Here is a 143,340-nt window from a genome sequence, read left to right on the forward strand (position 1 = left end):
ATCCTGCAGCTTAAAACCTGCTAAAATGTTTCATGATACAAATTCTGTGATTCAAAGGCCATTTCTTGACATGCCTAAGTGCCCCAGTATTAATTGTATTCAGGGATATTTCAAAAGGTAAAGTTAGTGACCTCCTTTACCTGTTGCTGTACTTCACCTGTCAGTTGGCTGAAAAAAGGCCGTGACTTCAAAAATAGACAAAAAACTTGAAGAGCAACAGTCATCGTTTTTTGTTAAACCTACAATTGACAAACTATGGATAGAATTGATGTTGAATAAGCAACAGCAGGGTGACTATACAGACAGACACTCCTGCTAATTAACCAACTTGACGTAATTTCAGTATCACAAAGCAGAACACCAAAATGTAGAACATAAGCCTTTGAAAATTGCTTATAAGCAAATTTAGCTGGTGTTTATTCTATATTTTGTTTAGCTTTGTCTCCAAATTAAAATGATTAATAAATTAACTACATACCATTGTAACAAAAGGTGACTTAGTATTGTTTAATTAAACCCACTCCATTAAAGCTCCGGCTTCATGTTTAGTGTTTTTGTCCTATTGGATGGTATTGCTCTTCCCTAGTCTCAAATCCATTAGACTGACGGCTTGTCTTACAGGATTGCTCCTGACTTGACACCTGCACCGGCACCGCCCCCTTGCGGAAGTACAACAAACAGTATTATTATGGCACAGGTACTGGAACTTAATGGCATCTACCGGACCGCAGTCCAGTCAAGTAGATGGCGGTAAATGCACCTTAAGTTGGTTGCCATCCGCCAATAAAACACAAAAGAAGAATGACTTAACTCTTTACCCGAGACACATAAAATCAAGCATAAGTGCCTTCACGTATGATCTTTGATTTGACTATCAAAAAGTGTTGCTACGACGAAAAAAAAAAAAAGGGATGAACTTTTACCTTTGTGCAGATGAACATGGGGTGGTTGCGGTCATCAGCTTCATTCATTTGGACATGAGGTCGGCTACAGGCCTCCATCCATCTTTTGCATTATTCCAGACTCCGTTTGGGTTTTGGAAATGTAATAAATTGGACCTCTGGATAACGGCTGCTGGGATGTTCCCCACGGGCAACGTTGGACCACAATTTTCTATTATTTTCCCCGAAATCTCCATGACGGCAGCACGTTAGCAATGACGAACCCCGGCACCGTCGAGGCAGGTTCTGTTCTTCCAGATAAGGAACACGTACCGAGACAAATTGCGACCGCCGATTGTCACGTGCTTAAAAACAACCTTAGAATGATTAACAGATGACGTCATGTTCATTACCTCCATCTGTCTCCCCCATAACTCCAACCAACTTCTCCATTCCTGCGGAAGGTGGTAACTCAGAGCATGATGCTGCTGCTGCCATGGTTTATTATAGGGATCGAACATCCGGGGTGCCTTACAAAGCATTTTGGATGATAATGTTTCTTTGTTCAGGTGTGAACATGGCCAGATAAAATTCAGAACATTAATTTAGGCCCCATCAATATGTTTTAAAATTAGGACCTTCCATCATTTTTGGTCTATAAACACATTGTCAAGCAGAATGAAAGTTGAAGCACGTTTTTGGTGAGGTTTTTCAAAGAAAAAAAAAACAAACAGTGAAAGATAGGGATATTTGCTTTAATTTACAGCCAATATTCCTTAAAAGAGAGAATTACACACCAACCCATGCCTAGTCCTCCCCAATACTTTTTGCAAATAATACACATTTACGTCTTTGGTTTTGCTAGTCATCCCAAAACAAGTCAGGCATAAAATTGGTTATCCTGTCAAATTGGTTTTGAGTAGAAATACTCTTGGCTGTGGTTAATCTCTTGGGTGTCTGTAACAAAATACACCTCTCATCCTGAGCTTTAATCATAGACTTGGTCTGCTAAAACCAGCTGGATGCTTCACCCACCAATTTATATATAACATACTTTAAAATATTTTACAAATGTAGACAAAAGCCAGCATGGAAATATAAAAACAGGAAAATGCGTATGAGGAAAAAAAAACACACAAAAAAAACATTCCAGTACCATTATTCAAGAACCACTGTGATATTTTTGCCTAGTTTGGCCCACCAATAACAAACCTGGCATACTTTAACCATTGGCCATTTTCCAAAGCAAATCACAGGCTTTTAGATTGATTAATGCAATTTCTGCCTTCCATTGCAGCCAGCTCCTGGTATTTATGCAATCTAAGCATAACATGAAAATGACTGTACATAAATGGTGTTGGTCCATTTTTCCTTATTGGATATTTCAGTTTTACTTCGCCCCCCTCCCCACACTCCCCCAAATGTGTAGTTTTGTTTACATTTTAAGTTAAATTCTAAAGCTATGAAAGAATGGTGGGACATTAACTGCATGTTGGGAAGTGAGATCAAATCAGTTTGAGTATAGAAAACGGAAAAATCTTCTAAATAAAAATCACTAATGGATGGCACTGTACACAAAGAAAGTCAGCTTTTAAAAAGCCAAGTAAAGCATTTAAAAAGTTAAGCCAAACAACCAATGGGCGAAAAAGTATCCCCAAATCATACATATTTAATTTTTTTGTACACACTGTGGCTTGTACCCATCAGTTAAGTATTGCTTCAATAGATGGCAGCATGACACACTGTTAAGAAACACCTTTAGAAAATGTACAAAACTTGAGTCTGTGGAGTTCCTGTGGGAGGTTGGCAACCACATAAAGTGCTTAAAGTCATTCATGTGAACAGCTGGGCCCATGCAACAGTATGCTCAGCCGGCTGCTAAGAATAGATAAAACTCAAAAAGGCTTGGCCTGAACCATGCTAAAATGTTCTGTTTCCAGCATTTCTAGCACTGCCATCTTTCCTCCTGCTGCTGCTCCACACATCATGTTCATCAAATGTTTGTCTCCTTTTTGATCCATTCTCGGAGCTTGGTGACGCGGGTGTAGACTCCGGGCTTGTTCCGACGGCCACAGCCCTCGCCCCAGCTCACAATGCCGGCCTGGAACCACTTCCCATTCTCCTCCTTGCACGACAAAGGGCCTCCGGAGTCTCCCTGGTGAGCGCCACAGGTGGGCAAGTAAAATCATCAGATTGTGTTTGGTTGTGACGGCACAGCAATTACGAAGGTGTGAAAACATCTCGCTTTTCTTTCCTGGGGAAAATTTTGCACGGTCTCACCTGGCAAGCGTCGACTCCCCCTCTCAGGATTCCACTGCAGAGCATCCTGGAGGTGACCGGTTGTTCAGTTATGACCTGGCCGCACACTGTGTCATTGATGATTTTCACTGTTGCTTCCTGCAGCAACATTGGCAGCGAAGCTGCAAAAGTGGTAAGAGAGGGGTCAGCGGCTCTGGCCATGTTAGCTTAATGTTCATGGCCAACATTAAAGGTGTCAATGACCAGGATTAGAGGTTGCTAACAGAGGGTTATGAAACGTCCCTTCGGAGTGGGAGTTCATGTTGACTTATGGATACAGAAGATGTCTCTTAAGCGAATCGAGCAGGTCATAAAAAAAGGTAAGGCAAAAGGGAAGCGTGACAAAGCAGCAGTGAAGTGTGTCATGTTGGGAGACATGGGAAACTACATGAGCGACAATATAGGCGAGGAAGGAATCGTGATTAGGTGAGATGGAGATGAAGGGAAGACAATGGCTTTAGGAAACACCACAAAGAAAAAATATGATAGGCTAAATTAGAGCCAAACTGAGAGTCAAAAACATTATTCAAATTTGCAATGATAAAAAGTAAGGAAAAGAAGAATATGGCCATTAATTCTACAGAGAATTCTTACCAGTAGCTCCTTCCCGGAGTGCGCCCCAGCCTGTGACAGAGCAGGACAATCCAGCAGGGAAGACATGGGAGGGAGAAGGGAGGCAGATCGGTTGGATGGTGTTGCTCCACTTCAGCACCTCTGTGAGCTCCAGTAGTGCAATGTCATAGTCATGTGTAATTTCATTGTAATCTGGGTGAGGAACGATCCTCTTCACTTTACGCTGCTCAGCGGCCTCTATAGAAAATTGGCTCTGCAAACCACTGTATGTAAGCCAGTTTTTTGGATCAAGATGGCTGTAAAAGCATGAGAAACATTAAGTAAATCATTTTCTGTGCCTTGCAAAAGTATCCACATCCATTGTGTCACAGTTCCCAACCCTGGCCTTAAGTCTTTCCAGCATCAAGAAAGGGTTGGGGGGGTTGCATTAATGTACAGAGTTACATTCACTGTCCAGCGCTGGGGCCACTCTTAGCTCACCTTATGGATGAAACCAAGTGAGGCGAGATTAGCTTTTTATTCTTTGCAATCTGTACCCTCAATAAAGGGTAGTCTAATCAGTTTCAGTCTGTTTATGTTTGACTGCCGGCAGTCACACATGAACATGGTTATGTAAGCTGCAGGATGTGTGTGTAAGCAGTTAAAAGAGGCTAAAAGAGATAGAGGAAAAGATAGAACCTACAACAGAGCTTTAGAAAGAGTAGGCCCAATTTCAAGGAGTCAAATTACGAAGTCAAATCTCTTATGTTGTGTGAAATGTATAGCATTTTTTATAACTGAAGGTTAACAGTTACTTCATTGTGTTATAAAATGGCACTATGTGCCTAAAAACTCATTGCCCCTTGAAAGAAAAGCATTCCCACAGCATACTGCTGCCACTCCCAAAAGGTATAGATTTTGTTCCACCCTGACCATAAAGGTTAAATTTGTGGAATGCATAACAAATGGATTTCCCGTGAACATAATCTTCTACTTGAACTGCGAATCTCTGCTGTTTTTCTCTCACATTTATGCTCTGCTTGCACAGTGTAGGTAGGAGGTGAGCTCTTGGTAGTTTTTCATTTGTGTTAAGTCTCTGGGACCATCTGATAAAACTAGTGCTTTAGGAGATGTTTATAGCTTATGTAGGATAAAGTTTTATAACCTTGCCCCTCAACTTCTTTGCAATTTTTTTACTTGGTCTTCATAAAGCTGTCTGTTCATCAATGTCCTTAGCAAACTTCTGAGGCCTTCATAAAAGTGTTGTATTAACATGAGATCAAACTATGTGCATGTAGAGTATTTGCTAATTAGGTGACTTGACAGTTTGTTGCACTGGATTTAATTTAGGCTTACAGGCTGAAAGCAATGGGTCAATGTTTGCTTCCAATACATATTTTATATTTTCTAAAGTATATACTGTAGAAAGCCATGTATCATTTTTATGATACAGAAACTGTATCACTATTTTCTGTTGGCCTATCAAAATAAAATGTTTTGAATGAGATTTTGATCATGTAAAAAGTTCAAGGGCATTGTTTTTGTACAAATAAATGTGTGCTTTATGCAATGCTTGCATTAAGGTCACTAAATGGATGTGAAACTGACTAAATGTCTCACAATATTAATATTTAACACATTACGATGGTTATGTCCCAATTAATTTAACCGTTTCAACACTGTACACAAGTCTGGAAAAAAAAAAAAAACCTGCGCAGCTGTCATAAATGAATGTATTATGACCGTGTTCTAGCTGAACAGAATGGTTAGTGCACCACCAACAGGCTGCTGAGGTGAACACAGTAAGAAAGGCTGATTTGTAAGGGAGAGATGCTGTGTTTGTTGTAGACTGCTAGTATTTTTTCTTTCCATTTGAATCCATCTTGGAAAATGTTAAAGTATGATGTTGATGTGAAGAGAAGATCTGAAAAGTTGCTTTGTTTTAGCTCTGTGCATTCCTGTAAGTGCAAGACATCTGTGACTCACTTTGGGGGGATGTTGTTGACGAAACAGTGAGCAGCGGACAGGAGCCACCTCTCTGAAATGATCGAGGCGCCGCACTGATGGCCAGAATTCAGGAAGTGAAGGCTGACCTGCCAGGGCCACGCCCCAACATCAGCGTTCTGCCCTCCTACGATTCGGTTCATCTTGTAAGGCCTGATGCCGCAGTCTGGAAATACAACAGAGAACAGGTTTCAGAGAAGAAATGTAAAATACCATCTCCATCCATTCTATGGTGAGGAAAAAAAAAAAAAAGCAGAAAATTAAACTGACTTTATTGAACACTGACACAATTCCAGTCATTGCTGTTGATGCTGTTGAGTTTTTAAATCCTAATGAGATACGACAGTAAAATTTGTAAATAAAAATCTAAATAAAATGTAGAGGCTTAAATGTGGTTAATATATATAAACACACTTAGCCTGGGTTTCTTCTTCCTAACAGACAGCCCAATCTAGCAACTTTAATCTTGTTTGAAATTGACGAGATTAAATCCAGCTTCAGCTGTTAAAAAAAAAAAAAAAACACTGAAGAGTCTAAAAAGGAGGTAGATTCCTCACCGCATGATTGTTCATCTGAGTTATCAGAGCAGTCGTTGACACTGTCACATTCGGCATTCACCTTGTTGACACATTCCCCGCTGGCGCACTGAAAGCTGAAGTCAGAGCACAAATCTGGGGCTGCAAAAGTGGGTGGAGACAGGACCCGAAGTGAAAACACACATTTAACCGGTGAAATACTACGCAATCAGTGAGGCTTCAGAGTGAGGCTCCAATGCACAATGTGCAGTGATTGAGCAGCAGATTGCATTGATTGGGCGTATTGATTGGGATTAAGGCCTAATATGCCTCCTTATTCACAGAAGTGAAAATCAAAAGGAAATGCAATCGTGCCCTCTGTGAACGTCTGTGACTGCAAGAGGGGAATCAGGGAGAAATTGATGAAGACTGAAGAGGAGAGTAGCAGGAAATAAAACAAAGAGTAAAAACAACAGTGAACAGAGAAATAGTTTGAACTAAGACAAAGCCCTGAGTGAAACATCTTTGTTATACCCACAACCATGCTGAGGTGATTGTTTTCTTTAAGAAGCAAAAAAGAAAAGTGGTCATCTGCTTACAGTCTTCGCACGAGGCCTCATCACTTCCATCCACACAGTCCTTCAGTTTGTTGCATTTGACATCTTGAGGAAGACAAACTCCATTTCCACATCGCCACTCGTTTGGCTGACAACCTGGTGTCGACGAAACAAGTTTAGAAGGAAGTTTTTTATCAAAAACAGACATTAGTGTAGCAGCAAAAGAAAGGCATCAGTGTCTGGCTTCGTTTTTATTGCAAGTATTAGGATTTGAAGTGATGTATACACACAGCCTGGGGTCAGTTACTGGTTTCAAGATCTACAAAGTTTCTAAAAAAGTTTAGTTTCAAAATGGCTTATGGTTTTGATCATACCATTTCTACATTTTGAAATGCTTTAATGACCTGCCAGAAAAGGTCATTAAATCCTATCTACCGATGAAAATGTTCATCGGTAGATAGGAGTGATGCAGCAGTGCCTGTTGCTGCACAACATAGCTCAGCTGGCTGATAGAGGGTCGTTTAATGTTTTACTGACACCAACAGGAAAGAAGAACTTATCTAACTGAGCTTACAGTATTAGCAGTATTAGGAGCATAAAAAGATTAAAGACAGGATGTTTACCAAACTTATGCCATAATTTAAACCTGGGCCAATTTATCACAGATTGAGATCCAAAAAGCTACAAAATACAAAATTAGAGCCCAAGCTTCAGAGCTTCTGACTACAGAAGCTCTGAAGCTTAAAATGTTTTTTGTGTGTGTGAGGGGCTGGGGGTGTGTGTGAAGGATTTTTTTGTATATTTGCAATATAAATCCAAGAAGTGCCTGCTTTCTCTTATTCCTCCCCTGCTAATATCATGGCAAAGTTTTTCCTTGATAGCAAGGCAAAAGCCGAATGACATATTTGCAACCTGTAAAAACATCTGCAATGAAGCAGGACATGTACAATTTAGAGGTGTGTGTGTGTGTGTACTTCTACACAGAAATGAGCCCAGTGCAAGGGCCTTGATGATGGCCTAATATACTGACATGCAGATAGTGGATCGTTAATTTCAGCTACTTGGTAACATCCTTATTGATGGAGCCAGAGCAGTAGCAATGTCTATAGCAGCTGCACCACCAAGACCATGGTAATGAATTACTTGGTGTACTGCCAGCTTGCTGCTGGCATGGTTAGGTTTTTACCTCGGAATGAGGTCAGTGTAGCCAGTACTCCTGCAGGTCCTCTGATGAAGCCATATATGTACCTAATGGCTATGAATTACTAATAAACAGCAACTGCTGCTTTTAGGTTACTCTAGCATGGACTTACAACTTAGACATACCATCAGCTTAATAATAAACCTCCACTAGGATCTCAGCATCAAGGTTTCGTGCCATCTTAAAACAGTTGAGAGAGAGAGAGAGATGATCCCCAGAAGAAATGCCACTTCTCTCTAGAGATGAACTATAGTGATCATCCACATTGTGGTTGATTTTCAATGTCATGTTTTGGTCTGCTTGGAAGTCTGGTGCTTTAAATAGCTCTGAATCGTGAATGGAGATTTTCATACTTACTGCATAGTTTCTCGTCGCTCATATCTCCACAGTCGTTGGAATTATCGCATACAAAGAGTTTTGATTTGCACAAACCATTGTCGCAGGTAAACTGGTCACTGTCACATTCTAAAACAAAGGAAATTTGCACATGTATGCATATAAATAACATGAACAAACGAATGAACTCAGAACAACAAAACATGCGTTGGCTGCATCAGATAGTAATGACTGTACTGCAAAATAAAAGATGAAGAGTTTTTGTAAAAATATCAAGATGCTTGAATTGAACATGAAGCAAAAATTTAAAAAAAATACAGCAGTAAGAAAGAAAACTGCGGGTCTGGCCTGGTCCTTGCTTTAAGGTATCAAAAATCCCATGGTTTTCACTATGTAACATGTTCTGAGTGTTTAATTCAAAGTGTTCATTGTGGAAAAAATTTAAATTATAGCTTTTGGTAAGTTGTGCCTGATTTTCTGGCTATTAGCACTAAATGATTTCCTGGAGTCTAGAAGCGTGGCACTGAGGAGAAGATAAGATATGATCTGGCTCGTAAAAAACACAGCTTGTCATTTTTATGCTCCTCAGATTTCGTTATCTCAGGACAGATGCCGGCTAAGTGTTTCCCCCTGCTCCTGCTCGTTTTGCTGAGCTAAGCTAACTGGCTGCTGGCAACACTTACCAGGCAGAGATGAGAGTGGTATCCATCTTCGCATCCGACTCTCAGCAAGAAGGCCATTATAAAGTATAGTTTTAAAATAAGCTATTTCTTTTTAAGAAATGAGAGGAGGACGTGGGGAGGGAGAGGGTGTGTGGAGACGAGTTTATTAAAGGAATAAAAAGTCTCGCCAGATCAACTTACTGCAATTCTTCTCATCGCTCATGTCGCCGCAGTCGTTCCAGCCGTCACACCTTGTGTTTTTGTCAATGCAAAAGCCATTTCTGCACGTCCACTGGTCAGGGCAAGCTGCTCATGTAGACAGAAGAAAGGGACATAAGGAGGCAGTAATGACAAAGTCAGTGAGAGGGGAGCGATAGCATGTTCTCAGCAGGCATAAAGGAGCTGATCAGGGCAATTATAAATCAATTTTGATCAAACAGAGAACCAACGTTGGAGCAGTAGTGACACTCCTGTCTGACAGCTACAAATAAAACAGACTCACTAAACAAGGTCTCTGCTAATTAGTCCACCTCTTACATTTCAGTCCTGCAATCTCCAAGTCTGTGTAAAGCAAACTGCTTTAGCTTTATTGTCAATAAGCCTTAGTCTTTTTGTCTTTCAAAGCACAAAATTACTACCTTTGTTGGCACTGTAATGGCAGGCTGAGAGTGTCCCTGTCATGTTACAACACTTCACTCATCTCCTCAAATAGTGGGTGTATATGTGGGTGAGAAAAACAAGAATCAACTTACGGTCAGCCGGATTGACGGTTTCGTACGTTGCATGGAAGCCCTTGTCGGTATAAGACTCATCGGAGTGGAAGATCGCTTTTAGTTCATTAGACTCACTGGTCAGAACGAAACGTGGCTTTTCTCCACAATACCTGAGACACAGAACAAAATGGTTTCAAGATGCCGTTGTGTTGGATTGCACAAAAATGACAGAATTTGACTGTATGTCGAAAGCACCGTGGACCTGTCAGGTTAAACCCCGTCTCCAGATGCATAAAATTAAAAAAACTTTAATTATTTTTTGCTTTAATTCATGTCACCTGATAGTTAACTAGCTATATCAAAGAATCGGCAAAAGCAAATACTTGTGTATTGTGATTTGTAAGTCATGCTCAGGGGGACTAAAAAGATTTACTTACAAAATTTTAAGCCAGATAAAAATTGTATGCAGCACATTCAAGCCCCGCGGCGGTACTCCTAATGATTCACATATTTAGTATTGGGGATCAATAACTTAAAAACATAACTCAAAAGTCTATTTCTGTTCAACATTCTTCAAAATGGGGGAGAGGTGGTGAAAGAACATATCCTTCAGGTAATTATTTGTGCTCATAAGTCAGGAAAATGTGACTCATTATCAGCTGCTCACCAGAGCCTGCCCAAATCTATAGTCACAAAATAAAACTTTAAAACAAGTGGAAATATGACAAAATAGGCCCAACAAGGATGAAAGTTTATCTTAGCCATTTACCAAATACCAGTAGTGAGTGGGCCTGAATGTAAAGATAATTATAAAACAAATCCAAAACCTCATAGAATGAGAAATTTTTTTTTAGCTTTCTGTATTTTTATACTGTATATGCAAGTGTCTTGTCACAACAGCATATCGATGTGCTTCACATATATTGACACGTGAAGCACGACAGTGTGTCCCAGATCCTTGTTTTATGCTTTGACCTGCGTCTCCAGTGCCACCTGACACTGACACACATTTACAGACCAGTAAATCAAGTCTTACTTTTTCCCCATGATTTCCACATAGTCTTTGTGACACCTTTGGACATCTACGCCCGGCTCTTTCATGCGGAACATGTTGAATGTCACACGTATCTTATTCCCTGCAGAGACCTGCAGCAGAAAATTTCAAGTGACTGATTTGTAGCAACATTATTGACCAATGTGTCACCTGCACACACAGAGAGGGACACGCCTCTACAGCTAAGTGCGAACACAAAGGCTGCACCACATCAAAAGGGGTTTGTGGGTGTACAAATATAGTCATATCCACTTGCATGCATGTCCCCCCACCCCCCAAACACACGCACACATACAAACAAGCCACACACACTAAACCCTGCAGCTCAGCTCAAGCTGCAGCAGCAACAGCAGCCTGACAGATGAAGATAGAAGAGGTACTGAACAGCTTGGCTTCGACAGTGCTGGCTCAGCAGTCCTCTCATGGCAGGGTAAGGATGGAGGAGAGGAAAGAGGTGTGGTGCAAGGAAGGAGGGGGCAGAAGCGGAGGAGACGTGAGGTGTGGGGTTGGAGAATGAGATTGTAAGTCTTACAAACCTTGATGGTCACCGTGCAGTTCGTGGCGGGAGGATAGAAGCTGGGGTAAAGCGGAGATGTGAAACTGTCTTCGTCTTTAGTGAGGACAACGTCACATTGGGAAACTAAAATGCATTATTATTATTATTATTATTATTATTATTATTATTATTATTATTATTATTGTTAGTTGTCATTTCTTTACACTTTAAAAACATCTAGAAATATATGGCACCCGTTCAATCATTTTGAAGCATTTGAGAAATATGGAGTTTACAGTCTTTTTGCTTTTTTTTTTTTTGATATCCAAGTCTAACTCGGTAAAAAGAATTAGATTTTAAATCTGATGTCCAGTTTTAAAATTGAGAAAAATTTTATCCACCAGTGATTTAGTCTTTGGGTTATAGACATAGAAATGGGAAATTACATCACTTATATTTATTGTGAGAAATATGGTGGAAAAAAAAAAAGTTATTCATCATGATCGTTAAAAATATCTAGAAAGCCCAGCCAGTTACATTTGAGTTAAATTCTTTCAGCTCAAATGTCAGAATGATAAAGATAATGTTTGGAAACGTATTAAATGTAAAATGTGTAGGAATCCTGATTTCAACAACTGCATAAAATACTAATGATCAAAAGAAATGTATTATAATCCTAAAGATTTTACCAATAAAACAGATCATGTTAGGTACTATGAACGTGAGGAAAATGTACCTTCAGTTTTGGGTATAATTTTGTACTGCGCCTCAAAGCCTGGCCTCTGGACAGAGGTGTCAGCAATGAAGTTAATCAGCATGATGTTACCGGATGACACAACACTCAGGGCATTAGTGGGAGGCCTTTGGCCACATTGTCTGTGGATAAACAAGGGAAACAGACCAGTAAAGACACATTCTAACAGAGTTCCAACATCCAAGCATATATAATTTTCTCCATGCTCAGAGCATTGCTCAGAGCATTTACTGAAGAAAGTGGATCTGTAACACACAAGTGTAATTCGTTTTATTCAACAAGATTAAAACACCAGCACATTGCTACAAACATAAAAAAAAAAGAAAAAAAAAAACATTTGAGAGAAAATCAATAAAAGAGCTGTCAGGGGGAAAAAATAAATAAGAAGAGTAGTATCAGCACTAATAAGAAATTGCTTAGGTGGAGTTTCTAAATCAAACATTTGTTAGATTAACAAAAAAAAAAAAAAAGTTTGAGCAGGGCTATAGAGGAAAAGCCATGAAGGTGTAAATGACGTTGTAGGAGCAGCAATACATTCACCTCCTGTAGAATAATGTCATTATAGAGTATTATATTATGGCTCTCATAAACCCCATGTCACCTTGAATAAAGCCCATCGCTCAATACCATTATAGAAAAAAAAATGCTATGCATCACTCGGTAAGGCCGTATTTGTTTGGCATTGGTTTCTGAGTTTAAAATTGCCTGCAGCTACAACTGATGTTGCATTCAGTATCTGATAGATTCATAAAAAAGCGACCTCCCCCACAGACAAAATGCAATTACACACAGTGGTGTAGTCAGATTCATGTTGGCATCTTTCACAGATCTGAAAGGAGAGGTCTGTCTGAGTCAACTTAATCTCACTCAGGGCTCGAAAGCTGACAATAAAAAAGGAACGCATATCGCAGAAGGCTTCAGAAGCAAATAAAAAAAATAAACGTAATCACAAAACCAGAAAAAAAAAAAAAAGGAATGAAGTGGAACATGTTCCACCCACATGAAAACAACTTTTATTCTAAAATCCCTGTGCAACATTTCAGGTAAATACAAAGTGATTCATGGATGGTTGTCTTTTGGGAGTCACACTACTCTTTCAGGCAAAAATAAACTAGACAAATTCTGGTTGAAGCCCATGAAACAAAAGCTGCTACGCATGGTTAACACAAAAAAATAAAACAAACAAAAAAATCCCTGCCATATCTAGATGTATAAAAGCACAATTAGCAAATGTAACTATAATTAGATTCTTGTTGTTCACATAAGTGTAAAAAATTAAGTAAAACGCAGTTTTCTAAAAGTATTCATTATGCCCTCCAATAAAAAAATGAAAAGCGTAGCATGCACACAAACACCACAAACTCCCATGACTCCTTGAGCAATTTGGTGAAGCTAAAGATCTGTTCCTGTTCCATGGACTGAATAAAAGCCATACTGCTCCTCCTAATTCTGAGGTTGAAGAATTTGTCAGAGTTTTCTTTCCCATATCCTAACGTTTAGGACATGGTGTTGGTGGTTCAATGGTTGGAACACATTCTCTGGTTCCCTCTCTTAAAATCTGGTACATCCACCTCAGTCTGCCACCATGTATGGGATGTACCAGGCCTCAAAGCAAGACTGAAGAGATTTGTGAGCTACAAAATCCCTGCAAATATCATCTACTATATATATATATATATATATATATATATATGCTTATCCAGAGAATAATTTCCGTTACATTTTGTATAACCATCACATCTCCCAAACTCTCCAAGCACTTCCACCTCTACTTACACTGTGATGGCCTGAGAATCATCAGGGCTCAGAGAGTCAAAGATCGAGACAAAGTCATCGCTGCAGTCGTCTTCAATGTGGAAAATTGGAAAACTGACTGATATGGTGTTCTCCTCTGCTGCTCGGATTTGCCACTGACAATAAGATTGTGGCATGTAGCCTTTGGGGTACCCGGGGGATGTAAATCTTTGCTCAGCCTCAACTGCTTCCAGGCGAAAGAAGCAGTCCTCTGAGAACAAGAAGAATATTGCTCAAATCAAACTGGCTAAAAGGTAACTTATACCTCAAAAACATAGTTTGATGAATACTTTTATGACTAATAATGCAAATAATGTTTTCAGTTAAATCAGGCACATGGTCTGCTGTTTTATGTAATTATAAAACAAGACTTTGGGATAACTTTACACTTAGCCTCTCAGCTACTATGGTAAAGCAACCTAAACTAACTGCTGCAAGGATAGGAATCTTAGATGAAAACGACGCCTATGCAGTAGAGGGCAGGGCCATCATTTGTTAAAGACTGGCAGGAGAGTGAGCATCTAGTCAGCTGGAAAATTACAGCAGCAGGTGATTGAAACAGGACATACTGTACTCACCCGTGGGTTTCCTAGCCATGCGAGCATCTGTGACTGGAGACAAAGACATTGGGGTGGGGTGACAGGAAAACAGGAGGAAAAGAGGTAAGAACGGGTCACCAAAGTTGTGAGGCTGAGAGAATTTGATGTATGAGCCTAAAATATTTGGGTTGCACATTTTCTGTTCCATTTCCCTGCGGTTAAGGGAACTGGTGATGGTGCGCACCTCTTTCTGCTCCATCTCACCTTGCCCTACAGCAGCAAGTCATACATCTCTGTCTAACTATCTGGGACAGCAACATCAAAATTGTACCAACAGAAATCATTTTAAAGAGGACCAAAAACCACAGAGTCACAAGGGCCAGCACTCGGCTGACGGCCAGGATGTCGACAAATGCAAGGCGAGTGCTGAGGAGACAGAAGGAAGAAAAATGGCTCTCTCAAAGCAGGCCAGGGGCCTGGCTAATATCATTAGAGGATCCAAACAGCATAAAATGTGCAATCTCAGATGCAGCACAAGCTGAGAGTGGTCTGCCTTATCTGTTATTATCTTATCAGCACAACTCAGAGCAGCCCACTGTGATACAGATGCAAAGCGAAAAGAAAAGAAACGATGACGAGACATGACAAAGACCTTGTTTAGATCTTTGTTCACAGCCTGTTATCTTTTTTGATTGCTCAATGTAATTATCGAAAGCCAGTTAAAGCTTACATTTAAAAGCTTTCTTACATTTAAAAGCTTTCCCCCATCCACCTGGTTCTGAGGGTACTTACGTGAAGCGGTAACTTCAATAACCTTGAGACTATCAAGGTTGGACCTAGTACTTTGTGACGCAATGCTGTTCTCCAGCGCATCCAAAACCCGCTCCTCTGAGAACTCTGGCACAATCTCCAGGTCATCGACTGGGATGTCAAACTGAGACCAGTAATAGGCTGCAACTCCTTCACTGGTGTTTAGAGATGAGAAAAGAAAAAAAGTTAAGGAATTCATAGAAAAATTTAGAAAAAAAAAAAAAAACAGACCAGCTTAAAGCAACTTCAAAAAGAAAGTTGTGAAAAGATGTTTTAACTGTCATAGTAAATAACTCTAATTTACAAGAAACTACAATCTGGATGTGAGATGGTGAAAAATGCACTACGTCTAATCCTTAGGCATATGAAAAAGTGAATGTCTTACCTAAAGGCCGTAACTGCAGATCCTGTGTAATACTTGGCGAGGAGTGGATCATTCTGGTAGCATTTAGCCAGCTGTGTAAAAAACAAATGGTTGAAGCATATTTTAAACTTTCAAGTATAGCATATCATTAAGAATGGGCTATTTTCTAAAGTCAAAGTATGCAATGATATTCAAATAGAGATACGGCTCTGAAACTGTTGAAATTTTACATCGTGCTGCTGCTGCGAGTTTTGGTAGTGTTTTTGTTGGATTGATTCTAGTCTCTTCCGTCTCCAAGAAGACGAGAAAGAAGTAAATTTTTGTCCGTCACCTATAAGGATATATAATTTTATTTCTAATCATAAAAAACAGCCATTACAAGAGTCTTGCTGTGTGAACTAAAGAAGCAACAGACTATCGATTATGATGAGGTTCTGCTCTTAAATCACATTCGGCCAACTATGACTACTATGTAGTCAATGCGATGGATTGGTGACCTGTCCAGGGTGTACCTCGCCTCTCACCCGTTGACTGCTTGAGATAGGCACCAGCCCCAGTCGCAACCCCGCAGGGATAAGCACATTAGAGAGTGAACGAATGGATGGACGGACGGACGGACGGACGGACAGCTACCAAGTGTGTTAGGCAGCTGACGGCTACGATCTTCAAACTTGGAACTGGAACACCATCGAGCTCCAGGCCCAAGTTCTAAATCAGGCATGAATAAAACATACAAAAATGGCCACCGGTGCTTGAGTTTAGTTCATCTTTTTTAGATCACGCAAGATGTCTTTGAGGTTTTTACTGCTACATGCAGAATGTAAGAGTTCAGACTTATATTTATAAAGAAAATATTAATTAAGAACTTTCTGCTCTTCTGATTACATACGTAACATGCCTGCATAGAGTGACTAAAAATATGTTAATCATAAGAATAAATTATAAGAAACCGTGTTCTTCACACAATGAACGCTTGAGACAGACACCAGCCCCGTAAGGAGGTGAGGAGGAGGAGGGTGGGGACGGGGGATAAGATGCATGAATGGATTTTTAATCAATTTATAAAAAATGAGTAAAAAAATTCCTTAAAATTTTTTTTTACACTCTATGCAAACTTTATATATTAAAAAGCTTTCTACCAATTATCTAGTCAAATTCTCACAACTCCCTCCTCATGTCTGCATGACATTCTCATCTCTAATATTTTTTCACTGAAGAATATGTGCTCAAAGTGTGGGAGCCTTTTGTTATCAACAAGCTCCTAAGTGGTAACACAACATCCCTTCCAATGTTCAGAAAAATCACTCAAGGAATTTATTGTTATTTTTATTTCTTCACCCACTCAGAGGTACCTTAACTCTCCTCTGCAGTCTTAAGAGACGGGGTCATTTAGACCCCGCAAGTCTTTTACTCTGTGTGCGGTCCGGTACAGTCAAGCTGACCCCACATGTGCTTTCACAAGATTATTTTTTGTGTGGTTTCGGGAATCGAGGGTCTGACTGGACAGCCCTCCGGCTCCCCCACTGTCTGACCGTGACATTTGCCACGCTCCTCCTGAGCGTTGCTCTAAGACCACGGGACCGTTAAGGCAGTCATTTTGCACTGGGAGGGACATTTTAGAAAGCAGTCGCTAACAGCATTCAAAGTTAATGTTTTCCGAGAGAGGACAACTAAGCGTAAGGCATTAAAAGTAGCAGAAATGTGTACAGCAGAAGAAATACATGAGAGACAATCTGGATGCCATACTCACAAGGTTTTCCAGTGTTGTAGCTAAAGTGCTGAAGTCTTGGCTAGTTGTGTTCTCGAGCTCTTGGTCATACTTCACACCCATCAGCTTCATATGACCACTGAAAAGTTGCACTGATGGTTTACGTTGCATACTTAGTTTGCCCCTGTTATCATTAACTGAGAGAAGAAACACAGATGAGAGTCAATTGTTTGATCAACAAAATGCTTTAAGATGGCTGCTACTGATGAAAGGCGAAACTTTTAAAATGTGGGGCCTTGAAGAGCAGTCCTCAAGCTTTACAGCACGACCTCATGCTGTGGAGACAGTTTGGCTCTCGTGGCAATTAAAAACAGCCACTTGAATCAAGATGGTGTTTATGGAGACTTCACAGGCCTTTTTATCAGTCTCTGTCTGCGTAAATGACAAGAAAACTGTGCCATGGCTCATGACATTTTTCTCCTCTGCATTATTAAAAGGAGAACGTCAGAGCTGTCAAATCGACTAACGCTAATGGGAAATTAAAGTCCAAACATGCCACTCTTACACTCTCGTATCAAAGAGCTCTGCCTTCACAGCAAGTGTAAATGATCCACTTTGCGCTTTGTGATGTGCCTGTTTTGGCAGAAGGGAATGCATGCAATGTAAATACACACATCTCTTATTTCTATTAAGCAAATCTATGCTGAAAGTTTAGGGTCTTCGGCAGAGTGTCCAAACATCTAAATATTTGCGGTCCCTGAATATCTGCTCCATTAAATAAACTAGGAAATGAGTTATCACTACTTACAGATGAAGAACCAAATGAGGAACGCCGCGACAGCCAAGACGGCAAGAAGCGCCAGAAGAACAGCAATCAGGACGCCGATCTTCTTCGTCGAGGACTTCTTCGAGGTCTTCGGTTCATTGGTTAGGAACACCGTATGCTCTTGGTGGCCGTTCTGGGGATGATGAAAGGAAGAGGTGGGAAAGAAATTATCTTAGCAACAATATAGAACTATGAGAATGTATTAGTTCTGTTACAGATTTCTTCTGTTTTTACTTTTTTTGTCATACTGAATTGGATAGTCCCGTCCAAAAACACAATTTTGCCTGGCTTCTTTTATTTTTTTAGAAATCATTCAGGGAATTGCTGGTGCGTTTGAACCACTGTCCTGCTGCATAACCCACGTGACCTCAAGTTTAATATATGAACTAATAGATGGACTTTCTCCTTTATTATTTATTGCCTGAAAGCATAATTCATAACTATCAGTTACAGCAAGTTGCTAAGTTCTTGGAGGAGCAAAGCAGTCCCAGACCATCACAGTACTATCATGTTTGAATGTCTGTATGAAGGTTGCAAAAATAAAAAAAAAACATGTTATTTACAAGGGTTATCTTTATCTGTTATTTTTTATGGTAAGAAACATTTAAGGAAGAGAATACATATTACCTGAAGTGTGAATATGCATAATAGTGATATGAGAATTATAAAAAGAAAACATTATTAATATATCTAAACGTTAGCTCAGAAAAAGTCACAATCTATAACCAGCAAGTTTCCAAACTTAAAGTGGGACACTATGCTAAGTTGAAAAAAAACAGAAGAAAGGGATTTTCTCATTAAGATATTAGAGAGTTAGTTTGAAATTGGTTAAACTTCTGCATGCAAACGTATTGCAATGGAAAGTCTAATACAAGAATAATCATACTGTCATCAAGGAAAAGAGAGTTTTACAGTGAGACCCAGCTGTTGTGATGCGACACACCTTGTTCTACTTTATAGGACAAACAAGCTCTGACAGGATGCTTGGCTTGCTTTTTCTGGAAAAAAACCTGTTCTGCAACACTGACAAGTCTACTACCACCCTCATAAATCCATGGCAACATGCTTTACATATATTCAAAGACTGGATAATAACTAAGTGATAAGCTTGGGGAAAATACAGGCATGCTGCTTTAAGAAGTGCTTGAAGGTAGTTTGCGTGTGTTGTTGAGCTCTCTCGAGTGGGTGGACGTAGAGAGAGAGAGAAAAAAAGGTTTTGGCTGCTCAGTAATCAACACACAATGAATTCAGTGCCTGCAGCCCATGAGTGAAGAAGCTAGAGTGCCATTAGGGATGGAGAATCACTTTGGTATTAAATCAATTTGTCAGATGTGCTGCTCCTTAAGATGGGGGCTCAATTACTTGAGCCTAGATGATAACTCATGGCAATTAAGGTCCATTCCTGCCCAGTTCAGGCTTCTACACATGCTCTCTAATTGGAATCTGTAACAGCAATCATGGGCCAGAATGAGGAGAATCATTAGATAGAGGGTCAGCAAGTGCCCCAAGGTTCTTCTACATCAATCACCCTGATCACGGCCTAATTATACCATTACATATGCTTCATCATATCCTGTTCTTCACTACTCCAAATACATACCATCCCGCATGAGCATTATGAGAAGTCTCTCCCTCGCCCAAAAGTGTTACTTCATTCCAAAGGAGAGGCGACAACAGCCCAACCTACAAAAGTGTTTGACAGGAAATCAACTTGAGCCACAGAGTTGCAGTTGGCGCTATGTGAGTGTTGCTGTTTGGTTGAACTGGTTTGACAAGACATGCTGCAGTAAGGTGTGGTTAAAATTAAGCTGCTCTGGCTTGTTGTGAGTTTCTGCAAGATTTCAACATATTTTGTGACATTCATTAAAATTTGTTTCTCTCTAAACTGTAAAACCTTTTCTGCCATTACCTGACGACTTAGCCATATTATTAATGCATACATTTTATACCAGTTTTCTTTCTATTTTTCTGGTATTTTATCCATTTAGTTTAAATACTTCATTTTTTTTGTGCATTTTTACTGATTTCGCAACACTACTTTTATTGTTCTGACTTTGCAGCACTTTGGTGGAACATATTTGTTCCAAAGTGCTTTCTAAATCAATTTTACACTGACACAACATGAAAAACAAACCCGACATCATTCAGATGCCTTGGTGTATTCCATCTGAGTCACGTGAAACACTTCATCAGGCCTCGTTAAAACTGGCTTGCTTTTAAAGCTTTATTCTCTAACACAAGGAACAAAAAACTATTCCTGCAAATGACAACTCCTGATCATAACAAAAACATGTTAGTTTCACAGACTTCATCCCATCCACCACACGGGTTGTTTATCTGCCATATCATCAGCTCAACATTTTCACATACCATGCTTTGTTAAAATATTTAAAAGGTGGAAGTAAAAGAGTTTATCATTTAAATGATTCTTTACTAAGCTTAAAACCTTGACACCCATATGTATTCTGCTGATTTTACACACTACAGCATTTGACAAAATCTGCCTTAAAAAGTCATCTAGGTAATTATAACAGAGTCCTTCTGTGTATAATTTCATCACAGTACTAATGCAACTGTTCTGTGAAGGCCTCAGAGCATTGCTATATAATGTTAGTAAATAGACACATCATGTAGACCAGGAGTACCCAAGTATAGTCCTCCCTCCAGAGCTGCCATCCTGCAAAATTTAAATGCATCCTTGTTCCAACACACCTGAATCAAATGAATCAGTCATTATCAGGCCTCTGCAGAGATGAAGGACTGCTGATGAGGGAATTCAGTAATTTGATTCAGGTATATTGGAGCAGGGATGCATCTAAAAGGTTGCAGGATGGGAGCTCTCAGGGACTAAACTTCAGCACAAAGGATGTAGATCAAGTAACCTTTCTGACTGGTCATTCATGAAGATCCACAAGTGAGGACATCTGCTCAGAATACTACTTTCATAAACCTCACAAATATGGTCTTTTCGGAAGAGTGTCAAGAAGAAGAAAACTTGTTTTAAGTTTGCCTCAAACCATGTAAGACAAAGCAAATGGGCTGAGAAAAATACTCTGACCAGATTTGACTATAATGTATAGGAGAAGCCTATAAGCTATGGCTTAAAACTTAATTTCAACCTGTTTTCCAGTATTTGCTTGATAGTTGTTACGTGACCTCAACATTCCCATGAACGTCTTGCAGGATTGGGCAATATATTGAGACTATGCCATTATTGCAATATTACTGTGCACAGTTTGAAGTGCAACAATAGTTGTCATAACACTGTGCAACTTGTTGTGAGGTTTCTCAATGTTAAAGACTTGGGCACAGTTAGAAGTGTCTGAGATGCTAAGGGTTACAGAGAGTGTTGGAAGACTCATAATAATTCATGTAAAAAAAAAAAAAAAAAAAGGAGAGTGAAGGCAATGTAAATTGCATAGTTGGTGCAACCAAAACTGCCTTTGCAATATTCTACGATACCAAAATACCAGGTCAGAGGGCCTCAGGACTGATTGGTCTGAAAGTCCCTACAGCGGTGTTGTGGTCAAGACCACCTAACCCGAGACCAAGACAAGACCAAGACCAGAGTGTATGAGGCCGAGACAAGACCAAGACTTTTAGGGTCAGAGACCGAGTCAAGACCAAGACCAGCGCTGCGCTCTACATGATATGATAAAATGTGAAATATGATCAAAATTACTTCTCAAATTGATCTGAAAGATCCATATTCCCATAAAAACACATAGATATTAAATACTTAATAAATTTAACCAATGTTAAATTTAACAAACGTCGTAGCGCTCATGTTGCGTTTAAAGGCGGCTCGGAAAAACAGATTACCACATGTTAACAACGAATTAAACAGTTTTAACTGCTGATAAAAGTGACTGAGGACACAGATATCGGAAATGTGGAAGCCCCTACTGTATCAAATTGACAGAGGAATAACAGAAACTTGGCCATTCTAAGGTAAAAACCCAGTGCATACAGCGCTGTTTTTTTTTTTTTTTGGTCTCGAGACCAAGACTGATCTCGAGTACTACAACACTGCCCTACAGCATCTATTTTATCCTTCAGTTGGGACTTCAGCACTTAACAGTTCATCCAAAGTTATTTTTCGTTAACGAAACCTTTTATTTGCACAGCATCCAAGTTATTCTGATCTCCAAATCCCAATAACTTAAGGTTCAGGTTCGTAGTATTACACATGCTGACTCATATTGTTGTTTCTCACCCATGCAAGCTTAAAAAACAACAAAAAAAGAAAGAGCCCAGGAATCATATTATGCTGGTGAGTATGTCTCACATGTAATTTCTGAGTATTTCTGTCAGGCAGGTTTTGCCCTGTTTCAGAGCAGCGGTACGTCTGCCACCAATCTTTTTTCATTTCCAGCTTTGTTTGGGTGTGAACAGCATACCATCAAAAAGGAATCAGAAATGCTACACCTCCATTGTTCAGGGCTAAGGTCAGTGCTTTGTAAAGCTGTGAGACGCATGAAAGCAAAACCCTCGGCAGCAGCTGTTAACATAGCAACAAACCAAGCTGCTACAACGTGGCCAGGCTGTTTTCTTAATAATTATGTTTTTCACAACCAAGTCTTTCTTCACAGCTCATGAGTTTTTATTTTTATTTTACTTATTTTATGTTTCTAAATCCACATGAGGATTTACAAATAATTTGGAGGCGTCACAATTAAATATTACCTTCTCGATACATGAAAACTAAGCGATTCTTCTCACATACAAAAAAATACAGTCTTTCCTAGATAATTATTTACCAACTTCCCATTCTCTGTGTTGAAAACTCGCCTCATTGTTTGTGCCAAATCAGATATTAACAAAAGAAAAAGGAAATAGCCCCTTGGCAACAGTTTGATGTAAGCCACTTTATGAAAAAAAAAAAAAAAAAAAAAAAAAAAGCTATTTTAGATTAAAAATTAGACATGAAAAAACACAGAGTGACAGAGTGGCTGAATGAGATCATCATAGAATAACACTGAGCAAAAAAAACACAATCCTACTTGATATTTGCCCAAGAATTAAAGCAAAGAATAAACAATGTGTTAAATAATTTTACCTAATAAAAATAGAAAAGCATATCTATTTCCACTGCTGCTAAAATTTTGATAAAAAGTTTCATTATTAATCTAAATGCTGTTAGATGAATAATGAGACTATAACAAACGCATAATTGTTGGTGAATTAGTCAGGGCAGCTGTTCAAGTTGAGCCTACACACAGTTGCATAACAAATTTCTAACTTTAGATCTAAAAACAGCATTATCTTAATAATAGTAATGGGTGGATGTTTTTAGATTCAGAATCATAATTGTTTTTGCTATGCAAATCTACCCTAAAAGCCAAATCAGTCTTTAATTTAAGCGGAACAATTTGTACAAGCCTTATTTTTTTCAGACGCTGACAGACACGGTGTACCAGCACATTGCAACATGTGGGGGAGGGGCATAGTGACACATTACTCACTAATAACTAGAAAACTCTCTTGTCACTCTCCCACTTTTCTCTGGCACTTTCGAAAAAAGAGCAATAAACTATGAATAGAATCAGATGGTAAATTTTTGAATTTTTCAAACTATGTTTTTAAACTTCTGCATGCCTAGATTCACGCCTGGCATCAATCTTTTGATGCACGTCACTTTTGTTTTGTTTTTCTTAAGATTTAGAAAACATCACAGGTTTTTTTCCAACTTCATATAGAAACAGAACACTCTCTCTTCCCCTCTAGTTGCCATTTGTCAGCCAATATACACTCCTATATTTCTGTTAAACTTCAAAACAGCAAATAACAAAATACTATGCAATAAGGATTTGCAAAAAAAAACATTTCCCAAATTAAGCAGATGTTTAGTCCATATTTTTGTTTTATATCAGAATCAACATAGGATAAAAGTTCCACCAACATCCTAATAGCAGCTTTTACAACAGGAGCAGTACGAATAGATCGTTTTCTACAAATAAAATAGATTATCTTATACATTGTTGCTGAAGTTTTATTTTTTTAAATACCATAAATCATGGTCAATCTGATGTTTATTTCTAATCATTTGTAGTGAACGTTACACTCTGAGAATCTCATCCTATCTCATGCCTAAGCCGTACTAAATGATCCCTGCGGTTTGGTCACTCAGAAATTGAGTCACTTCAACAAAATCTGAAAATGTTCATTCTCAACCAGACGGCTGTGATCAAAAGTCTCCAAACAAGAATCATCACTTTTGCAATATTTCAGTCTTTTTAATAAACAATCCTGCATTCCTCAGGTTATGATGAATATTTATTCATTATCTGGCGGCATTTGTTGGATTACAACTAACAGTAATTATTATGACATAATACAGCTAAAGTGTATAATAACCCAAATATTTTTCCCTGTAAGAAAATCAGTCTCTCTTGCTTTGAGCCTGTTATTGTGTAATTCCCCCAGCTTCATATTTAATAGCTGAATCTGTTTGCATGGAGCAGCCGGCTTATGTTGCACCACCCTTTGATTTCAAATCTAAAACTTTGCAGAGGTACCTCTCTATCTGGACTTTGTTTTTTCCACCATTACTGACACTCTGTGATATTATTCAACAGTTTCTAACAAGACTGAAGCACAAGGACAGATCTTTGCATAATCTATGCTCCTGAACTCCTTGACCTGTAGCTGTTTTTGACACAATTCAGAAGTTGCTGCACAGCTTAATTTCTGAACTACCGAAAGCCTTTTTCACAAAACACATCAATATACCATTGTAAGACCTGACTCCCCTCCAGCTGTGCTGCTGATACCTCACCATCAGTTGTGGAAGAACAATAAAAACAAGACAGCTTGAATAGTACTCACAGTTTCTTGAAGCACATTACGGCTTCTAGGCAAGAGTTTGACTTTAACTCTGCCTGTACATGCTTCAGGAAGCTTTACTGTATATATTTTAGTTCAAAGAAAATATTAGCATCCACGCTTTTCTTTAACAAAACTGTCTTTACTCTGTGACCGGAAAATCAGTGCAGTTTTTTTTTTGTTTTGTTTTTTTAAAACAAAATCACTAATGGAGCAATGCAAAATATATATTTTTCATTTATGCTCTACTTCAAGAACTTGATCAGAGTTTCCAGACGATTTCTAATTGTTCATATTTACTCTCCATTTGCGAAGCTTATAAACATGACATCAGACAAAGGTTCAATGTTTTTTTAGCCACTGGTTGCCAGACTAGATAAGGACCCATATTTATCTCGCAAGAAGACGCCGCGAACAGCCTGATAAGACGGATAACAGATCTACAAAGGCCAAGATTTCCATGCATACAAACATGAGGATTTGTGTTGCTTTATATTAGTGTATAAATATTCTCGGAAGGATGTCAGGAAAAATTATTTTATGTCCTAAGATTTCAAATGTAAGTCAACTAAAATGTGCTAGACTCCAACCGTAATCCAAAACTGAGTCATCAGTGCCTTTCAGTTAGATAAAGAAAAATACACACTGAATTGTTTTGCCAGACATATTTTTTATTTTCTACTGGCAACCTTCAACCCCAGACCTAAATCCTTCAGGCAAGCTGTGGCGTGAGCTGAAGAGATGTCTGCAGTATGAGAAGCAGGGGTGCCAATAAATATATCACCGGTGATTTTGGTCAAATAAATACTGTTTCTTAAGGTGTGAATTCTTCCCTACTAAAATTAATGATCTCACATTGGACTCGTCATAAATTTTCAGTGAAAGATGGTACAAGTGAAATAAAAGATCATTCTAAAGGCATTTTAGTTGAGCAGTCAGTCCTTTAGTTTCCCTATAAGACAAGCAGCACCGTCTCCCTATGTATGTGATGAATTACTGCAATTACACCAGAGAGATTCACAGCTAAAAGAAAAGCATAAATCAAAAGGTTTTCCACATATCTACGCAATGAGAAAGCTGAAGTGATCGCAGCTCAACCAAGACAGCTGCTCTAATCTATTCTGACATAAGAAACAGCCAAATGGATGTCACAAAAACACATTGATAGCAACAGAAATCAACCTACAAACATATGTCCATGCCTTTCAGAATAAACAAAAAACTTTTCTTGTAAAAATGCAGCATGTCAGAATGAACACGCTTGGAAATGGGATATATATATATATATATATATATATATATATATATATATATATATATATATATATATATATATACAAATAATCTTTCTCAGAATACTTAAGAGCAGCTTAAGCATGTCAAAGCATTTTTTTTCCTGTGTATTAAGAACGCAAACTAAACACCAGAAGGTATATCCTTCAATATGAAAAAAGTTAATTCCACTAGAGAGAAGACACAAATATCTGAGATGAAACATAATTTATTCAATAAAAATAAATTAGCATCGACTGAAACGGAATAACTCGCACCTCATCTGACACCAAATCCTATTTACCTAATTATATTATGAGCAATGCGAATAATCAATGTCCATAAGCATAGATATACACTTTATTCAAAGATGGTGTCATAAATGACAAACTTTCAAATACGCTTTGACATAAATGTGGGCAAATGAATGACATTTATTTATGTGGTATAGGTGAGGCCCCCGGAAGCACACCAAGGGTGTCAACCTGCAGTTTCGCTGTGGGCAATAAACTGCTGGGAGAAAAACTGTCAGACGTGTTTACTGTAAGAATCAGTCCGCACTGTCCGAAACGCTGCGTTTAAACAGGAGACCCGCGGCAAACTTTACCGCCCCAAAACTTTGTGAGGGGAGCGACTTATAGCAACAGTGACAACGACAAGATAAAAACAAAACAATTACTTGCGTCAGGTGCGACAAACTTACGCGATATGCGGCAGAACTCATCTTCGAAGACCAGAACCAACTGAAACCCGACAGGAAAACCGTATCTTTCGTCCAAAAGGGGAGTCAAATCAAATAAAAATTAATATCAGTAGTCCCTCAGAGATTAACCGAAATCTCTTCCTGTGTCAAAGAGCTACCTGGTAGCTCAGGTATTAAACTACCTGAAATCTTCTCTCACACACCTTAGCCCCGCCCACAATACCTGTCAAGCCAACTCCTCAAATTCCTAACAGTCTCTTTTCACCTCGGTTTTAAAGTAGCAAGAGGTGCCACTGACTGTGGAGGAAGGTTCCGCAACAAAAATCTGATTATAAAGCATGGATGGCTGATTATTTAAGTCTTAAATTGCAGCCTTTACTGATCAGTAGTGAGAATTATCTCAGTAATTCCAATAGGCCAATACTCAAAACAGTGTATTTCTATACAAAGTTAATGTAATACAGTCAGATTCAGAAAATCATATAATGCTAACTGGTAATAAGCAAGGTTTGTCAAAAGAATAGACTGTGTTCAATGTTCACTTTAATGGATTACTTCCTCTTGGGACACAGGGTGAGTTTGAAGGAGCCAGTCCTGTTTCACAAAGAATTTTCAATTCTGTTAGAAATTTAACAAGGAATAAATGAACAGAAAAAAAATCTCTTGGTTCCCCCGTTGGCCGTCCTGATAATAAAGAGCTACAATATTCCAGCCTAAAAGTAGCAAATGCATCGACTAGATTTCCAGTGTAGCTGTGCGGCTGTTGTCTAACTCTCAAACTTTAATTTAAAGACTCATCAGTCCCAGCTGAGCTGTTCAGTGTTTGCATGTGGCCTTGTTTTCCCTCCCATCATCCAGTTCTGAGACACTACTTGTTTTCCGGGCGCACTGTCTCTTTATATTAAGAATAGTTGCTTTTCTGTGACTCAGTTAACAAGGTCTGGTGTATTGATCAAGTGAAGCCTTGTCATTTCTCCTCTGACTGATGACCCAACTACTCCCTATTGTGTTTATGTGCATCCCACTGAAAAAACTTCAGTCTATTATTAGATCAAAGCAGGAAAAGCTGCTTTTGTAACGTTACATCTGAGACCCTCCCTCAGCTATGATGTCACGTCTTTCATTATTGCATTTATAAGGCTGGAAAGATGAAACATGTAAGGCGGCAGAACAGTGTCTTCAAACAACCAGAGCAAATTGACCTGAGTGTAAAATAAAGGTTATTTCTTTAAACTGAGTGAAATTGTTTTGTTTCAAAACAATGAAACATGTTCTAATAGTTGTATGGTTGATATGAAAAGTGGAAAATGTTCTGAAATATTTACTCTTCGAAATAGCTTTTTTTCTTTCAAGTTTCTAATTTTCTCTTTGCTCTGCATGATTTGCTTTTGTGTTCAATTGTAGTTCGAGATGTATTTTTATGCACTTACACTCATCTGCATATTCGCATTACATTCATGCACATCTACTTTGTTTAAATGGTTTCTTTTTTTAATTACATATTTTTGCTTGTGTTCTGTTCAGTGCAATTTTACATTCAAACGGTATTCTGTATGATCTTTTGTTAAATGAGTCAGATGCCATTAAACATTTGAATGGCTGGATGGCTGGATGGATGGATGGATGGATGGATGGATGGATGGATGGATGGATGGATGGATGGATGGATGGATGGATGGATGGATGGATGGATGGATGGATGGATGGATGGATGGATGGATGGATGGATGGATGGATGGATGGATGGATGGATGGATGGATGGATGGCTTATTCGTAAAGTACTATTATTACACATGTATTTAACATGTTATAAAGAAAGAACAAAGGAACAGAGACACAAAAACCTTGATTGAGCAAAAAGACAAATATAACAAAAAACTTATGTGACATAATCTCATATAATTTAAGCAAATAAAATAGCTCACAATAGAGATGAAGCATTCTTTGACCTCTCCTCTCTGGGTATGCTGCAGAAATGTTTAGGTCTTGATTTTAAGAAGACAACAGTTTCTTAAGTTCGCAGGTTTTCAGGCAGTTGGTTCCAGACCTGGGGAGGATAGATAAATAAATACTGCCTCCTACTGTTCAATTCTCGTGGAGGGGACACAGAATAACGAGATCTCGTGTGGCCTGAATGGGTCTTTGAACTGTATTTAGGCCTAAGACCGTTCAGTAAGCGCCAACAGGATGTTTAATGCGATGCTTTTACCAACACAGAGCTGGTGAAGGGACTTAAGGTCCAGTGTAAAATGAGAACTCTGGCAGAACCATTTTTAAGGAGCTGCAGATGCCTGATTGTGTTTTTACAGAAATCTCTATAGATGCCCATACAGGAAAAATTACCTTCTGAGAAATAGCTTGCACCACTTTTTCTGTAATTTCTTTAAAGCAGAAATTCATATACTTTATGGACTGGTAGCAATAAATCCTGTACTACCAGTGAATTGTGGTCAAGTGGTAATATAAGGTCGTATGTCATCGGCATAGATTTGTCTCCAGGTGTTGGTGATCTTGTAGTCCTTCAGACTCTGATCATGCACAGAGTCATTCAGTAGATTATAATATTATTGAAAAGTTCATTCATTTTTAATAACTTAATTCACAAAGTACAACACAGTTTATAGGTTAATTACACACAAACTGGTGTTTTTAAGCCTTTATTTTTGTTAATTATGATGATTTTCTACTTTCAAGTAATTAAATTACATTAAGGTTTAGAATATTGCATTAAACTAACAATGTTTAATACCTGGTCAAAGGTTGTTGTTGTCATTGTTGTTTTCAAAAGCCATTAAAATATATTGTTCAGGTCTTTTTACTTCTTGTCAAAAAGGAGTACATTTATTGATATACTGATTTTTCTATTACCTTTACCAAAAAATGCCTAATCTATTCCTGATGTATCCAGATTAGGTTTCTTTAAAGCTTGTTTTGTCACTGCATTTTTAAAGGATGTGTAAAATGTGTATTATCTCTTAATGTTTTATTATTTCCAAGGATTTCTTTTAAAAGAAGAACAAAATAAAACAAACTTACGGGACTCGTATTAAGCCAGACAGATGTGGATTTCATAACATTAACTCTTTCAGCTAGAAATATATAAACTTGCCAATGAATGGACTGATGGCAGACAAGTGACGTGTAAAAAGGTTTAATCTCCAACCCACGCGACGTAATTTTTAGTTGTGCATTCTCCAGCAGTGTCCACCAGATGTCACTGTTGACCTAGTCACAGAAGGGTCGCCCTAAGTAAAGTCTCCAACAAACACCCGCAGAAACAGGGCTTGGTTCTGCCAATCTTCATCCCCACAACAGCTCAGGCTGCCATTGGAGAGCCCGCTGGCGAGAGCGAGCAGGAGGAGGAGGACGCAGGAGATAACGCAGTCAATCCGCTGACGAACGAACGCAGTGTCCGCCGCCTCGGCCGATGTAACCAGACAGCTTATGCTGGAGACTTAGACACATAGAAATAGGACATTAGAAACTTCGTTATTTAAATAAAAAGGCGCAGAGGAAGGCGAGAAAATGGGGCATACCGCAATTCCCGTCCTGGTGGCTGTATTGTCCTACTGCGTGTTGGAAAACGTCGAGGTAAGAGCGACCCAGTCTGAGTGAATTATAACAGCGCACTGCAGTTATGTCTGTTTGCTTCGCTGACTGGTGATATGAGATTGTTGTTATTATTATTTGTTTTTTTTTTTTTTTCAAACTGTTTTATCCACGCATGCAACTGTTTTCTCTTCTCATAAATACTGAAATACTGATAGTCAGCTGGTTTTAATTTGTAAATGACACCCTGGTGCAGATGCCATCAGGAGTAATGACTCGGCGTCAGAAAATAACGAATATGTTTGAGATGGAAATTCTGGTGTTTTACATTAATCTCACTGTCAGTCCTTAAGGATGGGATTTACTGTACATTTTGGCTCGCTGCGTCAAGTCCGGGCCTGCATCTGACATCACAGGCCTCTTTTTTTTTTTGGCTTCGTGAAGAGATGGGAGATCAAATCCCATATCATTACATCCCATCTGGCCACGTCAGCGGATGAAATCCGCGTCCTTCATAGGAGTCGTGCAGCTTTTTCCACATGATGGAGTCATACATATTCAGCTTCCTGAAGGAGCGCTGCATCTTTTAGCAATCATGGATGTAAACCAGTGGGATGCATGAGTCGCATCTCTGCATACCGCTTGGGCGTGATGCGGGGATGCAAATGTGAGATTTCGATTCATCTGTCTGCGTCAATAGGTGGATGAGAGAGGAGGAGAGTGACAGATCATTGAGCCAGCAGCTGCTCCCAAGCCCACCCTTTCCCATGAGTATTAACAGGAGACTCCGTTTAATGAACTTGACCTTTTTTCTCTCTCTCTCAACTCTGATCTTGTCTGACGTTGGAGTATTCATGTGCAAGTGCATCTCTGTTAATTAGTGTAATCGAAAAGTTCATTTATCTAAGAAAGCAGGCTTAAAAGTGACACACAATTTAAAAATTTCAGAGGATTAGATTATTGCACATGACCAATTACAAGTTGTTTTTGTTATTATAACAGAAATACAGAAATGTCAATGCAAACAAGGGGAAAACTACTGACCTGACAGCGGTCTGGCAGACAGCCTTTTAAACCCAAAACATCATAGCTAAAAGAGCTGATTGCTCAAAGTGTTCTGTGTCCAGCATATTAATGGAAAGTTTAGTGGAAGGAAACAAGGTAAAAGATGCACAAGCGAATGATCAAGAACGGCTTAAACATGATGCTTGGCTCTCAAAGCACTTAGGTTTATAATGCATCCAATCACTAATACACCTACTGGGAACTTAGAGTGACTAATTAACCTGCCATGCATGTGTGTGGACTGTGTGAGGAAGCCAGAGTTCTTAGAAAGAAAAAAAAAACTAAACATGGAGAACATATACACTACATGGTGGGATGTGAACTAGTGATTTTCTTGCTGAAATAGTGTCTACAACTGCACGAATGTGCAGCACTTGTTGTCTTTTTGGGGAAAAAAAAAGATGGAGATGCTGGTTTTTATTTTAAGCTACACGCATGGGCAAAAGTACCAATACCTGCTTGTATAAACCCGTGGTGTCACCGTGCTTCAATGCCAGGCAAACTGGCCTGACCTTGTGTCCATAGAGAGGCTTCTCCTCTGTGTTTGTGATGCTCCATTCAGGCTGTATGCAAAAACAGCCCTGACAAAATACTGAGCGAATATATTGTGCATCATATCAGGCTCATGTGTCTTTATTAGAAACCCTTTTAAGTATTGATCTTATCTTTTGAACAACTAAAAAAAAAAAAAAGAACTTTCAACAACATGCTTTGGATTGTTGTTCCGTTCCAAGATGTACTTGGAAAGGAAAGGATAGGAGGAGTGCTGGAACGTCAGTGTGAGTAAATGTGGAATGCCAATGAGAACAAGGGTAGGCGGGGGGAGAGGGGGGAGGGGGGAGGCAGTGAGTCATGATCTCCCAGATGGAGCTGCAGTTCAAGTCAGATTTCTAAAGCACCTGCTTGCGATTTCTGCAACCCCCGAGATCTTAAGTCGATTTGTGAGATGTTTATTTATTAGCTTTCGTCTGCAGTGAGTCTGTAATAGTCATAAAGCCTCCTCCTTTCATTCTGGAAAAAGAAAAATCACTTCTCTCTCTAAGAGCCTTAGTGGGATTACTGCTACGCTGAGGAATGGGCTTTAGCTTCATACGAGGAGACCTGCCCGTGAAGGTTTACACTGAAGATTACACAGTGAGAGGGTTGGCTGGTTGGATTACACTGTGGTATTAGTCCCAATAAAACTGTCAGCTTCTTTTAATTTACTCAACATCAATTGAATTAAAATAGGCAGAGGGAGACATTTGTTTGGATTTTCTTTTCCAAAGTATGTAAATGCACCAACATGTTTGGATATCATCCAATCCGCTTCTCATAGCATGCCTAAAAGACTCGGGACACATTTACTGTACATTTTTATTTTATTTTATTTTTTTTATCTTCCCGTGTCATCTTCTGTTAGGTAGACAGATGCATGTGTCACGTACTGTGTCGAAGCTTTCCTGCAGCCTCAGCTAAAACAGGAGACTTAGCTGATTGATACACAGAGGAGTTCTGCTCCTGACACGAAAGGTCACGGATTCGACCCTCCGTCGCGGCTGCATGCGAACTCGTACGGTGCAGAACGACGGCGGTGGAAAATAAAACCGCTTTGAACGTCTGCAGCCTTTAGGCACGTCCTCAATAGGAATGAGTAATGTGGATCACATATCACACTGTGTGATAGAAAATCTATTCTGATGGTTTCATGACCTGACACAGCAATGAAACGTGAGGATAACATTGTTTGCTGCCTTTCTAATTTTTGGGGTTTGAAGCAAATACACTCTCTGGTCTTGTTGCTTTGTCCTTTTGCATCCAGCGAGTCATTCTGTGAGATTTGAGGTGCTTTCCATTACTATCGATGTCGGTATCATCTATTTTAGAACCCTTTTTCAGCTGAAATTACAATTTATGGCATATTGTAACGATATCAATAAACAACAATTTCTTTTTTTGCCTCATAATACTTCATACATTATAACTGATTTAAAGTTGCTTTAGTTGAATTTCATGAATGGAATTTAAAACATGATTGTCATTAAAGTACTTTAAGGATTATTTTGATAGAGTATTGAGCTCACAGGACAACCCCACAATGACCAAGTGGATATTTCTGCTATATTTTGTGGAAAGTAAATAATCCCCCTTTTTTTCCTTTTGTTACAAAAAAACAATCTGCACAATCTCAGAAGTGTAAGCTGGTCCTGTCTAAGTGTGGGCTAGCTTCTTGTTTCTAGATAGATTTTTAAATGACTTTCTTTCTCACTTTTCTTCGGTTTAAAATATTTTACATGAGATGCAAGAAAAAGTGGGAGAATCACTAGAGCACTCTCCAACTGCATGTAACACAGACCAACAAACACAAGAACTCTTGTTAAGCGGCTGACTGCAGGCTGCACAGCTACATGTGCAGACAGCCCAACTAATATCAGCTCGTTATGTTTGTGTTGCTTAGCGCTAACTCCAGGGGGTCGTTCTTTCTTACTTCAAATTAAGTATAGATCTGTCCAGATTAGAGCACACACATCCACACCTGGTGCTTATAATAACAGCTTACTCTTGCTTCTCTAGATGCAGTCTCATGCTTCCAGCAGCTAGTGAGCCTTTAATGAGACAGAATTCATTTTGACGAGAAATATTTTGGGGTTTGGATTTCCTTACAGCCGTAATTATTACATCCCTTCTTTGTCCCCGTTCCCATCAGCACGTTGACAGATTGTTTGCATAGAAGAAGTGGAGCACCTGGATAAAACCCACATAGGCACAAACACAAAATGCAAACTTTGCATAGGCTGGTTCAAAATGGGAGCATGTTTCCTTGATTGTACGAATCTATGCACTCTTTCATCCAGAAGGTGGTTATTTACCAATAGATTGCATTAATAGTACACAGTGAAAAAATATTGTTACAGGCCCTCATCCTGGGCAGTATATCTTTCCCATATAAATATTTCAACGTCAAAATGCCATTTTACGTTTATTTTTAAACATTGCAGCGCCATCACTGTGCACATTTATAGCCAGATGGCTGATTTCTCATAACGGTTCCTCTGCCAAATGTTAAATAAACAACAAAATTTAAACTATGAATACTCTTGGGAAGCAGAGAAAACATGGTAAGAGTGCCAAAAAGCTTAATTGCCTGTCAAAATATGACCAATTTTGACATAAAAGAAAGAAAAAAAATAAGATTTTCTTCATCCACAGCTCTATCTCAAAATAAGTTAACTTAATATTTGTGTGCATTAACTAAGCAGTTGCTTGAAATTGACTATGATGGCTTTTAAATGTCTGTTAAAATGTGTTTTTTTATGTTGCAGGGAGTCAGAAAAATAAAAATGTAAAACTTATTATTTTCATTTTCTTCAGGTTCTTGCTGTAACCATAAAACAAACAAAGGATTGCTAAATTACTGGCGATATATGTACACAACCTGGACTTCAGTCTGAATATTAAATATGCTCTAATGTGAATTCCAAAACAGAGTGAAATGCAAGCTAGTTAATTATTCAACCAGCGAACATTTTGAATACTGCAAAGAGACTCGTCTGTTTATTGAGTTTTTGCAGTAAGGTTATTCCTTCATTTTCAGTTTTGTTGTTTCAGGTTGCTGCTTTCATTTTGTAAACTAAAAGGAATCACAATAAAATAATGTATTTATCTGGTAATGACTCTCCTGGGTCAAGTATTTCTTGCATCTGGGAAAATTTTACCTAGTCGGTTTCAACCTTCATGAAGCTGTTGTTAAAAGTGAACAGTTAATGTGACTGTAAATTAAATTATAGCCTCTGTAGGTAAGATTATCTCCCCATTCTATTTCTGCTAAGTAATATAGCTTTTTCTTATTTTCCAATAAATACAATATGTTTGAACTAGGACTGCACCGATATGACAACTTGGGCTGATTTTTATATCCAATATTAACATTGCTGTTATGGCAGAGAACCGATATTTAATGTTATTATATATATATTTTTTTTACTACCCTTCCAACATTAAACAACCACAATGAAAAAAACAACCACAATACTGACTTATCAGACCAATACCTTTAAGTTAAAAAAATACTAATATATCCAATGTTGGGGCCAATGTATCATGCATCTCTAGTTCATCTCTACTCCCAAGAGAAGTTTTGTTTTTTCATTCATCGTGGTTTGTGCCATAAAATTGCATTTAAATATCCTTTTAACTCTGGTTCTGCCCTCTTATTTTAGCGCACAGGATCTACTATGTTGTATCTCTTAATTGGTCCTGGGGAACAGGTTCAGTGAAGTCTGATTAGATCTGTGTTTAGTCAGTCATCATTTTTCACCCAATCGTTGGTTAAAGCTGCTCAACTTCTGTCCCATTACCATAAAACCAACACTGGTAAACAAAATAACAAAGTAGTTTCTGTGTTTAATGAGCAACAGGAACAAGGGAATTGACAGGAAAGGGAAGAAAAATGCAGTCAGGCACATTTTAGCACAGCTAAAGATTAGATAAAAATAGAAAGACTATGCTGCCCATCCGGACTCTGCCAGCACCTCATAACCACTGGACGAAGGGTTTAAGGCCCTTATGTTGGAATACATCCATGCAGAATCATGCACCTCCCACTTTCCATCTGTCTTTCAGGATAGCGACAAAGAGGATTTGTTTTTCTTTAAAAAAAAAAAAAAAAAGTGACGGGAAAGGAGATAAGGACAACCAGATCTCTCTAACTGCTCACAGTCGCACAGACTTGCACACACACACACACACGCACGCACGCACGCACACACACACACACACACGCAGCCTTACACTCAATTAATTTTAGTGATAATCAGTTTCCACTAATGGATTTCTGTGGGCTCGGTATTCTCCGTTCTGTGTGTGCCAGCAGGCAGAAAATGTACCTTTTTACTGCTTTAAATGTTTTGTCCTTGTTCTCCTTATCTGGCTTCCTCTCTGATTTTTTTCTGGTGCAGCACACAAACACGCACGCACACGCGCAAACACACACACAGGATCTGGATTAGATCTTGCAGAGTCATTATGAAATGAGTGCTGCAGGAAAGAAGAGATGTAGTTGCTGCTTAGCAAACGAGGTTCTTAACAGAGATGACAGACTAATGACTAATATGAGTTGAGGCATGTCTCGGTGCTGCTGTGGGAAATTATGTAACAAAGTATTTCAAACCCGTGTATTTAAACCATGGCGTCAGTTTATCTCGAGTTGTTTAGTAGTATTTCAATGATTAGTGAAGAGACATGGTCAAAAACGTCTAGGTCCCATGTGTAACTTAATTACATTTTTTATGCACATCTTAAAAGTTTGTGCTACACTTTTGTTCCATATATCATCACCAAGCTTATAGCTATTCAGTGTATCCATAGAACTAAAGCGGACCATTGTAAGGCTTGTAAAAAAATTACTTTGAATTGTTATTTGTACTATTGGGCATTAAACGCCACCTGGCAGGTGCATATTGTTGGATGAAATAATACACAGGGTTTCCATGAGAAGTTGGGCACCCACTGACTAAATCTGCAGAGGTACAAAATGAAAACAGGGGTGAAACGAGCAAAGCACCCATTTATCATGTCGAGTGGAAAGAGAGGTTTTATATTACGCAGGTGGACTCTGTTGTGTAGCTCCCAGTTTCTGAGAAATTTATGTAAACTACACATCTCCTTTCTAATGTGATCCTAAATTGCTTTTACACAAAAGAGTTCAAAGTGATGGAGGCTTCCTCTATCCGTTTGTAAGCAAAGTTGTCGGCTAGTCAAACGAGGAGTCTTTACGAGTTGACTACATCAACAGAAAAGATCAACTCCAGAACTACTTTGTTTGTTTGTTTGTTTGTTTGTTTGTTTGTTTGTTTTTTAAAGTAAGACTCTCAACACTGTCAAACACTGAATCACACACCTTCACATCAGGGTTTAGTGTAATTTCTTACATCTGCTTCACCAGATAAAATCTCGTGCTGACGGCAGCTTCAGATAAATGTAAACTTTTTCGCACCTCCCACTACTTATTCACTGAATGCTAGATAAAACATGTAGATTTAATGCAGAGCCTCGTGCATGGAGGACTTTAGCAATATTTCAAGCCTCGGTTAGACTGTGGGGTTTAATCTGTGCATAGGGGAAGCTGCATGCTTACAATTCACCCCCCCCCCCTCCCTGCCCCGCCCCACCGAAGGAGTGGAGACAGATTAGGAGTCCAGTCCCGTCATTCTGATGACCTCCAGCTTTTACTCCTCTCTGGTGTCTTGTGGGGCTGAGATATCACGGCAGCTCAAGGTCCTCTCACTAGGCATGGCTGCCTCAGTAAGCCTAATGGGCTGTACTACTGTAAAGGCCAGGAGGAAACCAGCTGCTTAGTGCCGTTGCAGCCAGTAGGGGGGTTTGAGAAACCCCCTCCTTCATGAGACATCTGCAGCAGGAAGATAACACTTGTCCTCTGTGTTGAGGATGAGTTCAGGACAGTGAAAGAGATTGAGGGCTGGTACAGATACATGGGAGAAGAGGGGAGGCGAAGGGGAGTGTTGCTCTTGCCCGGCAGATGATTTGAAAAACAGGAGGGGAGAGAACAGTCAGCGTGGAGCCTGTAGAGCATTAGGTGTTCTCACAGAGGAGGAACTCGGGCAAGTGCTTGGGAAATACCCTGTGACACAGTGGAGCACAGAGTCATTTGAAAACATGAGTGCAAAATCTTTTTTTTTTCTTTTTCTTCCTGACACCACTTTCAGGGTTAATGGGGTTGTAGGGTTGACTGAGGCACTGCCACCGCTGACGTTCTGGACATTCTTGAGAATGTCCAGAAAAAAAGAAATGGAAAAAGTCATTCCAGCTCTGTTTCAAGGACAGAAATGTGTTTTCAAACATTAATCAAAGCTGAACAATGGCTGTGCCTACATAGACCCATTCATTTAATTAATAATCATAATAATAGTCTAAAAAAAATAAAAATAAAACAAGTTATGTAACGTTCTAATGCAGATTAGACAACTGAGTACATCCCAGGCAGCATGGCTTTAACATTAAATTAAGAGTACCAGTGGGTTTGATCTTGATATAGAGGCATTATAAAGAGATTAAAAACCCAAACGGATGAAACTTTGGTATGATATATTCTTTCTGCTGAAGCCTAACTCACTGTTTACAAGTGGCAGCATGAGGAAAAGGACAACAGACTTTTGACCTGTCAGTACTGCTATGGTCCATTTAGGTTCAGAGTTGACACAGAGCCTGTGTGTCAATGCTCACACATAGTTGTATTTTTGAATGGGAGCTCTTCAGACAGACGTCCTCTCTTGCAATTGCATTGAAAAAGTGTCTATTGAACGATGCCTTTAAATTACCCATCAACAACCTTGTATAGTCAACCTCATTAATTATGATACCAATCATCACAGCTCTACCTGACAGTCAAACATGGTGGTGATAGTGTGATGGTGTTGACCTGGAAACGGACTCATGAATTCTGCTCCCTACCAGAAAGTCCAAAAGGAGAATGACTAGCCTAGAATGTTTAAGTCTGATTAAGGTCCTGTGTTGCACATTGACCTATATATGGGCTGTTTATGCTCAATACGTATAGAAGAAATCTCTGTAGCATTTTGTAGTACTGTATATATCTTTAATGTAAACCCGCATCATTTTCAAAACTGTGGCGATTCCATTGAGAGGTTATGTTGCCAGCTATCTGGCGCCCTCCAGGCTTTGCTTTAGACTTTGATGCACAAAGCGGTTGGGTTTTCCCAGAAGGAATGGTGTCGAGTTTACTATTCCTTTTGAGCTGTCAGGATCTCCCAGTACCCTTCCCATTATGTAAATGTGTCACTAGATTTATGTGCTACTTTGCTGCCTGGCATGACGGAGTAACAAATACTAGTTGGCGCAGAGCTGCACCCTTAAATCAAGCCTAAATATCCCTTTGTAAGGAATGTAATGCTGATTATTCATTGCTTCAATGATATCGCATTGGGGCATGTAGCTGTGAACATTAATGTAGAATTAAGCTACTCAAATTAGAGTAAATGTGTTTAGTATTTAAGGTCTGCATGTTGGAGAAAAGGCTTCTAAATACTGTGGATCTGAGTCCATAAATCTACATGAAATTTATAAAGCTGCTCCTTTTGATCAAAGCAGTAAAAGAAAAATTCACCCAGGTGAACGGAGAAATCACAGCACTGAAACAAAACAGGTTAGTTTTAGGCTACAATTATCGTAAAAAGCTGTACATTTTCACACTGTCTAAAAAAAATCTATAGTACACAGCAAACCAAAGTGGTTGAAAATAAAAAGTACTTTTTTTAAAAGGTTTTATTGGCTCTCGTGGCCTTTATTTGATATTTAGTTGACAGGAAAGTGGGTAATAAGAGAAGGGGAAGACATGCGGCAAAGGTCGCCTGGCCGGGAATCGAACCTACCAAAATACTTTGACTCATCTAGTGACTTAAATCAGTGTGCTATGGGCTTTCAGAAAAATTCTGTTTACTAATTTTCTGCAGTGTGATGCAAGGAAAATGACGGACTTCACCAGTCATTTTGTGTGTAATGTTTTTATTTGACTGCAGTCCTGCTTGCCATTATTTTTATGCAAGTCTTTGAGCAGTAGGAGCAGTCGGAAAATTTGTCTTCAGCCAAAGCCAGAGCTTAATTTTAATTAGTTTCTGCTCTGATTGTCCTACAAGTTACGTAGGTTTTTCTTCTTTCTTTCTTTCTTTTTTTTCTTTTTTGCAAACAAACAGAGACAAAACCACTAAAGTGGAGCTGATTTAGAGATGCGTCAACAACGCATTAAAAATGCTTGTTTGAGCACGGATTGAGTGCAGAGATAAAATGGCTACACAAAACACACATAGACTGTGGATTTCAGAAGGAGGACATTCTGCTTTAAAAAAGATGGCACTCTGCAGAAGTTGCATCAATTATTGAAAGCGCTGCAAAAGCCTTGGCTCTTGCTTGATGATTTGGTGTCAGCACTTGTCACACACCCTGCTCGACACTCAGACATTTGCCCTCTCTTCATCCTACCTCTCTTTTTTTTTTTATTTACCCTGCCCCCCTTTCCCTGCTGAGAAGATTCCACTTCTCAACATTTCTCTAAATTAGACACAAAGGAAAATCCACACGCCCGTCTCCTCTTTGGTTGAACCTCCCCCTCCGTGTTTCTCCTCTCCATGTCTGTCCCAGCCTCCTCTGTTCTACCCAAAAGCACTCGTTACCCTCCCTCCCCTACACAGGCGCTTCTTCTCAGTCCGCCTCAGCGGCTCTCAGTGGCCAATGACATCCTTTTTTTCTCCGCCTCTGTGTATGAAATTGTTCTTGAATAATTCATGACAACTTTTTCCTTGTTTGTTTGTTTTTTTTTCTTCTTACCCTTCTCGCCATTTTGGCTTCTTTTCTTTTAATTTCAGAGACCTGACTTTCACAGCATCTCCTTTAAACTATCGGTTCATGTATGAATGTATTTTAGAGCCAGTGAAAGGGACATTTCACTGGCTCTAAATTGGTTTTAAATTGTATTCTTTATAATTTTTTAACATTGTGAAGTCCAGAAATGTACTTTCATTTTGCAAGGCAGTCAGAGTCTTAGAGTGATGAGTTTTACATACAGATGGCCACCCACGATGAAAATAGTGATGACCAAGTCTCCTGCTTAAATGTGAGCTGATACGCTAAATGTTGCTTCGTCCAGGAAGCAGCGATAAGCCAAAAAATAAATAAATAAAAAAAGTTTTCTGAGAGCAGTACCTTGCTGACCTGAAATCTGCCAGACATTTAGAGGAGCTTTTGCATTTGATATTTATAATCGAAATCAAAATGCTGTGACACAGTTGTTCACTCATTTGGCTCAGACACTGAAAAAAATTGAGTTTATTCTGCAGCTGCTATCGTGGGTAAAACCATCCGCAGCTCTGTCCCATTTTAAACTGACCCCTTAAAGTGAAATTCATTTTTTTCAAAATAATTTTTCTGCATCTCTATGTCTTTATGAGTTGGATGGATATTTAAAAAGTTTGTTTTTAGAGGCTTCCCTCAATAAACTTCAGACATCTCCTCTCTTCCCTTGAGATGAAATGTACCCAAAGCATCCGACTCTGCCTACTTATCTACACAGACGTGACTATTTTTAAGACGTCGGCCTGTAGCGCAGTGTCCTGTGGAGAAAAAAATACAGAGAAGTCATCTTTTCTTTTTGCTGTTATTGGTCAAGCTTACATGATACTAAGAAATGTATACAAGCTTGGACTTTGGCTTGAAAAAATAAAGCAGTGAGGATAAATGGACATTCCAGGCTCTGCTAATTGGTCATTTTAGTCAATTGACTCAAAGATTAAACCATTTTCCTTTCTATGGGAATGTTTTAGCCAGAGGAAATGAGATAACACTAATGTCTAATCTGATGCAAACTCTAAATCAAGCATGTATTAAATCTGTAGTTGAAAAGTGACCTTGGTCAAAAGCTTGAGAAACATAAAAGGACAGCAGTGATTACATTTTCTTTGTATGATGCGCGGACACTAAGTCTACGTATTTTCTTTTATTTAATCAAACTCCAAAACATATCTGTTATGCCATCATAACAGTTGTTTCCGTATTAACCTCTACTCAATAAATGTCCTTTGTTTTCTCTCTAGTTGGACATTTAATTAATGCGTTGCTTCTGTCTAATGAAGGATAAATTGATCAGTCAGCGGATAAATTGATCTAATTAGATCTGATTGAAGTAAATCTGCTTTTCACACGGTTGTCACGTGATTATTTATCGAGACTCGTGAGCAGAAAAATCCGACGTACGCCAGTGAGATGCATACTGCATTCTGGATGGTATCATCAATTTTTAACTTGTAAAAGTCAACATTTGTTTTTCATCACCTTGAGCTTTAACAGCTTGATTTCATGTCTCAGGGATGAATGAGTGAGAATGTGAGACACTTTCACCTCTCACACAGAGAAGCAAAGGTTTAAGCCTAGCAAAAAGTTGTAATTCGTAAAGTGATCGTTATTAGAGAACATTGTACTGACATTCCTTCCTCCATTAAAATAAGCTCAAAGCTCACCTTACAGGAACAAGATTTAGCAGCATTTTTAGAAAGGTTCAGGATGCCCCTCTTTCTGTTTGTTTTCACAAATGCAACAGAAGTTTCACAACAGACACAACATTTTAATTAGTGAGGAATAATTTAATCTGGGGTGGACTATTCCATATATCGGTTTTTTTTGTGCTTTCCTAAATTTAAATGATCTCTTCTTTTGTTTTCATAATTGAAATAAATGCGTATGAAGATTCGCAACCAGGTGCATAATTATCAGCTCTAGTTTGTCCACATAGCAATACTCGCCGATACTGAGATTCTCTTCATTTTATCAGTTATTACACAAAAAGAACATATTCACAAATGAATGTTTTATATCACTGTTCAAATTGTATAAACTATTACAAGTTCTAATAAATTATTATTTGCCACTTGCCTGACAGTCGACTTGAGACTTTGGCTCAGTGGACTCCCATATTGCTCCCACAGAATAAGAATAACATAACATTTCATTTGATGGGTTCAGAATAGGTAAATAAAATATTTCGGATTGCATCATATTTAAGTTTAAGATTTAAAGGACCTGGCAAGTTCAGTTTATAAAAGTTAATAGAACAAACTTTGTTTTTTGCTGTGTAAATATAGCTTTCCGTGGTTGTCTGCTTTTAAGCTCAGCATATTGAACCGTTATTGTCCGTTATTCCACCAAAACTGCATTGAACAGGTTAGCAGTGGTGACGTTCTTAACAGAAACAGGGCGACCATATCTATGCTAAACCACATGTTGCTTTCTGAGGTCCAACTTTTCCAGTTAGCATACTTGTTATTCCCACCAGGAACTTGAAAAATCATGTCTGATCACAGACATTGTTCCATTACCAGCGGTCTTTATGCATAAACACAGCCAACACAACAGGGAAACTCAGGAACTACTTCCTCTCCACATTGATGCAGAGTGGAGCTTGAAACCAAACACTCTGCTCATATTTATATCACCAGATTATTTGATACATGCGTCAGACTAATGTTTTAACATTGTACCAGATCCCCATCTATGTCAACCATATGTCAACCGAACTTTACAATTAAAGTAAAAAAAAATAACAACAACATGGTGACTATTGAGCACAGAGTATTGAGTCTATGCAGTGTGAAAAAATGCTTAGCTTCAGGAGAATGCTCTGCAAGTGGACTCACGTACGATTTAGGAATGTTGGCATGTGAGAGATTACAGTTTTAAATATCTTTAGTTTTTTCATATATTCTGTCTTATTTGTGATTAATATAGCTTTACTTCATAGGATGTGAGATGAGTAAAAAAAAATCATAGGATCTTCTTTGTTTTCCATAATTACTTTAACTTCATTGTTTTGTTGAATTGAAAGTTTTGCTGAACATAAAGATTTTACAACAATACTCTTATCATCTTTACAAATCCACTATTTGCTTACCAGAAGCTCGTCGACATCGGCCATCCCCTTTTTGTTTGCTATAATCTTTAACTTAGATATTGTCATGCTTAAAATTACAGCATGACAATATGTAAGGAAGCTAACGTGAGCTAAACATAGCTGTCCTGGCGTTAGGCGCGTGCTTTAAATCAGTCCATAACAAGTGGTGACAAGAAAAGCTCAGTGATAAGCGACTTGCTGCTGAGTGAAAGTTGAACCCGTCTTATGTACGCTGACATGTACGCTGAGACAGAGAGAGAGAGAGAGAAAGAAAGAGAGAGAGAGGCTGCTTCTTAATGAGCAGGAGAGAGAGTGAGTGTGACATGCTTGAAATCCTGTAGGGAACCAGTTGCTACGGTAACAGGGAAGGTATCCAGCTCCTGTGGGCGGCGTTACCATGACAACCACCCTTGGTGGCCAAGTGATGCTGCAAGGAGGGAGGATGAGAAAGAAACACAGTGTGCGTACGTGCTTATGAGTAAACAGGACGAGGAGACAGACGTTAAAGTTTGTTACTCAACTTCATGTTTAAAGTTATCCCAGAAGCTGGTTGGCTTCTTCTGGGTGTGCCCCACTCACCCAACAACAGCTGTTCGCTCTGCTGTTCATTAGCCTGCAAGCAGTGGGTCAAAGATGTTGTGCCGTGTAATCTTCGACTGACCTGGGCATGAGAGGTTGTGCCTTCAATGTGTTCATGCAGTTGCAGGTATTATGTAATCCATGCTGGCCTATATGGTCTTTTTTTGGTATCTCATTGTAAAATTGTGTTTACCGTTGTCGGTTTTAGCAGCTAGAAGTCATGGCGCTTACGGGTGAGAGTGTGAGAAAGTCTGGGTATAACACTTCAGTATCTGACTGTTCAAACAGAGAGGCAAGATTGGAGGGTTTTTCTAAATCGTACAATAATTAAAAATTGCAAGCGCTGTTATGCTTTAGCGATGGTTAAGCAGTTTGCCAGGATGCCATTCTGTTAGAAAGTATATGATATAACAAAAGTGTTGCCTGTTTTCTTTTACAGCCATACACTAGAAAATGATAATAAAGTTATGTAAATTGGCATTACTTTACATAAGTACTTTAGTTAAAGGGCTGTTTCAAATTTTGTTTAAAGAGAACTGGACTGTATGTAATTATCTCTAGTTCAAAGTCCGAAATGCTAAGTGGTCAACCCAAAATATTCAATTTTACAGCAAGTATCTGTAAAATAAAAAAAAACTGATACATTTTTGTAGACAGATAACTTCAGATAGCGTTGCTTTATTAAAGTGAACCTCTGTTTCTACAAAGAGCACAACTTTATCTTTAAGAAAAATAGTCATTTCAATATAAAACATACATTTCTCCTGTAAGCACTATTCTACTTGAAGTTGAAATGAAGTTGTATTATATATCTATCAAATGTTTCAACTACTTAAATCTGTGGTAATTCTGATTTTAAAAAATCATATTATGCACACACAACGTCTCTGCTCCACTTCCTGCTGCTCAGACATCATATCCTACATAACCCAGAATCTCATTTCCATCAGAAGCATCTGCTACACAGCCTGTCAGGGGAGCTGGCTCAGTGTGATCAAAATTGCATTTGGGAATAAATAGGAAAAATATATATATGAACACTGTAACCTCCATCTCCTTCCTACCGGCCCCCAATCATCTCCTCCTCCTCCATCTCCTTAGGTACGTAGAATAATTTCCACCCTTCCTGTAATTGAAATGCTTTGACTCAATTTATTACATTGATTTGTTTTCCTAGCATGTTTTAGTTTACAGCTCTAGTGAAGTTTCGGAAAAGAATTTGACCCTGACAAATATGGTGAAATTTCATCCAGATTGTTAGTTTTCAAAGCAAGAATGCTGATAAGTGTTGTTAATTTATCTGTATTCTTTGACATATATAAGATACGGAATACTGTAGGGCTGCGGGATAAGGTAAAAGCTGAGGTAGAAAATGGAAAACGCAGTGATTTGGCAGAAATAAGAATATTCTAGATCTTGAGAGTAGTGGAAAATACAGTATGTGAGAAAACGTTCTAATAGACAGGAGGCAGCAAATCCCCTTAGTGTTGCAGAATGTTATTTTATTACGACGTTAACTACTGATAGATAGTCTTTAATAAAGTTGATCAATTATTACAGTCTTTTAGGATAAACATGCCTTCTTTTGGCTTTTTGTGTATGTAATGCCGTCTAAAGACCTGGGCATCATTTACCTTAGCAGTGAGGGATGAAGCTTTCCTTGAGCTTTGGTAGTAACTTGAGATTCTCATCATAGATTTCACATTTGACTCCGAAAAGAAATGGCCTAATAATGCCATACCATCACTTTGGGCTGGACACTAAATCAATAACAATATATACTGCTCAAAAAAATAAAGGGAACACTTAAACAACACAATATAACTCCAAGTAAATCAAACTTCTGTGAAATCAAACTGTCCACTTAGGAAGCAACACTGATTGACCCAACGAGGGTCCCCGTTGTCAATCAGTGTTTCTTCCTAAGTGGACAGTTTGATTTCACAGAAGTTTGATTTACTTGGAGTTATATTGTGTTGTTTAAGTGTTCCCTCTACTTTTTTTGAGCAGTGTATATTGCGATAGACGTGTGATCAATATCAATGGATTCCTGATAGAATATTCAATATATAAAATATTCACTGAACTGGGTGCATGGAAAATAGAAGTTCACATTCACAATCGAAAAGTTGCAGTGAAAGCTTCACTTTTTTTCAGTAAGTGAACCTGCACCAAACAGCCTGTATGGTGCTGCTATTAAAATCTTAATGCATTTTATTCTAAACTTATTAAGTAAGGACTTCACCTGGTTTTGAAAGTGAGTAAAATAATGATCTATTCAAGGTAAAGTTATGTTCTCTTAGGTGTATAATACATGATATGTTTTTTACTGGGCATCTTTGTGAGGTACTTTTTACCTCACCTGGCTGTTGATTGAGCAGAAGCAGCAGGGCTCAGCTCCCATATGCACAAGCTGCTGACATCAGATCAGAAAACATGAGCTATAATCAGACCTCAGTGCTTTTATTTTGCTGTATTCTGTTTAAAGAAAATCAATGGAGTTTCATTAAATTCCTCTGGAAACGGTCAATGGGAGAGGGGGGGAAATGCAAAACCTAAGGTCTGTTTGAATAGCAGATGTTAAAATAAAGATATTTTGAATGTCTAAGCAGCAGAAGCATCTTTGTGGATTTAACGCAATGCACTTCAGCCCAAACAATTTACCACATTGTGAAGAAGTTCACTCATTGAAATTTGCACCTTTGTATGTTTTTACAGATTTGTTTGAGTCTCTCTGTCATCATTCAGCAAAATCCATGATTCAGTGTCAATTGTGTTGATTGTAAGGATGATTCAAGTAGACCTGCAGTCCTCAAATCTTCTCTTTAAGCGTTTGATTCTTTCGATACCCGGAGGTAGTCGTTCAGATTGAAATTGCATCTGTGGGCTCTCCCTCCCCACTGTTTGGTATTAAAATGCCGGCACTCCGGTGTCGCTCAGCGTAGCTCGGAAAGAGGCTCAGCAGTGTTGTGTAACAGCAGAAATTCATCAACAATGCAAGAAGGGGACATGCTAACATTATGTTCCGGGGCTTTGGTTTGATCACTGAGTATTGCATGTGCATCACACTCATTCTCGGTATGCGGTGACATAGGAAGGATGACGAATATGACCAACTGCGCTCCGTGCCTTTGTATTCTCTGGGTGAGCACACGTGTGAGTCGTGGCGTCATCGTGCTGCGTGAGTCAGATGTAGCATTCGTCAAAATGTGGGTGGCAGTGAGAGGCGTACATGTCGAAATACTCCACTCAACACGTCACATTTGTCTTGTTTCATTCTGATTGCTGCCTAACACCCACTTTCTATAGAGCTGGGAGCATCACACGTCACATCGAATTTATGTCTGTGGGAGGTTCCCTTTTGTGTTCTCTTGTTGTGACGAACAATTGCGATGAATGCAGAGAAGCTGCTGAAAGCTGCTGGATGTGACAAAAGCAGCAGGAAACACTGCTGTTTAAATATTGATTGAATAGAATCAAAATTCAGGTGCCTGAGTCACAGAACGCACCCTAACGAGAGAAAAAAGCAGGACGTGTTTGAACAGGATATTTATCCCAGTTTAATGTCAGTCCCAGCTGGGAGGGGAACTCTCTGTTCCAGTTTTTTATATGAAGCCTCCAGGTGTTACTGTATGTCAAAGAAGTCTGTGTTCAGCCAAGGCTGAGTTCATGAAAAGATTATAACCTTTACAAAGACGCAGTCTTGTCATTTCCCAGCAGCAAGCGAATGCTTAATTTTAAAAAGGAGATTATTCCCAGAAAAGAGGCTGCAGTGACCAGAGTTTCTTCCAGTTAAGTAATGTAGTTTTGTGTCCTCTCCACCTGCTGCTGTGTATTTTCCGTCACCTGGTTGAAATATTTCATATTTCTCTTGCTTACAGGAAAGGCAACTTGAAAATATATTTATTATACACTCCCTTCATATTATTGTGGATCTGCCTTTTCTTTCAGTTCCATGGGAAGACACAACGCTACAGGAAAATTCCCACATCACTTTGCTGCCATTTGACACCACAGCAATGCAGTTTGATCACAAGCATTACTGCCACATGAATTTATCAAATGACCAACTATTCTGCCTCCTGAATGCTGCAGTTCAGTATAAATGAGGTACTTGTTCCTGATGCCATTGAACACACCGCTCATCACTCTCCTGCATAAAAGGAGTGACATACGCTTGAACGATGTGACACGACTTGATTTTCCATTGCATTCCTTTCATTTTTACACATTTAGATCTGTGAAAAACATGTTTTCAATTCGCTACCGTACATGATAAGGTAGAAGACACTGCACAGTATTTTAAGACACAACGATGACTTTTGATGATGATCTGCAGATGTTTTTTGCAGAATTTAACAGTCTCATTTCATACACTATTAACTCATCATTTTGATTTTTGAAAAGTAACACTAGGAGTCTAGCAAACTGATATTATTTGGTCAATTAACCAGGTTAATGCCGCGGTTAGCTCGCCTGCAGTCTGCTGCTTTACAGACCTGAAACTTTATTCTCTTAGCATGCCAAATGTACAAAGCATTAACTTTAATAATAGCTAATTGAATTTATTAATTGGATGGTTCTCCTTCAGTCTCTTTAGCAGCTGACTACAGATAGCCTGACAATTTAACCAGCTAGTATCAGGTAAATGTACTCTACTCTATAAAGTAGAAATGTAAAGTTATGGTGTTCTAGGCACCTGAAAACCAATAAAAATTATGTTTTTGCTTAAGTCAAAATCAAAATAATAGCATAAAAACATTACGGATAATGTTAATAAAACTAATAATTAACATGATGTATTATTTCCACTGCTGCAGGAGTAATAGTTTTTTTTCTGGTTTAAATAAAAGCAGTTCGATTATGTTATTTCTCTTTAAAATTCTTGTGTAAAATCACTTACTTGCAAAATATTGTCCCGTGCCTACTTACTTCTCAATTTAGATTTACAATATTTCCAAATAGCCACGATCACTAAACTTTTGGCACTGCAAAATATCCACACAAACAAACTTGCCAGCACATGCCAGCTGTTGTGGCCTGAATTTTGGGCTATATCTGAAATTAAATCAAACATCAGGAGCTGAGTTTGGCCTCCACCGCAGCCCTGGCTGAACCGTGGTGATTATGGGGCCATCTGCTCCCAGTGTGCCCAGCTGGAGGCTGGAGCAAAGTAATCTGAACTGATGAAGCCCGACTTAGCCTGTGCTGTTTGCGCATCTCAGAAATCAAAGCCTCGAATGTAACCGTTGGCTATCAAGTGATCAAATGAGGCGTTCCGTTTTTATATCCAGCAAGTGTATTCGCATCAACGCATGTTATGTTGTCGGAAACCAGGGAACACGACATGGAACATGGAGCAATATTTTCATTGTGGCCCATCGGCGTCATCTGAGCAGAAAATTAATGGATTCAATTAGCCATTAGTCAGAAACGTATAGTAATGAGTCAATCCGCAGCGCTAACGTGCTCGATCCTGCTTTGTCCGTTCTGTACCGGGAGCGTCTGGCAGGCTAATGTTGCCTCTCTCTAATATGCCACACCAGGAAGGAGCCTGATGGAGCCTATTAATAATTAAGCAGCGTGATTACAGTGATGTATGCCCCTAATTCTAATTCCATTTAGTAGCAATCTTGGAAAGAAGGCCAATGCAGAAGAGTGTCGCGCATTGTGTTAAAGCTGTTAGAGAGAAGGGCAGGGAGATGGGGTAGCAATGGACGAGGGCTCGAGTTCAGCCTTGGGAGGAAGCAAAGGAGGGACAGGATGAAAAAGAGCGAGAGGAAGAGAGAAGGAGGGACTCACGAGCAGGAAGACACCCACTATTCAGCCATCTGTGCTACAAAAACACACAAAGGGTTCAAGAAGGATGTGTGTGTGTGTGGAGTGTATAATATATATCAAAGGCTTGTTGATTTGTGAAGGTTTTGGAAATGATGCCATTAAATCTGTGTACGGCTCTATTAAAAATCAGGAGCTGATCAGTTTACTTGAGTATTAGACTCCCGTCTGTTACAAAATGTGACATTTATTTTCCAAACTCCTGCTGCATATCTGCCCAGAACAGATCGGTTTTTTTATACTTACCTTTTTGTTTTGTATTGTTAGGAAAACAAACAAGTACACCCAATTCTACACTCAGTTATTTATTAATGTATATATGTTCACATGTTGATGGCTCTTCTTTTTGCATTTATTTGTGTTAAAGAAAGTGTTTTCCTTTCAAGCAAAGACCAAACGTAATCCTGTTTTAAGGCAAAATAGAAAACTTGCATTTTAAAATTTAGAACACTGTGCTTCGCTCCTCTATGTCATTCAATGCTACGCTGATAGTGCAAGTGGCAGTCAGACAAATAAACACACATTAGAATGCAAAATATAAAAATCTGAAGATAATAAACATACAAATATTTAACCAAAATGCACAATTGTGCAGGGTATTCGTGAGATGGAACCTCCTGTGGGACTGCAACTGTACAAATGACACAAGTGTTGCTGCCAGCACATCCGCACTTCAACACATTGCATCTGCTTGGACCATGTGCCTCAGTTCTTCAACATACAGCCCGGCAGCAGCTTGTAAAATGTGACAAATGACGGGTGGGCTCCCCTGCTCTGAATCCTTTGCTCTTGGCTTGCTTGCCAGGGCCGATGGATTGCATCATTACAGAGGATGAAGTCATACTGCAACATAAGGGAGGAACAGGTGCTGAAAATTTAATTAGCACAGGAAGATAGATGCCGGTGGAACATGCAAATGTAGCTCCCTGACCCAAACTCAATTCTGACTGACGCGAACATTTACGTTGGGCTTGCGGCAGATCGCACCGCTTTGCTTTTTTTAACGCTCAGCGTGGCAGCATCGATTCCTCGACAAGACGAATATCTGTAAAAATATCGGCGGCCGTCTTTGGGTATGAACCATCTGTTCCATAATGACTGGTGCGGAGTGTTTTTGTCCTCGTCGAGTAGAGGGTTAGTCAGTGGTGCATCTCGAGGAGCCTAGCAGAGAAACGGGGGAACTGAGGGAGGCAAAGAAAAGGTTGAGGAGGTTGAAATCCAATCGATGTGTCTCCCCATATATCACCGGGTTGTTATTAATGATGCAGTCTTCCCTGCAGTGGGAGCAGTCAGGGTACTGAGCTGTCAGCCTATTCAGCCTCATCAGCACTACAGCATGATCTGTGGAGCACGGGATTGTTGGGTAGCACCCTGTAGCAGCCCCCAAAACACCCCCAGCTTCTTCTGTGCATGGTGACTGTACACTCCAGAGATGTGTACAGGTCCTGTCAATTGCAAAAAAATAAAAAATATTTATATGCACATGATCTAACCAAAAAGAATCACATGAATATTTTCTTACCCTTTCGCACTGTAGTTTTAGACATGTCTTGATCCAAATAATTCAATAGCAGTGATAATTTATAAAACATGTCAAATTCTGTCAACTATTTCAAGTTCAGAGATTTAAATTTTTCGGGTTCCACCTTTGCCCATGCTCCATCCCACCGTCCATGTTGACAGTGATTGGCTTTATGGTTTTATTTAATCCCTCCTCAGACACACAGACATAGAAAACAACAAATGCATCATCTCCCTGGTGAAGATAAAAGTGTGATTCTCATAAAATCTTTCTAGGCGCAAATCCAACTCTGTCTCTGCCAGGTAGCGTCTGCCCTTGATGCTGTGGTGTTTGAAAGTGTGCAAACGTCTCAGTCAAACTCCAGTTTTTGTGCCCAACTCTTTTTTTTTTGGTGAGATTGGCTGTACAGGTGTGTTTGTTCACACATGCTCAAGGAGCACACTTCTAGATTTTTCTTCTGTTAAATTTGGCATTTTCAATTAAAAACCTCCTGTGGGGAAAGTTTAGTTTTTCCCAAGTTATGAAGACCTTTAGTTAGAGATGTTCAGAGAAATCATTAACCAGAATTAATGTTTTGTCAAAAGCTAGAAAATGTAATGTTTTCTGATCAGTACGGCACTCTGAATGAAGAAGGCATGAAGCTATTTTCATTACTACTTATGTTTTTAGATTGAGCTCTCCCGAAGCACAGAGGTGTAAGACGACACTTAAGAAGGAAAAAGGTAATTTCTCTTACACATCAACAGTATTTGGTTCATCCAAGATGTGAGAGAATAACAGAGAGTAAAACATTCAGAAGATCCCAGGACGTTTGAACAGAGTTCAGCAAAGTGCTAAGTGCACTAAATTACATAACTGCACTAATTGCTAATATCAGAGTTTATTTTTGCCTGTTTTAAAATACTAGCAAGAATGCTGTTTTATGATGTCAACACTTGTCACACAGCAGTGTGAGGCTGTGTCTGCGATTTATTTATATAATGACTGGTTGAAATAAAAAATATATATATTTTATTATAGCAACTATTATATCACTTATGTGTGAGGAAAACAATATTTTAAAAGAGATACCAATTCAAGCAATACATAGGGAAGTGAACAAGTACCTAAGGTAGAAGCAGGATTGTTTTTTTTACAGTCTATAAAGATATATATTTTTTTAAATCACTTAATTTTAATGAATTAATTAGTGCAATCTCAGTGTGACTGTGTGTATCTACATCATTAAAAACATCATATATTTTTAGTTCTTAAATATTAAAAATGTAAAACCTAGAAATGAAATTAAAGTCGGCTTGTCAGAGCTTCAGGAAAACAGAGGTCGGAAATTGGCCGCAAAATTCTGACCTGTGCATCCTGACCCATGTTTCTTGTTTCTATTTTGGATTTTCCATTCACAGCTGGACTTTTTTCCTTCTTTGAAATGTATTTTGTTAATCATATGATGTCATTAACGCTGATTTAGACAGACAAGCTAACTGAGAGTTCAGATTGGTGTTTGCTGATCCTTAAAGGAGTCTACATCATTGCACTTCTGCTTCTTTTACTCAGTGGAGATCCATCAAAATAAGTTTTGAAATTTAACAAAATACATTTCAATCCTACGGATACTTACAATTTAAAGCAAAGGTTCCCAGATGCCACATCGCCCATCACTGAGCTAAAGTATTTTCTATTAGATACTGTGTTATCAGAGGTAATCACAACATGGGGGAGCTATAATCTCGTTCCCAATCTGGCTTGAGACCTCCAGTCTATCCTTGCAGGACTGGACTGGAGGTCAGGGTCTCGGGCTCCTGATGGACCGCTATTGATTCAGGAGAAAGGTGGCGATACAGTTGCAGTCGCTCAGCATTGATTTTCTGCAAGTGCAGTAGTGGAGAGCTGGCAGAATGAGAGAGCTGGAGCTGCCGTGTTATCTTCTCAGATATCAGGAAGTTCATTTATTTATTTTTTTTATTTATTTGTCTTTGTGGCACTGACCTTTTCTGATGCAGAGATACGTATGTGGAGGAACTGGCTGAGCAGAGCCGACGATTTGAGCAGCGTTTTCCCATGTCTGTCCTACACATGGTCCTGGAGTTAGCTCCTCGATGTCTTCAAATGAAAAAAAAGGAAAAACAGCACAATTAAATAATTGAAAACGGTAATTTTAATAATGCATTTTGAGGCATGTGGTGATAAAAGGTCTACATTATGGTTGTGCTTTCTGAATGCAGAATTAAGTTCAAAGGAGAAGATAAAATGTATATGGCTAAGAGGTGGCACGAGAGTATCTCTGCCTTCCAACCCGATGCATTACCTGCAGTACTAACTTATTGGAAACGGAAGGAAAACATCTAAAAGTGTTTTACGCTTCTTTTAGAAATATTATATATATATATATATTTTATTTTTTTATTTTTTTTTTTCCCCAAAGCAATCAGTCATCCACAAATTAACAAGAAAGTTGATTACATTGTGTCACACAAGCAAAATGGAGCAAAAATCTTCCTCTGGTCATGAAATATTGAAAATTGTGTAATGCGTGATAGACGCAGACAGCACGCTGTGCTCATGTTTCAATTCAGCGTGTGGCCCGGAGATCCAATTCAACCAAGCCAATAACAAACCCAATCTGTCAAGAATCCGTGCGAATGACGAAGATGACCCAGATGCAGAACACGCTGGAGACGCGGCTGTGACTGAGTACTCCAATAAACGAGACGAGAAGCTGAACAAATACGCAGCATAACGCAACGGCTATCAGCCAATCCCAGGCTAGCCATGTAGGCTGAGAAACTGATGACAAATGTAGAACAGGTGAGCAACCATTGGTATTAACCTTGAAGCACGAATGGGAAACCATTTTAACAACGTGATCATGTTAGAAAGTGAAGATAATACAGCCTGAATTTAAAATAGAAGCTGTGCAAAAATATTACTTTGAGTAAGCAAGGGTTGAAAAAGAAGTGACTAAATATATTTTATGTTTTCTGTTATTATTTAAATCAATAAATTCATTTGTGTGGGCTTTGCATGCATTCAGTTACTGTATGCAGATATCTTTGGAATGTAAACACCGAGCATGAGCTGGTCACCGATCACAAGATAAACTAAGGATTTAAAAAATATGTCTAATAATATAATTCCCATCATACCTTAAAATTATTTTAATTAGATAGGGATTCTTCTCAGAATGTACGCATCATCGAGTGAAACAGTCCTACTCATGCCCAGATGTTGCTGAACACTGCCGGTCAGCTGGCTGAAAGAAAATCTAAATTTAACAGTATGGAAAGATTCCCATTCGCAAAACACGGTGACAATGGCAGCGTGTAAACTAAGGGAGCAACAGGATCTTCAGTTGCTAAATTTAGCAAAACATCATATATTTTGCTAAATTTGAATTTAAAATCGAATTTGTAATATTTTTCCTTGTCAAAGTCCAAACAGAAGTAAAGAAATTTTCAGAAATGTGTAACAAAAATGTAAAAATCAATAGGCTACATTATTTTACCAATTCCTTCTCTTGCTATTTAAATAAAAATCATATTATAGACTTCCCTTAACATTGCATTAATACTGTAAAACCAGGACATTTATTTTGTTCCTACTGTATGTACAACCTTTTTTTTTCAGCGCTGACTTTAATCACCATCCAATTGTAATTGACAGTTTTAAATATCTACACGTTTCATGAGCTGTTTTGTTTTTTGTTGTTGTTTTTTTGATGGTGTGCTTTTTTTAGGCAGTGATTTTGACTCGAGAACACTGTAGGTCATAAATTACTGAATAATAACAAAACTAGCCACAAGCCTGGAGCTGCAGAATGGATCAAAGATGGCGTAGCTTCAAAACAACGGGAGAATAGAAGAACATGCAGGGAATAAAAGTCATTTTTCTTTTTCAAAGCAGAGGAAGTAAACTTTGCCAGTACAACTTGCAACGGGAGTTAAAAAAAATGAAATCAACAACAATGCAAACATCTGCCTTTGTGTTACAAAAGAGATATGCAACCTTAAACCCCAAAATCCTTGACGTGCATTTGGAAACGGTGGGTCATTTAAAAAAAAAAAAAAAAAGCAGATCCGTAGTTTACAATAGAAAAATCTGCTAAGGCATGCAGAAACACAAACTCCTTTTAGTTTAATTAGAATGCACAGACTGCTGAGGGCTTATTGTATTTATTGTACATTTACTCGCAGGGTTTTAAATATTTATTTTATCCCGTATAAATTTTAATTAGGACTTCAAACACTTTAGCTCTGTTCGGCCCAAGCAGGGCTTTTCCTTTGATCACACGTCACTCTCCCCCACTTCTTCTCCCAGATTTCTTCCCCGCGGGCTGCTTGCTTCTAATTGGCACCGCGTCGCTCGTCTTGTCTGTCGTCAGTAGGTCTATCTGGCTGTCTGTCAGCGCAGATGAAAAGGACACGAGCCGATCGCTGGCTCTGGGCGATACGGGGATGGCTTTTCTTTTTTTTGTGGGGGTAAATTTCAGGGTTGGACGGTTAACAATGTAACGTGTTCTCCAACATGACTGCTGCTGTAACCACAGAAACTCACCCCGATATTCCCAAATGTGTTTTTTGTTTGACATGTATTCTTTGGGTCAAAAGAAACATGGAATAGGTCTTATTGTCATGATGCCTAAGGGCTCTATGGAAACTGTTTTGTCTGTTGGCGAAGAGCAAGTCCTTGTGTGTTGTGTTTATAGAGCCGCCGGGCCCCTCCCTTCCTTTATTCCTCCCCTGGCTCCCTCTGTCTCTGCGCTGTGTGTTAATGTAGTGAAGTGGCGCATCGGTCAATGAGCTTGTATTAACACCTGACTCCCAGACCTAGCCGGTGTTTGTTCCTCTGTGTGGGCTCCCCTGAGCCCTCCCCCAGGCAAAGGCAACATCTCCTAGGATCAATACCAGCTTTCTACAAGGCCAGGGAAGGAAATCAAGCCGAAGGGGTGGATGGGAGTAGAGCTTTTGGTGTGCACCTGCACCGTTTACTGATTGGAAACTCGTATGAGTTTTGAGTTTCTGGACATTTTGGCCATTTGGACATTTCCAAATATCCATGACTGACAGAGGCTGAAGACTCAAAAGGATGAACTGGAGAAACTTTGCTGTGCTTCACTAAGCCTTCCTGTTACCTGCTCTCTCCCACAGTCTGAATGTACTGCAAGCATGCATCAAGAAATTATGTAACATAATCTCTTTTTGAATAGCTTCATGCTTCGCTGAACGTTTTTCTTCATGTTAAACACATCACTGATAAAACTGCCAACTTTTAGTCTTTTTTCACTCAAAAACCATTTTGAGGACTGATAGTTCTTGATGTGCTGCATTTGATGATCAGAAAAAGATCAGATTTTTGAGATTATAACTGTGCTTTATGTAAACACATCCACACAGCCAATCTCCAGACTTGGAAAAAAAGTACGTTTTGTCAGAGCAGTCTGCACGCTCTCATAACAACACTAAGCGCCACCATCATCAGGAGACGATACTTTATAAAGATGGAGAGTTGGATTAGAGCCCAAAAAGGTTTTATGTAATGAACACATTTTTTTTTGCCAACAAAATAGTTTGTTGTTTTGTATGTAGAGGGATTAAAGAAGCTATTAAGCCATTGTTGAAGAAACTACATTTCATTTTAAGCATGATAATGATCACAAAACTAGTTAACATTTAGTGTTGTTGTCAGTGCACCCCGATCATTAGGACGATTCTTTCATTTAGTGGAGAAATTACAAATGTAAAAATTTTTTATTTCATTTTATTTTGATTGGCTGTTCCCCAGAGGACGCACTGACCAGTTTTTGTCGGTTTTTAGATTGCAGAATTGCTGCACTCTTTTTAACGCCTCCACAGTCGATTCTCCTGTACATTATCCCAACCTGCTTTTTCGATCTTCCACCTCTTCTCAGCTTTGCACTCAGGCTTTTTCTATTTGCAGATAGCGCTAGAACTGTCTACCCTCGAACCAGCTTCATATTCCGTAATGTCCGCCACGGCGCTGGTGTCAACTCCTCTCTCTTCTCTCTCCCTCTCCTCTCCAGGCTCTTGCCATGACCGAGGTGAATGGGCCGGGTCCCCAGCTGGCGGAGCCACAGATAGCCATGTTCTGTGGCCGACAGCTCCTGCACATGAACTTAAAGACCGGGCAGTGGGAGCCGGACCCTCAGGGCCGCCAGGGCTGCTTCAAAGAGCCCAACGAAATCCTGTCATACTGTCAGGAGGTAAGGGGATCTGAACATGAAAGATTAAATAACAGCATTTTTTATTACTTCACACAACTGGTTACATTTTTCCTCTTTTGGTTTGTCTAAAACCTCCCCCCTAAAATCTATATATTAACTATATATAGTAAAGAGATGGTGGTCTGATGAAATATTACAGTATTTCACCAATGCTCCACCATCCTCCTCTCCTCTTCTTGTTACCTTTTACTATACCCGTGTGTTTTTAATGGCACTCGTGCCCCTGAAACAATCCTCCTGTAAGAATGTCAATTGTAACAAGGGCAGCAAAGGAACCCAGACGCCACCTGGAGGCCAAAACAGACATGTTCTCTACAGATGGCATCCTTAGAGCTGAAAGGCCTCTAATGGGATTATCTGAGACATAATGCATCTGCAGTGCCTTTTACATGAAGCTTTGCTTTTATCCTTTTGCATTCAAGCAGATAGCATTAAAGCCTGCATCTAGACTGAGCTATTTACATACCTGCTGCTATTAAGCGACAACGTAAGCTTGTGTTCCAAACCTTTGAGCTACATTTAAGCGAAAATACATGTAAAATTGGAGGTGTTTCTGATGTCGTTCAACACAAAGCGCTGTGGTATATTTATGCAATCTGCTGCATGACCGTTTCCCCTGTCAGTTTTGTCCTTCTCCTCTGATCCTGGAAATGGTCTTTTATCCCTTACTTCCCCCCCCGGCGCCCCTTGTTCTGTCCACCTACCAATCTGTTTCTGTGTCTTTGGCGTCTCTGCATGCACCCGTACCGTCCAGATGTACCCAGCGCTTCCAATCTCACATGTAGAGGAGTCTAAAAGACCCGTAACCATCCAGGCCTGGTGCAAGAAAGGGTTGGGCCACTGTCAGACGTACCCCTTGATCGTCCTGCCCTACCGCTGTCTGGGTAAGAAGGAATCGTGATTTTATTTTTTTATTTTTTTATCTTTTGGTCCTGGTGACCTGATGTAACCACTGCACCACACAGCGCCCAGAGGAGCAAGAAATTTGACAAAAAGTAAATGCAATATAGTGCAGACTTGGAAATCCTGGAAAAGTGTGACAGTTAATTTAATTGTTTTCCAAAAGTGGGCAACTAAAAACATAACTACGTATGGACAACTGTTTGAGTTTCCAGACTTAATCCCCTATTCCTGACAAATAAAGTTGTTGTTTTTTTAATCCATCCTTAGTTTCTTTGACTGATTTTTGTTTTCAGGTAGACCCATTTTACTGTCTTCCTGACCAAGAGACCAATTAGAGTTATTCATTTATTTAATTTAGATCAGGGTTTTGCCATGTTTGTATGACAAACAAAGCTGTGACAATAATATCAACACAAACAGTAGTTGTGAAGAATGTGTGTGTGTGTACTGCTGGATGAACCTGTGCAAACCGTAGAAGTCCTGGTCTTATAGATCGTGAAACAAAGCAGACGTAATTTGGTACGTCAACCAAAAACAGCATGACAAACCACGTTGCTCAGTTATAAACCCTGTGCTTTTTAATAGTCTTTGGAGCAGTTTTATAAATGAGTTAGAATTCAAGGTTGCATGTATCGTTCTGCTTTAGATGCCTTCTCTCCTAAAAGCCACCAGGGGGCCAGAGAAGCTAACAATGGTTAAACAACTGACGTCTCGGCAGCACTTTTGATTTCCACTCTAAGGGCCATTCAGTTAGTTCTTTTCTTTTTCGTAAGTCTTAAGCAGCATGTGAAATGCTAAAATATATAATTAATGTATGCATTAATCAGTGTGATGTATTAATACAAAACAACCTGCATTTGTGGCCTTACTTTCATGACATCTACGTAACATTTTACATTCATTTTAGTCAGAACAAGCTTTTAATAAATCCTTTAAATTGCCGCTTTAATTCTAGTTCACATTCTTTTTGCTGCAGAAGGCGAATATGTAAGCGAGTCCCTGCTGGTGCCCGACAGATGTCGTTTCCTCCACCAGGAGCAGATGAACATCTGTGAGAGTTATGTCTACTGGCACAACATTGCCAAGGAGGTGAGAACAAGTTATGTTTCAGTCAAGCTTGGGCCATTAAGGGTTGAAGTGGAAAGTTTTAAAACTAGTGAGGTTGATTTCTCTCTCTCTTTTTTTTTCTTCTTTTTTTAAACATTTGTGTGGGTTTAAAATGTCCCATCCAATCAACGCAGATCGAAAACCTTTACCACTCCAGGCTGTGAGGCTGTGAGCAGCACCGCGAAGCATAAAGTTAACTCTCCCTCTTAGACACCTTCAGTATTTTTAAATTGCTTTACATAGCTTGCTAAATATTTTACTGATTAAAAAAAAATCTTAAGCATGGTAAGCGTTTGTACTCAACTTTGGCTTTGATTCAAACTCTGATTCAAACTTCTTTGGGGTTTGTCGATACCAGCCTTGCACATCTAGAAACTGAAACTTTTTGGAAATTTAGAAAAAAAAGAAAAAAAAAGCTTAAGCTCAATTAGGATGGATAGAGAGCATCAGCGAACATCAATTTTCAGGTCTTGCCGCAGATTTTCAATTTGATTTAGTTCTTGACTTTGACTGGGCCTTTCTTCCACATGAGCATCCTTTGATCTAAACGATTCCATTGAAGGTGAACCTCCACCTGAATCCCAAGTGTTTTGCAGCCTCCTGCAGGTTTTGTTTCACGATTCAGCTGTATTTAGCTCAATATATCATTGCATTAGCTATAAGCAAGTTCCGCTTCACTCACGAAGAAGAGTATTTTAGTGCAAACTTTTTTGGGCATAATGCACATTTTGCATATTATACTTCAATTTGGGTATCAGCTGCTTCAAAAAACAGCCTGAACGCTTTCAGAAACACCCAGTCATTTTGTGGCAATGAAGCGATCTTTTTTTTTTGTGTCTGGAAAAAGAGCTGTTTCAAAAACCTTCTCATTGTTAAGCCGCTCTGTATTGTTGCCTAGCAACCCCAGCCGAGGCCAGCCCCTCACATAGCAACCCGAATGTAGGTCCAGCATTTTTGGTCAACTGGTCTACTGCCTTATGTCCCGTACAATGGCTGCTGGAAAAGACATTTGTTTTGTTGTTGGCTTAACATTCAGAAAGTCTGAATGTCGAGGGGTATTAGAGTAAAAGGGAATGCGTACAAATGCGTGCCACACTTTTCAGATTTTATGTGTAATAAAACGTGAAAATCATTTTCTTTTTCCATTTACAATTATTTGCGTCATTGTGTGGGCTTGTCGTATAAAATCTTATTAAAATACACTGAGGTACTTCTATGTGACTAAAGTGTGAAAAAGTGACTAAAGTGTGAAAAATGCAAGGAGTATAAATACTTCTGCAAGAAATAATACACACTATTTAATACCTCAGTACTGTTTTGTTTATTTTTTTCATCTTTTAACAGAGTATTTACTCAGCATCCTATAAATAACACCCTAAATTAGACTCCCTCCTCTGTATTCCCCTGCGCTTGTGTCAGGAATGCACCGCAGAGAATCTCGAGCTCCACAGCTACGGGATGCTGCTGCCATGCGGAGACCACTTCCGAGGCGTCGAATATGTCTGCTGTCCGGGCCGGAGCAGCTCAAACGGAAAAGGAGAGACAGAGGAAAAAGATGTACCTCAGACACTCGTGTCCCAGACAGCCGGAAAACTCAACTCAGTGTAAGACGACTCCGCCGAACCCTTCGAAGGCCGCTATTTCAGAAATTAGCCCCCCCATCTTAAAAACTAACTATTTTCCACAGCGCCAAAGCGATGGTCCCCACTCCGAGCCCCTCTCCGGAAACGGACCTGGACGAGGTCGACATGGAGGACGAGGACGACGAAGTGATAGATGAGGAGGAAGAAGAGGAAGAAGAGGAAGACGACGTCAATGAGGACGAGGCAGAAGAAGAGGAAGAAGAGGAAGACGAAGAAGAAGAGACAGCGGCTGTGAAGGACCGGGAGGAGTACGAATACCCTTTCGAGTTGGGTCCTTACCAGACGTCTGACTACTCGGACTCGTTTTACAACGACAAAAGCCACAAACCCACCACCTCTGCCCCTCTGGTCAGGGGAGACAGCTGTAAGTGATTAATTTTTTTTCGAAACACATGCAGTCGCATTAGCAGCAGTTGTGGAAAATGGCCGTCAGCGCCACTCTTACTGAATATGTCATCCCTCGCAGTCACAGGTCCGAAACATATCACCGCATACTACAGTGCATGTATGCATTGCTGCACGCTACATGTAAAACTGGAGCTCGATTTCCTTCCAGTTCAACTTCCCATCAGTATTTTTTAACCCCCTTCACCTCAACAAATGTTCATGTGAAAGTGTTTCACTTTAATCTGGTGCATAACATACATTCACAACCACAGCAAGGCCACAGCAGAGTTCATGCTTGTGTGTGTGTGTGTGTGTGTGTGTGCACAGTAAATACAGAAGCTAACCACGGCACATGAAAGATCCGATCAGAGCGATTTCAGGACAGTAGATCGATATTAAATGATACTGGCTGCTCGGGGCTGCACAGACAGCAGTGAGTGAAATACCCGAGGGCGGACTGCTATATTGCTTTATATTATTTTAAGGTGATAAACAGTTATTCTTTTGCTAAGATTCAAATGTAATCTAAGAGTGAAAGCAAAAGCTCTCAGTCTGTGTTACCACTCGGCTTAGGCCTCGTTATAGAAAAAGAAAGAGTCAAAGCTTCTGCATTGCACATCAAAAGCAAGCTAGAAGAAACCATATCTCATCGCTTTCCTCATTAGTAAACTGCATTTTTAGTCCCAACACCAAAGAATGATGGTGCTCAGATGATGGACTGTCTAATGAATGTGCTTAGACTATCCATTTATTCATGGGGCAATTGTTGCTGTGCTTATGCTGCCATTAACAATCAGTTTCCTGTTGTTCCCATTCAGTTACCACAACTCGCCCCACGGACGGGGTTGATGTTTACTTTGAGAAGCCCGTGGACGACACGGAGCACGCCAACTTCCTACGTGCCAAGACCGACCTGGAGGAGCGCAGGATGAAGCGCATTAACGAGGTGAATTTCACAGGGCGGGGAAGCCGCATGTCGGGCTCGTTTTGATAGACGATTGCTCTTGTTTTCCATTAAATTAACAAACGAGAGTCTGTTGGCGTTTGCAGAGCTGCATAGACGTTTCTGTGCCCTCTGCACATTTTTTTTGTCAAGTTGAGCATTAGTCAGAGAAGTAGCCAAGAGGCCAAGAGACCCCATAACTCACGTGGCGGTGCTGTTGACCGCACAACTCTTAGCAGTGTGTTCTACAAATCTGGCCTTTCTGTGTGGCAAGAAGCAAACCAGAGTTCATAGTTTGCCACATGTTGCATGTGGGACACAGGAAACACATGAAAGGCCCCCTGACCAAACTTGAACTCTTTGGCCTACATACACCCAAACGCACTATTTAGAGGCTATACTTGTGGTGAAAAATAAATCCTTCACATCACCATGAAGACAACCGTCTCACAGTCACACATGGTGTGGGAATTGTTTCGTCTAGTAGTAATAGATGCTCGTAGTTGTTGAGAAAATGAGACACAGGACAGTCCTGGAATAAATCTGGTTAGGTTCGTTTTCTAGCGGGACAATAACCCTAAGCATACAGCAAATAATCAAATCACATTCATGTGTTAGAATGGCCCAGTTCATTGCAAGACGTTAATTAAAAGCTGCCGTGCATTCCTCACAGTTTGTTTCAGTAAACAATTGTATGACTTTCTTACCACTTTGCAATTCTACACTACTTTGTGTTTATCATTTAACCCATTAAATGTCAAGCATTAAAATATTTCCATGTTACCCAGTGGGTCATTAGTTTAACCATCACCAAACTCCAAAACAGCTTTAGACTATGTTTGTAAAGAAAGATAATAAGTCCAATGATATGCGCACTTTTCAAAAATGCTGTGTAAAGTGAAGGTACCAAAGAAGAGATGGAAAAATATAGATTTTATTTTATGGCACATACTTTCTGTAATTTTAATTAATGGATTTTGGAACTGCAGTTGTTGCACACCTTTTACCGCTTTCTTGAATAAAAGTCTAAATATTTTACATATGTTTTAGCGAGTTAACATTTGGTGCTTGTGCAATATACCACTCCAAGGGTTTCCCCCAGAAAACTTGCTAAGCCCAGTGGTTGGGGCGCTCGGCGGTCATTCGTCCAGCGACCCGTTGTGTTTTTGAGTTAAAAAATGTTTAAAGTTAACAGAAAATTTGAAAATATCACTTGATAATTATATGGTACTGGAAGGTTGAAGATTAATATCTGAACACCAACTATAAAGTCTTAAAAAATGCAAACATTTAAAAACAAAAACCGAAAGTACTAAGCAGTGCTAAGCCTGGTGGCTTTACTCTGGGGGAAATCCTGCACTCTGTTTAGCTGGCACATCCAGATTGAGTTTGTCCATTTTACAGAGATAATTTGAATTTGTATTGTTCCATGGATCAGATAATGAAGGAGTGGGCAGAGGCTGACAACCAGTCCAAAAACCTGCCAAAGTCAGAGCGGCAGGCCCTGAACGAGGTAGACATTTTTATAATTCCGTCTGAGTTTAAGTCTGGACATTTCCCCGAGCCGTTCGTCGGGTTATCAGCTCACCCTTGTTCTCTCTTCCAGCACTTCCAGTCTGTGCTGCAGACGTTGGAGGAACAGGTCGCCGGGGAGAGGCAGAGGCTGGTGGAGACTCACCTCGCCAGAGTCGAGGCCATTCTCAACAACAACCGCCGCCTGGCGTTGGAGAACTACCTGACAGCTGTGCAAGCTGATCCACCTCAGGTAAATCCATCCCAGAGTGCATACCACAGCAGAAAATGGAGATTTATGCAACGCAAACCCTAGTAATAATCCTAAGTGGGGTTAAGATTTCACATTTCTGGCAGAGAACGGACGAGCTTCTTGATGTCGCAGTGCCGGGTTTTCCTGACCGCTTCCTTTCTCTCTCTCTCTCTCTCTTAACTTCCAGCCTGAGCGCGTGCTGCAGGCTCTGAAACGCTACATGGCTGCAGAGCAGAAGGACCGCAGACACACTCTGAGGCACTACCAGCACATCGTGGCAGTCGACCCGCAGAAAGCTGAGCAGATGAAATTCCAGGTGGGAGGCTTCAGGAGGCAAGGTGTCTTTTCTGCTGACGGTGAAACTCAGAGAACAGTTTGTGCCGAAGAGCTTGCGTGCATGAGAGAAGTTTAAAAATTTCACATCTGTCCGCCTCAACTCCATTAAAGTGAGATCTTTGCAGGGTTTAAAAGCAGCTAAGTGGAGACAACTGGTTCTAGTTTTTGATCAGGTTTTTTTTTTTTTTTTTTTTTTCAAATTTTCTTAGCTAACATCATTTTTTTATTTTTTTTATTCTGCAGGTTTACACACATCTCCATGTTATTGAGGAGAGGATGAACCAGAGTCTTGCTCTGCTTTACAAGGATCCAACATTAGCTGAGGAGCTGCACAGTGACATCCGTAAGACAAACGGCTTTTTTCTGAACCGTTCGGTTTTACAGTCAGTCTTGCGAGGAAGATTTTTTAAATTACATACGCTTACAATGTGAATAAGTGCTAAAATATTTTTATCTTTTAATAATTTCAATGTGTGTTTCTTTCAATGTAGAACTGAAAGAAACACCGATAATTATTAGACATTAATTTGGGTGCTCAAATTGGGATTTCTTGTGAACTCTTGTTTTATTTCTATAAAGGTCACAACTATATAAACAAACTGAAATGTGTAAATATGCTTCCACCAATATTTGGTTTGTCTCCTGGCTAGCAAGTTGAGCTGCAACGCACTGTTAGCTGCCAACAACTTTCTGACATTCACCTGATATGTCTATACTTCACTTTATTAAATGTGTTGCTATCCAGATGTGAAGCATATTAAACTTATTTTTTCTTTAATCTTATACTGTGCTTTAACCAAAGACTCAATGTGTTTCTGGGATCATTGTCCTGCTGGAACAAAGATTTGTGGCCAAGTTTCTATAATCTAGTTGTTGTTTTTAGGCAAAGTTGAAATAATTTGGAAGTTGTCTTGCTAATTTTATATATAAAATTATGTTTTATATATATATAAATTTCATCCACTGGCAGCAAAATAACTGCTCATCATTGTGCTATTAATGATGAGCTGCTGCAGTGTTTTTAGGTTTGAAGGCCTAGTCTTGAGTCCTCTGAGCATTTTTCTGACATTGTTTCCTTATTATTTCAATCATTGTTCTGTCTCACCGTAAACATTTTCTGAAGAAGGTAAATAGCCTAACCAATGTAGGCAGCAGCAAATTTTAAGCCGGCGAGAACAGGAGCCTCTTTCTCGGTCAGCACTGGGTAAGTTAAAACTTGTGTCACAGAGAACAACGTAGCTGCCCCTTTTCTGTCAAAAACCAACCCAACAGCCCCCCCAAACAAATCTTCTTCATTGCGAGCTCTGACACAGACCGAGCACAGGCTTTTAAAGCTCGAACAAAAGCAGCCCTTCCACCTTCTCTGAGCAAACTGCTAAGTCTGCATCAGATCTGTGGTGAACTGACAGCTCAACCACACAGCCGGCCTACTGGAGTTTCTGTACTGATAGTTCACAACACATTTACACCCAGACAGACCACCAAGAGCTTCTTTTATTTGAACAAATGTCAACGCTTAATACGCTGAACATGAAAAGAAAAAAAATCCCTGGCTCACTCAGACAGGCTATACCTCTGTTCTACAATAATAGATGTTCAGTTAAAACTGAATCTGTATTTCACTTTCACTGAATTTTGTTAATAATCCATCCATGCATTGCCAAAGAGTTATTGTGAACGTTGCCTTAGGACAGATTCTTTGTTTCAGTGGTTTTCCTGATTTCTGTTGGGCGGCGGAAAGTCTCGACAAGGATGGATGGATGGATGGATGGATAGATGGACAAAAATCCATACACATTTGTTTTTACAGAGAAGCATTCCTCTGATTATTTTAGTTTATACATTAAAAAAATAAATAAACGGAGGCCTTACTCCTCGACGCAGCCGTCATAGGTTCGAGACCCGGCATGTTGACCTGTCTTCCCCGTCTCGCAACCCACATTCCTGTCTGACCAAAGTCAAGTAAAAGCCACTAAAGCCAGAAAAATCTTTAAAAATAAAAAATAAGTGATATAAAAATGTATATATCCTTTATATGTAATATTATTTGTTTTGTTTTTTATTATGTCTGGCCTTCTCTAAATACCTTTAAGGCATTGAGGGTTTCCTTCTGGTGAACAGTGGCGCTGTTGTTCCAGGAGCTTCGTGGTTTATGGCTCACTGGGCCTGTTTTTCTTCCTGGGTTGCAATGAAACATCCCGACCCCACACTTCCTTTCAGCTTCAGGTCAAACTGTTAAAAGCTCAAGGCTCATTTTCCCGACCTTAAAGATCCCAAACGGACATATGGCTAGTTTTAAGGTGAATAAACGAGCTAGCACGAAGCTATCTAGAGTGTAGACTGTGCTTCTGCCAGGAAACAAATCAATGAAAAATGTACTTTAACTTTTTGTGCAATTCCTGCAGAGGAGCTTGTCAAGGCGGAGCGAGGGGACATCAGTGAACTCATGACCACTTCCTTCTCTGAGACTCGGACCACCGAAGAGCTCGTACCGGCAGAGAGCGAGGAAGAGAAGGATGATGAAGAGGAGGAGGAGAGGGCCTTCCAGAACCGCCCCTATCCTCCTCGCATTGGTACTCGCTCACTGATTACTCATGGAAGCGCCCACGTATCTAACATCCTTTAGCTCTTCCCTCATTTTGTGAAGACGTGTAAAATGATCGTCTGCTTTCTCCTTCATTACTCTTGTTAATGATGCTTCTTTTCCCTCTTCCTGCCGTTTTCTCCTAGATTTACAGTCTAATAAGAAAGGTGAGCTACAGTTCGGCCTCATTTAATCGCAAGAATTGTGCACTTTACAGTAATTACAGCAATTTGTTTATCTTAACATTTCCCATAGCTCATTATGCTTCTGCATTTTATTGTATTTCTTTTATCTGTTCCTCGTGTGTACAGAGGATGAGTACGATTACACCACATCTGAGAGAGGTCCTACATATGAATATGAAGAAAAGGTAAGCTGGTAAACTTTATTCTGTCTGTCTACAAATGCTGAGTATTTTATGTTCACTTATATTTCATTAGACAGAAACGGTTGATGTGAGAAGATGTCCACCTAAAACATTTCCTTGAAAATGTTTTTGCAGGGACTTTTCAGTCACTGAGACATTAACTTCACTACTTAAATGCATAAGGTTAAAAATATTATTCACACAGGATGCATTTCAAACTTCTTTGTGATCACTGACCTTCTGCACTTGGGCTGTGGTTATTCTCAATTTTTCCTTCAACTAAGCTTTCCGTTATCATGCTCAGAGACGGGTTGCACCGTAGCAGAGCTGTTCGCACTATCACCTTATAGAAACAAAGTTGTGAGTTCAAATCTAAGCCTGAGGTCCGTCTGCACGGCTGCTAGTGCTCAGCCTTTTTTTGTTGTTGTTTTGGTTTTTTTTGGTCTTATGCACTGCTCCACAATGTATCAATTACGACAAAAACATCACCATATGCAATATCACAATTGCAAAGACCGGCTTGGACACATATTGGGTAGAATGTTATATTTGCACTCACAATTATTATATTTGGCAAGTTCGATGGAATCTAATTGGCCTTAATACCTACGGCAGAAGTATATTTTTAGTAGCTACAATGCTAATTCTCAAGGTGAGTAATTGTGAGTTTGTATTGCTGTAAACAAAGAAAAAAAAGTTAATTAATTCTAACTGTTCATTGTGGGGGGGGGGGTGAAATAGTATCACACATATTTTTCTGTTATGATAAAATATTCTAATTTTCTTAGAAACTGAATCAGCTATGTCACACTGGCTAATGAACCTTTTGATGATACTTTGATTTACTGAGATGCACCTACGTAGATTTTTATTGCTATATATTCTGTGTTAATGCAGATTAACACCTCTGTTGAGCTGAAACAGGTAGTCAAGCCCAATGAGATCGCAAGAGACGAACTGGTAAGAGCTTGTGTTGCAAATGTTTTCTAAGTCTTTGAAAGAATTTTGATATGTGGCAAATTGTATTTTGTTGTGATAAATTACAATAACGACATATTAGATTCTGCACTGAAACCTCTTTGCTGTTTAATTTTGCTTCCTCCCAAAGCAACCTGATGCCCTGGACACGTTTAACCGTGGCGCCATGGTTGGGTTGCTGGTGGTGGCCGTAGCCATCGCCATGGTGATGGTAATCAGCCTGCTTCTGGTGCGCAGAAAGCCATACGGCACTATTAGCCATGGCATCGTGGAGGTAGGACCCAAACCAGACCTTTAATTTAGGAATAAATGTCAAATAAAAAAAGCTGTTGTCATGGTTTTTAATGTTATAATTTGGCAGGTAAAAAGTCACCATCTTACCTGCAGTACATTGTGCTCCTTTGTCTGGATAAAAAGACTAAAAGGTCAATCTAACTCAGCTCAGTTAATCTGTAGCTAACGTCCAAATAGCTCCTTTTTGTCGTCCTTTCGCCATATTAGGTTTTCATTAAATACTCTACCAAGTCGTGCGTGAAAACATGTTTCACATGGAAAATTTATCAGTAACGAACCACAGACTTTCACATCTTCAGTATTGATAACCACAAACACTTACTGTATGTGAAGAGCAGCTTGATGTGGAAGTGACAAGCTGTAAAATGTCTGAGATAAAAGTACGATTCCACGCCAACTAGTTGTTAGATCATCCAAAGAAACGTCCTTCTGTTTCACCAAACTAAGATTGTTCAGACTTGTCTCTGTTAGGGGTAAATAGACCGGTGATAACATCAACTCGGTAAAACCCTGCATTAATATTTGGGGGTTTCTTTTGTTGTTTTTCTGTCTCGCTTATAACAAAATTACTAGTGCCATACTCACTGAATAGTTTGTTATCATTATGTTTTACTTTTTGAAGATCTTGATATTTTTAAACAGCGATCTAGGATGTCATGTTGTCGTTATCGTTCTCCCCCACAACAAAATGGTAAAGACAAGAGAACATGCTGTTTGAATGAAGCAGATTGGTGTTGATTTTTATTAGTCACAAACAGGCAGCAAGTCAGAAAAACAAAACAACTGGAAGTAACCAGTAACATAACACCCAGTACCTAATTCTGATGCTTTAAAATGTAACCAATAATATAATAATTTTCCATTAATGATTTGAGTGAGAACAACATTTTGCAATTAAATGTGTTCCTGAATTCTGGCGTAATCTGTTTAGCGAGCAACTTAGTAAGAACACTTAACATAAGTTCATTAATTATGTTTAATCACATATGATGACATTGTGAATTTAAATGTCTAAGCTAGCTAACAGTCTGATAAAATAGATTTTAGTACAACAAGTACTATTACAAATATGTCCTGAAACCATTATTCAGGAGAGAGTGCTGCAATGCACATATATATATGAATAAACTACTAGGATGACTTGGCATGCTAAACTGGTTATTAATTACAAACTGCAAAAAAGCTTAAAAAAAAAAGTCCTTGGTGGCAATGTAACGCAGGTGTTTGCGTGTGCCTGGCCTTGTAAAGAAATTAATGTATGACAAAATGTTTTTATCAAAAACTTAGGATATTTTTGACAAGTTATTATCGGCTTTGGCTTTGTCGCAGTTAAAATGACTGACAGTACATTATTACATTGTAGGCAGATATTATCTTATTGGTTGTACACTACTGTGTGCTATAGAGAGGTAAAAAAAAAAGAAAACCTTCAATACTTACTGTTACAGACCTGCTGCATAGACTGACTGCGTGCTAAAGAGTAATTCTGTGATCTAAGACGTTTCAATTTAAAGGTTTCTACCAAGTGTCTCCACAGTTTGTGTAGAGAAATCTACCAATCTCCTCCATCCTTTTTTTCACTGGTATTTTCCCTTCTATGACTTGAACACCTTTGTTTTTATCTTAGTCAATGGCATGAGCTCTATTTGCATATTTTCCTTCGATGTTATAACTCAAGCCCTTGGTGTTTTTGGCAGCAGGTCGACCCCATGTTAACACCGGAGGAAAGGCAGCTCAACAAAATGCAAAACCACGGCTATGAGAACCCCACCTACAAGTTCTTTGAGCAGATGAACTGAAGCACTGGATGCTACCAGCAAGTCATGCCTGACCACATTTTCTCCCTCCAAACCCCCCTCCTGCGCCCCCCCCCCGACCTGTCTCCCCACTCGTCTTGAAAGTGGTGTCCCAGATGCACTTCCTGTGATGGATCTATGATGTGTTGCATATTTAAATTAACTGATGATAAAGTACTAGGTTCCTTTCCCATAGCCAGTTAATCGCATCGTAATGCGGTTAATGAGATGTAACACAATCCTATATTACTTATTGTAGTCAAATATTCCTTTTGGGTAAGCAGAGCTACACCATTTCATAATCGCAGAAACCATCCATCTCATCCTTGTGGCATGACTTGACCTACTGCTCCTCCCTTGAAACTGAATTTTGAATGGTGCATAATGCTTTATTATTAGTATTTATTTTTCATTAGTAGTTTCTTTGTTGAGGCTGAACCACGGTTAGATTTATCTGTGTAGATGAGTGTGAATGGCAGCCTAGCTGAGAGTCTAGCTGAAAACTTACCTCCACGAGTTACTATGACAACGGTAGGGAAAGATGTGGAGTTTACGAATGTATGAGACAAACGGGCTTTAATTTAAAAACACAAATTAACGCAGAAACACTGTATGTGCTGGTTGTTCAAAGTAATATTTAGACTCCTAAACGGGAATCATTCGGCAAAATGCACACAAGACATAATTTAGCCAGTTTATTTGTTTTACTATTCGGCTTTCAAAAAGATCTAACAGAATATTCTGAAGTCTATTGTTTTACTGGAAGCATGACAACTTTTTGGTGTATGATGCTGCAGTATTTATTTGTGTTGTTCCTGTCATTGCTTTCGAAGAGTCCAAAATGTTCCAGACGGACACTGTAAATAACGTAAGTACCTGCTACTAGATGTAGACATTTCTATGATTAATTTGCATCGGTGTAATGGAAAAATATGTTTTAAAAAAAATAAAGAAATAATAATAAACACATTGTGCTGTTATGAGAAGGAGAAACATTTTCCTAACATGGCTGATTGAAAACGGACTGTTGTAAAAACCAGCACAAGACAACGACACAGCAACTACTTTCTGAATGTATTTGAGGTAGACGTTGAGATTCCTCCCTCTTTTACTTTTAATGCATCACTCCCCTTGTAGTGAACATCGGTAGGTAGCGCACTTTGACACATTTAAGGATACTTTCCCTGGTGCCCTTGTCATCACTTTGTGTAGCAGCCTGTTTATTTTCACATTTGAGCAAAGGGATTATTCTAAAGAAATCCTGCACAGAGCAGTAAAGTGTAAAGAAAAATGAAAAAAAGGGCACAACTATGGTATTGGGTCACCATATGAAGTATCATCTAGAGTCTAGACAAAGACACTCTGCCATGGTAGTCATACTCGGTTTTTTTTGTTGTTTTTTTCCAATATATATCTATATATATATACATCAATTTGACCTCTTTAAACTCATCACACTGGATTATAGTAGTCTGTAGAAGCTTCATATAGGTCTCCTCGTAGAAAGGCTTTCAACTGAATGACTCATTCTAGTTTTCATATTTATGATCAATCTGCTACCCTAAATAGGCGAGTCAAGAAAAGGGATTGCCCCTTGAAATTCTGACGAACTGTTTACGGCTTAGTGTGTCATTTTTGTTTTCCTCTATCCTCTAAAATGTATTACTGGTCACCTCGATTAGAAAAGGTCACACTGTGGAGTTTATCAGGCTTTAATTATATGTTTTAGCACAAGCAATGCCATGTTTGTTTATGTCTGCTGGCAGTTTTACATAAAGCTCCTGAAGAAACCGAGTGAGGGGAGGGGCTTTTCTTTTTATTTGTGTGCGTGCGTGCGTGTGTGTGTTTTCAGAGAAAAAATGAAATTGAGGTTTGCCATTATTTTGTTTGTCTCGTTAGGTGGGTTAAAAAGCGGGTTGTGGTCATGTTATGACAGGATAAGAGAAGTCGCAGCCCCGTGTATAAAGTGTACAGCTCCGTTAGTGAATGAAAACATTGTATGTTCACAGTTTAAGTCAGTCGATCTTGTAATGATACTACTGAAACCATAGATGAGAATAAGCTTGCCTGTGTTTCCCAAACCACCGAAGGTTTCCTACCAGCATTTAGCAAAACTCAACATGGTGTATACTCTAGTTACTCAAGTCACATTTGTACTTAAACATCCTGATTCAGATTCTAGACTTCTTCTTCTTCGTTGGTCCATCCCCCTTACTCCCTGATAAAAATATAAACTATGTTATCGAGGTTTTAATTGCTGCATTATTGCCTTTTACAATGCTGTGTTTTGGATGTAACTATTCTGTATTTTTTATTTATTATGTAACAATCAGTTGGATTGAGGGTCATGCAATTCACATGTAATTAAAAGCATGTATGCAAAAAAAAAAAAGATAGATGATGCTGAGGAAATGTGAATCTTAATTGACATGCAGTGGCATTAAGCACAACTAAATTGTTGTTACACCTGGTGAAACGATGTAAATTTACTCACTGGGATGTTGTTACTACTACTGAAAGAGCTGTTCTTCATTTTCATTGAGACCTTTAACCAAAGACATGCTCCATGACTTCTTGAAACAGATTTCTTTATTTGGCAAAGTGTTCCTGTGTAACTGTACTGTAAACAATCTGGCAAATTTAAACTGGTTGAGTTCATTAAAAGTGTAATAAAGGTGAATGACCCCTTAAGCGTCATCGGTGTGTGTTTTTTTTTTCTTTTCTTTTTTTTTTTTAGCACAGGCGCATCTCTGTGAAATAAATCACTGAAAAATGAAATTATTGTATTAATTCAGTTTGAAAAGTGAATAAAATTAATTAACTTAAAGTGATATATTTCAAGGGTTTTTTTATTTATCAATTTTGGCTCATTACATGAATCTTATGCCTTTCTCAGCCTCACTTTTTCCTTCCACTGAACCTTCTGTAATTATACTTGGATACCACACTGTGCCTAGGCTATCATTTGTGGCCTAACCTCTCTGTAGAAAGTGTCAGTGACTTCCACCTTGACTAATGTCTGAAAAAAAAAAAAAACTAAAAAAACTAATTGTGTGAACAACAGGATGAGGGAGGCGGAACGAACCTAAGATCATTATTAGCTTTGTGCGATTATTCTTCAGTCCACATTTGCGTCTATAAGTTAATGAAACATCCAACTGTCTCATAATAATAAAAAACCTGAGAAACCCACATTAATTTGGGTCAAATAGTTTTGTTATCCTTCCACCAGCTTCTCAAAGAAAGTTTGTTGTAATTTCTGATGTAACTGGTGTGTATGCTGCTTAATCACATTCACCTTTTCTATTCTACCCACCTTTTTTTCCGGGGTGATGGCCACTCCAAAACATCGACTGGGTTGTTCTTAGGCAAGATGTTTGGACATTTATATGGTGCTTAAATGTGCATATCTATTTGAGTAAATGTGATGCCTCCAGGCATAAAAAAAATTACACCCAGTGATGAAAGAGTGTCCAATTCATCCACAGGTGTTCCTCCGTTTAACTCAGATATCATGAATTAAGTGTTAAAGGCCATGACATCATCACATGGGCTTTCCCAAATTGATCAAAAGCACACACAGCTTTGTGTATGTAAAAACTTTTTTTTAAAACAAGTCAGTTTCATGATTTTGTCATTTAGAAAATATGAAATTATTTGGTCATCTTAGCTGACAACATGGGAAAGGTGTAGTGTGATTTAATGTCACAGTCAGAAAAACAGTTGCATGTCCTTTTATACAGTATATGTAAATCTTTGGTTTTAACTGTACAAGTAGTGGGGGTAGGGGGAAACCTTCAGGCTTACTCGTACTGGAAAATCAGCTCTTCTTCCACTTCAAGTCTACGTTAGGTTTCTTTGGAAAAAGAAACCTAAAGTACACAAAAAAACATGCTTTTTTACATACAGTTTTAACTGGAATTAGCAATGGCTATACAGATATATAGCAAGGACTTGGCCCAAGTAGTTGCACAAGCACATCTATTTCTGTTCTTTAGTGTGTGTGTGTGTGTGTGTGTGTGTGCTATATTGACGTAAAGACGACATTTGGTAGTAAAACTTTTTAGAGATTAAAATCATGACCAAGTCTGAGATAAGAGAAATTCTCAGTTTTCAGCATGGAGTTTCAGTGACTCCTTAAGCCACAGCGTCAATTCTGTGAAGCTTAAATTGTATCTCACTTCCTTTGTCAGGAAAAGCTACATGAGATAATATCACTCTGTTACCTTGTTTTAAACGACAGAAAAGAAAAAGAAAAAAGCTAAAAAAAAAAATAAAAAGAAAAACATTCATTTGTTAAGTTATGGAAGGAGTTCGGTTCAAGAAAGGCTAAAGGAACTTTACCTGGTTCAGTTTATACAATGTGTCCCGGTAACTTAAAATTTCATATTATTGCATCTTACAATGTAGCCAATTGCTTGGGCTAATAAACAAGACAAGAGAACAATGTAACCAAAACATACTACAGTCTGTTCTTACTGAATGCTTTTTCCATATTTCATGTTTAAAAAGTTACTATCTACTAGCAAATCTACTGTTTGCTTGTAAATTTATCAGATATTTATTAAAATTTAATTAAAATATTTCACCATGCAAACAAACTTTGCAACATTTGGTTACATTTTATTGTAAGTGTTTGCATTGTAGTTTCCGATGTAAGAGATTTTATTTTCTAAGACGAGGTATCTCAGTAAAAGTAAAATAACATTTACTAGGAACTCTTAAAGACCTTTCAAGCGATTTGATAAAGTCCACTTTACTGTTCCCACAGGGCGGTTCATTTGCAGCAGTCTACACCACGACAGTAACGCTCACGTTCCACAGATCATGATAGAAGTTAATGATTTTTAAAATCTAAAATTTTGTGGTAATTAATATTTCAAGTTTACTTTAAAATGTAAATGGTTGTGACCCAAAACACAATTATTTTACCACAAAAGTTCCAAAATGTTTTTGAAATATTGTCATGAGTTATATATAGTTTTAGGGATTCGGAAGCAGTAAAATAAAAATCCTAAGAAAACTATGTAAAAACAAGAATTTTCCAGCTGTAATTAAAGAATCGATTTAAAAAAAAAGCAATGAAAATGTAAGAGTCTTACTTATATTAGTCAAGCTGTGTTGTTATTGTGCTAATTGTAGAAATGGGTTGTCAAACATCCATAATGCAAGACTGTCAAAAGGTCATAAAAATGTATCTAATCTGATGAAAAACTACCAAAAAATTTATTAAATTCTGGTGCAAGATAATATTACTCAATAGACTATAAAGCTGATTGAAAAAGCTATTAAAAACCCACTTTCAGTTAAATCAATCTGATTTTTAGCATTTCGACAGTTTTACATTGTACACTGGCTATGTTTCCAAACAAAGTAAATAAATACATAACTAATTGAATTTTGAGTCTGTTATTTAACTTTATTAGTAAGGATACTAAACTTTCCACCTACCATAGCAAATAAGTATGTATTTATTTATTTATTTTCTGCTTACTTATTTTGGGGAATGGAGCAACCTCTAACATCTTTAGAACTGAAAAGGTGAACTGATCCCTGTTTGGAGGTCAGTCTTTGCTCCAAGTGGAAGAGTTCAAGTATCTTATTGTCTTGGCTGAAATGGGGTTTTTCCATATAGTACCTGGGGTTGGAGACAGAATGGGAAGCTCCATCATCCATGGGGATCCTGGAGTAGAGCCACCGCCCAGTGGACTGATGATGCTATACTTAACCCTTTCATGCATGAATTATGATCCTTTGTGTCAGGATTTTTTTCCGATTTGTTTTTATATTTTCTTAAGGCATAAAAAAAGGTAGGTAATATATATATATATATATATATATATATATATATATATATATATATATATATATATATATATATGTGATCAATTGTAATTTTCTCCATATGCAAAGTTGTTATTTGAAAAATACCTCAGCAGTATTGTTCTATAGGATTTATCTGATGTCACAATATTTCTTTTTTACCTGCAAGAGTCGTCTACAGTAGAAGGAGGGACCTGGTCGGTTGGCATGCATTTTTTGTCTGTCAGCCATATTGGATTTAACAAAAATAGTTTCTTGCATTTGCAGCTGATGGCCAGTAGTTGATTGTGTATTTTATGATGCATTAGTGTCCACTTCAGTGGTCTGTGTGCATTTATAACATAGAAATCCACTAAAAGAAGCACAAGAAAACAGCTTTTATATAGCTGTCTACTGTAGTGACCACTATGCATGAAAGGGTTAATCTCATGAATTTAGGAGGTTAGGTGGAGAAAACCAACCATCAACAAAGGGCTGAAGAACCTTTAGCTATCTTTTGCAACTCTAGTTTCTGAGGAAAGTTTCTTTTGAACTTAAAGTAGAGCGATGAGTAATGCAGCACGGCAGCTGTTGTCACTTGCGCATGCAGTTTCTTTGATGTCTTAACAAAGGCATGACAAGCAAATCTAAGTTCTCCACAATGTGATGCAATTAAAAAGCATCGGATATTCAATCAAATAAATTAATAGGTAACTTCGACACAGTTCCGAAGCAAAAACTCACCTGACAGTCAGTGGGGGTGTGGGCGGCGCTCACACTTCCTTCACCTACAAATTACAAAGAAGTGTCAAGCCCCAGCCTCTGGTTCACTTCTTCCAAACCACAACACTGACGGGTAGTCCTGCTCACCCAGATTACTGTGAAAAGGCTCTGTGGCTGTACAGTAACAGTTTGCCATTGATGCCTGTAGCGCGGATCAGTCATCTTGGTAGTGGTTCCTGTGAAGTCAACTGCTCACATACCGCCAGTGCGGTAACGTAAGCCGACTCATATTAACCTAGACTTTAATCACTTCGCAGTCTGAGTGAACATCTTGTTTAGTTCGGTAACACTTTGATTCATTCAACAAAACAACAATGCGAAACCCCTTTGTTCATAAAAATTAAGTTGTTTTGGTAGGTGGATCAAAGGTGCGTATGCACGACAGACGCATTTGATAAATATCTTTAACATCATTTTTTTGTGACAATCCGTCGCTTTTTACGCCGATGTGCAGCGAAGAGGAGCTTGTCACCTTCTTGCTATCCTGCTCAGACACACCCCAGTGAGTCAGCATTACATGGGGTCTGCTGGGGGAGTCTGATGGTGATTGTTCAACTGACAGTGAGGGGATAGCAGCTGCTCAGGAGTGCGATGTGAGAGGGGGGTGAGGTGTGCATGGGGCGGGGGGGGAGGGGTGGTGCGAACATTCTTGATATTACTTGTAGGTGAAGCCCTTCTCATCACTGCTTGCTTCCCATGTTGTGCAAGGTGACATTTAAGCATTGGTATGATGCTAATTTCCTTGAGGGGAATAGATGAGATCATGGTGTCTGTCCAGTGGTTTTGAGGAGGTCTCAGTGATGAGTGTTTGCACCGAGTGCTCGCAGAGAAGCCCCAAATGTCACCGCGTAGCTCAGAGCCATGCATACACCCACAGTCTGACAAACCACCAGACTGAGTAATCATAAATGGTCAGTTGTTATAAGTTACAGTGATGCAGAGCTGAGAAATCCTTCTCTTACTAATGCATCAACATCTCAAACTCGCGATCACAGTGATTACGACGAAACCACACGGTGGTTAACTCGACATGCATGCAATGATCATTTAAGGTAAAAAAAAATAAAAAATAAAAAAAATGCAAGAAGAATTTTTGTTAAATGTCTGAACGTAGAAGCTCTCGCTTGCACATGAGCGCCTCAAATTTTCAGCGCTTTCCATGGCAATGCTAATATGAAACTTCTTTTTTTGTCAGCCTTCACTTTGTTCTATAGGTTTACGGTGGCTTTCAAAATTAGTTGTATTACTCTCAACTTCAAAAGGAAAAAATAGGATCTTATCAGCAAGACAAAACAATGTCAGTGCATCGGAAAAAGCACATAGCTACTCATAAAGGTTGGAAAAGTAGAACAAATCTCTCTTGAAATCTTGAACTTTTTGGGGACAATTGCTTTCTCTGCTTTAATCCCTGTACATTACATGCTAATAAGGCTTAAAGGGTTGTTTATATGTGCACATTGTGTATAACTTTCAAAGAAAAGTGAAACTACCTTGTAAAATCTTAACCATCCCACCAAATACTGAAATGATCAATAAATAAATAAAACAAGTGAACTAACTGAAGGCACATTGCTCTGACCTAAAAAGGTCCTTAACAGTAAGTGTGCTGCATTTGGCATGTCAGAGATACAGACTAAACCACACAGCTGAAGATTAAAATGATTTTTGAGAACTAACTAAAATTACTTCCAGATTGAAAGCCAGGTAGCTCACGAACAACCCTCTGTACGTTTTTAGAGGGTTTAATCTACATCTTGACTTGTTTGGCCAAACTTGTTTTCACCACTCTCTCCCATGACAACATTTTAGCTTTGTATAGAATCACAGATTCACAGATTAATGCTTTCCTGTTCGGCGTTGTGTTTTTAACCTCTGCTGGTGCTGTGTGGCCGTTTGACGTCTTTATCTCAGATTTTGTGAAGGAATGTAGTCTGAAATAGCTTAAAAATACATACGTGGCTCTGTTAAACTACTAAATAATATGTGGTTTCTTTAGTCTATGTGCACTTGAAAATGCAACATTTTAAAACTAAACTGCTCTGCTGACTGCAGTCATATTTAATACATTTGTATATTATTGTAAAGTGAATTTATTTCAGTAACTTACTTATTTTCAAGCCACGTTTTCTGTAAATTATGATGATTTTTTGTTTACGAGTAATGCAAACATAACTTTTCGGAATAGAATATGACATCAATCCATAATACAGAAATATGGACTTAATAAAAATCATTTTTAATATCTGCTTAGAACTTTTTAAGACCTACTTTTTCATTTGACTGACAAGCCTCATTGGCACACATATTTACATTTATTAAAAATGACTGCATTCCACACCACGTGTTCATGAGGCCCTTTGAAAATAATAGGACTGTACAAGAAGCGCTGAAGAACAAAGTCAACCAGAGGAGAGAATAAAAGGCGTATCGATACACAGACGCAATGAAAGTTCTGGAGAAGAAATATATACAACACCAAAAACAAGTCGGACAAAAAAGTATGCGGAAGCTTCGACACAAACACTGTGTAGAGGCTTATGTTTCATCACCTCTGAAACATAATCTAGTTAATAACGCTGATACAAAATTACTCACTAGTGTTCATAGTAGAATTAGGTTTCACATTTTGACGTAGGCAATATATTTGTCACATCGTGGCTTATTTATTAACCAAAACCAACAACAGAAACAAATCCCAAAGGAGCCGTGTCTGACAATAGATCACGAAACTTAATAATTTACCATATTTTTACTCTTTCTCAAACCTTCCATCACCTCAAACGTCTTTTAGCATAATGCCAAAACTTTCCTGTATTACTCAGATTTTCACAGAATCACAAGTTGAACCCGCCGCTCTTGCCGTGCAACGAACATGCTCCAAATTGTTGACATGAAAACTGCAGAGATCACATCTTTGCTGGTGGTATTTGCTGTATGCTTTTTGTTTCATCTTGAACAACAAAACTTTTTTTCTTTTTTTTTTTACACAAACCCACAACAGTTTGGTTGCACCAAGGTCTGTCTTTTTTCCTGCCGGAGCATTTGAAGGTACTCAGCATCTTTTTTTGTTTTCTTTTTCTTTTTTTTTTATTGCGTTTAAATTCCACTAAGACACGAGCGGCGCATCTTCAGTTTAGTGCTCCACAATGTTGATCACCTGCTTAGCGTAAAAGACAGAACAGCTTTTTTTTTTTTTTTTTCTGAAACTGTTATGTAAAAATCCAGAAATAAAACCTTTCTCAAAAACACAAACATCTTCTGGAAGTGACAGGTAAACTCTCTGTCCTATGTGTTAAGGTGTTACTTTTACATTTTTACGCAGAAAGCTAATGAAGACTACTGCATGTCTGTCAAGTGCTTGGGTGAAGTGTTTGTCTTTGAGATAAACTCTGTCAAAAGAGTACTTTTAAAAAAAACTTTTAACTGAAAAAGAGATACAGACTTGACAAAACGAAGTTATTTTGTGCAATTAAAGGAGAATAACGCAATGAAACGTGATGGAAATAGATTCCTGCAGCGAGCTCCACTTGTTATTAATAATTTTGCTGCACGCACCGGTTTTAAACAAAAAGCTACAGAAAACCTAATGTAGGACTAGCCAACCGCCATGGTCTGTTTAAGTGACCATCTCTCTACAGTTGGCCTATTTTTGAAGGTTGTCACATTAACATCTGACATATCTGACAAAAGGGAAAAAGCAGACATCTCTATTTTGAGGGTGCACGTTTGCAAGCCTGCCCTCCCTGCATGTCAGTACCAATGGGCTTTGGCCTGCATGTTTCCTGTCACAGGCCAGTCGCTTTCAAGTGGTTTCTGTCACAGCACAGAATACTCTATTAATGTAGTGACCAGCACACGATGGCTGCAGGGGTAGGAAACCATCTACGGTTATCACAGTTATATAGCATCACACAAATATCCCGCCACTGTCCTCATTTTTCTCCCTCTCTCCCTACTTAGCATTTCTCCCTTTCTGCATCTATATCTACATGTCTGTATCTATATTTATATATGTATATATGTATGATTTTATAAACATGTATATATGTATATGCATGCATGTATGCATGTGTGTGTGTGTGTCAGAGAAAGAGAGAGAGAAAGAGAGAAGGTTTTTTTACTTTTGCTTCTGAGGTGTTCTTCTGTTGAATGAACAATAATAGAAACTTCCTTGCTCTTCAAACAAAGCATAGCAGTTTTAGAACATGTGGGTTAATAAAACAGAAAGTTGCTTTCTTATAGCATGAAGCAAGCCATTTAGCTCTATAATCAATGCACCAATAGGAGACTTGAAGAGGAGGGACCGTGCAGACAAAGAGGAAACCACCTTGTCCCACAGATCAACCTGTGCCCTAACATTTCAGAAGTCACTGTACAGTCATGATGCAGGGTAGCTCATCGCCCTCTTGGGAGAAAACTCTCTAAATACCCGGTAAGTGCCTTCATTCATGCAGATTTCTGCTTTTGTTTCCCATCTTCCGCGACTTGAAAGCACAAGAACCTACACTTGATCCTCCTTTGTTGTTTTTAGCACCCTTTTATTTTTCTAAAGAAATTCTAGTGAAAACTAGTACTACTGTGCTCTTCTGTAGCCCACGGAGTCTTTCAAATCAGTCTGCGCTCCTTTGACTTTAATCCTCTACATGCGCGCTGCGGGGAGGATGACTGTGAGTTCATGTCCTGTAAAAGGATGTGTAAATCTGACAAATGCATGCATGGTTTTCCCCTGTGTAAGCATTCAGATTCTACTGTACTGCAGCTGAATGGAGCTCAAGCACCAGCTAACTGTGACATAACTATGCAGGAGTGCACTGTGGATTTGAATGCGGTACGTTACATTCTTTTGCTAGGTGAAATATTTTTGAAAACGTCCGGAAATGTAAGTTTATTAGTCAGCGTCTGATAAAAAGCGAAGAGCAATCCTTGAGCTGATTTTGATTTGAAGGCCTCCTACTGTGTTTGTTGTTTCAAATTATATTAATTGTGGTTTCAAAGAGGAAAAGTTTAAGGAAATACAAAGAAAGAGTTGTCTCAGTTATTAGAATAAAACATAACAGTTACATTAAAGAGAATGTAAAGTTGATTAAAAAGTAATACGGAAAGACGTTGTATTCCAAACTTTTAATTTGCTTCAAAGCTATAAAAGGCTAAGGCATGTTTTAATTGTAAGGTTTTTGGAAAATGTCACTTCACATGACCAACAATATTCTCATTATTATTGTTATTATTATTAATATTATGATGATAATAATAACTATTATTATTATTGTTAGTAGTAGTAATAGTAGTGTTAATAGAAGTAGCAATAGTATTATATTTTGTTTCAGATCAATGAATTGCAAATTCAAAATGCGGAACACGTAGAAAAGTCGTTTATGTCGCATTGGCAAAAATTGCCCTTGGGGAAGTTTTACATGCATTTGCACAGACGATATTCTGTACACCAATTCATGCCTGCTTTATCTACCTAAACTGAATAATGAGTGTTATTGATATAGTACGTTTACAATCTGCTATGATGACTTTTATTCTTCCATTTATCAAGTGTACACCAAAGTGAAACCTTTAGCTTGCATATGACCCTGGTATACAGTATGTATAAAGTTGCTCTACTGTCACTTTCACTCTCGATGCTGCATGTATGGACTCTGCTCAGCGTGTATGTGAGCAAAGATGGCAAAGACAAAAATCAACAGATGCCAAACTGTTGCAAAAAATAACTTGTCCTTTGAACGTATTGCTGTTTTTTTTTCCAACATGGGAATTGAAAAATCTATATTAAATTATCAGTCTGATGCATTTTCTTTTTGTTAAAGAGCAGCACTAAACAAGTCACTTCCAGAAAATAATTTTCTAATTATCAATTTTTCCTGTCGTAGTTAGAGATCAAACAGAGAAACAACTGAAGTTGTTTAAAATTGTGCCACAGACAATTTCTGACCTCAGTTTGGAAAAACAGCAGTGCATTATAAATCGCAAGAGACTTTCGAGACCACAGCCTTCCAAGCAGCTGGTAGACACACAGCAGCAACATTTTCATCTCCAGATTCTCAATCTTAGTTGCAAAATTCCAAATATTTCTATTTGATATGCAGATATTTACATATTACACCCCTGCACACTTTTGCATTTGATGTCTGTCACACCTAAATACAGCTTTATTGTTGTTGACGTTCAAACTTTACTCATGTTTTCTCGAGTGTACAGTCATTAGTCATGGTTTCATACACTGTTAGGGCTTTGCGGCTTTTAGAGTGCATATGTGCTCTGTGAATATCAAAAGTGTCACTTAGCAGAGTACATTTTCACAAAGCGACATGTTTTAGCCTGATAACACACATTGCTGTGATTGAGGTAAATCTTATTGCAGAAGTATAGGAAAATATGTAAATTTTAGTTTCTGTGGTGGGTTAAAAAATTATGAGTATTAGCTTGCATGCTGGATAAAAAAGAAACGTGTTATTAAATATGTTATAATGATTAACTAAATCTCATGTGCAAGCTGTCCCCTTGACTCTCGCCACTGACAACACTAAATTAGGAGGCAGGGGGGAAAAACTATTTAAACCACAGCAAACACATTCTTTTTTCTTCTGCCACTGATTTCCATTCCAGAGAAATGCAACAAAGAAACAGAACTGATGTTAGCACAATGTAGGAATCGTCTGATCACGTCCTGTGTTGTGGTTTTCTCTTTTCAGAACCTCGCAGATATTTCCAGAACGTTCAGAGATGATCCGAATCAACAACACCCAATACTTCCACTTTCTGCAGCAGGCAGATGTCCTCCGTCAATCAGGGTCGCTTTGCGACGCCATCATCTCGGTGCAGAGCCAAACGTTTCGGGCGCACCGGTTAGTTCTAGCCTGCGCTAGTAGAGCGTTAGCGCAGCACCTAGCCAAAGGCGACGCAGACAGCCCAGCCCATTGCACACTGGAGTATTTCTCTCCCCACACCTTCCAGCAAGTCCTAGACTTCACCTACACTCAAGCTCTTGAAGTGCCGGTGAAAGACCTGCAGCAGCTGCTAAGAGCCGCCCAGGTCTTAGAAATGCAGCTGCTGGAGGACCAGTGCCGCAAGCAGCTGGACCGCCTCGAAGCCAGAGAGAAGGATAAAAACAGAGAAGCAGTAGACCTCACAGAGGAAGATAGAAGTGTAGAAGAGAAAGATCAAAAGCAAAAAGGTAGACCAGTTTCTGAGAGCAAAGTCCAAAAAACATCCTCCCCGGTAGAAAAGCCAAGCTTTGGCATCGTCATGGAAAATGCTTCAATCGCTGATTCTGCGGATGTCCCCACCAACCAAAAATCCCCAAAAAGGAAGGCAAAATTGTCCCCGATGTCAGCGACCCTGTGCAACAGAGATAGTGTCATTACCAGGCCCAACAGCAGCGGTTCCTCCTTCTCTTCTGCGTGGGCATTCCCTACGAACATGTGGGACAATGGGAATCACCTGAACACCCTAATGCGAATTGCAGGGAACTATTCTAACTTTTTTGCATCTCACCCCCTTCCGTCCTCCAACCAGACCTCTGTGGTATGCCCATTCCCCCTCTCTTCTCAACACATGTTCCCTTTACTCAGTTCCCATTTTCAAACTCCCCTTCAGAGCACGGCACTAGGCTACTCACGTTTGCACCCCCATCCCTACGCTCAAAATCTGTACACGGAGACTTCGAGGATGGGCAGCATGATCAAGAATGGCATTTTGAAGAGAAAAAAATTGAGCCACACCAGTCAAACTGTGGAAACAAGGTAAGACAGCCGTCTGACATAATTTTGGAAAGTTCAGTTTTTATTTTCTCACATTTGTCTCCATGTTTTTCCTACTGAAGACTCATTTTAGAACCCCCTGACTTGCTCAGTTGTTCCTTTGCGACAGCTATCGTACTTGACTCACTGCTGCTTCGGTAGATGTGTGTGTGCGCGCGTGTGTGTGTGTGTGTGAGAGAGAGAGAGACAGAGAGAGAGGGAGAGAGAGAGAGAGAGACAGAGAGAGATTGAGCCTCCTGCACTTTCCTGTTCGATCGGTTTCACCTGTTAACCCTTCCCTGCCACATCAAATCTGTCGGTCTCTTTTAAGAAACTCGAAATCCAAGTTTAGATACGCAAAAATAGTTTCATTGATCCAAATCAAAGATGTTTTCCAGTATTTTAGTCATTTAAAAAAAAATGACATTGAAATTTCTGATATTAGGAGAAAAGGAAGTCTGAGAATAGTTTTTCAGATTTCTTTTTTCATGCAAAAACAAAAAACAAGCCAAATCCTTTCAAGTCTTTCGCAACGTAAAACCAAATTGTGAATAAAGGGGAGCCCCCTACACATCTCCCTTTCTTAACAAAATTTAAGGTTTTCCACCCACTGAAAACGTATCTTCTGTTTCGACTGGCCGTGTGTACACCACAAAAACATTGTTCAGAACGCACACGAGAGTGTGTGTGGAAAAGAAGATCTCCTCTGGTGTCTCCCCCTATCTTGTTCCCTGTAATCAAATTTTTCACCAAAGGCAAATATTACTGAAACCCTGAAGCGGTACTATAAATATCCCGTGGTTGGAATCAGTAGGGGAGGAAACACACCCCAGTCAATTACATCTAAACTGATATTCTCTAATAAGAAGAAACAGTTTTTTGTTTTTTTTTACAGATTTTTGTCTTTGTCACAGATGTTTGATTTGTACCATACCATCTGCAGGACTCAAACAAACAAAATATGCTTCTCGCAGCTATCCCAAAATGCCGAAAGTCAAAGAAAGAGCTGACGGGTGCCAACACTGCAGTTCAAGACTCCTCTGTGATCCATTGCTGCGAGAGTCAGCCTCCACACAATTAGGTAAGAACGTAATCAAGCAAAAAATGCCTCAATGCTGCAACGAGAACAACACACTGAGACCGTGGCTGTGACTGCAGCTACAGGAGTGTTGATCCTGAGTAAAACAGGTCAATTTAACAAGACTGTAAAACTAATTTTGGCGTGACCCTTAACCTCAGCAGGCTCCAGCGACGCAACTACGCAATGGAAAGTGATAGAGAGTTGTGGTTTTGAAAGCATGGTGCAATAGGAGCAGTAGTGTGGTTACTAGATACAGCTAGATATACACAGTACAGTACGTGCAGCAGCGAAAGCGTGGTTTGTCCTTAGACAAAAAAAAAAAAGATCTAACATATTTGATGTTTGGATAAAGTTTTTTGAAGTTGACAGCTCACATAGGATCTGCAAGGAAGCTTGTGCAAGTGCATGAGTGAAAGTGTACAATCTAGCCGATAAAGACTTTATCTAGTCTTTGAGGGAACAGTATGTTCATTTTTCAGCAGCTGTGAAAAATTAAAAAAGAAGAAATGCTTCGCTTGAAGCTAAGAGATAGAAGTTTAAATCTTCCGCGTGTATATGTGTGTGTGTATATGTATATATACACACACTTATTGTATACATACATACATACATACATACATACATACATACATACATACATACATACATACATACATACATACATACATACATACATACATACATACATACATACATACATACATACATACATACATACATACATACATACATATAAAAATACAAGCATTGCAAAACGTTGGGTATTTTGAATCGAGACACAGAGCGAAGCATTGGACAGGAAACACGCAAGCAACCGACGCCAGATCTCTGCAGGTTGCGTTTTTTAGAGTGGTAAGTGTTCGATTGTTGTGGGTTAGTCTCTCCTGTTTTCTCCCCTGACTACAGTATACCCGCTTCATATTTCAGCATCCTGTCTATAGGCTACTGTGTTGGGTACAATTTCTCTAAAAAAGACCCAACAACCATACAGGCCAGCAAGAGGCTGCACTTTTTTTTTTTCCTTTAACCTCAAAAATCACACCTTTTGTTAAAGATTTTTAAGAAGATATGCATGCAAAGTTGACAGGAAAGTATTCTTACACATGGTGACTCTATTCTCCTTCAACAGGATGCGTCAAAGAGATACGCTTTCTGAGAAAACGGTTGCAAAATCGCTTTTTAATAGCCGTCTTTTTTTTTATATAATTTTTTTGCTTCAAAAACAGTAAATATTTTTCCTGTTTGCTTAAAAAGTGAGGTCAGAAAGCAATGATTACTTGGCTTTTACGTTTATTGAAAAGGTACTCACTCACGTTGGATCGACTAGGAATCAATTCTCATTTACGGCACAGACTCAGTCAAGAGGCAGCATAATGGGCAATAATCACTAATAAAAGACTATTTAAAACCTCAACACAGTAACATAAAATGAGAATGGCTGGATTTGGCAAGATTATGAAAATAATCCTCTCTGTAAATAGATTGGTTAATTATGACTTTTTCAAATAAAATCCTATATCTTATTTCAAGCCTATAGTCCAGAATCACATCAAACCAGGTGCTAGTTAGATTTCCGTTATTAGAAGCACTTATTAATCAACTGGTTTTATTCCAAATAAATAATGATTTTATTTACTCTCTTTGATTGCCTGCCATGTTCTGTTTAAAAAAAAAAAAAGAATGTCATTAGCCCATATATGCCCATATTTGTCGTGTTTAAAAACATTGAGTAATATTTGAGGTGGTATTTCCTGTTGTGCAGTCTAGCTTTGTGTGTAATATGCAGTTTTTGAAAACATGGGTTTCACTGCTGACAAGCCTTAACACCTTTAAAACTGCCCTTCTAACTGCCTATTTTGGTTTGCCGCAGGTCAAAACTGTGATGGATGTCAGTTCTGCGGAAGAGATGCCGTGCAACACGAAGCGAATGCTAGAGACCACAGAGGAGAAAAACCCTACCAGTGCAAACACTGTCCAAAGAAGTTTAGCCTAAAACATCAGCTCGACACACATCACCGCGTTCATACGGGTAATTCTCTAAATAATTGTTAACGGTTCAGAAACATACTTTGAGTCAGTATAGCACTGAGGACCTATTGATTACTCATTGTTCTAGTTGATTGGAGTCAAGCTTGCAACCCTAACAACTGCGCATTACGTAGATTTATGTTTTTGTCATGTCCCAACCAAAGACTTGGGATAATTTTGAGTTGGTAGGGGTTTATTTGATAGATTGTTATAAAGCGGTTAAACTGCGATGTGTAAAAAAAAAAAAGGTAAGTTATTCACTATTTAAGAAAAAAAAAAATCAGCAAAATGTGAGATACACTTTGTAATCAGCCCATTTACTCTGATACAATAAAAAAAATATATAAATGTTTTTAAAAATCCAGGACTATCAACTAACCTCGAGTTCACCTGTCTAAAATTTAATATCAGTAAAAAAAAAAAAAAAACAGATGTTGTGTGAAGGTCTTGAAGGTTTGTTAGTGAACAAACAGCATCATGAAAACCAAGAACAGCAGACAGGTCAAGTTTTAATAGAACAGTATTCAATGCATCACCCAAAAGCTAGTAGTGCAAACCACTAAAGTAAAGTGTATTGTCATTGGAAATACTTTACGGCACTTTGTTCCAACAAAAATGCATTAGAACATACATGTTCTACACACTCGCATTGATTTGGAAATTATTTTTTTTTCCCCATTGTCTTAATTGCTTTTTACATTATTCTTTAAAATTGTTTCTTAATATTTTTATTTGTCTGATTACATCATTTTAACAAATTAAATCAGATATTATAATTAGTTACTCAGTGCTTTAGCAGAATTTTCACCAAATACGTCTACTTGAGTAAAAATATGTGAAAAAAATTACTCATTCTTGAGTACGATTGTTGCCTACTCTACTCTACTCTACTCTACTCTACTCTACTCTACTCTACTCTACTCTACTATACTCTACTCTAGTCGCCTCTTTCTATCAAACAAAATCCCGATAAAATACATAGGTTTTGTGGTTGTAACGTGACAAAATAAAAAAAATGTCCTACTGCTAAGAAATACTTTTGTGACATACTATATGCTTGAGTACTTTTAAGTTGAGGAAAGTTGTTGTAGTATTGTATTGGTAAAAGAAATTATGGTAAAGTGTGCAATTATGCAAATATTTACTCTGTGGCACCTTCGAATGTTTAAAATGTCGCTTATAAATTTCTGTTTTTCCAAAGTGCTGAACATTTTCTGAAGAAGACTGTAGTAGAGTTCTTTTCCAAGCAGCTCATAGTTTTCCACTCATTTTAATATCACAAAAAACCTAACAGAAAAACTGAAACTGACAGATCTCAATCTTCCATGAGGTGAGACGTGTTAATCAACAGTGTACATTAGGACTACTTATATATATATATATATATATATATATATATATATATATATATATATATATATATATATATATATATATATATATATATATATATAAAGCGTATAGCTTAAAGTGACTACCACTCCACATAAGTTAAGAACGAATCTGGAACATTCAAATGTTTCACAATTTCATTTTTATCCACATCTAGACGTAAGTAGCAAATGGTTAGCCGGTGGATGTGCTCTTTTTGTTCTTACCATGACATAAAATCAGAGAAACAAACTGACTAAGTGGAACAATGGCATGAAGTTAACTTGTGCAAACCTGGATGATTAGCATAAAAGTGTCCCAGTTTAGGTGATTTCACGCACTAACGCAATTCATTTCTGAAAAAGAAAGAAAAGAAAAAAATCACGGAAGTGATGCGTACTCGTCATTTACAGGGTTTGACAACAACCGACTGAAAAGCTCATATGCTAGAATATAAATGTGAGACCCTTTGCCGATGCTCAGAGTTTGCACCCCCCACCCCCAAACACCTTAAATGTCTTCCTTCCTGTGCATTGTCTTTGCTTCTAGGAGAGAAGCCGTTCGAGTGTCGTCTGTGTGGTCAGCGCTCACGGGACTACTCTGCCATGATCAAACACCTGCGGACCCATGGCGGCGCAGCGCCCTACCAGTGCACCGTGTGCCTGGAGTTCTGCAGCAGCCTGGTCGCCATGCAGAGGCACGTCAAGAGCCACGCTGTGCAGGACTTCCCCCCTGACTGGAGCATCAACAACACCTACTTGTACATCTCCCACATATGAGGCCATCCTCATAAAGCTGTAGCTTTAGTTGGTGAATCTCCTGTGAGGCTGTTTAATTCAGGTTGTATTTACAGTACGGGAGATGTGCTTAACCCATACAAAAGTGAACGTTGAATAAAAACATTTCTCCAATTTGTGGTTCAAGGTCAAACCCGACATTCATGGGTGTAATATCTATGCAAAATGAAACCGTTCTCTATTTGCATTTGCAACAATAGGAAATACAGATGCAGTACTATTTCCAGTGACATTAAGGGTTTTGAAAGTGTTTACCAGGCATTAAAGCCACATCAGCATCTAATCCTCGATGCATGACGCAGGAATCCTCCCTCTGACTTTCAAAATTATTATTGGACTGCTTGTGCCATCTTCGCAGCCTTCACCCGGGTTCACAGCGCCCTCAAGAGGACATGCAGCGAAAACAAAAATCTGCATTTTCTTGTGCTGGAGCTTTAAATGCCTCGCTAGAAAGAACACAGGAAATATCAGAATCAGCCCTACTATCACTGCACAGTAAAAATAAAACGTAATAATTAATTTAGTTAAAACCATATCATACTCACATATATGTGAGTATGATGTGGTTATATGAATAGGCAGGTCAGCATGCATATATGCATTTTATTCATTCTTAAATATAAAAATGTGTCAAACTAGATTATCAACATCATCATCAACATTAACTGAAATATGATAAAGGTTGCATGTGCTATTTTTTAATCTATCATTCTGCTGTATTACTATTTAATAAATGTTAGATCCTCTAGCCAAGTTACTTTTTAATCCTCAGCTAAGATCTTTCGTTTTCTGTCATTCATTGCCAAATGCATGGACATCAATTCACCTACAACACGTCCTTTAGATTAAATAGCACTCGGTAGATGAAATGCTTTTTACAAAAGCTACACATGCGGTATGTTACAACTGATGTTTTCTCAGTAGTTTATGTTTGCGATACGTGACATTATAAAATGCTTCCTCCAGGGAGCTTTCTGTACAGCTTACAGGCCTGCTACCACTTACTGATAAGAGTGAGTTTCAACAGCATTATCATAATAAGTATGAAAAGGAATATAAATAAATGTTTATTTCTTTTGCCAGCTAAGCATTTACCAGATAAATGTGCTATGTTACTACTGATACTACTGTTACTACTTCACCAAATAAATAAGTTTGTAAGTACAGAGTTATGTCTGCGATTCTTTCAATTTATCCACTTACAAAGAAGAGCATTTTCTTCTGCTTAGGTTTTTCCCTTCAAGGATCTGTCTATTTAATCACATATAAATACTCATCAGTGTCGTTATTTAAATGATACTTTTTTGGTTTTACTCTTATCAGACGAATCGCATCTAATGCGTCAGATACGTTCTTCAGGACATCAAAAGCTATGCTGCTTATTTGTGGTGAGCGAGTGAAATAGTATAGAAATGCTTAATGTCTTTATCGGTCTGTTAAGCTTGTGGTGGCGATGAGATGTTCTCAGAAACTAGGGGGAGTTTGTGCGAGAGGATGTGTGTGGCTGAGTGTGTATTTGTTTATGCAGTGTGTCTAGGACCTTTACTAGCATTTGCATTTACTGCCCGTCGAGCAGCTAATGGGGATCAAAGCCTGACTCCAGTGTGACAAGCAATGATTTTTAAGAATGCGGTTGGTTTCATGTCACAGTGACAATCTTCTGAATCAGTTCAGTGATTAAAAGAGTTCAGCGTAGGCAGACAAATGCATATGGTGACGCATGCCACTCAAAGCCTATCTCCACTGTATTAATCTTCTTAATGCGACCTTTGGCATCAACAGCTGCAGTTAAACTTTCTCCACAACTTTCTCCCTTACCGCACTAAGGCCTTCTTTGGTGTCTCTGATCTCGTTTGTTCACTAAAGTTCTCCAACAAATCACTGAGGCCTTCATAGATGGGATGTGTTCATACTAAGAGTCAATTTCACACAGATGGACTCTATTCACTATAGCTACATTACTCCAGAAGGTAGTTGTTCACACTGGAAGATCAATCCAGGATATCAGAGGGGAAAGAGCTAAATACAAGAAGCACACCACGCTTTCCAGATTTTTTTATTTGTAACAAAATGCTTAATTTACAATCATTGTTATTCAGGAGACCACTGGCAAAGGGAACGCCACTTTAGCTCTGTGTTTCAACATCATGTCTTGTCTGACATCTTCATGGTGTAAATTGTAAATTAAACTTAACTGTTTAACTGTTTAACAAGGGAGACAATTACCTTTTTACAAAGGGTCAGGTTGATTTGATTAGCTTTGCACCCTGCAACTGCATTTATCTTTGAAAATAAAATGTTTTTGTTTCTCTAAAATGTTTAAGTGTCACAAAAATGCAATATTTTTTATCTTGAAAAGTAATTTTTTTAAAAATCTGACTGATAAAATTGACAACCATGACTGAAAAATAAAGTCTAGTCTCTCTGCAAAGCTGATGGTTTATTAACGTTTGTACGTTTAGAGTCTGATTTTCTTTTTAATAAGTCATTTGTGGTAAGCCTTCTAACACTGTTATCACAAGCTGCATCTAAAACACACAGCACATAAACTTGAAATAACTTTAGTTTGAATGAATGCTTAAATGTGATTATTAGCTTCCAAAAAGACAAAGAAGGGGATGGGAATGCAGTCAGTTTGTTGATATAATATTTTATTCATGCTTTTGCCTTTTATTTTTCTTTTGTTACATGCCAATATTTAATAAACGGGTCTATGCATATCTAAGGTTAGGAGGGGGATGTTAAAAGTCCTGTAAAACATTCTATCACAGCATCTGCTCAGCACTTGCTTCACTTTCATTACCTTCTGACATTCTTTCCTCCTGAATGCCACCGATGGTAAACCGAATGTTTGACAGAGACTTGTCTTTGCCTTCTTCAGCTGCTCCCTCTGCCCAAGCATCGCACTCCCTGTAAGCGGTGTGGCTTTGGACTTTGCACCCTGCCAGAACCATCAGCTGGTGTGCTTGGCTGGCGCTGCAGTTTGGAAGCGGTACCTTGTATGTGGTGTGGAACCTGCGCAGATCCACTCGAAATGAGCCTTTCTCCAGCATCATGCAGGGTTCAAAGCGAGCGCCCCACTCAATCTCTGTTTCTATGTAAGATGTTTTGGCTTGGCACATCATTCCTGTAAAAAAAAAAAGAGAGAGAGAAGAGAAGAAAAAAATAAAAGAAGTGTAATTTACATTGTGTTCCACAAGATGTCGCTGTGTGTTTGCATTTCCCTGCACAGTACTTTATGTGAACATCGTGACATTGCATCCTTTTACTACGATGCCTTGATGTTTTTTTTTATTTGAATGTACAGTAAATTTGCTTAGGGATGAAAAAATTAGAGCTGGACATGCATCGTTGCTGTTGCAAAGGTACATTGCATTTGTAATTCATTCAACCTGGTATCTAGAATTTGTATGATGAAGCTGAAAACAAGTGAAAACATAGGAGAAATTAATGATAATTACGGCAATTATGTCATCTTCAGTAGTTTACCTGGAGCAAATCTGTATGGGAAAAGTATAAATGGGCCTACTCAAAGGACACGTACTGTTTTAGGATGCAATCAGCATTTACGTAATAAAACTTGTGTTTTAGTGGAGAGATTTTATCTTTTTAAATAACGATTTAGAAAAAAAAAATAGCAAAACCAACAAATAGAATCTGATAAATAATGTAGGTGATAAAATATACCAAAAGTAAAATCTATTAACTAAACAGAAAAATCTAGGCAAAAACTTTAATTAAATTCTAGAGCTTCGATAGTTTTTAATGATTGTGTTTCCCATAATACAACACATCTATTAAATTCCTTTCTTATTGGTCTGATGTAATATTTTTATTTTTGGGAATATGAGTTTTTGTTTTTCAATAGCTCTAAGCTATCAGCCTTGACTGAAAGAATTACCTAAATAAATGAGCATAACGGCCATTGGAGAAACCTGCAGTGAAATTTCCGTGGGAAAAGTTCATTTGAGCTTTACAAAAAGCATGAAGAAAAGACTGAAGTTTGTCTGAAATAACAAGATAAGGACTTCTGGAATCATGTTCATTGGACAAATTAATCTAAAATGTAATTATTTGGACACAGGAACAGAGGCCATGTCTAATGTAAACCAAATCATCACTTCCTTCCAAGAGAAAAACATCAGGCCAATAGTTCAACATGTCAGAATCAATAGTGAATTACAAACATCAGAGGGTGTTTGAGGAAAATGTGGGAACATTTATTAAGCAAAATACAGCTGAAGCAGAACTGGATACTGAAGGCAGTGACCCAAAACAAGTCAATGAACCCACCAAGTACTGGCTGGGAAATAAGAATCATCTGGCTCTGGGACAACAGTCAAAGCTCATATACTCCTGTGCTTTGAGGACTGGAGCGACATTATAAACTGGTAGAAGACTACAAGAAGTATCTCAAGGATATTATTTCAACCAAATGGGTAACTACAGTACTTAGGAGGTATGGTGGCTGAACTTTTCCCGGTTAGAAAATGCTATTTGTTTCCATATCTTATTTAAAGAGTAACAAGTGGCTCGTGTTTTTGCTCACATTTAAGTCACTTTATTTTTGAGATACAAGTTACTTAAAATAGAAAAAAAAACTTGTTTAAAATTATCAAAGAAATTGTTATGTAAATTTGTTTCAGAAACGTTCCAAAGCATGTGACATTTGAAACTGTTGTTACTGATGTTTTGTTGGAAATAATCAGGTTGGTGTCAAGAGATTTGATCACTGATGTCTGGAATCCATGCACATTTTTGCAGACTTAGGAAGTAGTAGCTGCCAGACCCAAGATAAAAAACCCTTTAACTGCAGTCTGCTCAGTCTCTCACTCTTACAGCTGTTGAGCTCTCATGCAAAAATGAAACTAGAAACCAGACAGATTAAAGTGTTGAAAGACCATTTTCTTTGAAAGAGATTCTATTTTTTCTTTTTTTCTTTTTTTTTGTCACAGAGCAATTATATAAATTAGATTCAAAAGTCTGGCCACAGGAGTTGTTTTCTAGTTTTAATCAATGGTCCATGCACAGGCCAGTGTCCTCATGAGAGTTCAGGAATTTTAGTCCCAGAGCCAAACCTCAACATCTCACATCTCACTAGAAAAAATATGTCTGTGGTCTGAAGGAAGGCAACATTGAATGGACTCTTTCAATTGACTGAATATTCTCATTCAATTTGACTGTAACAATGATTAATGCCTCTCTGCACTTTTTGTAACGTCGTAGTCACAATCGTGGGAGTATTTTAAAAAGCCTTTATGACACACTAGTGGATAAGTGTGATGTGAAAGAGAGATGTAATGGTTTTCAGCATTTCTTTAGAATGAAAATCTTTAAAGTGTGGCATGCACACGATATATTCAGCGCTCTTTACTCCGACAGCCCTAAGCAAAAATCCAGAGCAATCAAAAGGAACTGTTGAGGGGAAGCCATAAGAACCCTTGTTTACATCTCAAGCTAATCTGGAAAAAAAGTATCCACATGACAAAGATGGTAAAAAAAAAAAAAAAACATGCATCAAATGCTTGCATCTACAGTTGTGGATAAATTGGTTCTGCACAGTAACAACCTAAGGGACTTAATACAAATGTGGTGTGACGGATTTCATCAGAATGAGGTTCAAGAACGCCAGTTGCATCTCATCTAATATTTGTGGTTTGTTTACAAAGTAAACATTTATAATAATAAAAAAAATCCCTTCTCACCCTCCGTGGGTGGTCTCTCTCTCTTTTGATTTTAATAATATATTTTTGCAAAAGAAGATAGACATAAAACTCAAATTGGGAGAAAAAGGACAGGCAGGAAAAAGTTAAATTACTGTGAAAAATAAATGTTGGGAATGTTAAGATTCTACTCTATCTGCCCTTCCTGTGGAGTTAACTGCTACTAACCTGTGGCCTCGACTATTCCCTCCAATATAACAATTATCTCAAACTGCTGTCGTCGGAGTTGCTCCGGGCCCAGGTCCCACAGCGGGCTGCTTGCACCAATATTATGCTGAATGACTTGAGGTTCAACCAGGAAGAGGCGGTCTGATCCAGTTTCATATCCGAGGTCAATCTCTGTCTGCTCCAATGGTAGAAATTCCCCCTCGGCTGTCTGGCGGGACTTTATTAACTTTGCTCGAACCTTTGCATCCACCATGTGGCTCTCGCGCAGGTCTCCGAGGCGAAACATCAGGCATAGTTGGTCATCGCGGTTTGCGATGACGCACGTGCGGCTGAAAAGAAGCGTCTCGGCTCGCTTTTTGGGTCGAGATATTTTCACAAACATGCAGCCCACCATGAGGGCATCTATCATGGAGCCCACGATGCACTGCATCATGACCAGCAGCACTCCCTCGTGGCAGGTGGGGGAAACGGTCCGTGAGCCATAACCAATGGTACGCTGTGTCTCCACGGAGAACAGAAGAGCCGATATGAAACCATCTATTCCCAAATAGCAGTGATTTTGGTCTACATGCTGGTTCCGACTTGTACCAAGAGGTTGTTCTTGACCCATGTCACCGCGAATGGATGCATTCACATAATAAAGGCCAGCAAATAGGAACCAGGTTGTAATATAGCACATCATAAAAACAAATAGAAACCAGCGGTACTGGAGGTCCACAAAAGAGGTAAAGATATCAGAGAGAAAACGCCCCCTTTCATCAATGTGGCCTAGGTTGACTCTGCACTTTCCATCCTTGGACACATAGCGAAGTTGCTCTCTGGTTTCTGGAGGAAGTCTGGGTGTTTGGTTGCTTTCACTTTCTAGGAGTTTACTTCGAGCCTTTGCAAGCCTCTCCATTTCCCTTCCAGGGCTAGATATGTTGCTGTGTGCTGGTGAGAGTGGGCTGGTGTGGAGAGGGCTGCTGTGGGTGAAATGAAGGGGACTGGAGGAGCCCATGTTGGGGACACTGAGGGCATGACGACGGAATTGCGACACGTTGTTGGTCTCGCTCAATGAACAACGCCGCCAGATGTTCTGCTCTTTATCTGTGACTCCAGGGGTGCAGGGAGGCAGCAAGCAAAAACTGCCTGGATAAGGAATATCCGTTGTGCTTTTGTAGCGTTTCCTGGTTGGAGCAAAACCAGGAGATGTCTCTGCCACGGCGTCAGTAAGAGTCTTTGTCTAAGGAAAGAAACACAGTTATTATGCTTCCTGCTGAAACTACAGCCAGACCACAAGGTCATGGAGTGCATTTCAGTTCAAAGCACCACAGTTCCTCAAACTTTCCTTAGAAAATTAGAGGCACTGCTATTTGGGAATAGAGGGTTTCATACTGCCGTGACAGTATGAAACCCTCTTTAATTTGCACACAACAGGCAATTGTAATAAAGCTCCAGTATTCCCTGCACATTCAGATTTACTGCAGCTTTATTGCTGTGCATGTTTTTTTTCTCTCTCTGTTTTTTCTCTCCTTTGCCATTTTATGCATGCACTTTTTTGGTTTCTTAGTACTTCATTTTGGCTGCAAAAATGATCTTTCTCCCACAAGAATATTTAAGTGGTTAAACTTCCTTGCGCTTGAATGTCTGCGAGGAATTGCTGTTTGAGAATTTGTTAAAAGCATTCACTAGAAACAAATTCAGAAAAAATTTGTACAGTTTGACCATTGTAGAGTTTTTTTTTTTTTCTATCAAATTACTTTCTTCTGCAAAACAGAGAATAATATTGTGAGGGAGATTTGAGTGATCTTCGTAAAGTGTGTTTATTAATGCCCTACACTATTTTTCCACAGAACTAACATGACAGGACAGTTGTTTGTGTCGACCATGGTGAAGGTCAAGATGTCCTAAGGAAGAGCCTCCGAGGAACTGGACAGGACATTCTTCCAGGCAGAGTGTTCCTTGAAGATAATGAAACTGTTTATGTTCACTCTACTTTTAAGGATGTTGCAGAGCCGCTCTCCATTACTCCCTTCCCCTGTTCTGAAGCAACACTCTTCTTTTGCCAGTAAGTGAATGAGTCTTTCCAAACTCTATGGAAATCTCACAGTCATTGATTTATTAAATATTTACACCACAATTTTTTTATTGTTTCCATCTCTCATTTGTAAACATTCCAATGTAAACATTTGAGCACTAGATTTTAAGGAAATCTTGGAGCAATGCATCAGTAATGTTTGCTTTTACTTGATTAAATAAAGGACAGACACAAGCATTTTGTCACTTTGGGGTTTTGTAATTTAACAAAATACTTGACTAAAAGGTGAAGTAAGCTGGTTCACAACTGTAAAATACATGGTTTGTTTACAGGCTACGAAATGTCAGTAGGTTGAGACAAACTGACAACCTGTAAGTTCAAATCGGTGAAAGGTTAAAAGAGTTGAGATAGAGAACTACTTGCACACGTCTTTAATCGCTTGTGTAGTTTCATTCCTTTTTGTATTACATTATTAAATATGCGGCATGTACCACAAACATGTGGATCTTGTTTAAGATATGGTAACATTCTTAAGATTAAAGCAACAACTACACTAATTCAAGCTTCCATTGTAAACGAAACAAAAAATAGCAAAAGAATACAGCTTACATTTATCAAGTAGCTCTCACAGTGAATTTTCTCCCCAGTTGGTGTGGAATGGACTACCATGATAGACTGTGGGCGACTAGCTGTAGAGGTCTGTTGTCCTTTTGTCCGGACCTGCGTCGATCCACAGCACTCTGTGGTCTCCACATTGCTGTCTTCTCTTACTCCAGGATGCATCACAGAAACGGGGGGGGGAAGGAAATACACACTAGCAGCAAAGTATGATCATGATGACATCAATGTCAAAGTTCTTTGCTCGATGAAAGAACAGCAATACAATTAGGTTCCAGCATCCTGACCAATGCCAGCAACTACATCTGAGCTTCTTAAAAGTGACCTAAACACAAGTTTAGCAATTATAAATCCCATCTGAGATGAACTGACCTTTCAGTCCGTGTACCTATAGTGACAATGAGCCGCTAACAGTTGGAGGAAAGGCTTTACCTTCCCCAGCTAGAGTTAAGCTCCCGCTTTATGCTGCCTCAGCAGTACTCTCACTGTATCGCTCAGAGTAGATCATCTACCCTACTCAGGACAGGCCTGTGGTTATTGAAGTGGCAGCTGTAAGAACAACTTAACTTTAAACAAGAAAATTGCGCCAATTTCTCAATATATTCTTGCCTGGGAGAAAACAGGCCAGCATAATGACATCCTAAACGACCAAGTTCTATGCACAGTCACACCACCACATGCCACAGAACTTTCTGCTACTTTCCACTGACCCCCACCTTAGTCCAGTAAATCAGGCCTAAAAGGATTTTATTACACGCCTTTCCCAAAGCTACAACCTTGCCTAAAGTGTGGTCATAAACATTCTTCTCAGTATGTACAACCATGTTCTGTTTACTCAGACAAGCCATGTGTTTTCACACACAGATGAGCAAAGTTAATCATACCTATAAACATACTTATGAACATGCCTTTTGTATAATTTAATATGATAATGACGTAATTGGGTATATTTGCGATGGAAATATTGGTCAGAAAATATCTAGAAAAAGTTCTGGTTCCACATGAGCGGGAAAGGAAGCTCGAAGTTGCAAGTTCTCCTAATTCAAACCATGAGGCAGCACTGATTAAAGGGAATGGGGAAACTTGTTTGGTTGCCTCTTTACGTAAATACATGTGGTTGTAATGGTCTTAAATGTGTAAACGCAGGCAAATAAATCCTTCTCTTCTGTGCCAGAATTTCCAATACAAATACCTGTTGTTGAAGTTGTGAATTTATTTCATTATTTATTGTAGCCACAGGTTGCAGATTTCTGGTCTATACCATTGGCAAGATGATGTCTCTCTGTATTGCACTGTTTTGTATTGATAGTTTCGTGTATGCTTCTGCAAAGCAATCATCCTCCTGGAAACATACCAGAGGATACCGCCAGCTTTTCCGTCTCCCAGTTCTTTCATTGCCATTCCAAGGAAAGAAACTGGAGTCAGTTTTAATTTGCACAAGACCAAAGTCTAATGTATTCCTGGTCACATGCAACACAGTCTAATTTGCCACATGCTAATACTGTGGACAGGTCAGCCTCTACGCACGTCAGTTTGTTGAATTGTATTACAAAAGTGTTATTTGTATTTGTAGCTAATTGCAGCTGTGGAAAAGGCTGCCTAAGTGCTGAGGCCCTTTAAGGGGGCGGAGCTTAGAGCACCTGTGGATCAGCACGCAGATGATAAAAGGGAGAGAAGAAAACAGTTACCGATCACATTTGTGTAGTTTTGAGTTACCGTTCGGAGTTGTTGTTACCTTTTATTTTCGATGTGTGTGCGTGGAATACAAGTAAGTGATGTTAGAAAGTTAAGAATATTATTTACCTATCTGAATGTTTACGTTTTAGCGTTAATTGATTGCAAGCTTCGTTCACGTGCGCACTTGAGCTACACAACGTGGTTTTTTTTTTGTGTCGTGTTTATTTAGAACAGAATGTTTTGTGTCAGTAAGTGTGTTATTATTTTAGTCATTTATTCATCAGACACTGATGCTGCATTATTATTTATATTTTGTAGAACCACACCGTTATGCCGAAATAAAGACTGAACAGCAAGTGCAGGTTGGACCAACCGACTCTGGTTTCTTTGGGGTTCTGACCGGACTCACCACAGTGATTTAGCATTTCCTTCAGCAAGTTACAGTTTCCTAACTTTTAGCAACAAACCTACTGATAGTAGAAGACCTTGAAGATGCTACAGTGCTCTTCAGCTCCAAGAAAATTATGTTAATGACAACAAAGTTTACATGGAAATGACTAAAGATCACAAACTGTTTTCCAGTCAACAGGTGTGTGAATGAAAAAAAATGTCTGAAACGCCATAAAACTTCATGAACAAAATGGCATCACACAAGAAGAGATCTTCTTCTTAGGATCAGTTTATACACAGTTAATGACCATTGAATGACAAATGTAAGTTTAAAACAAGTGATCCCAAATGAACCAATTCTGGCAATATAATAAATAAAAAAAGTTCAACTTAATGTTATGGACGTTACAGTGTTTTGTTTAATCGTTGAAGGATTTAACATAAAAAAAAGGAATTGACTGTCCTTTTTCCTGTTGAATCGGCTGATCAAGCACAACATTTCCAGTTAACGGCGGCTTGGTTTCTCCCAGTATAAGGTGACTTTGTTACAGTGGACCACAACACAAGGTCAGACTAACCACCTTGGGGGGGTTTTCCCCAGCAGAAACTCACTACAGAGTTATTAGATGAACTTTTACAAGCCATGTTTATATTATATCCTTCTTTTCAGGAATCTAAGTCCAATACAAAAATAAATAGAACCGTTCACCAGTAAGCTAGTCAGTAAATGAAGCATTTTCAAAGAAAAACTCAGTAAGTGTTTCTTAAAGTAGGAGCATGAAACGAATAAAACGAGATAAATCATTTTAACGATACAGATAATGAAAAACATAATGTTTATCGTGTTTTTATAAATATGTCTTCAGTTACTTTTTGAATGAGATGTCAAGATGACAAGATGTCAAAACAAAGAAAAATAGTCATATTAGAACCAGACATTTTAGACAATGAATTTATAACTCTAAATATTGATCATGGGCAATTATGTATGTTTTTTTTTTCTTTAAGATTTGCCAAAAAAAAAGAATCACCTGTAAAATTTCACCTCCAAAAATGTGCTGGTAACACTTTATCTGAAGGGGTGTGCATAAGACTGATATGACACTGTCATGAACATGACATAACACCTGTCATGAACATAAAGAAGTCTTTGTGAAAGTTTATGACAGTTGTCATGAAGTGTCATTCGGTAAATAATGGCACTTTTAATGCAAAGTTGCTCTAAAAGTTGCATTGAAAGTCCATTAAAAATGCCAACTTTCATTAAATTATCATAATTTACAAAATCATCCAAGGAGCTAAAGGTTTGTCTTGATCGATTTGGCTGAAGGCCAGTACCTTTTATGTAAAATGTCACCCTTTTTTAACCTTGACTTAATTGTTAATAGGCCTCAACTTATTTTATCTTTTCATTTCAACTTCTTTTTTTTAATTTTTTAAAATCATTTTTACTTTAAACACTTTGCAACAAAAAAAAACAAAACTCCTCTGTTTTTTCTCTATATGTGACAACATGGATAACGGACAACAAAGTCGTTGCTGTGGATTTGCCATCACAAAGATCTGTTTCACACACAAAATACCTGACTAATTATACTAATTCTGTCAGAACGAGTAATGGTTTAAATAAAAATCAAAACGTCAGCAAACCAATATAAAAAGCTTGTGGATCCAACATGCTTGACCCTGACATACATATTAAAAAAGCTAATATTATAGTAGCATTATTCTTCCTTTTAGCAAATAGAAATAATTTCGGCAGTCTTGACTGACCTAAAATAAGAATTTAATAAACAGTCGGGGGGGGGGTCTGTTTCTATGGTGTTAGTGAACATCTACAGCAGGTCCAATCTCCTGATATGAGAGCCAATTATTCGACAGAATGGAACCGTTCTACAATTATGCTCCGCCTTCGACTATAAAGGATTACGTGTCATCACACACCATGTGAAACAGAATGCAGAAGATGGGGTACTCAAACATATGCACAGATCTAACTACCTTCTGGAACCGGAACCAGGGGAATTGTGAGCCGTGTGACAAAAAAGCTGGTATGCATATATTATATTATATTATATTATATTATATTATATTATATTATATTATATTATATTATATTATATTATGCAGGATCTGAAGTTGAAAATAATTGTGGACGCGGCGATGACGGTGGGATCCACACGGACACTCACAAGAAATGCAAACCCAACACTTTTAACGACGGCAGCCAGTATTACTGTCGAGAATGTTCTACGTGTCCTCCTGGCACTACTGTGGTGAAAAACTGCACTTCAGTATCCGACATTATTTGTCAGGAAATAAGGTAAGAAAACTACGATCCGCAGCAGAGCTATTTGTCAAGTAACTGCATCTTCTTTGCATGTTTTTGTGTGTGTGTGTGTGTGTGTGTGTGTGTGTGTGTGTGTGTGTTTACAATCATCTGTTTTCAACAAAGTGGATTTTTCGGTGTGAAACTTGCCGCAGAGTAAATAAAAGCAATTTTTTTTTGTCTTCCTCTGCTTCTGCATTACTGAAGAAATGAGTCGACAACAACCCCCCTCCCTGTGAGTCCGTTATCTTTGGTTCACTTTGACTTACTTTATCTTTATCTTGCATCGCATCAACGTTTGCTTCTTCCTTAGAAATCTATAACCACCCATGCAGCAACATCACTCAGCACTGCGGCAACGGTAATTTTTTCCGATCGTCACTTTATCTGCAGTTTATTTTGGTTTGTGCAGGAAATAAGTAGGACATATGCCCACATGTTTGAGAAAGAAAAAAAATCCCCCAGCGACATGGCTGTTTGTGGTGAAGTTTTATTTAGGTTTCCATGAAATGTTACTTTTACGCATCTTTCTGCGTAAGATATAATGATGAATACAAAATGTTAGCAGCAGATTCATTTCCTTCTAGTATATTAGAATGAAATAGAGAAAACATCCGCTTTATGGTATATCCTGCGCATTCAATTTTAAATCAAAACTTGAAGGAAAACTTGTAATTTTTATTTATTTATTTTTTTAAATTTCCACAAAAACGGAGCGAAAACAGCCCAATGTTTTTTGGTTGATCAACCCAAACAGTCATTGTTTCTGAGAGTTGCTTCACGTGTTGCACGAAGTTGCCCGACTTTTGGAATCTGTAAATATTCCAGTTTTCCTGCTTGAGAAACGGGTTTTTTGAAATCACCCCATTAGGTTATGATCCAGCTAAGTAACAGGAAAAGGGAAAAGTTTAACACTTGAACATTTAATGACTTTTTCCCCCCTCTAATCTGCTTTTAAATAAACTTCGCCTTTTAAGCAATGCCAAAAGCTTCACTAGCTTCTCAGACAGAAATGTACTCTAAATTAGAACCATCTGTATAGACAGGAATGGAGGAGCTCATGTTGTTACTCTGAATTCCCCCTTTCAGTAGACGATTCACTTGCACACAAACTGTCATTACTTTTGGATTTTCTGGTTTTCTATCTATTTATGGCAACTTTGAACTTATGATTTTTCTGCCTTGTGAGAAGATAATTTAGCAATGGTTATTTTGGTGATGTTGAAAACTTCTCTTTCCCCTTTTTTTCAGACTCAAACATACATAACAACCGTCTCACCGAGTTCGCAGCAAGCAGCCCTGTGTAAGTGACATAAACTTTAGTCTCCAAATCCCATTTTCTGTTGCCAAAATGTGACTTAAATTCTCTCTGTTCTTCTTTCAAGGGACTGTACCAATAATAATAATTATTATTATCATCCTTCTGGTTGCTGCTCTTTGTGCTTTGATGATGAAAAAAAGAAGAGGTATGCAATGCAAGTTACTATCTTCATGGATATTCATGGATATGTGGGTTTTTAATGAGTTTTGACTTTTTTAAACCGGTCTTCCTGGTTAAAAAAAAAAAAAGTGGATCAAAAATCCACTTTTTTGATCCAAAAATCACATGTACAGGGCTCATTATGAACTTGCGCCGTTAGTCATATTTGGACAAATCTTCCTTTTCTAGTTGAAGCTCAGTTGGATTTTTGCGGAAAATACCCAAGCCTCAGGCTGTGTGCTTGAGTGCTTGTTTTGGCTGAATTGATGTTTTCCAAACGCCAAGCACGCATTTAATTCAGGAAGCCCCTGCTAATACATCAAGATTTTGTTGCTTGAATGATGACTCTTTCAGCTTCCCATATGAGCAAACGCTTGTGGTAAAGGGAAGATGGGAACTGAATTACCACATTGTTTTTGTTGTTTTCTTCAGAAACAATCGTCTCGTTAGATGGAAAGAGATTAGTATTCATCAGCCTATGACTTTCAAAATGACACAAATCTCAACTATTACAAGGCAGCATGTTTCCAGAAATCTCCCAGTGTTTAACAACTGAACGCCACTGTTCCAACTGACTGCAGCGCTGAAGTTTTTTAATTGCTACCAGAATGAAATAAACGAAAGTAAAAAAAATAAATAAATAATGAAAATGGCTACTCAAGCTTTAAACCCTAATAATTACACTCACAACTGCAGCTACGCACTGTAGCTGTGTCTTATCTGACCACTCTGCTGAGCTTATCTCGGTGCCCTTCACGACATCTGAAGCATCATGCGAGTCACTGGCGTTGCTTATCAGCGTTTCGATAAACTGCAGAACTTTGTCAGGGTTGAAAGCTTGAGCCTTGACCATCGACCATCCTCATCAATGCTTCCTAAAATGCTGCCTGGAGATGCGTTTTATAGTCAGACAAGACAAAGATTGAGCTATTTGGCCACAATGAATTTCAGGCTTTCAAACATAGGAACACTGACCCAGAGCTCATGCATGATGGTGGCAGTATCATGCTGAGGGTTGGTTTTGCTGCCAGTAGCGCTGGTGCATTGCACAAAGTGATAAGAATAATGATTTTTTATTTTTATTTTTTAAGAATATGAGTATTTACAAGCAACTATGACTCAGGAGAAAGGTGTTTGTCGGTTGCTGGTTTTTGACAGCTACAAAAAAACCAACAAAAAAAAAACCCGCTGAATGGTGGCGAATAATATAAAAGCCTGAAAATGATGTAAATTCACGTCCGTGATGAGCAGATATGAACCTCTGCTCGGAAACGTTGGTTTCTGAACCGCCTCAGTTAAAAATAACCTCCACGTCTCTTCTTGCTTTCCACAGGTGTGTGTAAAAAAGCTTTCTACAGGAGAAGGACGTCGTATCAGAATGAAGGATTTTCCCCCATCCAGCCAGAGAGAAACAGCGAAGTTCTGTGTGACATGCTAAGTGAGTGAAAATGTCTCCGGATGCCTTACACGAAGCCAACCGAGTTACAATCGAGCACATGGACGGTCTTTTACGCACACCAACACAGCAAAAGAGATCAATAAAAATTCCTGATGAGAACACACCATAGTAATAGTTTTCCACTACCTTCTGTTTTTTCTTTTTTTTTTTTTCTTTGTAGATGCCGATATCCTGTCAGCCCCTTTGCACAAAGTTCTGGACGATCTCGATGTTTTGGAGGAGCTGGTGATTCTGCTGGACCCAGACACGCAGGGCATAAAGAGCACGAAGCATCTGGCGTCTCACTGCTCCTTCCCTTCCACCTGGATCACCTACACTTACTCCATGAAGGACACTAAAAGCCCCCTGAAAGCCGTGTTGGAGGGGGTCACCAGCAAGCAGCCTGACTGGACGGTGGGCCACCTGGCCAAGCTGCTCAGACAAATGAATCGCAACGATGCCATCAGCGTTCTGGCAAAACTCAGGCCTATTCCAAAAAACTTCATATGAGTGGCATTTCCTTTTTTTCCTTTCTAATCACCGAGTCGACGACGTTCTTTAAAACGGAACGGAGCATGACCTCAAACACATTAGTGTTCAACTCGAGTTACTTTGACAAGAACAGCTCCCACCCATCTGCGTCAGATATGCTAACGCGCGGTTAATGGGATGTCGAAAAGTCCAGACTAAATTCTAGAGAAGTCCATCCGCGTTTCCGTGGGGTTAAAGTTGCTGCAAGTGGACAGGAATTCATCATTCCTTGGCAAGCGAGCCCCCAAAAAAAGAGAACAACCTCAAATGGTCTTTTTGTGCAGCAGCAGAATCTCATCATAATGTGTATTTTTTAAATCCAACTTTTTATTTGAGCTCATGGTCAGTGGGGGGACGGGAGGACATAAAAAAAAAAAAAGTATTTTACTTTTTAAGTTGTAGTAGTCGATAACCCAGGAAGAGGGCGTCTCTGGCATACAAATGTGATGCAGCACAGAGGCCCACTTCTCTCGCTTTCAACTCTTAAGGGGACGCACTGTTCATGCAGGGAGGACGTGTTCTTTGTAAATCAGGACATGGGTACAGGGAAATGTACTCACCTAAGTGTAACCACAGACATGGTCAAAGCAGTCACTAAAACAACTGGAACTGTGCCATACTAGGAACAGAGTTCATCTTGAGACCACACAGACTCAGCAGGATGAGATGATGAAGCGAAACGACTGTTCAGAGTTCCCCGCTAGAGAACTGCCACATTTAGGAGCGCATCTACGTTTCGTCCAGTTGTTTGTTGGGGGTAACGCTTCTGTCCTACCATTTCAAATGTAAATGTGGAGTTTGTCGAACATTGGTTAGACTAATTGGGCCACTTCCTTTTTTTTTTCCCCAGCAGCTAACATTTGGAAGCAATATGAAAAATGATCACCGTACTTGACACCCACTGTTAAGTACGGTGGAGGTTCTGTGATGGTGTGGGCCCTTTTCTCTTCCAAAGGCCCTGGGAGCTTTGTTGGAGCCCCCATCTTCAGTGTTCATTGGGAGAGCAGTGCCATTTTCAGTGAGATTATGTCTGTGCAATAAAACGTGATTTTAAGGCGTATTAATGAAGGTTTACAATACCTCCCAAAATGTTGAAGGATTTCTGAAATTGTTTTTTTTACCTTTGTATTTTCATACATTTATGCTTGACTTATTTTTATACTGAGAATTTTTTCATACCGAGAGGCACATGTAAAGTGTTATTTTATATGTATAAAAAAAAAATTTAAACAATGTACCATTTCCACTCCATTACCTTTATGTTTTTGCAGCATCATACTGACTTGTTACAATAAACAATTAAAATATGTTCAAACATCTTAACATCTTTATTAAGCAAGTAACATTATAAATAAAAAAAGTGCATAGAAAATTAAACAGGTTTAGAAATGTATATACAAATATTTACAAACTCAGGGTTTATTTGTACATGGTAACAAAGACGTAAATTTAAAGAGGACATTTTTTTCATTTGTCTTTTACACTTTAAAATAACCCTATTTTATATATTTATTATATATATGTATATTATATATATATATATATTTATATAGGTGTGTATATATAACATACAGCTTTCTTAACAGATCCTGGGAGAGATGGTCATAACTTCTGCATTTAACTAGTGCTTCTGCAGCCTTCATTCCATGCACACAGAAAAAACGAAAAGAAAAGAAAAACACAATATATACACACGCACGCACATACAAGATTATTAAAATCGAGCTTTTTTTAGTTTTTAAATCAAAGTCTCTTTTTGCATCAGTATTCCCAAACATCTGTTTAAGCAGCTGAGGTAGAAATCCTTGCAAAGGAGTTAGGACTGACTCTGCTCATCTGGGGCTCCCACCCAGTATCGCATCCTGTCATGCGAATGAGAAAACATGATGGAAATCTGCTCCTCTGAGACTCTAAAACAGGAAAGGTGGGGAAAGAAGAATGGGTTTCCAACAGGCAAACAGTGCTCGCTTTTAACTCTGGCTGATGCTAAGATAGGCAGTATTCTACAATAAAAAAATAAATTGAATAAAAATGCTTCTTTTTAAAAAAGAAAGAAAGAAAAGCTGTTTCAGGAAGTCATAAAAGGCCTAAATGTATGACACAACTGCCTGAAATGAAAATTCAAGTAAATAAATGAAACACAGGACATAATCTGTAAACAAACAAAAAAAAAAAAAAACAATATACAAAAGAGGGAGAACTCTTATCAGTACACTCGACCGCCACTGCTTTATACACAGCACAACCTTTCACCATTAAAAACACAAATCAAAAGGTGAATAAATACGATTAACAAGCCGAACAGCGTGATTTTGTTTTAGCCTAGTCATTAACAGCACTGAACACTTACAACATTGAACTTTTTTTTTTTCTTTTTCAATTTTAAAGGTGCCGAATGCTCCCTCCTCCCCTCATCAGCTCCGTGCCGACCGACTGACCGGAGCCGAACGCACGCGCTCAGTAGCAATGCTTTCATCCCCAGTGCTCCCCTCCACTTCTAGACAAACTGTAGCAGGTCTCAGAAAGAAGAAGGTGATGTTTTGATGGTGATGTTTATTCGTGTGCAAGCGCCGGGCTGCCAAGTCTTTATTGCAGTAGGACCAAAAAAAAAAAAAAAAAGCATCAGATAAAGAATAAAAGAGAATAAAATATATACTTTAAAAAAAGTTCTTCCCTCCACAAATCTTCGCTTTTGGCTTGGGTAGTGTTTGCTACATACGCAGAGCAAATTCGCCGCCTTTTTTGAGACGCGCTTTTTGTCTTTATATTTATGACACTATTATCACCAGCACATTACGACATCCGATTTAAAACTGAACACTGGATGAGAGTGGATGGAGACGAGCTGATGATTGACGATGATCAGAAAATCTCGGCACACAAGTGATTTTTAGGAGTAATGCTTGAGTGCATAAGTTTAACGTTCGTGATCTCAGCAGGGAAAGTAAAATGTACAGCGAAACAATTCCTGATTCTCAAGACATTTTAGTCCAACTAAAGAAAAAGAAAGCTTTCAAAGCTTTAGCACCATGGTTGTTTAGTTATAAACAAAATTTACATCTAGAAAAAAAAAAAAGAAAAAAAGAAAAATGTTGATTGTAAGTAAATTAAAACACATAAATACAAGATTGGGTGAATGTATGGCTCAAGAAAACAGACATCACCACTGCACAGATGGGGATATAACGCACCCACCACCAAAAAAAAAGAAAAAAAAAACTGAATGGAGCAATGGTGAACATGCGAGTACGACTGGGTGATGAATCCCAAAACTCATCAGGAACCAAAATGTAGCTATTGACAGATTTTCAGCAATGCTTCAAACACATAAGGCTTGGTGAGTGTTGGCATCCTCCATTTAAAATGGAGAAACTCTGTTTCTGCTTTTAACGTCGAGTTATAAATATCAAAAACCACTTCCTTTCCAACTGCTGCAGCAGTCGAACATGTGGAGGTTCCTCACCCAAATAAAATAATCCTCATAACAAAAGAAAGCATACTGTGGAAATGCGAGTCAGGAGACGTCCCAAAAGTTGGATTTTCCTTACTTTCCAAGCCACATTAATTCCCGGAATTTATTCCTGACCAGCCACGTGTATCCGGCCAGCGTCATAGTGGTTTATCCTCGCTCCAGGCTGTGCAGACCACTGCTCGCCACATTCATTTTAAGGCCTACTTAGTGACCAAAGATCCTCAACTCTCTTGACATCCCACCGAGTCGTCAGTTGAGGAAGCGCCGGCATCGCCGGGCCCCGCAGTTGCAGTTGAGCTTGTTGCTGGCGTCCTCGATGGGGAACTTGTAGTCGTAGGTGAGTTCCTCGCCCCGGTAGATTTTTCGGAGTGCGAAGATGACGATGTGCTTCCGGCCTTCCACGTTGATCACGCGCGAGTAGCAGTTGGGTTCGCAGGAGTGGTTGATGAACCTGGCCGCGTTGCCGTGCATGGTCGCGTCCACCACGTCGAAGTCGTCGATGCGGAACATGTAGCAGCCGATGCCCTGGATGGGGAGAACACGGCACACGGCGCTGTAGACGGCCCGACACCTGATCAGCCTAAGGCTGAAGATGGTCATAGAGGAGAGTCGCCCTACCTTGCCGTCGTAGTACTTCTCTCTTTTGTCGGTGAGCACCGAGCGGATGACGATGCCGGCGTACTCGATGACCATCTCCCCAGCTTCGATGTTCCTTTTGCAGAACAGACCGCGCCCGTGGATCGCAGACCTGCATTGACAAGGGGGAAAATATGTCAGAGGGAAAAAATAGAAAAAACGTGTTTGGGATTCTGCAAGAAAAAGTTTACATTTCCTTGTAGATCCCATGTAGATCTACAAGGATCTACATCCTTGTAGATCTACATGGGATCTACAAGGATGTAAGACTCTTTTTTTTACTTTGTGAAGGCAGAGAGGATTACAATGACCTGACTAACAACACGTATTATTATGTGACAAATTACATACATTTCACAATCAGGACACGTATATACTTGAGCATGAACCCAGTCCTATTCCTCGTTGTTGCATAAAAAGAAAATGCTGACAACTTCATTTTCCTTCTTGTGATGACCCCCTACAAAACCTACTACATTCAATCTAGTCATCTAAATGAATTTAGTCATTAAGGATCATACTCATTTATTCATGTACATAACTTATGTGATTTTGGACAAACTAACTTCCCAACATGTCCGTACCGGACGGACACATTTAGTGGCAGAGATGCCAACGCTCACAAAAAATACCACAGAAGCAGAGTCATGGCAGAGTTTGCATAATGTCAAACTACTGAAACCATAAGCATGTCATCATCTTACTTCGATGGAAAAAGCTGACCCTTAAATTTGAACACTTGAATAACCAGATGTCTGTTTTACCTGGAACAGGAAGACGCCAGGTTTCATTAAAAACAAGACTGGTGGTGCAAATAAGCTACATAAGCTTATTTTGCTGACGTAGAGCGCCGCCGCTTTTCTTTGTTGATCACTGCTTCTTCTTATTAAAGCAACCGTGAGCAATAAAACCATGTTGGTTTTGTAAAAGCAGCTGACCTGTAGACTCCAACCGCCTCCTTGGACGTCCTTTCCAGGTGTCTGAAACGCATGGCCATTGGCAGCTCCAAGCTGGTAGCCCGTCTGAGAGAAGGAACAACAACAAAAAAAATAGACTCAGAGACATTTACAGCTCTGTGGTATTCATTTTAATAAATGCACATCAATCAATCAGCAGCAGATTAGAACTGGGTAATTTTATCTTGATAACTTTGATTAGAGGTTTGATTTTTTTTTTTAATCCGATTGATTAAATGGATGTTTCCAGCCAATATATTAGAATGTTAGAATTTTAAAAAAGCATTTGAGAATTAGTTTCAGCTTATGTCTGCAAAAGAAAAAAAAAATCTCTGTAGTCAGACTGAAAGAAAAAAAAACAAAACAGGAAATCAATATCCTTGGAGACGTTTGTTTTTAAAAATACTGAGACGAAATATGGCGCTCCGTAGTGATTTATACAACAAACACTTTTACGTGATTCTTTTGTTCATTGATAAGCCGCTTTATATCCAGCAGAGCTCAGACTGTAAGTTAAGATTCAGTCCTGATTAGTAAAGGTAAAACACGTTAATCCTTTTTTTGCATATTGGTATCGAGGCGATGAGTAAAACTGGGCCGACAGCAACAACCTATTTTTATTTCCTTCTTTTTCCCCTTTGACCTTTTGCTTTAAGAGGGGCCGGTCATGTGACGGTGATTCAGCACAGGATGTGATGGGGTGTTTAACTGAACAGAGACGCAATGCCAGCGTTTTCGTTGTTGGGGTGTTAAAAGGTTAGTATAATATAAATAGCTTCTGCAAATACTGGCAATCAGCCATATCTGCAATTTTTATATCGTTGAATCCCTATAATTTAACTTCAAAACTAAAAGACCCACATTGCGTGTGCTAATGTAAAATAAACATCCTAGAACAAACTTGTTTTTAATTTCAACAATAAATGCATTTGATGGTCTTAAAAAAAAAAAAAACGATGTTTAAATCAGTTCCCTGAGAGTCAACGCTCATCAGTGTTCCAAGAACTGTGAGCACCAACACACCAGCCAACTCTCCGTTTGACCGTAACGTCTGCTGGCTGAAAAGTTTCATTCTGACTCTCAAAGACCTAACAGAATGTACAATCGTAATACAAGACCTTGTGGACTTCAGAAGTACTTCATCTTCCTCATCATCATATGGGCCGATGTCGGGAAGCTGTCTGTGCTGAGAAGCCAGGAAGTTGAACATGTCAAATGTAGACTTCCTGTAAAAACATACAAGGTAACAGTCTGAATAAATGCCGTCATGTCGAACTTGTTTCATCGAAACCACCCTTGGATAAAAGCATCTCATCGCACATCTGCTTGGGGAAAAAAATAGGTCAAACATTTGTTCCGTGCAAACAAGAGCAGAAACAGTCTGGCTTCCATATTTCAGCATGTGAATGTAACAAGAAGCAGGTTAAAAGAGAAATGCTGGTGAAACTATTAAGCAGTTATACCTGACGTAAAGCTCAGAGCGGGCGCAGCCGGTCGGATTGACGGGCAGGTCGTCTTCCTGGTTGAACTGTTTGAAGAAACGGAAAGTATGTCGCTGACAGCGGTGGGCTCCTTCAAGTTGCTCCAGCAAAAACACGATGGCGTCGTGGACCAGCCCCAGCATGCGGGCCCCTGTGATTTTCTGAAAAGTCAGGGGCCGGAGTCTTGCGATTGCTCGGGCTTCCTGCACACCATCAACCACTGCTTTCCAGGCCACTGGTGAGGAGCAAAGATGGGGGGGAGGGGGGATTGCATCAAGCCAAGACAAAAATCATACGATTCAAGGGAGTGTAGCATAAAACTAAGAATGACTATGTAAGGGAGTTGCTCGTGTTTTTGAGGGATGAACTGTGTTGCTATGGGTGTGTTTCTCTTGCAAAAGACCCAGAAATGTTAGAGCAAATGCTGTTATAAATTCTTAGAACTGTCAAGAGGTTTTAATAAAACTGTGTTTGGCACTGCCAAAAAGACTGGAAATGTGTACACCCTGTGTTTTTCAGCAAGATAATGAGCCAAAACATATAAAAACATCAGCCTCTTTCATAGATCCTACCCTACAAAAAAACTGTGGTAAGCTAAAGAGAAGTAGATTAGAACTGTCAAAGGTCATTCCTGATGACTTTTCTTACCTTCTACGCTGTCTGCCTCCACACTAAAACCATCGTCACTGGTAATCTCAAACCGCAGATGTGGCTGGTCTTTGTTTGTTGGACATCCCTCGTCATCATCAGATGGTGTCGGTTCCTCATCTGATGTGGAAGCAGAGCCTGAAAGTCACATTTCACACAGCTCATTTGTCATTGCGGAAATCCGAGTGCTAATGTGGTATTTTTAGAAAACGTTCTCAAGAGCACAGATGTATCAGTTCCACAAACGGAACGTTGCGAACAAATACAAGAAGAGGCCTGGATTGTGTCTGTGGAATACCTGAGTATTTCTTCCAGTCGGTCAGGTTCATGTGACCCACCGCCTCCCTTGCTTGCTGTTTTCCTGGTTCACCCTGAGACAAGAAGCTCCTGGGCTCAGACCTGGGGAGGTAAAGAGGAATCTCTCTTCAAAACATGCATACTTCCATTTACTGCATCAACACAATATGGTTGCAGAGATCTAAAAGGTTTTCATCGTTCATCATTTGTTACTGAGAAATACAAACCGCAAAACTCTTATTTTCATTTTACGTCTCTAGATGCATTTCTTATGTGCTTTAAAAATTGTGTTCATATGCATCAGAGGTGAAACTTACAACGGAAAACCGTCAAAAACTTTGTCCTTCAACCTCAGACATGCTGACCCAGAAATGAGCAAAAGGCAGAAAGAAAGTGGGGATTTTTCAGTGAGTCAGGTATTAAATTGCAGCAGTGGTTTCTACTGACTGGCTGGAAAACATAATGCTTTTAAATGTTTTTGTGTTCACGCCATACCAGAGAAGAACACAAGCTGCTGACTGCTTCCTGCTGCACAAGCGGCAAATGAAAATTAACCGCCAGCATTTAGCTGGAACATCTGAACAGTCTTCAGAACGTTCCAGCTACCAGCAATGTAGCTGAGCTGTTAGCAAGCTTCTGCTTTATCGCATTCACCCATCAAAATTAACATGGCCACAACTTCCTTCCCTTCCAGCCTTCACAATAAGAGCCTTAAAAATACACCACCGCATCAAACATCTACATATCCTAGATACTGATTGGCGGTAACTCTAACCCATCTCAAATTTATTTGATCCATTTGCCTTTTTCTGCAAATCAATGCTAATTATTGAAATAGTTTGCTTATAGAGTAAAATTGACATTTTACAGCAAGACATACATATAAGTGGAAAACTAGTGAAACTAAAAAGCTGCCTTTAATTTATTTCCAGAGCTGAATATGCTGAAATCTAAACGTTGAATAACATTCAGAGTTGGGAAAAAAAACAAAAATAGCTCGCTAAAACAGGCTGAACACAAACCAGATGACTGTCTGTTTTTGGCTCTGAGACCAGACGTGTCATCAAAAAACAACTACAGAAAAAAAAAAAAAAACATAAAAAAAAAGGCAGCTGTGCCAAAGCAAAATGCTGAATGTGGTGCAACATTACAATTGATCTGGTCGCTGCGTTGTTGTCATCTTTTAGGGTTTAGCGTGTTTTGTACTGTTGCTCGCCAGTCGTTACATTCACGCTGTCTGAAACTTTTTCACATTTTCTCATGTTACCAAATGTTAAGGAAAGGAATAATGACAGATGGCTATAATTTAACATGTGACAGCTCATTTGTCATTGCGGAAATCCGCAATGACAAATGCGGATTTGTCTACCACATTTTAGAACGTTTTCTAAAAATGTGGTATTTTTAGAAAACGTTCTAAAAATCAACTTTGTTAAATTGAGCAAGCCTACCGTAATAAAATCTCTTGGCAAATGTTCTTTGGACAAAATGTTCTGTTATTTTATATTCGTTCTTTCTTCTTTTAATAGCTAAAGTTAAGCCCAAAATTAGTCATACCTCTGGGCGGATTGACGTTTAAAATTATTTTCCATTCAACTGAAACGTTTGCTCCCAATAGAAAAACCACTGTTTCCCTTCTGAATTACAAATGGAGTAACATTTAAGCCCTGTTTTTTAATTACTGATTAGCTTTTTCATTACAAAAAAAAAGAACAAGAAAATAAAAACACAACAAAAAAAAAAAAACTAAATAGAATTTAAGGTTTTAGTGTCACTGAATAAAAACTCACCCAGAGCTATCAGAATCACTCATGTGCTCGTCCTTCAGCTCATCCACGTTCAGGACCCCCTTCACGGTCGGGGTTTTGATGCGTACCCCCGAGGCTCTGCTGGACGCGCTTGGAAAAGCCGGCTTCCTGGGCTCCTCCTTTTCACTGACGCTCTCAGGTGGTAAGAAGTCGACTTTACACTTCTTTGTGACGATGCGGTCCGAGAGCGAAGACACCCTCTTCATGCGAACGTGAGAGCGAGGGCGAGGCGCCGGAGGCGGGGGCACCGGAGGCGGCGGGGCTGGTGGTGAGGGAGAACGTGGCGACACCGGAGGCTCGGGTTCAATTAGAAGGCCGGGAGGTAAAACCAGCGACGATGGACTCATTGTCCGGAGCCCGCTCCACTTGGGGGTGTAGTTGCTCGCCATCGCTTGGTTGATGATGGCCTGGGCGCTCTCGGCAGGACTCGCCGGGACGTTTTCAGTGGACAAGGCAGGCTGTCCTGCAGCCTTGGAGGACTTGGATTTTCTGGATGAACCTGACTCTTTCTTCTTCTTTGGTTTTTTCAGCTCCGAGACCGTTTCGTCTTTTGGAGTTTTTGTGTTTTTTCTGGACTTTTTCGAATTTGCAGAGGCCACGGGGCCGTTGGTGTTGTGAGCGAGCAGCTGTGTGACGGTGGCCGGGTTCTGAGCTGCAGGCGTGGAGGGAGCAGGGACTGACGTCACGCTGGCGGCGGCTGGCGGAGCCGTCATGCTCCCGGCTGCGGCCAGCGTGGCTGAAAGAGCATTGCTCTGCAAAAGGCTGGCGATCTGGGTGACGCAGTTAAATGACGGGGAGAGAGGGGTGGGCAGCTGGAAGGTGTTGCTCTCGGGGTTCTTCACGAAGATCTGCCCAAGGCGGTTGACCAGCAGCACGTGAGGAGTGGGATCGACGTTCGGACCGCCTACCTCCTTCACTGTGAGGATGGCGTGGCCCGGTAACGCCTGGGGCAACACCTGCTGGTGGGGTTCGATGGCTGGCCTTGGAGTGGAGAAGTTGATGGAGATGGTGTGACTGGGCGTGGCTTCCTTCTGCACGGAGGAGGAGCTGAAACCGTTTAGGACTACAGGAGCGGAGGTGGTCTGCAGCGGCGGTGCGGCGGCTGAACTCTGCAGGCCGGGAAGAGTCGATACAGAACCAGAGGAAGAGACAGCAGTGGCAGAACTGAATGGCTGTGTTTGAGTGGGAAACAGAGCTGCACAGGTTTCAGATGGGGAACCAGCACCTAACGCGACCGGTAGTGCTGGGTCACTCTGAGGGTCGCTTAGCTGCGTTTGGCTAATAGCTTCTACAGGAGTGAGGGTCGTTAGCTTAGCGGACAAAGGTTCGATGCACGGGAAGCTGGGGGATTCTTGAGGTATCGTCACGGGCTGAAGTGTGATACTGGTCAGAGGAGGTTGACTGAAATCCTGTAAACAAGAATACACCTCAAGAGAATCTACAAGACACTGCGAGGGGTTTTGAGCGTCGGTAGACAAAAACGGGGAGGGCTGGAGGAGCCCTAGCATGGGGCTCTGGTTATTCTCAGCTGAATCCAGCAGATTAGACGCCATGTGGTTCATCAAAACAGCAGAGCCCTCAGCTGAGGAAGCCAAGTTGTGACCTTCAGACTCAGAGTTCTGGACTTTAGAGGTTTCAGCCTCTTGATTTTCAGTTTCTTGCAAAACCGGAAGTAGTTCGGTAAAACTTGAGCTGCCCTCGCATTTCTCAAGTACAAGAGGCGCCTCAGAGGCAAAACCTAAACTGGAACCGGACAACAACTCCTCTGAATATGACGTCCCAGGCACCTTAGTGAGCAAGTTTGGAAGAGACTCAACAACTGGAGAAGGAAGTACAGATTCTCGATCTACTGAAGGAGTGCTTGAGGTGTCACAGGACAGCGGTGGACGTGGGGTGGGATTATCAGTCGTACTTTTTCTGGCAACTGAAGGTTCTGATGGCTTATTGTCAAATGACAGATTAGCTAATCTTGAGCTGTTAATAATTTTAGGAGGATTTTTACTGTTAGAGGTTTTTCCTTGTATCTGATTTTTCCCGGGTCCTTCGACTTTCTGGGCATCATCAGTGGCTGCTACACTCGCATCACTCTCAGTACCATCATCTATCCCGTCCAGCTGAGCCAAGGGCCGGGTAGAAGAAGAAGAGGAAGGAGACTTGGATCGATCTTTGGACACCGGGCAGCTGACTACAGTTCGTGAGAAGTTTAAATAGTGCTCCATATCATCATCCGAAGAGGTGCTTCCCAGGTCTTCCTTTGCTGAGGCAGCAGAACGTGGAAGATTTGGAACGAGGGGTTTCCTCTTGTGTACTTCTTTGGTTCTCCCCCAAAACTGCTCTGAATCGTCGCCTTCGACCACTATCTGCCCCCCGCAGTTCATAGCCACTCCTTCGTTCAGAAGCGTTTCTTCAATCTCCAGTTCTGTCCGCATCTCTTCACCCAGACTCATACTGGAATCTCGGTGAAAGGAGCCGTAGGGGAACTGGTCGTCGTTTTTGTCTAAATCTCCGTGGGGCGAAGCGCCGTTGGTCGGAGAGACGTCCTCGGGCTCCGGCGAAGCTAAAAAGTTGTGCGGCACCTCAACCGAGTCTGAACCACTCAGATCAAACGACAGGCGGTTTCTGGGTAACTGCTGGGTGGAGGCTGTGTTGTCCTGCCAGTGAGACTGAGGGAAGAATGAAGTGGAGCGGACCGAGGGAGCGTTTCTTCCTCCAACTGAGCGGGTTGAGTTCATCAGGTTATCTGAAACACCAAGCGGAAACAACGGGGAGGTGGGGTGGGCAGATTTCCCAGCACGGAGGGTAATGGGTCCAGTTAATGAAGCCACGGGAGGGGGGGGCATGTGACTCCTTAGGGACGGGGTCTGTGAGTGTGGGCTGTGACGGCGAGCTCTTCGTGTCTCTTCCAGATCACTAATGGTCAGGATGTGGTGAGGTTTAGTCTGGATTACACCTAAACAGAAAAAAAAAGACAGCGTCAGACTATTTGTTTTACCGAGTAGTTTACAAACATTTAAATGTGATCTTTAAAAAATGAACAGACCTGGGCTTGGCAGAGGACGGGACAATCCTCCAGCTGGCCTCCGATGAAGGGGATGATTGGGAACTTTTGGTTTTGCACCCTGATCAGACTTTGTGGGAAGACCTGGAACAAGAGACTCCTCTGCAGGGGGGTGGGCTTCTGTTTCCTCAACCTCTTGGGCTGCACACTCTGAAAATTCATACCAAACATTTGAGACCATATAAGCATCTACTATCCTGCTATTATTTGCACAATTTTCCACATTTCTTAGAACAACTGCACATTTTTTCCTATATTACACATTTGACATTACTTTAGAGGGGTTTTTTTTGCCACTGCCATCTTCAAATATATCTGCATGCTTCCGTTTTCCAGCTGAATTTTCCCATTGAGGGTCTGGAGAATAAATTAAGTTTCTATTCCGCTTTGGAAAAAATGTTTTTCATCGCTACATCACACACCAGGCAGCTGACGTGGGCTGTGAGCAATAGTGTGGTTGTCCCCTTGGTCAGGCATTTCCTCAACAGGCTTCTCTGGTACGACAGGCCGGACCTCCCGAATTTTACACGTGTATCTGCACCGTCGCAGAGGGTTCAACGTACTCCAGTACCACCGAGAGCACCTGAAAAATGAACACATGTTCTAAAGTTATTGCACCATTTTAACTAAATTAATTCATAAATTAAGAATGTATTCAAGGATGATGAAAAGAACGGGAATGCAGCAGGCAGGGAAGCTCTTTTTTTTGTTTTTTGAGCTGGAAGAGAAGGAGGGAGACTCGCAGTCGGAGACTGAATCATTTGTTTTTGATAGTGATAAATGGGCTGGGGCATACAGACAGAAATAGAAGTTATGTGGGCTCATTGTTTTGGTGTCTTGTGACATGTTTGCAGATTCCTTTGTGAAAAATGAAACTTTTTTCCAACTCCAATTTTATGGTTTTATGTGACTGAAGACTCAACGTGCAATAACAGCACATCCCCATGAAACAAATATGCACGGTTCAGATTGTGCTGAAAAAAAAATTATACCACATAAGGCGACATTAATGGTTTTTATAAATACAAAAGGTAAAAGTATATATATAAAAAAAAAAACATATATATACACTGGACACCATAGTCTTGTCATGAAATTTTCAGAAGCTGAACTTTTCGCTGTTATGTCAAACTGAAAATCATGAGCAATAAAAGCTTTAGATACATTATGTTTGTGTAATGAATCGACATAAAACAAGTTTCAGTGAATTACATAAATGAAATCAAATGTTTATATCATGTTTTGATTTCTTGAATTGCACCTCTACATGCTTTTATTTGATTTATTCATCTATTTATTTTAATTTACATATTTTTTGCAGCACATTTGCTTTTCAGATACACTTAAAAGCTCAAAGGGCAAATTGCAACTTACTGAAAACCGACAGGAAACAGTTTGCCTTTGTTGGCAGACAGTTCAGACAGCATACCCAACTCGTCAATCTGCAGAGAACCTGCAAACAAACAAGAGGAATATCGATTATTAGGCCAAAATTAGCATAACATAGACAAAATAACATAAGGAGAGCAACAAGATCAGATATAAATAGAACTATTTACCAATCATCACATTGATCAGTTCGGGTTCTAATCCAGTCAGGAACTTTCTGCGAAGGCTGATCCCTTCAAAATCCACATAGACTCTACGGTTCACTTCAAACTCTTGACCAGTTATCATCTGGACAACAGAAGAAAGTTACTTTAGCGCCACAGGTCGAAATGGTTGCTGCACCCAAAAGGAGACATTCGGAGAGAGGTCTAGAACGTACCCTGCCGGTGATGAGATGTCGATGTTTGTGGCAATAGACCTTTTTATCATCCTGGAACACACACTGCCGCGAGCGCGCACACATGAAATGGTAGTTGCTTTGACATGACGTCAGGCAGCAGCCCACTGTGGCACCGGTCTGATTACAGCGCTCACACCGCTGATGACAACAGGAAGGACAGGGAGGAAGATGAAAGCATAAAGCAGAGTCAAAAACTGCAAACAGTTAAAACTTTCCTTTCCTACAAATAAATATATTCTTTAGCTGGTCTGCATATACACACACACTCAGATGTCCATTTATTTTTAGAAATATACAAATTTGTTTACTGACCATCAATCGCCCCCTTGTCACAGCGCTGTGCACATGCAGCAGAGAGCCATTATCTTCTTCAAATACCTCAGCAGACCATAAACAGCAGTTGACATGGGCCCACTCATTCTGGCCCAGGTAGAGCAGCCTGCCAGCTTCCTACAGGTAAACAAACACAGAGCACTAAGTTACCCTGTAACACAGCGAGAGCAGCTATATAAAAAAAAAACAACGATGCAAATTACTGAATTTCCTACATTGGGTTTGAGGTCTCCATATTTTTGGCACAGAGAGCACTGCCTTTCGTCATCTTTCGACCACCCTGTGTCCAAGTCAGCTTTTGAAAGTCTACCTCTCTTCCCTACGAAAACCACAAACATGACCACTTTGAGCCCCAAACACTCTCAAAACCTCCACTGTGACCTCAGAATGAGAGACTTGCCTTTGAGCTTGGCTGCTCGGCTATTTTTGAAATGGTTTTGGCTTGCCGAGTCCCCTGACGTGGGGGTAGCTGCCTCCTCCTCCTTTATGTCCAAGCTTTGCTGTCCGTTGTCATCCTGAAGGAGGCCCAGCGGAGGCCTAGACTCCTTCCTCTCCTGCCACTGGGCATAAACATGCTCTGTCGTGGGAGGGTGAACAGCCGTCGACAGCATCCCTCTGAAACAGAGACCAAAAACATTTGAATTCAACTTGCAGCTGTGTAAATACTGAAATGAACAGACACATGAAGACTGAAGAAAGTAAGTCTTGTTTTAAGGTGCCAATCTATGACGAGGAATATATCATCACTACTCACGCTGGCACGTCTTTGGTAGAAAGGTTCCACAACTTTGGGTCTTGGCTGTTGAACCAGTTAAACACCTCTTCAAGGAGCTAAAAATAAATAACATTTTCCATTTTTACACAAAAGCACAACAATACGGGCCTTTTTGCTTTAAGTGCAAAACAAATCCCCCTCTGTGTACGGCTAGAGGAAACTGAAGTGAACTCTGCGACTTGCAGTACCTTCAGGTAGTAAGAGCGCGCCAGGGCTGTGGGTCGTTTCTCCTCTGGGAGGTGGTCTTCTTGCTCCAGCCTTTTTCGTATCACCTGAACCACATCTTCGTGGAACATTTTCTATTCAAGACAACACCACCAGGATTCACTTAGCCACGGATGTTACCATTTAGAGTTTAAGCACACGCATGAAAATTCTTAACATTCAGAACATTTGAAAACAAAACAATAAACAGGCTTTATTGACTGTCTGTTGCATAGATCACCAAACGGAGCAATAATTTAGATTGTGGCTTCAGACTCCAAAGGGCTATTTTACAGATCATTCAACGTATCAATCAATCTAAATCTTTAAAATATGTAATATCACATCTGAACTGGATTGTCATGCATCAGAGTGGGTACATAAATAAAACAAAATAAAAACTTATGCAGTTTTAAATGACCTCAGCAGCAGCATCCCTCTAACCTGTATTAGGTTAGAGGGATGTGAAGATTTTAAAAAAAAGCTGACGAGTCCCCAACACAGAGATTATGATGCCATTTCTAATCATATGATTATAAATTGTATGATGATTGTAAATGATCATCATATGATGTTTACTCAATAAACTTTTTTGTTTTACACAACCAATTTTTGTAATATGACTCAGCTAAATGTGCTTCTTCTTCTTCTTCCTCCTCTATGTTCAACATGAAAAAAAAAAAAAAAAACTACAGGTAAGATGTTCAAGTTATTGGTCATAGTAGTAGACAGTCACCTGAAAATCAAATTACGAATAAAACAAATATAAACAAGTGATTTTTTTTAATTTTTTTTTTTATCATTACTCAAACGGATCATCTCAGAAGTGTTGCAGCAGATGTTACCACCAGGCAGCAGAGAGAGGCAGGGATGTTTACACAACCAAAGACAACTTTGGAACAACTTTGGTCTTTGGAAGATGTTTAGGCTTCACTACTTGCAGACAAATTCTACAAGAGCAACGCAGTCTTCCAGCTGATACTTGTTGCAGAGCAGCCGTTTGTGAGTAAACATACCGCTGAACGGCCATTTACCATGTTACCAGCTGGTCAAATTTGTTGGAACGGGCAGCATTGTATCAGAGTATCTGATTACTCTCGGTTTGGCAGCCAAAACAGTAAACACCACGATTTGTGGCTCTATCGAGATGGTAAACTTCCACAATAACAGTCTGTCCTTCAGACAGGATAAAGCTACCTTGCAGTTTCCCCTCTGCTCATAAAACTTAACTATGTGAATTTCACGTAATGTGCGTACAGACTGGAATTTATGCTGGACAGACATTAAATAGAGGAGATATTATGAACGTGTTTGTTACAGTATAATGCAGGGGTCACCAACGCGGTGCACGCAGAGCAAAATAGCCATTGTTATAAGGGAGCACTGTCAAAGAAATTATTTAATTTAATGCTTTTACATTGAAGTAATAACATTTGTTTATATACAGAATTTTTTTAGAAAAAAGCAAATTATAAAAAAAATTTTAAATACATTTTTTATGTATTGGGTACATAAATATATATATATAAAAAAAAAAAAAAAACTTATGAAGTGTTTTCCATGAGCTCAGCAGCAGAGAGTCTGTATTAGGTTAGAGGAATGTGAGGATCTAAAAACTGCTGAACTTTAACAAACTCTTTTCTATGGTTAAAGTGCAGAATATGTGCAGACACCTGCAGGATATTACAGGAAGGCAGCAGCGCCTGCAGTACTGCTGCACCCACTCTGCCTACCTTGGGATTTTCCTTGAAGTAAAAAAAGAAAAGAATAATTTCTGACATTTTAATTTTCGAATCCTCTTTACAATTAATAAAATTGTGGAGAGAAAAAAAGATCTCATGTCTCAAAGCTTCTTGTACGTAGCGCATATCTGAGTCTGTGTGGGTGGGCAACCAAAGCTTAAATCTTATTGGTCAGTTTGCTTTTGTTTATTTGGCGGCTTGGCGCTTTTTCTGTACTCTAAAAATTAACGAGCAGAGTTTGAACCTCCCGCCGGTTATGAGCTTCTTTGATGTTTCCCAAACCGGAGAGTTAGCAAGTCACCCGTTAGCTGACATCTGCCGCTCTTCCTGAGCGTTGCGCCAAGACTGTGGGTTATAACAATTCAATCTAGTTGAAACGTTCCCCAAAAGAGTAAAAATTAAGCAAACATTGTTACTTCACCTTCTCCTCTTTTGGACGTCTGACACCCCCTGAACCTGGGGGGTTCAGGGGGGTGAACCCCTCTTTTCGTGGATCATACGGGTAGGCTTTGCTTTCATGTCTTTATTTGTATTTTGCATCGTTTGTGTAAAAAAAAAAAAAAAAGAAAAAAAAAAGGGTTTGCTGCTTTAGTGGTTTAAGTTTGTGCGCATTGGAGAGATGTGCACTTGCAGGTCAGGTGCAGTGATAGTTTTGTGCATACCTTCCAATCTGTCTGACTATTTTTTTTTTCCGACATCTGCTGGTGTCAGCCAGCAGATGTCTCTGCACAATTTTGTTAATAGTAAAGAGGGTTGAATAATAAAAATATACAATAAATTTTCTTTTTTTACTTAAAGGAAAATCTCAGTGCGTACAGCAGCTGCAATAATCCATGCTGTCAGTCACTTGTGGGAAATTCAGAATCACACAGAAAAGCTAAAAAAGGGAATCAAACTTAAAACTCTGACCTAAGAACTTCTGGTCACATAATAGCAATTAACCATAGATGCCACGGTAAATTACTTATAACTATTGTCAGTAGTCCCTAACATTAATGTGATTAGACCGCATGTAATTATATATATATATACATTATTGTTATAAAGGCTGATCCAAGAAAATGTATGTCTTTATCAAACAAGTAGCCCTTCGTGTTATACTCTGTACCCGTGAAGTAAGAGCCCAGTTTCAAAATGTTTCATGACACCTTGTATAATGAAATGATGAAAAATATAATCGCTGCCATAAATAAAAATTCTAACATTGACGCTTGAGTTAAATGGATAACTGATTAATTTCCAAGCAATAATGATGCATTTCACAAAATGTTTATACAGCTGTAACATGAGTGACACTGTTTCTGATTTTAAATTAAAACAAAGTGTTCTGAATAAGACAAAAGTGTCTTTCGTCTGGAGATGGGAAAAATGTTAGAAGTTGGCAAAAACCGATCAAACCAATCAGCATAATTAACCGTAAAAAGGTAGATTCATTTTAAATAAATGAAAAAAAAAAACCAGCAATGTGAAATCTTCGTCATATGACCGATCAGAATTTCAGCGGTGTTTATTGACACCGAACCATTAGTACTCCCAACCACCTACAGCCTTTGAAAAGAATCTTTTTAACCCAACAAATGTCACTGAAGCTAAAGCTTCATTCACCCTGAAAATTTTATAAAACATTATGCACAAGCATGCAATTCTCAAGGAGAGTCTGTGCCATGGTTCGTTCAAAAAAACCACAACATATAAAAAACTAAGTACTCAGCAACTTTTTTTTTTTAGGATCTGAAAGGGTGACGGTCATCCATGACTTGAAAAGCCACTTGAGCAAAAGCAGAACCTAAGGCTGCAGGCAACGAGAAGAAAATATGTGCTGCAGATGTTCCCATGAGAATGCCACCTTTTGCATCGTCGAAAAGTACCAGATGTATTGCAAAAAACACCAAAAACCTTCTGACTTGACAGAACTCATTGTGTTCAGGGTTTAAGCTCTGAGGAAAAACAGAAGTCCAAGATGTTTGGACAAGTTGTCACGAGAAACCTTTGCAGTCCTAAGGTGATGATGGCAAAATTAAACCACAAAAAAAAAAAAAAAAAAAAAAAAAAACAGTCGAAAGTAAAACACTGACATGTGGAAAATCCCACAGAGTCGTGGTTGTGTCAGTATATTTTAACATACAGAAGAGTTTTTTCATAAGTTCTGCAATTCTGCAGATGATAGTCATGTCTTTTATAGGTCATTGTTATGGATACAGGTCAGAGTCAGATGAACTTTGAGGAAGAGAACCTTCACCTTCGAAAGCATCTGATCTTTATATTCTGGGTAGCAGCCGTACAGTTGCCAAGAATTTCAACAGACTTAAATGTTGACATTAAAAAAAAAAATCATAAAAAATGACTTCTGTACTCACCAGCGTGGTGTACAGGCCTTTGTCAAACTTTTTGCCGACGGCTCTGAGGTCACAGGCCGGCTGGTTTTCAACTCCACTGTCAGGGTCAACCCACTTTTCACACTGAAACAGAAAACAGGTTTCAGTGGCCTTTCTGTCCATCTACCAAGTATAGCTCCCCTTTTTCAGAACAGAAACAGTCTAGCACAATTTAAAGATATTTTAAGCTCAAGTTAAAAAATTTTTTTTTAAAAAGCCCTTATTTGTCACATGTTTCACTAATAAAGGAGGGAAAATTTGGTCCACTACCTGAGTGCATGTGACCAGGTGCTGGGTGAGAGTAGAGGAGAGCAGGCAAGCCAACACCTTCTCCACGCCGGCTCGGAGCTCAATGTACAGCAGCTCCCTCCAGGCGCTGGGCTGGGTAACGCTGCACGGTCGGCAGGAATACACCACGCTTTCTGGAAGGCTGGACAGGATCTCGTACAGCTCGTCTGAAAGGGTTGACCAGTAAATCAGGGTCAAGTTCAAACATCCTCTGTGTCTTGCAATGGTATCTGTAAATTCACAACCGCTCTTAACATTCTCAACTAGAGCTGTGTAATATCGATTTTGCGATATATATCAATATTTTCTTTCCAAGAAAAAAAATCGATATTCATCCGCAAGTATCATAACATCCAACTGTCACCTTGCTCACTCACTGCTTGCTTCGCCGGGAGAGTGATTAGGTCATCAGGCTTAGAGTGATTCCTTCAGATGTTAGGTGTCAAGGTTAAAAAGGTACCAAACTATTCAGAGCAGGGTACTTGGTGCACTTTACAAATGCATGTAAGCTACAGTTTGTATTGTTTCAATTAAAAGAAACATATTTTCTCACCACTTCTTTGATTCATTTTGTCCAGCTGTCGACTTTAAGTCTGTGTCCATGTCCAACCAGAGCCAGGAATTGTGTATTTGGTGCTTTTAATCAGTTTTCAGTTAAATTAATTCAGTCCAACTCTATAACAGTCACAAAATGTCACCCAAATCACTCTGTCCCTCTAAAATCTTTCAGAAAATCGCAAAAGGGTATTGAATTGTATCGTTTGCTGACTATCGCAATATATATCGTATTGTGAGCAGAATAGTGTGCATTGTATCATATCGTGAGATTATTGTATCACTACAGCCCTATTCTTAACCTACTGCCATTTTAAAATAGCCTAGTCAAAGTAGTTCTACAAAATATTGGCACCGTTTCAAAATTTCCTTTGCAAGGAAAATATATATTTTTTTACAATCAAGCACTTTTATTCTCAGTCAGTCATACAAAATCCCAGTAAAATACAGTAGGTTTGAAGTCATAGCTTTAAAAAAAACATGATATAGTTTGAGGCAAGGCACAGTCTGTGACAAGGAGTATCGTTTATAAACACTAAAATATGATTTCATCCAATAAAAATCACCTGTTAGATCCTCACACTTGGCGTGTACCCAGTGGTTACAGGAGCCGCACTGCATCATCTGACTATCGTAGTCGTTGTCTTCGTAACACTTGAAGCAGATTGGACAGTAATTACCTGAAAGAAACAAACAACAAACAAACAAAAAAAGACACATAACCAACAACATGAATGATTATGACTGAAATAATCGATCAAGGTGCTGGCAGAGTTCAACTCCCTGCTCACCCTGGTCGAAGAGGTTTGAACAGTCTGGACAGAGGCCCTTGTCATGGTTCCAGTCAGTATCCCAGGTCTTTCCTGGTGTCACACCGCAGCTTTTGCATCGGATGCAAGTTGTACAAACCTACAGGAAAACATCATATTAGCTGGAAAGAATAAATAAATAACCTAAAAGTGTTCAAAACAAAGCTTCCTAAAACACACCCAGGCCTTTCTCTTCTTGTTTTGCTTGGGATAATTCGGTCCCAAACAGGAAGCATGATAACAGTTCTGGCATCGATCACACTCCAGTAAAGGCTGTGAAAACAATGTGAAGGAAACATTAGGACACATAATGGGAAAATGGTCTTACTAGAATTTCAGCAGCTAATTAAGCATTTCCATCACTCTGTACCTTGGAGAGTTTGTTCTTCCCTCCACACACGTGGCAGAACTTGCAGCGCCTACAGCACCAATTTTCCTTATTCTCCTCCGAAGGGCGATCCGCGGGTTCAAGGCAAAACTGGTGGAAGGGTTCACAGCATACTTGGCAGTACAACATCTGCAAAAATAAAAAAAAAAGTACAACCCCTTCAAAGGAAAATTCGCCAACACTGTGAGCATGTCAATGTAAAACACAGCTGACATATGTTTATCAGCGCACAGAGGCCAACAGTTTCTCCTTTGCAAATTTAAACAGAGCAGAAAGCACTGAGCACTCACCTCATGTTGTCCTTTACTGGCACAAAGGAAGCAGACGTAGGGAGGCATGACAGGTGCAGAGGTCAATATACTTAAACCGCCCATATTCCAGACGTTCTCCAAGGTACAGTCCTCCTGAAGGTGAGACAATAAATAGAAACAATTACGGTTGCTATTAGTACAGCACTCGCCACTGACCAATAGGAACACATATTACTTAAGGGTACAGTCCAGTTAAAGCATTTGTTTGCTCAATTGTTTCTTTCAGACTAGAATATACTTCCTATTTTGTTTTCAGGAGAAGTCCTGAAGTCGATAATTTGGTCATTTAAAAGCAAATACTGACCCCTACTGGATATAAATCGAATAGCATTATCTTGCTCACTGGATTTTATAGGTGAATCTCAATAAATAAAAATGCCACTAAAATGTGATGTACTAATCTTATTTGGGAATTGAAACGGATACTATACACATTCATTCAGTTTTTCAGCTAATTGAAATATTACATAAGTGTAAAGAAAAGAGTAATTTTTAAAATAATTTTTGGCTACATTACATTCAACCGTGGCTGAAGAATACAGAGAAAGGGAAGACATGCAGAAAATGGTCTGAGGCCGGGAATCAAACTGAGGACTCTAGACTGTGTGTGGTGCACCTGCTCTAGGACTGAGCTGCATAAAGCCCAAAAAAATATATTTTTAATAAAGAAATTCTATGCTACAACTTTGTTATGGCCAACATAATCTTGGGGAGAACTGTTGACTAAGAAGTTGTTATAGAGACGTTTCTATAGCAACAGAAAGTTGATTGGGAGGAAAAAGTAAGGTAGCAAAATAAGGTCCATCTGCACTTGAGATGCAAGCTATGGCCTGCTGGACATGTTGAGCCATTCCTAAAGCAGGAATGGCTCAACATGCTTTATACCAAAGCTGAAGAAGACTGGGAACAGTGGGCCAATTTTAAAAAGAAAGAAAGTTTTACATTTCATTTGGAAATCAAGGTCCCAGAGCCTGAGCGGAGAGAAAGACAATCAAATCTGTTTGAGGTCGAGTGTGAAGCTTCCAGTCAGTGATAACTCAGGGAGCCACATTATCTGTTGGAACCGGTCCACTGCCTTTCATCAAGTCCAAAGTCAGGATGGCAGCCTACCAGGAACTTTAAGAGCCATTCAAGCTTTCTGGAGATGCAGCTTTCATTTTCCAGCAGGAGTTAGAACCTGCTCCCACCAGCAGTAACACCAACACCTGGTTAATGACCAGGCTAATGACCAATCAGATGTCAAATTCACCTGATCAAACCTTTACAGACAATTTATATGTTGTCAAGTTGGCTGAGTGCTGCAACCAAGCAGGGAGCTCATATCCTCCACAAGACATTATTTCTGCTCTAACAAAACTGAATTTAGGGTTTTCAATTAGCCTTCAGAATTCACAAAAATAAAAAGGTTAACATGGATCCTTCTGCTTAATCAATTTATATATGCATTTTACTTTTTTTTCAATCAATTAACATGTACCTGTATATTTACATTCTGCAACAGCCTGTGTGGAATAGAAGCTGCTTAAAGGCAGCAAATATAAGAAGCTTATTCTTAAAAAAAAAAAAATGTATACTGTACTGCAAGAAGAAATTTGTCTCAACCTTAAAGTCCACTCTGATTTTGTGACTTGGTTTAGAAGACTCGACTTCTCGCTGTTCAAATCCGTGAGCAAGGGCAGCCAGGACACTGGGAGGAGTCTGCTCCAAGGGAGCCTGAGATGAAAGAGCCTGAGAGAGAAAGCCAACATTAACAAAGACCTGAACATGTTTTCTCTTTTACTTTTTAAAAATAAAACTTGCCTTTAATAACATTTTTAAAAACATGACTAGAGTTGAAGACATTCAGTAACTTCTGCTTTGTCTGCAACAATTGTATTAACAAAGTGAATCAAAAATCCAAAGTTCAGTGGCAACCATTGAGAGCCAAAGACCTTTGAGGCTGTAATTAAGCCTTAAAGGGACAGTTTCTCAATTAGGGTTTTATCACACAGGTCAAAAACTGTTAATACCAAATGTGCAGTTGGTGATGATTGGGAGACTGCATTTAGTGTAAATTCAGAATTTTGGACACAAAGGTCAAAACCAAAGTAGTTTTTTTTTTTACCATCTTGAAGATTAAAAGTGTAGCTACATTTGTTTGAGGGTTGTATATACACAAAAACAAACAGGAAGTAGACATAGGAGGTGACGTGCCACCAAACATCTACTGACAATGTAAAGATGCAGTAACTAGACAAATAGGATCAATTCACTTATTTAAACCTCTATGGCGTTTAGCTTGTTAAACTGCTTTCACTTTCATATCAGGCAGTTTCTCTGACAGAAATGTTCTGTTCTCAGTACGTTTCAGACAGGAAGATCATTGGTGACACACAACCTTTTACCTCAATTTCCTGTGTAAATGATCGTCGCAGGGTTTCCGCAGGTTTCACCAACTCAAATTTAAGACTTTTGCGTGGCGGAAACGTACAAAAGAAATGTACCGTATTTTCCACACTATAAGGCGCACCTAAAAACCTTCAATTTCCTCAAAAGCCGACAGTGCGCCTTATAATCCGGTGCGCCTTATATATGGACCAATACTGAGCCACAACAGGTCTAGCAACTACGGTAAGCAGCCGCCGACTTCATGTTCCTCCGTAGAAGAAGAAGCGCGCGGTGCACGCTGGGATAGTTGTCAGAACGCTGATTTGTTAATAAAGTTTGATAATACATTTAAAGCCAGGGGGGGCAGAGGGGCAGGGGAAGAGAGAGAGAGACTGCCGCGGCAGCATGTTGGTCTGTTTTACCCAGAAAGCAGTTGGGCAGAATATCGCAACACCAACACCGTGAGTGAAACAACGACTGGGGCAGCCTACTATATAAAGTATTCGGGACCACTTCTTTACAAATGTGGATGTGTAATAATAGAGTATGGAACAAATTGGCAACCCAAACTGTATCGTCTATTCTATGCGCCTTATAATGCGGTGCACCTTATATATGAAAAAAATTTTAAATAGGGCATTCATTGAAGGTGCGCCTTACAATGCGAAAAATACGCTATATTTTATTATATATTCATGTGTAAGCAGTGTGATAAAATATGACATTTGCTTACTTTAACGCACTTTACTAAGTCGTTGGCCGTTGCACGCCCCAAGTCTGTACTGTACTTGACCAAATTGACTCATTTGGTTAAACATCTCACATTAGCAGTTAGATTCAGCCTCCAAAACCAAATGTTCTAGTCTTAACCTGGATAAAGCATCCAAAAGAGCCACCTACTATAGTCCAGAGACGATCTGAGAGTTTGGATTCTTATTGCTCACCTTCTCAGGTTTCCGTCGAACCTGCGGTACCCGATGTGAACTGGATTTACGGTGTCTGACTTCATCATCCGAAAAGTCTTCGAAGAATCCATCCAGGGAGACAAAGTCTTTATAACAGAAGAAAACTTACGATTAAAATGAAGAAACTACAATATAGAGCAACTGTTGCTGTTATTACAAGTTGGTGGTTTGCGGAATCTCAGGTTACCTTGGTTGAAGCGCGGTCCAGCTCCCCTCCTCCTTGCTGGTGAGGCAGAGCTAGATAAAGCTTTGTCGTCGAGATCAGAGTCATAATCCACCAGGTCAAAATAGACTCGAGGCTTCACCACACGCTTTGGCTGCTTCCTTACTGACGGACTGTGGCCGTCTGTGTTGGGACCAGATGGCGAGTCCCCGCCGCCCTCGTTCCCTTCATCATTGCTTGAATACCCCCCGCTGAGAGATGACCGCCTCCGCTTAGACGAACCTTACCCAAGCAGAAAAGCAAAATTAACAAAATTAACAAGCAACGGACAGTGCATGGTAAAAAAAAAAAAAAAAAAAGAAAAACATATTTTGGTTTGCAAAATAAAGCAGCAAAATACTTTTAGGAGCCACTCTGCCACTGAGTCTTCGTGCTTTCCTCTCTTCAATCTGATCACACCTCTTATACCTTGGGGTAAAAGCAAGAAAAAGAAAACAGTTATTTCTGAAGGCTGCACCATAAACCAACAGCCACACATTTATGCTAAACTTACACACAACACTGCCGCTTGGTGTTGGGGCCGCCAAACTTAGGCTTGTCAAGACAGTTGATGCACTTCCCACAGTCGTCTTCGTGGTTGCAGCCTTTGCAAACGCCACACCTTCGAGAGCGGTACCCGAATGGCCCGAGCCCCTTCTTCTTTGCGAAACTGGACGGCTTTTTCGACTTTATTGCCTTTGGATCCGCCAGGCTTGGGCTGTCTGACTCTGATGGAGACCCAATATCTGCGGGAAGAGAAACAAATCAAGAGGTCATAACCTTTCACAAGCGAAAAAGATATTTATTGCCTTTTGTTATCCTAAACCTATTTGCTTAGCGACCCAAAGGAAACACTTGGGGGAGGGCGGAATATACGCTACCAAGTTTAAAAATATGTGTTAGATATATAAATTTTTTTCTAAAATAGAAAATTATTGCATTTTCATTATCTGAATGTTTTATATTTGTCAAAATGGAAAGTGTGCAATGTCTGTACCCTAATGATAAAAAGAAAAGAATATGATGTAAATCAAAGTTTTTCCCACCCTTGTACCATCAGGGTCTATTATATGCAGATACTCCATTAAAAACATACAAGAATACCTAATAAAATTGATATTTTTGTTTCATTTGCATGTACAAATAATGCTAAGCTTCATACAATGTTTGATCGTTGTTATTAAGAGCCACTGTGCATGCCAAAGAGCCTTCTGGGAACTAATAATTCAGCTCTTTAAAGTGTGTTTCTTTGCAGTTCATATCAAAAGAACATACTTGATTTTATTAAACAAAATAATGGTGGTTATTTTATAAAAGGACATGCACTACTTTGATAAAATTAGTAATCACTCTTATTATTTTAGTCACTTTAAACCCAGTCATACAATTTAAAATAACTAAAAAGGAGAAATTATTTCCTAAATTTCCAACACTACATTCACAGGAATCAAGACAGCATCCTATGAAACAAAATGCTGACGATCATCATCATGACAACCTTTAGTGATAGCAGATGGGGAGATGCCAGATCTTTCATGCAGAGGCAAGGCACTTAGTCGGGGAATGTCGTCGGCGACCATGGCTCGGGGCTGGCCCAGTACCACGGAGGCGGCGCGACACACGTGCTTGATCCGCGGACCTCCTGCTCGGCGAAACTCCTGGCACAGTGGGGAGATGAGCTGCGGCTGAGAAGAAAACAACAGGGTGGGTAGAACCAGACACTTTTAAGATGAATCGATGCTTGTCCCCATCAGGCGTATTGATCCCGAGGACTCACTTGTCCTTGAACTTGCTCGGTCTTGACAGGAACCTCGGTACGAGGAACTTGCGCCCTCTGCTTCCTCCTCTGTCTTTTAAAAGCGATTTCTTGAGATCTGGAGCCAGCAGGACCGGATAACAGCTGCGAGAGAAATAAAGAAACAAGACATCGGCTCAAACGAGACATCTGCTTCTGTTAATCAGGAATACAATATGCGTCTTCAACAGGTGGGAATACATGGAATTAAGCAATTGTACTTTCAAATAATCGTACAAATAATCGATCCTAGACCTGTGTGGTCTAGGATCCATCACTGAACAAAACTGGAATTAACTGGATTAGTCTGAAATAAACAGATCTGAATCCTACAAGGGCAAATTCAAATTTAGAATTTTAATGCGAAAGATGTAACTCTGTGCTTCTCAGTTCCAGTCCTCAGGTGCACCTGCTCCGCGCGTTTCAGATGTCTATTCCAGAACAGCTTATTCAAATGATAGCATGACTTCTTCTGCAGCCATCAAGAACTGCAGAAGGCTGTTAATCACCCACAAAATTCAACCCAGGTGTGTGGCAAAAGGGAAACACCTAAAACATGCAAGGCAGGGAAGCCTGAGGACCGGAATTGAGAAATTGTAACTCAAGGTTTTGGTTCTGATATTTTTTGACAATTGCTAAGCATTTTGTTTAGATAATGGCCAATAATTTATATTTTAAAACAAAAATGTTATGGCGTAGCCAGCAGACAGAAGAATTGTGAAGACTGACGACTTGACAGCTGTCCAGCAGGCAGTCACTGGCATCCTCCACCAGGAGGTCGCAAAGTGTTATTGTTAAAAAAGCTGGTTGTAAACAGAGCTGCAGTCAAGCATACTGATGGACATTTAAGCGAAAAAATGTTTTATAAAGGGGCACACGCAACAGAGATAAGTGCAACACTAAAATCGGTATGAAGAGAGGACAATGGGCTACAATTGTCTCAATAATAATTTGCAAACTCATGTCACCTGCTGGGATTAGTCCACCGTTTCCTCAAGTCCAAAGGTCTAATTGGAAATTTAAGAGCACTCAATGCTTCACTCAGCTAACAAACTATATATGCCTAATTAAAATTCCTTCTTTATTTTATGTAACATTATAATTTTTTAAAAATTGTTTCTTTTTATCTTCTGTAAGCCGTAATCATCAGAATTTTCACACATTTCTTATTACAAAATCCATTCCATACTTTTCCAAATTCAAGTTTCAAGATTTCCTGGGAACAACAAGAGCATTTAACACCAAAATTAAAAACAACTAGTAGAGAGCAACCTTGATTTAAGCTTGTCTAAACACAAAACATGTGGCTTTTCTTTGAAATCAAGGTAATACTTTGTAAAAGAAAAGAACACACAGCAGAACAATGAGACAAAACCACAGTGCTTATTAAAGCGTGATTAGACTTGTCCAGTAGGGGAAAAAAAGGGAAAATTTTGTATGGAAATTTTTTTGATTTTTCCTTACACGGAAAATGACAAAAGTAAATTTCAGACATTTCTACATTGAATAGGACAGTGAATTTTGAACTTCTACACATAAAAAACTAATTAACATAAATAAACAATTGAAATATATCAGCGTAGTAAATCTATACGAGTTTCAATTTTTAAGCTCAATTACTGAAATAAATTAACTTTTTCATTGTATTGTAATTTTTGATTAAATGCACAAATAAACATTTTTCATGCTAAAACTTTTATTTGTGATTTTTAACCTTACCCCAGAAGACTTGAGTTGTTTCTGCTGGTCGATTTTAATAAGTTGAACCTTTGCTTTCCTGAGAAGATTCAACATTTTTTTATTTGCACTAGTGAGGCGTGCCCTTTGTGGCGCTCCCTTCTCTATGTGCCCAAGAGGAACGCCTTCGACTGCGCCTGACTTCTGTACCGACGACGGCGCTTCTGTGAAAACAAAAACATAAGTGCTCTATTAAACGCCTTTATTTTAAATATTTATCAGAATCGTGTCTAATTGTAATCGTCTTACTTGAGTCCCGCAGGGCAGTGTCTTTCACTGCCAATGCTCCTTCTGTGCATGGCTTCAATGCAACAGAATTAGGAGACCGAAGACTGACGGAAACCTTTCTCACCACTCCTGGACTATCCAGGTCTTCGATCTTGATCTTGGACTTTTCCTTGTCTGCGCCTGTGTCCCGCTGTCTCAGACTGATGCTCATGACCTCGTCGTCGAGTCCCTCGGCTAAATCAACCGGAGGCAGAGCGGGTTTACTCACAGGCTCGAGCTCTTGTGTGATTTTGCTTTTTGGAAGTCCCAAAACGGGCTTCTTCAGCCTCTGATAAATCTTCAGGTGAGCCGCCTGCTTGGTAAATTTGGGTGGACTCTTCTTTTTCAGAACGTCCAAGAGGTCCGACGATGGTTCTGGGAGCTTATCCGCTGGGGGAGATAAAAACAGATTCTCACTTTTGCTCTCTGGGGCTTTATCCAGTGTATATAACTCCTCGCAGGAATCTTCAGAGAGATTCCACTTGAAGCTCGAGTTCTTCAGGGAAGGCTTCTTCTTTTCATTTTTCTCACTCTTACAGTCAAAAAACAGGCTATCGGCCAAGTCGATGCTGTCCTCCAGGTCCTGAGCTGAAAACAGATCAACATCCAGCTGAGCTTCACTCAAAATATCCTCGTCATCAATTGGAAAGATGGGAGACAACGGCCTTTCTGCCCCATCGTCTCGCCTCTTCCCCGGACGAATGTTCAGGCCAAGCTGCAAACCCTTCTTCGGAGAGTGCCTTCGAGGCAACACGGACATCCCAACATCATCCATGAACCTCTGTGGGGTCTTGATCACTCGAGAGGATCTTGCACTTACAACAGGCATAATGAAGTGCTTGATGTTTTTTACAAACTTTGACTTGCAAGGCTGAACACTAACAACATCCGGCTGTCCCGAGTCCACTGGAGTGTCTGCTTCTTCTTGCTTCAAGTTATCTTTCTCCATTCCCATTTCAATCAGGTGGGAAATGATTTTAGACTGGGATTTGGACTTCTTAGATCCAACAAAAGGCAGGCTTGTGTGCTTCTTTTTGTACTTTTTCTGTACTCCGATGAGTGTAGACCCTGGGGATGGGACGGGAGCCGCCAGCAGCAGAGAAGGGTCATCATCAGTGTCAAAAGTACTTTCACCTTCAGGGGATTTAAGAGGGGCAAACTTTCCATCTCTGCCTCTGTGCCTGTGCTTTTGGCGTTGGCCAATTAAGGATTTGCGTTTCTTTTTTAGCTTTCTGGAAGATTTCTTGGATGATATTAGTTCACCTGTTTGATCTGAGGTGACCACTGGCTGCTGACTGTCCACAATCTTCTCAGTGTCCAACAACTGCTGATGTTCCCCCAACATCTCATTGTCCCCCAACATCTGGCTTTCCTCCAATTGCTGATCTTCCCCCATTTGCTGACCATCCCCCAGTTGTTGACCTTCCCCCAATTTTTGACCTTCCCCCAATTTTTGATCTTCCCCCAATTGCTGACCTTCTCCCAATTGCTGACTGTCTATAGACTGCATGTCTGGTTCCTCTTTTACCGTTGGTTGTATCTCCTTTTCTTTTTCTTCTACAAGAACAGGCTCCTGTTTGGTCTCAGATTCTGGTTCTGCTCTCTCCTCAACTACCTGGCTCACCTCTTCAGCTACAGGCTCAACACTTTCCATATGAATAGGCTCCATGTTAATAAAGTCAACCTTGTCAGGGACTGCATCTGGTGTGGTGTCAGGCAAAACAACAGCCTTCTCAGCCTTCTGCTTTTTAACAGACTTCTTCTTCTTTGCTTGTTTATTATTTCTAGGTTTTCTGGGTTTGGAAGGCACAGGCAATGGTTTGGCCTCTTCAATCTGTGGTTCTAATTTGTTCTCCAATGACTGTGAGCAGACTTCATCTGCTGTTTGTGAGGGAGTGTCGGCGGCCTTTGGACTTTCCTTTTCAAGAACTTCGGAGGAGTTTAAACTGGTCACCTGTGGTGGGTCTTCGACTAAATTAGGACATGAGTTTATTGGAAGAATTTGAGGAGCGGACTCCTCAGTAGAAACCTGAGAGGGAACTTCAGCTTCCACTTGCGGCTTTTCTTCTTCTTGGGGACTTTTCCTTAGCCTTCGTTTCCGAGTGGTCGCAGGTTTGTTGCTGCCAGAATTCTTCTGTGGAGACTCGAGGCTTGACGTCCTTCTTCTTAGCCTTCTAGAAGGAGTGGTCTCTGTGTCCTGTAGAGAAGACTTATCCTCTTGCACCTCTGGTGGATCTTTCAGGTTTTCCTCTTTGTTTTCAGGCACCGGGCTAACCTGCTGAATCAGAAAAGACGGCTTTGAGCTTTTATGTTTGCCAGGAGATGAAACCTTTTTAATCTGAAGAGGTGGTACCTTCCCGCAATCTGCTTTAGTGATTTCTTGAGTGGGAGTTTCAGGCGTAGGATCTGCTTCAGGCTGCACTTGTACACTTGATGTTTCCGAATCAGGCATGCTTTGGGGATCCTTTTCAACATTTTGCATGCTTTCCAGTGGGGCTGCACATTCCTGTTTTGATTTTCTACCTCGTCCCTTTGTGATCTTCTTTACACCGGTGTCACTAGGTGGGGTCTTAGCCACTTGGCTCACAGTCTCTGTTTGTACCTTGATGGTATCTTCTGCCCGTGGGGTTTGACTTCCAATTTTGACTAAGGCTAAAGTCCAAATATATTTTCTCCGTTTTTTCTTTCGAGATGAAGCTTTCCCGCTGGCCTGTGCATCATATTTAGGATTTCTGGTCTTTATTAATTTTATGCTTGGGACCCTCATTTCCTCAGTTTTAACAGGCAAATTTTCACTGGCATGTGTAAGTAAGTTTTCAGATTCTGTGGCTAATGAGCCTTGGTTTTCTGGCACTGTAATATCTTTATTTAGCCTTTTGCTTTGCCTTCGACCTTCTCTCCTCACCACTGGTTTGGCCTCAGCCTTTTGTGAAACTTCTGACTTGAGCTCATCCAGAACAGCAGCGGGTTTAGTCAGACTTTCTGTTTCAGGTACACTGTCCGTTAAGTTATTAGAGAGTTCGTTAGCAACTCTTGTGCTTCTACGAGTCACTTTTTTAACCTCAGAACCCTGCAGTGGGGCTACTTGCTTTTTCTTTAAGTCTTTTGAGTTCAGTTTCTGCTCTACAGATCCGCTGTCCTTAACCTTGGTCAGTTCCTTCTCTTTTGATTTTTGGTCATCAACCACAACTTTGGCAGTAGTCTGACTTACAGGTTCTGCTACCTTAACAGCAGATCTCCCACGCCTCCTCGTAGGTATGGTCGGCACTCCTTTGTCCCCAGTGTTGAGCTCATCGTCATAAGATTCGGTTTTTAACTTGATGTGAGCGCTTAAAATCTGATCACCCTGAATGTCCTTAACATCGGGCTGGTCCTGCACATCTTTCAATTTCAACTTTTTATCTGCCTTTTTCTGGGGCTCCTTTATAGTTTTCACTTTCTTTTTGGCCACCAACTTTATTGTAATCCTCGGTGCTGCTGCTGAAGCTCTGCTCTTGGCTGACCCTTGGTCCATAGTGTTTTTTCCTTTTGGAGTTTTCTTCAAATCCTTCGCTGGTTTTGTTTCAATAGATATGTCGTGTATTTCCTCCGGAGCTTTCACTTCTTTTACAGGATCAGGTGGGACAGCCTCATCAACTGCTGGCACTTTTTGTGGTGGCTTCTCACTTTTTCTCCTAGATTTTGTGCTGACAGCATTGACTGCAAAAAAGTACATAAATAAGTAAAATTATATTTATTGTAGAAAAACAATTGATCTCACATATACTTAATTTCTTCTGTACAGTTTTAAATTTCAAAACGGTTTACCTTTGGAAGAATTTTTTTGCGACATCACAGATTCTGCAGCATTTCTTTTGTCAGCTTCAAATCCTTTGAAGTCATCACCCTTTATAAAAAAAAAAGTAAAATGATTAATTGCACATATACACTCAACAACGAGGCACAGGCAACAATTAAACAAATACCAAATTTAGTTTTACAAAGGAACAACAAAGCTACAATTATGATCATTAAAATCAACATTTTCAGTACCACTGATGTTATTTTCCTTAAGGAATGCTCGCATTTTGTCTGCGCATTCACACAAATGCACATAATGTAGATTTAATCAATACACCAAACCAGTTTCAACTTTTTATCTTCTTTTTTCTGGGGCTCCTTTGTGGATGGGAAACTTAGTGCGTCAGTTCTAGGTCAAACTAAGACAATCAAAAATGGAGGTAAAAAAAATAAAAAAAAGTGAAAATAATCCTCAAAACTGTCCAGATTCAAATACTGAAACATGTTTTATGTTTAGATGTTGATTATGATTATATCTCGTTTTCTTTGCAGCTAAACTACAAATTCACTCAATTTTAAATGTATTGGTGCCCTTAATAAACTCACCTGTTATATACCTCATAGAAAGCAACGTGGATATTTTCAGTGGTTAAAAAAGTAAAGATTACATATTTTTCTGATATTACGCAGTCCTAGTATCCACAACAAAAATAAGCACAAAATTGTTCAGGTCAAGTAGTCTGGGTAGTGTCCCCGTGATAAACCCATTATAACAGATTCTGAGAGAGTCAAACCTCTCCATGCAATCAGTTAGACTGAAACATTTTCGATGTTTTGCACCCGCAGAACTATGTTCTCGCATGTGTGGCAGACAGCGTTGTTAGTATTGTAAACAGTACTCTGATGTAATCTATGAAACATGCGATTAAAGGGAGGAAAAAAAGGTGATTAAAAAAAAAAGATTTCGATTCAGCACAGCTGTGCACATTTATGACCATAACCGCTACAGTTGCAGAAGTAGGATCTGTTTCTCTATGAATGCAACAGCATAACTATTGTATGGTTATTACAGTTAAATATTTATTTTATTTAAAGGCAATAAGGTTGGCATTACATATTTATGAATGTGTTTTAAGAAAAATACGGAACTATGATTGAGAAAAAAATAACCTTTAGGAGTTTGAATGGTGAAACATAAACACGGCAGACAGTCAGCCTGGAACAGTGCATTAATGAATGCAGCTGTGATTTTCTATCACTGCACAATCTTTTCTTTGCATTTAGTAAATATACATGTACATACAAAAATTACTTTAAAAAGCAGTTCATACCATGAATAATAAATACCACATAATCAGTGACCACCAGGGAAATAATTCAAATTAATATAATAGTCAAGGTCTACATCGTTTTTACAATTCAATGCAACCTCAGAACTCTGCGTTAAGTAAAACCCATGCTTTAGTTAATGATGGTCACGCCTTCATTGATGTTATAAAAGCTACAACGAAACGCTAGTCTGTAATCAACAACTCCCTCCAAACACTTACAATGTTCTTTATACCTGCAGTTGGGTCTTGAAGAAGATCTAATAAATAAGGATCACTCACTATTAGTTGCGTTTCAGCCCTTAAATGTGTGTGACCAACATGTGTGGCAGTGTCTTTGGCACACTTCTGTAGATTCATTTAAACATGCCCTGTTTGCTAACCTTGGCTAACAGCTAGCTAACCCAAAACGATTTACTCCCTTGTGACAGTTAAGGAGCTTTATAGCCACAATATAAAATGTTATGTAACTGTTTATATGCACTTTATACTTTGCCAAACACAAGACGTGTCTTATTTAAAGCAGACTTTAGAAAAGCATATAGCAAACATAGTTAGCGGCTACTCTCTGCAGAGTACGAAGGCGCTCGCCTTCCTGCTCTTTGTGTTGGCTATTAGCAGGCTAGCAGATATTATGGCCCTGTAACGAAAGGGCCATACGTAGAATAACTGCGGCGCATGTTTACAAGTGCCCACTCTGCATTTAAAAAATATTAAGGTTATCAATCTTTAACCTTTACTTTTTATTCTTGGAGATCAACTCAGAGCCCCATGCTAATGTGACTTCAAAAAGATCTGCTGTCAGAGTTAAAATGACATTTTGTGTTTGGAGTGTTCAAATGGAAAGCTCAACTAGGCTAACACTGGTGATACCGTTTAGCTTGAAGCTAAAGTTAACGCTAGCCAGCCTGCCAATGGGATGTTGACATTTCTCCATGGCACTAACCAGTCATACAGCGGTGGAAAGCACTCATTCTTGCGCATAGACCGATCACACTAAATGCGTCAATTTTGAATATATCACCCACTTCCTTAATGAGTACGGCACCTTACCTCTTCACTTGTACTAGAGCTATATCCAGCCTGGCCGAGGATCTTGTGGCTTGCCTCTATCCCGAGTAGACGCAAGTGCGACTGGTCTTCGTTTAACGAAAGAGCCAGGTTTGCGGGCCTTGGCCCTCCGTTAGTCACATCATCAGTTTCTGAGCTTGATCGCCCGAGTTGCCATCGCTTCTCAGAGCGCAAACGACTGCGCGAAGACCAAGGCCGACCGGGGAAACGACCTCTGGCCGTAGCAGTTCCACCTTGGCCTCCTACGGCAGCCGCGGTTGCTGATCCGCATCCCGCTGCCGCCGCCATCATTGCTTCAACAACAACACACACCGACGGCTAGCAGTTCGAGGGGGAGACAAGAGGGAAGGCGCGAGATGGGAGGGGGGAGCCGCAATGTAACAAGGGAAACTGAGTGTTTCTTTTTTTTTTTTTTTTTTTTTACTTAGTGGAGCATCGATGGCATTTACAATATCTATCTAAATTGAACAATTTTGTTGGCTCCAATGGAAATTAAAAATACCGATACATTAAAATCAAATACTGAAGCATTAAAAATTTTAATTTTTTTATGGTTTAGATGTAACCTACTTTTTCAGTGGTGATAAATGATTTTAAAAGCTTGTGAAATTAATACAATAAAACTAAAATGATTAAATAACGATACAGTAATGAGAAAATGCCCGATAAAGCTGTTTTTAACACAAAGTGTTTTCTGTAAGATTAAAACATAACT

General features: G+C 39.4%; 6 protein-coding genes across 15 annotated transcripts; 3 read left to right on the forward strand and 3 right to left on the reverse strand.

Annotated features, from left to right (window-relative positions):
- Positions 1-1,617: 1,617 nt before the first annotated feature.
- st14 (ST14 transmembrane serine protease matriptase) lies at positions 1,618-27,075 on the reverse strand. 2 transcript variants are annotated; one of them, XM_008432421.3, is made up of 19 exons: positions 26,865-27,075; positions 18,047-18,197; positions 17,281-17,435; positions 15,552-15,622; positions 15,149-15,321; positions 14,396-14,428; positions 13,800-14,028; positions 12,006-12,145; positions 11,310-11,413; positions 10,756-10,865; positions 9,759-9,889; positions 9,208-9,312; positions 8,366-8,473; positions 6,850-6,963; positions 6,293-6,412; positions 5,718-5,901; positions 3,774-4,048; positions 3,162-3,301; positions 1,618-3,036 (listed from the first exon to the last, which is right to left on the reverse strand). In XM_008432421.3, exons 1-19 carry the CDS (start codon positions 26,883-26,885, stop codon positions 2,875-2,877), a joined length of 2,526 nt encoding a protein of 841 aa, XP_008430643.2. In that variant the 5' UTR covers positions 26,886-27,075; the 3' UTR covers positions 1,618-2,874. The 2 variants fall into 2 exon arrangements, with proteins under 2 accessions (XP_008430643.2, XP_008430644.2); XM_008432422.3 differs by lacking the exon at positions 26,865-27,075 and adding an exon at positions 19,665-19,682.
- Positions 27,076-30,144: 3,069 nt separating this feature from the next.
- aplp1 (amyloid beta (A4) precursor-like protein 1) lies at positions 30,145-73,898 on the forward strand. 2 transcript variants are annotated; one of them, XM_008432419.3, is made up of 17 exons: positions 30,145-30,456; positions 57,904-58,083; positions 58,859-58,988; positions 59,984-60,096; positions 61,534-61,718; positions 61,802-62,121; positions 62,963-63,090; positions 64,526-64,600; positions 64,694-64,852; positions 65,040-65,168; positions 65,432-65,531; positions 67,594-67,761; positions 67,919-67,939; positions 68,084-68,142; positions 69,037-69,099; positions 69,248-69,391; positions 71,109-73,898. In XM_008432419.3, exons 1-17 carry the CDS (start codon positions 30,391-30,393, stop codon positions 71,208-71,210), a joined length of 2,142 nt encoding a protein of 713 aa, XP_008430641.2. In that variant the 5' UTR covers positions 30,145-30,390; the 3' UTR covers positions 71,211-73,898. The 2 variants fall into 2 exon arrangements, with proteins under 2 accessions (XP_008430641.2, XP_008430642.2); XM_008432420.3 differs by having other exon boundaries at positions 30,146-30,456; positions 71,112-73,898.
- Positions 73,899-77,138: 3,240 nt separating this feature from the next.
- zbtb32 (zinc finger and BTB domain containing 32) lies at positions 77,139-91,985 on the forward strand. Of its 2 annotated transcripts, XM_008432418.3 has the most exons (5): positions 77,139-82,224; positions 84,494-85,543; positions 86,515-86,621; positions 88,492-88,650; positions 90,570-91,985. In XM_008432418.3, exons 2-5 carry the CDS (start codon positions 84,525-84,527, stop codon positions 90,797-90,799), a joined length of 1,515 nt encoding a protein of 504 aa, XP_008430640.1. In that variant the 5' UTR covers positions 77,139-82,224; positions 84,494-84,524; the 3' UTR covers positions 90,800-91,985. The 2 variants fall into 2 exon arrangements, with proteins under 2 accessions (XP_008430640.1, XP_017164854.1); XM_017309365.2 differs by having other exon boundaries at positions 77,139-85,543.
- An 871-nt stretch (positions 91,986-92,856) lies between these two features.
- Positions 92,857-100,008, reverse strand: kcnj20 (potassium inwardly rectifying channel subfamily J member 20). Its single transcript, XM_008432416.3, has 3 exons — positions 99,335-100,008; positions 96,709-97,930; positions 92,857-93,944 (listed from the first exon to the last, which is right to left on the reverse strand). The coding sequence occupies exons 1-3, from the start codon at positions 99,506-99,508 to the stop codon at positions 93,583-93,585; spliced, it is 1,758 nt and encodes a 585-aa protein (XP_008430638.1). The 5' UTR covers positions 99,509-100,008; the 3' UTR covers positions 92,857-93,582.
- A 3,241-nt stretch (positions 100,009-103,249) lies between these two features.
- On the forward strand, positions 103,250-108,497 carry igflr1 (IGF-like family receptor 1). 5 transcript variants are annotated; one of them, XM_008432411.3, is made up of 8 exons: positions 103,252-103,461; positions 103,541-103,733; positions 103,947-103,974; positions 104,053-104,100; positions 104,991-105,042; positions 105,125-105,200; positions 106,551-106,657; positions 106,839-108,497. In XM_008432411.3, the coding sequence occupies exons 1-8, from the start codon at positions 103,368-103,370 to the stop codon at positions 107,165-107,167; spliced, it is 927 nt and encodes a 308-aa protein (XP_008430633.1). In that variant the 5' UTR covers positions 103,252-103,367; the 3' UTR covers positions 107,168-108,497. The 5 variants fall into 5 exon arrangements, with proteins under 5 accessions (XP_081473094.1, XP_081473095.1, XP_008430633.1 ...); XM_008432410.3 differs by having other exon boundaries at positions 103,253-103,461; positions 105,125-105,205; positions 106,553-106,657; XM_081616968.1 differs by lacking the exon at positions 104,053-104,100 and having other exon boundaries at positions 103,250-103,461; positions 105,125-105,205; positions 106,553-106,657.
- On the reverse strand, positions 108,498-142,979 carry kmt2bb (lysine (K)-specific methyltransferase 2Bb). 3 transcript variants are annotated; one of them, XM_008432414.3, is made up of 37 exons: positions 142,608-142,978; positions 140,254-140,332; positions 138,800-140,145; positions 136,429-138,724; positions 136,162-136,343; positions 134,425-134,547; positions 134,146-134,332; positions 133,162-133,393; positions 133,009-133,076; positions 132,633-132,890; positions 132,425-132,531; positions 130,716-130,841; positions 129,093-129,206; positions 128,785-128,931; positions 128,595-128,687; positions 128,397-128,514; positions 128,172-128,285; positions 127,033-127,217; positions 126,745-126,846; positions 122,630-122,740; positions 122,421-122,497; positions 122,067-122,281; positions 121,882-121,985; positions 121,646-121,783; positions 121,313-121,471; positions 121,104-121,221; positions 120,919-120,997; positions 119,967-120,127; positions 119,527-119,694; positions 116,469-119,436; positions 114,680-114,780; positions 114,382-114,519; positions 113,716-113,968; positions 113,371-113,478; positions 112,235-112,318; positions 111,279-111,408; positions 108,498-111,185 (listed from the first exon to the last, which is right to left on the reverse strand). In XM_008432414.3, the coding sequence occupies exons 1-37, from the start codon at positions 142,914-142,916 to the stop codon at positions 110,910-110,912; spliced, it is 11,574 nt and encodes a 3,857-aa protein (XP_008430636.1). In that variant the 5' UTR covers positions 142,917-142,978; the 3' UTR covers positions 108,498-110,909. The 3 variants fall into 3 exon arrangements, with proteins under 3 accessions (XP_008430636.1, XP_081473081.1, XP_008430635.1); XM_081616955.1 differs by having other exon boundaries at positions 114,382-114,501; positions 136,429-140,145; positions 142,608-142,979; XM_008432413.3 differs by having other exon boundaries at positions 136,429-140,145.
- Between the last annotated feature and the right edge of the window lie 361 nt (positions 142,980-143,340).

This window comes from Poecilia reticulata, chromosome 16, assembly GCF_904066995.2.
Source record: "Poecilia reticulata chromosome 16, P_reticulata-male-v2, whole genome shotgun sequence".
Taxonomy (NCBI): domain Eukaryota; kingdom Metazoa; phylum Chordata; class Actinopteri; order Cyprinodontiformes; family Poeciliidae; genus Poecilia; species Poecilia reticulata.

Excerpts from the sequence above, each read along its gene's own strand:
- st14 (XM_008432421.3), bottom strand. The coding sequence starts at position 26,885 with ATGAGTTCTGCCGCATATCGC. Across the intron at positions 12,146-13,799 it reads GATTCTCAGGCCATCACAGT|ACAATGTGGCCAAAGGCCTC; the intron begins GTAAGTAGAGGT and ends GTTTATCCACAG. Across the intron at positions 11,414-12,005 it reads AATTATACCCAAAACTGAAG|TTTCCCAATGTGACGTTGTC; the intron begins GTACATTTTCCT and ends AATGCATTTTAG.
- kmt2bb (XM_008432413.3), bottom strand. The coding sequence starts at position 142,916 with ATGATGGCGGCGGCAGCGGGATGCGGATCAGCAACCGCGGCTGCCGTA. Across the intron at positions 133,394-134,145 it reads CCCATCTGCTATCACTAAAG|ATATTGGGTCTCCATCAGAG; the intron begins GTTGTCATGATG and ends CTCTTCCCGCAG. Across the intron at positions 121,784-121,881 it reads ATGGAGACCTCAAACCCAAT|GAAGCTGGCAGGCTGCTCTA; the intron begins GTAGGAAATTCA and ends GTTTACCTGTAG.
- igflr1 (XM_008432410.3), top strand. The coding sequence starts at position 103,368 with ATGCAGAAGATGGGGTACTCAAACATATGCACAGATCTAACTACCTTC. Across the intron at positions 103,975-104,052 it reads CGACAACAACCCCCCTCCCT|AAATCTATAACCACCCATGC; the intron begins GTGAGTCCGTTA and ends CTTCTTCCTTAG. Across the intron at positions 105,043-105,124 it reads TTCGCAGCAAGCAGCCCTGT|GGACTGTACCAATAATAATA; the intron begins GTAAGTGACATA and ends TCTTCTTTCAAG.
- kcnj20 (XM_008432416.3), bottom strand. The coding sequence starts at position 99,508 with ATGCATCCTGGAGTAAGAGAAGACAGCAATGTGGAGACCACAGAGTGC. Across the intron at positions 97,931-99,334 it reads GTGAGAGCTACTTGATAAAT|ACAAAGACTCTTACTGACGC; the intron begins GTAAGCTGTATT and ends TTCTTTCCTTAG. Across the intron at positions 93,945-96,708 it reads GGGAATAGTCGAGGCCACAG|GAATGATGTGCCAAGCCAAA; the intron begins GTTAGTAGCAGT and ends TTTTTTTTACAG.
- zbtb32 (XM_017309365.2), top strand. The coding sequence starts at position 84,525 with ATGATCCGAATCAACAACACCCAATACTTCCACTTTCTGCAGCAGGCA. Across the intron at positions 85,544-86,514 it reads AGTCAAACTGTGGAAACAAG|CTATCCCAAAATGCCGAAAG; the intron begins GTAAGACAGCCG and ends TGCTTCTCGCAG. Across the intron at positions 86,622-88,491 it reads GTCAGCCTCCACACAATTAG|GTCAAAACTGTGATGGATGT; the intron begins GTAAGAACGTAA and ends GGTTTGCCGCAG.
- aplp1 (XM_008432419.3), top strand. The coding sequence starts at position 30,391 with ATGGGGCATACCGCAATTCCCGTCCTGGTGGCTGTATTGTCCTACTGC. Across the intron at positions 61,719-61,801 it reads GCCGGAAAACTCAACTCAGT|CGCCAAAGCGATGGTCCCCA; the intron begins GTAAGACGACTC and ends TATTTTCCACAG. Across the intron at positions 68,143-69,036 it reads CATATGAATATGAAGAAAAG|ATTAACACCTCTGTTGAGCT; the intron begins GTAAGCTGGTAA and ends GTGTTAATGCAG.